The 143426-nt window shown below is 37.3% G+C and overlaps 2 protein-coding genes and 1 long non-coding RNA gene across 4 annotated transcripts; all 3 read right to left on the bottom strand.

Annotated features, from left to right (window-relative positions):
* Nucleotides 1-38977: 38977 nt before the first annotated feature.
* LOC113045497 (dihydropyrimidine dehydrogenase [NADP(+)]-like) lies at nucleotides 38978-91738 on the bottom strand. 2 transcript variants are annotated; one of them, XR_003275993.1, is made up of 9 exons: nucleotides 91126-91738; nucleotides 85296-85403; nucleotides 84784-84930; nucleotides 81166-81376; nucleotides 74136-74320; nucleotides 72163-72378; nucleotides 60367-60531; nucleotides 56606-56674; nucleotides 39223-39238 (listed from the first exon to the last, which is right to left on the bottom strand). XR_003275993.1 is itself a non-coding variant. In XM_026205899.1 (8 exons), the coding sequence occupies exons 4-8, from the start codon at nucleotides 81182-81184 to the stop codon at nucleotides 39224-39226; spliced, it is 504 nt and encodes a 167-aa protein (XP_026061684.1). In that variant the 5' UTR covers nucleotides 81185-81376; nucleotides 84784-84930; nucleotides 85296-85403; nucleotides 91126-91738; the 3' UTR covers nucleotides 38978-39223. The 2 variants fall into 2 exon arrangements, 1 of the variants encoding a protein (XP_026061684.1); XM_026205899.1 differs by lacking the exon at nucleotides 60367-60531 and having other exon boundaries at nucleotides 38978-39238.
* Nucleotides 91739-96679: 4941 nt separating this feature from the next.
* LOC113045498 (dihydropyrimidine dehydrogenase [NADP(+)]-like) lies at nucleotides 96680-122383 on the bottom strand. The gene is made up of 4 exons (XM_026205900.1): nucleotides 122245-122383; nucleotides 113202-113312; nucleotides 107896-107978; nucleotides 96680-97029 (listed from the first exon to the last, which is right to left on the bottom strand). Exons 1-4 carry the CDS (start codon nucleotides 122272-122274, stop codon nucleotides 96978-96980), a joined length of 276 nt encoding a protein of 91 aa, XP_026061685.1. The 5' UTR covers nucleotides 122275-122383; the 3' UTR covers nucleotides 96680-96977.
* Nucleotides 122384-133581: 11198 nt separating this feature from the next.
* Nucleotides 133582-137854, bottom strand: LOC113045494 (uncharacterized). The gene is made up of 3 exons (XR_003275992.1): nucleotides 137543-137854; nucleotides 135903-135985; nucleotides 133582-135776 (listed from the first exon to the last, which is right to left on the bottom strand). It is a non-coding gene; the product is annotated as an uncharacterized LOC113045494 (long non-coding RNA).
* Nucleotides 137855-143426: the final 5572 nt, after the last annotated feature.

Below are 143426 nucleotides of genomic sequence, written 5' to 3'. Positions count from 1 at the left end.
TGTCAAAGCTCCCTTGAGCAATCCAAGCCCACTCTGCTCAGTGTGTTGTTGCAAGGCCATCTGTGACTCGCCACGTAGCCTTTAATACCTGAAAAAAAAAAAAAAAAGAACCCTGATGTTTCTCTCTGCCTTACATTTACATTTAGTCATTAGCAGATGCTTTTATCGACTTACAACTTACAAATGAGCACACTGCTCAAGCTGTAGGCCCAATACAGGTCAGTTCAGAGATCAACATGGCACAAAAAAACTACCAGCATTGTATGTCTTGACAATTGATATGTTTTCCTTCAACAACTGATGTAATTGTAGCATAATTGTGGATGGTTATCATGAGACTTCATGCAGTGCTAAATAGGAGCCTTCAATTGTACTTTGACAGATCACATTTCCACATGCCCAGTCTGGTTCAGAGCAGTTTCTCCACTGTAAGTACAGAAATAGTGTCATTGTCTTGCCCTTCCTTAGTCTTTGTAGGTCAAAATGATTTCCCAAGGAGAATTAAATATTTAAGAGAGACAAGTATGATCATTCCACTGTCTTTACTTTGGGAAATTGGCATTGGTATGAGAGGTTGCACTGGGTTTGAATTATTAAACAGCTCTCTGATACTCAGCAGATTTAATTAGCATAGCGTAATTATGACCCAAATGTCAACAGACTCAATGGTTCTCCATATATTAAATATATCTCCAACCGATCTCCATATATTACTCTATTTTTCCTTGAATCGCTTCCCGTTATGTCAATTTGACAGTTTTGCTCTTTTTCCAAGCTTTGTATTTCCTTACGTGAATTGGAAAACCGCATTGGGCCATATACTATGTGAAGCTGAGGATGCAGAATAACCTTGAGTAAAACCAGCTCATGCTCTTAAATGAAATGGATAGTTCACTCAAAATGGAAATTTCTTTCATTAACCCCCATGTCATTACAAGCCTGTTTGGCTTTCTTTCGTCAATGGAACCCAATACTTTATTATTCCTTTTTAAGAAAATCTTGGCCAGTATTTTCAGTATAGTGAAAGAAACCGTATGTGGATTGGGGATAACACCCAGCTAGATGCTACATGTGTGGACATTCAGTGGAACGAAATGTCGTGCCTTACAGGACCACGGTGCTACATAAATACAGACATACAACAATTAAGTAAAACAGTATAATCCTTAACACAACTTACCTACTGACAGATTTGGACTATAAATATACTATGTATAAATGTTTACCTACACATAAACTAAAACATACAAAAAAAGCTGTTGAGCAGTCTTGCGAAGTGGGCTCAGATGTTCTGGTATTGTTTTCCTGATGGTAGGAGCAGGAAGAGGCTGTGGGAGGGATGGGTGGGGTCATTCACGATACTGTTGGCTTTGCTGGAGCATCATGGTAGGAAAATATCCAGGATGGAGGGGAAAAAGGAGCGGGGTAAAATGTGCACTGAGCATTTATTCACAGATTAAAGCAGAATCTCTTAAATCACAGAATGAGGTACTGTAGTGATTTCCCAAATCAAATGGGCTCTTATCTGTATGCAAATGACACGATGGCCTTCTTGCATTTCATTGTTAATGACTCAAGAGGATGGCTGTAAGCAGAGCATACATTGTGGATGGGAGTTCACCACTGTAAAAGTTTCAATTCCACTATTCAGATCCTTGAATTATACCATAGAGGTTGAGATAGTGTTGTATGCTTATTGAAACAAAGATCGACTTGATTGGCTAGAACCTTCCTTTTGTAGGTCACTCTGAACTTTGGATAACTTTAAAACTATTTAAAGAATAGGTTAGTCAGATTTGCTCTGTGAGATACGATAGAAATGATATACAGACTCAACTCAAACTCAACCCACCTACACTGATGCATAGAGAAAAAGAGGAATGTTTTAGTGAGCTATTATTCATTCTAAGTGACTTCCGCTAATATTCAAGCAGTGGATGGTACAGTACTGTTATACTGTGTACGCAGAACAGCAGACATTATCATTATTATTATTATTATTATTATTATTTTTGTAAAGAAATAGTTTCTTGTGAAAGAATTGTTGAGGTAAAGGTAAAAACCCAAACACAGAGCTGTGAAATGTTTGTTTATGTTCTTTAATTTGTATTTATCTGTTTGTTTATTTTTCATTCTTCAGGCTTTTGACATCATTGTCTGATATATTGAGTGATAAAAAGATACCCAAAATTCCCCCAGTAAAACAAATCACAATAAACAAAAAACAAACTTGGACTCGAAATGAAATTATGAACCAGATTTTTTCCCGTGTTCAAATGTATATGTATAGTATGCAAATTAGTGCAAATTAAACTAGATAATAAACCATTTGCTTATTTAACTTAAAATGTCAGAAAACCTGATATACATAAAAATTAGCAATTAATGTAACCAGTCAACAGTGGAAGTATGGTGATATTAGTTGAGCAGCACGACTGTTTTCAGCATTGATATTAATAAGAAATGTTTCTTGTGCAGTGAATCAGAGTTTAGGAATTCTGAAGGATCATGTGACTCTAAATACAGAAATAATCACATCAAGAAATTACATTTTAAATTATATTCAAGTAGAAAACCTTTGTTTTTAATTGAAATATTTCCAAATATTACTACTGTTTTTACAGTAGTTTTGATCAGCCATAATTCAATGTTATATTTTATAAAAGTCCTGCAACAATGAATGAATGACACATAAATGATCATACAATTATACACTATGTGACCAGTAATGGGGGCATTAAGGCTCACCACATTTGTAAAACAGTACAATCAAATGTCTGAATATATTTTATTAAAGTCATTTAAGACTCATAACCCATAACAATTTACATAGAGTTGATGGTCAATTAATAGACTATCAGAGTATGCGCTCTTGCCAATTAAGTACTAAAAAAAAAATTAGAGGTCGTGTCCCTCATTAGTTTGTCTGCCACTTATGGTAATGAAATATTGTGATCCAGTTGTGGGAGTGCTGGATTCTTTCCAGAGAAAACACCCTGCACAGGTGGCCAGTCTAGTCCAGAGATTTGTGATATTAAAGAATCTCCTCTTTTCTTATGTTTGGCAAAAATGATTTGAACGAATGAGTAAATGAATGAATGAACCAGTCAGTGGACAAAAAAATGTAACAAATCACCCCCACATCAACACACAGAGAGAATTACATGCCTAGTTCTCTTTTGTCCTCAACCTCTCACAAGACTTAAATTGTACAAGTGTCTTCAAAATCAGATTGGCAAAAAAGAAAAGAAAAAGAGGAAAATATCAAATCTGCTCCAAAAGTATGTAGGAAAGGACAGGCAGGGGGCTATTGGTGTGAATGCTAGAAAATTGAACCGGGATTGTTTGCACCTCAATAATGCTCGAGATGGAAAAATTTAACATCATTTCGATAAAAATATATTGATAAAAATAATAAGCAGAGAACTCCACGACTCGATGCAGATTAGATTAAAGACCTACTTATTTTTTGACTATAAACTTTTAACGCTATAAGTCGCCAGTGACGCCGACTGCGAAAGAAAATCAAGTTTAACCTGATCAACAGATGATTCTCCCTATCCCTCATTTCGGGCTCATTTTGACAATGCTGTAAAAGCTATTTCATAGCCATTGTAAAAGTGGAGATCAATGGTGAGGGAGGATTGCAATCGGATCGTATCTCCTTTGTCCAACTCAAAAATCCAATTGATCTGCTGAAATCCGGGCTCAAAGAGAAGCACGAAAGCCTGCTGGCTGGCTCCAGTCGCCACTGCTGATAGGCTGTAGCTTAGAGACCATTTTATTCCCTTTTAAAGTAATCACCCCCATTACCATCTATCATTGCATTTGTCAGGGGAACATCATTTAACATCTGTTTTCATTCGCGCTCTGTGCAGGGAGAGGGTTCTCCTGTGGAGAAGGCCTGCATGTGCCTGGCCCAGTCGGTCACTTGGCTGGCCGGTAAGGACAGAAGGGAGAGGGACGTTCCACTGAGAGCCGGCAGCTTTCGGCATCTTCGTCGTAAAGGTTAACTGATGGGACGACCTGCAGCGCAGCTCTTACCACCGGGGAAGGTAAACGAGAGGTCTGAAGGCTTACGATGGCTTTGATGGAGGCTGTGAAGCTGTAAGGATGTGCCAAGGCTTGGCAGGAAGGTGCATTTGTGAGGAGAGCAGGCCAGCACCGGGCTCTGGCGTGATGGCAGACGAAATGAGATTAGCATTGGCCAGTGTTTCACAGACATCCTACCTCCACCAGTCTAAATGAATTAACGCAGCAAACTAGAGTTTATATCTTTATTACTGGGAGGGAGCCACAGTATTGAAAACACTGACAAGGGCCATTGTTGTGCCCTGAATAGGATTGTTTGTTTTCTTGCAGCTGTGTGTGTGTGTGTCGTGTACCATCCCTCCATGCTGTTTTCTCTCTTTTTTTTAAAAAATGCACCTTCCCCACTGTGAGAATTGATAGGTATTCAGATCTGCACAAACAATTCACAATTTGCATTCTCAAACATTCTCATTTGAAAGAAACTTTTTTTTTTTATTAAGTAGCATACTGCAGTTGTGTGAATAAAGAAATTGCTTATTAAAAACGAGACAATACAGACAATAATTAAATGAAAAGCAATGTAAATACTCAAGGATGGTTTGGTTTCATTTTTTCTACCATAAGCATTCTGGGCTTGCAAAGAAGCACCTAATCTTTGTTGCTGTTGTTGTATGTAAAAATAAATAAATAAATAAATAAAAATAATCTATTATAAAGAAACATTTGTAATGACTATTTATAAAGACTCAGAAAATAGCATCTTTTAAAAGGTTTCTTTCTGACTTATAGTTCACCCATAAATAACAATTCTGTCATCATTCACCTGTTGTTAAGAACCAAAATAAACTAAATGGAACTAAATTGCACTAAAATCTATCAACAATACATAGAAATCTATATATAAATATAACAAAATCTAAAGAAATATATGTGTATTTTAAACTTAAATTATAAATTAAACGATTATTTTAAATGTTCAAGCATTTTTAATTGAATAATAATATTTCATTATAAATTAATGTAAATATTATATGAATTATATATATATATATATATATATATATATATATATATATATATATATATATATAATACTAAAATAAATGACTCTCATGTAATTTTGTACTTTTTTTTAATACACATTTGTCTCACTGTCACACTGTGAGATAGAATCAACACAACCTATTCTATTCAAATTTGACGTGATAAACTCATTTAAAAAATAAACTTTTTTTTTTTTGTTAGATATTGCAGTTGTATGATTAAACAACTGCCTATGATACACAAGACAACACAGACAATAATTAAACAGAAAAATCTAAGTAAGTAAATATCCAATAATGGCTTTTGTTTCATATTTTTTTTATTCTACTTTACGCACTGGCAGTGAAGCAGCTTCAGTAATCACTGGTGGTCGTGGCTCAGTGTTATTGTCTCTCACCTCTTCAGTCTTTCATAGTGGAGAGACATGAAAAGCTCTCTGCCAGCCTCCTGCCAATGCCAATTAGCGCAGGTCAGAGGTCACGAGTCTATACAGCACTCACCAGTGGCTGCCATTCGCTCCATGCTAATAGCTTTAATGATTATTGTCACATTCATGTCTACAACTTTGCAGGTAACAGCGGTTGAGGACAGTCAAATTAGATTTGTCAAGGGGCAGGTCAAACTTGTAGACAATTGGACCGTCATGGAAATAAGAGGGACACATATTAATTATATTGCAATCAAAGCAAGTGAAAAGTTAGCAGCATTTGAATATTGGAAAAATATTGGAAGATTGCCCTCAGAGCAACATAGAGAATTCAAACAGACTTTAGGTAGATGATCTGGCGAACTTGGCCTATTGGGTTTAATAATAAGTTGTTGTCGGGTTACTCAATGTTTCCAGTGTAACACTCATAGCATGGTACCCTCTATCGGTTAGCTTCTGAGATTTCTTCTTGAATCGCTTGGCCTAGTGTAGGAAAGTGAAGGTATTACATGAATATCAATGTTTTTATGGAGAAATCAAATTGTAGGGAATTTTAAAAGTTTTCTGTGTGATATATATAAAAAAGGTAATTTGAAAAGACATTCTTTGTTGATACCAGAAAGAACAAACAGTATTTGAGCAGGGGGGGGAAAGTTTTTCTTCTTGTTTTGGGTGATTGAAATAAAGCTGAAATAAAGTAAACTATAAATATTAGATTGAAAACCAGTTAGAAATGTTGCCTTGGCAACTAATTTTACTTGAGAAGTAAAGCTTACTAAAAAAAAAAAAAATCATGTTTTTTTTTTATGTCGTTGCCTTGTAATAAACTGTTTTAAATAACTTTTCCTCCCACATTGTTCTATACTCCATACACCATAATTTTAAAGCAAAAAAAAAAAAAAAAAAAAAAGGTTCTTAACACTTTTGCTAATTTATTACAAATAAAAAAACTTAAATTATTCCATTGCATAAATATTCAATCCGGGACAGTTGAAATTTAGCTCAGGAGCATTCATGTTGCTTATAGATGTTACTACACTTTGAGTCAAGTTAACCTGTGGCAAATTCAATTGAATGGTTATGATTTGGAAAGGCACATGTTTTAATAAAAAAGTCTAATAGCTGATCATGCATATCAGAACAAATACCAATCCTTGAGGTCAAAATAACTGCCTGTAGGGCTCAGAAACACATCTGTGGAAAAGTTCAGAAAAAGATTCTGCTTCACTGAAGTTCGACGGAAGCATATAGTCTCTTTTACCCTTAATGGAAGAAGATTGAAACAAAATTAGAATCAATTAAATTTATGCCAGCACACTTCCCAGAGGTGTCCACCTGGCCAAACTGAGCAATCGATGGAGAAGGGCTTTGGTTAGTGTGGTGGCCAAGAAGCTGATGGTCACTCTTGAGCTCCATGATCATACAGTATATGGAGATGTAAGAAATCTTCAGAAGGACAAATATCACTGGAACAATCCACCGATCTGGGCATTATGGCGGTGTGGCCAAACTCAATACTCTCTTCAGTGAAGACACATGAAAACACACTTAGAATTTGAAAAAAAAAAAGCACTTAAAGGACCTTAAGACTTTGAGAAACAAGATTCTTTGGTCTATTGAATCCTAGTTCTAAGCATCATGTTTGACGGAAACCAGGCACTGCTCATCACCTGCAGAGTACCATATCAAAAGTAAAGTGTGCTGGTAGCAACCTTATGCTGTGGGGCTGTTTTTCAGCGGCAGTGACTGAGGGATTCATCAGAGTAGAAAGAACACTCGTTGCACCAAAATATTGAGATTGCCTTAATCAAAACCCAGTCCAGAGGATTCAGAACCTCAGACTGGGCAGAAGCTTGACCTTTCAACAGGACAATGATCCTAAGCACACAGCTAGAGTGCCTTCTAGACAACTCTGTGAATGTCTTTGAGAGGCCCAGCCACAGCCTGAGCTTGAACCCAATCAAATATTTCTGGAGAAACCTGAAAATGTGCATCTGCCCCATCCAACCTGACAGAGCTTGAGAGGTGAAGAGGTGAGGAGAAGAGTGGCAGATAATTGCCAAATGCTGATGAGCAAAGCTTGTCACATCAAGCAAAAAAGACTTAAGGCTTTAAAGGTGCTTCAGCTAAGTACTGAGTTAAGGGTATGAATACTTATGCAATGTACTTATTTCATTTTATTATATTTTTAAAAGAAAGTAATTTAAAGCAGTTTAACATAAGGCAGCAACATAACTAAACGTGAAGAAAAAAATACTTTCGCAAGGCACTGTATACATATATATATATATATATATATATATATATATATATGTGTGTGTGTGTGTGTGTGTGTGTGTGTGCGTGTGTGTACCTATATATATATGTTGTGTTCCACAGAAAAAAGAAAATCATACAGGTTTGGAATTACATGATGGTAAGCAATTAGAATTACGACATTATGATCACAGCATTGCTTTTTAATAGAGATGTATAGGTTGCAGATATTTTTTTTCTTTGCTTTTTCTCAACTTAAATAAGCACTTAGTATATCACACTCATGCAGATCTACATCTATCAGAGAGGCAGAGCCCGTCTCTGTGTGCTTTCCAAAAAGACATTATGACAGAGTGGCAGCTTCCCGATGTCACATGTGGGCTTTACGATGGAAAGGTCAATATTATATTTCGAATACGGCACTTAGAAAGGGGAGCAGGAGGAGGAAAAGAGGGAGTACTCTCGCTTGTCTTATTAACATTTATGAATAATTTAACCTGGCACGCCTGGCCAGGGTCCAGACACATCATTTCTTAATTGCAATCAGAGAGAGGAAGTAGGCTGATGCTCAGTGATGTATGAGTGACAGGCAGAGGAAGAGATGCTGCTTCAGAGCACGACTTGCTGTAATAACTATCACACTTATATACTCATTATTGACCTGATGCTGTGCGGAAATATGATTTAGTCCTGATATAAGAAGAATAATATAAAAAAATGTAAGAGTAGTGCAAATTATTTTTAACTTTACAATCCCTGAAAAAAAAAATCTGTAAATGCAGTTCTGGCAGCTAATAATGAGCATGCTTAAGGGACTTCAGTAAATTTGCTGAACCTTCTCATCGTGCCTGGCATGGTTGCTAATTTTTCAAAGGCAAATATTTTTACAAAGCAAGTTAAGTCGTGACCAAATTAATGAAGCTCCAGTACAAACTTTAGATTCATGGCGGTCCGGTTTTCTTTCTAATCCCTTGTTTTTGTGTGGTTATAATAAGTGATGAAATAACTCTGACATGCCTGGCTGCTGTTTTTCAAAAGCAACGTTTTCAAACGGAACTACTCAGAACGAGAGGTTTGCATCTCGGAGATGAAAACGATAGCATTTTAATTAACTCCGTCTACCGTCATGTCCACTGCTCCCAATCGGATGTTTGTTCGCAGATGTAACAATTATAGGAAGATCATATTAACACAAGGAGACTCAGCATAAACCTTTCAGACTAGTGTTTGTATCAGCCCCAATGAATGCTTTGTTTTGCAAAACAAATCAATTGGGACATTACAGGAATCGGTCTAAACCCCATTAGAACGATTTGCTCTGTCTGTGTCTAAACCTAAAGCTGCTCTTCAAGAAGCCTAAACAGTCTGCGAGTGAAACTGTTCAAACTCGAAATAAGTCTAGTGATATTTTATTCAAATGAATTATGGTTCTTACTTAAAAAAAAAACAAAAAAAAAAACATGTTTTTGGAACTAATTTGCTTATCATTAGAAACCTCGCGATTTAATTACTAGCAAACATTAAACAAAGCAAATCTGCTTTATAAATTATGATGCTTATTAATAATCACACTTAGCAGTCACATAATCCCTTTTCCCGAGTTTCAAAATAAATGAGACTTCAATACTTGACAACTGCTTTATTATTTTATTTATTGCTATTCATTTTTACCAGAGGAAACAACAGCACTTCACCATCTTTCTCAATCAGTCCTCCCTCTCTCTTTTGATAGTTAAAGGGACAAATAATAATGTTGCACTGTGCTGCTTTGAAATAATGCAACTCTTTTTGTGCCAGCACAATTATTCTAGCATAACTGGTTTGGGAATATAAAGCAATTATTTCTGCGGGCTAATTATTCGTTTTCATAATAAAGGTAATTTTTCACACAGCAATTAGAAGTGGAATCGATGCTTTGAATGAGAGGTGGCTCCTTGGTTTTCTCTCTCTCTCCGGTCAGGTGGAGCGACCGTGCGCTTTAGCAAACGGGATTAACAGGCAGGCCCCTTTTGGGCACGTACCGTGTTGTCCTGGTAACCATTTTGATGCAGTCGATGATGGGGCACACGCTCAGGCAAAGAGTGCAGCCTGTGCAGCTGTCCGTGATTACAGGAAGATGGGTCTCAGGGTCAAACTTAATAGCCTGCAAAAGAAGAGGAAGGGGAGGGAATAAAAGCTATTACATTAGAGCAATTATCGACTCTCCATAGGAGGATTTCCCCACTCCTGGGAGAGCTTTTCATGGAGGGAAAAAAGCAACAACAATGACAGCAGCTAACACAACAGTTTCGTTCTCGAAGGCAAATACCAAATACCGCACACCAGCCTTATTCATTTAAGACTCTGCGTTTGTCTCTTTATGTTTTCAATATGCAAGACCAATGGCGGGGAATGAACCCTAAAGTCAGGTGACCTCCAAAGACAACATATAACCTGAAAACATTTGCTAGCTTCCCGCATTTTAGCAAACAAAATCCTGGAGTAATTGCTTTCTCGTAAATAACGCTGTGTCGTGTAATTATCTAATGTGTGCGTCTGTATCTGGTAGCCTGGCAGTTCGTGTAGCATTTGCCACAGTTGATACACATCTCTAGATCTATGAGGGCCTGTACTTGTTCCGTGTTGTCCAGCTCCTGGTAGGCGCCAATATGCTTCAGCGCTCTGGCAATCACATCCTCTGCAAAACGGCGAGAAAAACAGCCGTGGCATCTCAAAAGAAACCGTTTGAAAGGCAGCGTTCCGTTCTTAAGTTAGCTTAATTAAATCAGCGCCGGAAGGAGAGGATCGGTTTTGATGTCTGACTGGTAGTTTGTGATCTCCATTTCCTCCTTGAGATCCCTCACAGCATAATCACCTCGAGGAATAAAGCCTTTTAATGTTATGAGCAGGAAAAGTGCATTTGCTACCAGACAGAATCAGAGATTACACGAGGACAAGCTGTTGAGGACGTGTTGGTGAATTTCGTTTGCTTAATGTATGAATCACACTGTCAAACTCACCAGATGATTTATGACTAAAAAAGGAATGTGATTTTAAAATGGACAATTAATTATATGCTTCCTGTCCTGTATGTAAATAAAATATTTTTAACTAGTTGAACATGACATTTCTTACAAAAACATGGTGTTCATGGCATAAGATAATGGAAAATAGTGGGATATGATTCAGCAGCCATCTGTTTGTACCTTAAAATAACGTGTACTTATAATAACAATTTACTAAAAAATGATCAAATAATATATGTACACTACCATTTAAAACTTTTGGTTAGATGTTAGATGGTAAGATGTTTTTGAAGGAAATTCTCTCTCTCTTTGTGTTTTTTTTTTCAGAACATAATATTATGACATATTATTTAAATTTAACAGTTTACTATTTTATATTATAAAATCTAATTTATTCCTGCAAATACAAAGCTGAATTTTCAGCAGCCATTATTTTACCATACTTTAATGTAACATGATACTGCAGAACATATTCAATATGCTAATTATTTCTTATTATTATCAATGCTGACAACAGTTGTGCTATAAATTATTGGTATATTTTATATAAGATATAAATATTTTGTAACATTATAAATGACTTTTCTGTCTAGCACACTTAATCAATCCGATGCTTCCTTGCTAAATAAAAGTATAACTAATCTTTACAAAAATAACTCCCAAAGCTTATACATACAACATTAATCTCTCTCTCTCTCTCTCTCTCTCTATATATATATATATATATATATATATACATATATATATATATATGATGTTTTTTTTTGGGGGGACCTCTAGAATCACTGGTGTTTGTGATCATATTGCCGCTAGCATCTTTAAGGATCTTTTTGTACCTCGCCAGGGCTTCAGCCTTCATCTTTAGGTATGGTCCAAAGGTAGGCAGACTCTTTTGGAGAGAAAGATTGCAGAGACCACAATTTAAATTTATTCAAACAAACTCTTAAAATATTTGCCAGATCAGTGTTTTAATGTACTTTCAGGTAGTGAAGTGAAGTGACATTCAGCCAAGTATGGTGACCCATACTCAGAATTTGTGCTCTGCATTTAACCCATCCGAAATGCACACACACAGAGCAGTGAACACAAACACACACACTGTGAGCACACACCCGGAGCAGTGGGCAGCCATTTATGCTGCAGCGCCCGGGGAGCAGTTGGGGGTTCGATGCCTTGCTCAAGGGCACCTCAGTCGTGGTATTGAAGGTGGAGAGAGAACTGTACATGCACTCCCCCCACCCACAATTCTGTCCGGCCAGAGACTAGAACTCACAACCCTTCGATTGGGAGTCCAACCCTCTAACCATTAGACCTCGACATTAGATAATATGTTTTAAATACTTTTTAATGAAAGTTATTCAAAAACAATACCAAGACACGATTGTGAAAGCATGTCAGGTGACATCACGTGAATTCATATCCATATTAAATCAACCTTTTTACACAGATTTAATGGAAAGTGTGCTAAAACATCCTTGCTATCACTTCCCACATCCATTTAGAACAAAAGTGGTTGTAGTGCTGTCTTCTCCTCAGATTCTCGCAACACATGCCTGACCCTCCAGAGCAGCAGGGCTAAAGAGGTGATTCGTATTCACAGTCACACTCTCATACCGACGCACCGAGCCTGAGAGGTGGCCATAAAAAAACCTTGAGCCTTCGCTCTTCAAATGCCATTTGACAGGAAATGCCGGCTCCACTGACGAGAAATCAAGTTTGCCACAAAATTAGCCATCCTTTTAATGGAGCCATAAAGAGAATCTGCAATGAATTGTTAGGAAATCGTATAATACTACCGGTAATTGCAAGGATTAGCTGGTCAAACTAATGGTTTGACACTAAAATGGTAATTAATGGTAATTTGAGGGAAATGGACTTATGGGTTGCTGATGGGCACCGCTTCCAATAACAGATATTTTCAGTTTTCTAAATGCTCTTTCATGAAGAAGTCTTTTTTGGAGTCTAATTATCATATTTAGAATTTGAAACGATCGAGCAAACACTGAATTTTCTTAATGACGGTTTCGTTCTGCATCTCTCTTCGTGACCTCTCTCCAAAAGAAGGCTTCGGTTATTCAAGCATTTTAACAACACCCTATTCCACCTTTCCTGCAACAAGTATTCCGTACAACGCTTGCCGCAAATCCATTCGTCCCAACGACAGAACATTTAAATTGGTCTAGCCTTTTCCAAGTTACACAATCTCCTCAAAGCTGTCAACCACAACCACTGTTACCCTTCATTTTCCCCCATGGCCAGATGGAAGTTTCTCCTTTACAAAGCAAAAAGAATCAAAACACGACAGGAAAGGACTCTGCAACAAACTTCTCACAAGTCTTTTTTTCTTTTTCTTTTTTAAAAAGTAACAGCCCAAAAGAAATCGGAGGCCTTTGGTAAAGCAGGAGGTATCAGAGAAATCAGAGAAACAAATCTACGGTGGCAGTGTTGACTTCAGGACTAATGGCTAGCTGGGGAGGGGTGGGGGGGGTGTGCATCCTCCATGTATTTATTTCCCTGTAGAGCTAACACTGGTGGCCCTGTTCTAATCCTGCATAAAAACATTACTCTCTCAGGCACAGGCTGACAGTCTAATGAATCAAGTGCTCCAGCCCTGCAGCAGACAGTCGGAGGAACCCATCGGAGGCTGGAGAGATAAACATACACACACAGACCCTTTCTCATGCACACAAAAACACACAGGCTAGACAGAGATATGCCATTAACAGTGCATCAGTCAAAATAAACACAGAGACGACTGGCTTGCATGTGAAACCTTGATTACATGGCAACTTTGAACACTACTTTATTTCTAACGTGCTGACAGCTTACTATTGAAATAAACAGCCTAAGGGTGTGCCGTAAAATGTAAATTATATATATTATTTTAGTTTTTTGTTTCATTTTCTGACAGTGACAATCAGGAGCAGACAGGAAATGATGGGCGGGGGAAGGGAATCACAAACACAACCTGAATGTAAACGTGAATGTACGTCACAGCTTAACACCTAGCACTAACCACTACAGTAGGTCACATCTGAAATATGTGCATCAAAAGCACAATATATCGGTACTATATCGGTTATCGACCGATATCACAGATCAGCCGATATTGGATATTTAATTGATTGTGCATAGCTACTATTTTTGCTTTTAGATTCCTTATAAAAAATATATTTATTATTATTAATAATAATAAAAATAATTATAATAATAATAACAATGATAATTGTTTAAAAGGGTCATGACATAAGAAATAAAGATACATTTGAGCTTTTGACACAGCTTTTGTTAAAAGGTGAAGCAGCCAATTGGCTCATAAACCATAAGTAAACAATTTCATAATGCTTTATCTGCAAATGTTGTTTTATACATGCAATAGCAAGGAGGTGCTGACGTTCTCCTTAAAATATGTTAACAAATCATAACAGTGGCCATTTACTGACAAGCCTTAAAGGAGTTGGACCTTAAAAACTCAATTTCAGAGGGTCATTACCCTTTAGTAACACTCTTAAATGTAAGATTTAATCTTCTAAAAATGAAAATATATATTTTAATTATAACGCTTGTTTTGTTTTTATTTATTTAAAAAATGGACCCTCTATTACTAGCATTTGTCCTAATTTGTAATCGCTTTGGATATACGCGTCTGCTAAATGACTAATGCAGAAGTAGATGTTACATTTAGTTATGGGTAGGATTAATGGCTTAAAGGGATAGTTCACCCAAAAATGAAAATTCTGTCAAAATTGTTGTTCCAAGCATGTATGAGTTGGGAACCACCAACTGTTTGATTACCAGCAATCTTCAAAATATCTTATTTTATGTTCAACATAAGAAAGCAACTCATACAGGTTTGGAACAACATGAGGGCGAGTAAATGATGACAGAATTTTAATTTTGGGGTGAACTATCCTTTTAAAACATGGTCATGCAGGATAAGGCATTAGTAACATGCATACTAATAAGCAACTAGTTAATAATGAGAATTAGTCCTTAAAATAAAGGGCTACCAAATTATTAATTAATATTCAATAACCATCAAATAACAATTTGTTGGGTTACAACATATAATTGTTTTACGACAAACAACTAACAAGAGCTAAACAACAGATGATTTTATCATGAACACCAAATTCCCACTGTCTTCCTCTCAATCTGTTCAGAAAGATTGGGAAATATGTAGCCTGACTGTTAACGTTGCCAATTAATAATGGTTAGTTATTGGTTAAATTTCAGTTTACATTGTAAATCAATGAGTTTAACGTAAATTGCCCCACATACTTACAGAGTATTTCTGTGATTTCTGTTTTTCATTTAGTTTTACAAACTTATTTAAAATAATTTTTGATGCTAATCAACATGCAACAGTTTTGAACAAATTTCTTTAATGACACTATATACAATACAGAGTGTCCGTTTTCTTGTTTGCCTAAAAACATGAGCTAATCTGCTGTTCCAAAACTGCACAAAGAACTTCCAGCAGGACAAACATTTATTTTAATGCGCATCCCACACAGACAAAGGTGCCATGAAACAGAACCAAAACCACTTGATCATGCCTCACTGCCTTCTCAAATCTCTCCGAAACACCACACAAAGCAACCGACCACCATTTTGCCTCCGGCAGTCTTCTGAGTAAGTGTCGGGTACTTAAATGGCAACCAGCAGAAATCCCTGAAGCCTATTATAACTTCATATCTTTCAGATAGACAAACTGCAGTCTCCCCGACTCACAGCAACTCCATTCAGCCCTATTAGATGAGCTCTTCCTCTCTCTTTCTCTGTTTTCTGTTTAGCGACGAGCCACGGCGTATCTGCTTTATGCTAATTCGCTTTAAGATCATTCAAAGGATTCAAAGGAGAGTCTACAAAGCAATACACTTAACAATGGAAAAGAAAAATATAATGATGGGAGTTTTCACAAAGAATGTTTTTTTTTCCGAAGACCCACTGAAAGAAAAAGAAAATGCCATTTGCTTTGGACGTCTGCTAAACAGACAAGTTGAATACTTGCTTATAAAGGCGAGTGCGCTAAATAACAGTTATACAAATGTTTTGGTGGAAAAGGAATCTTTTTCTTTTTTTTCTATTGAGAGGGAGGCTTTTTTGTGTGCGTCCACTCCACGAGGAGTGCTGTTTTAATGAGAGGAGCTACACGCACTGCCAAATCTCATGTCCCGGGCAACCAGAAAGCCTCTGCTAATTAGATGCAGAGCTTTCCAAAACACAGGGCTTGTCAGTTCTCCCATCTCCCCTCTGGATTGTAAATCAAGAGTGCAGTGGAGGAAGGAGCGCACATTATGTCAGTGTGGGCTGAGTGATTTAAATTATACGAGAATTAGAATGGAAGCCCGGCCTCCTATGTTCTGTAGCATGGCGTCGATCGTCTAGGGGTTTGACGAGAGAAGCGTTAATCTTTATCTTTGCCTTGTAATGGCCACTAATCGCACTTTAAGAGCTAAACCGACCTCACTTGACAGATGTTGCATTCTGTGGAAAGCAACTGCAGAAGGACATCAGTTGAAACGTTATTGTTGTCCTGATGTGACTGGAAGTGAGGAACCGGTTGGGTCTGAATGGGGCGTCATCTGATGATTTTATTACCTGAAGGATCTGACCTCAGTGTCTCCTTGTCCTTCTTAACCATACAAAGGATACTGTCTCGTATTTGACAAGGCCTCTAAATTATCAACATGATCTTTGCTGAAAAAAACAACGTCTACATGTATTTTGTCATCTGATTCATAGTTTGTAGTTGTTTAGAAAGTAAAACGCCTTTTAGTTTAATTATAAAAAACGAGGTCACGGTACATTTTTGGCTGTGAAATCTTTAAAATAATGATTTTAATAGTTAATATTATTTCAAGATGAACACTTACTAGACTGAAGCAACTTAGGTTTACTTGAATGCCTTTTTTATTTTACTTTTTTAATGAAAAATCATGTTAAATTAAAAAATTATATATATATATATATATATATATATATATATATATATATATATATATATATATATATATATATATATATATATATATATATTTTTTTTTTTTTTTTTTTTTACACCAAATACAGGCTTATTTTTTTTCCAGTAGCATATTTTCAATTTACAGAATCCGCTTATGCAATGGTACTAAATAATACAGAATAGAATAACAAAACATTAATCCCCCAAGCTCATGTTAATGTAAGGAGCTCAGTGCTGGTATCATGGTGGGCATTGATCTCTGCACTTTAATTGGCTCCAGGCAGTGAATTTGCTCTTGTTTGCCAGAGAAAGAAATACTGTATTAGCCAAGACCACACATCTCTTTTTGTGTCTCCTCTCATCAGGGTGCAAAGATAATGGAAACCTTTTGCCAGTGTCCTCACTCCATTTCTGAACAGCAGCAAACATTGTGTGTGTGAGGACTGGGACCTGCTTTGGTTAAGGACTACAGAGTGCCTTGAAATTCAACATGCAGAAACTGTCTAAAGCTCCTTCTTGGAAACTTGGACTTGTGTGGCCAGCATGATTTGGACCATAGAAAGCACAGATGGACCTTACAATAATGGTGACTGTATATTACAAAACACACACATACACAACCCAACTTTTAAATCTGAACTAAGTACACTATTTAAATTTTCAGTGCTTGGGTTATACATTGGGCTAAGAGCATCTTCTTTTTTTTTCTGAACATGCTTTAAAAATGTCATTCAGCGAAAATCATATTTCACTTGTTCGGATATGAATATTCACAAAGCTGCAATGCTGCACTTTGCAACAATGGATCTAGTTACCTGCGGTTAGAAGCAGCAGCAGTCATCCAGATGTGAGATGAGAAAAAGGTACTCCTCTCAGAAAACGTACAAATAAAGATCATTTTAGATGTTTGTTTATTATTTGGAACATAGGGATCGCTGGAAGAGGGCTTGATGAACTTGATTTCGTAAAACCTCAAATTCTACCATAAACTGACATTTTGTTTCACTTCTTTTGTCTGTAACTCAAAATTTGACTGTGAGCAATCCGACTCATTTGGCCAGCACGGGTCACAAATTTACATTATTATAGTACCTATTTTCCCAGCCTGTCTCAAATGCAATGTTTACTTCTTGATTCAAATAAACCCACCCTTTTGAAACAAGAAATGTTCTCTGACCACTGTATTGGTGAATCATTTTGAGCATGTTCCAGAACTGTTACGCCCCTCGCCATAAATGTGAGTTTCATCTGCTCAGCTGTAAATATTTTGCTATATACCAAGCACAAATTCAGCCCCTGAGAATGTTTATGAACAAGAGCATCATGCTGAACTTTGCAAGCACAAATAAAGGGTTTTTTGGAACCGGGCTGGAAGAAACAGCGTCTCTTGCTGACATAGCAGCAACATGCTATTCAAGCAGCCCTTCTTCATCTTCTATCACACAGCTCAAGCAGCCCCCAGCCCCCACCTTTTTTTGTGTATTCCATGGGCCAGAATTATTTAAATGAACAACACTGGGACTTCACAATATCCAGAAGAAGCACGTTGTAGTAATATCTACTGTGAGCTTTGTAACCTTGCAGATCATTTTATGCTAAAATTACAAAAAGTGAAAAGCATAAAAGGACCCCTTTCCTTGTGAAATTACAAAGTTTATCATTCTCATCTTCAAGGACATTTTGAAACTTTTACTAGACAATAAAAAAAAAATATTATTTAGAAAATGTCTGTTGCTGTGTGTTTGCATACACTGACAAAAATATGATCTTCCAATGTTTTGTAATAAAAGCAAATGAAAGTGTCTAAACACCCTCCTCCCACTCCTAGCTTGACAAAACTGTGTGCTTGTTTCTGGACAGGGCTCTACAGACACCCTGTTGGCACGAAAGAGAGAGAGAGAGAGAGAGGGAGAGAGAGAGAGATTTCGCCCCTCATGTTTTTCAAAATCACGTCGTAGTCGAGGAATAGCACTTATCAGTTCACAGTGTTTTTCCCCCTCCATCACTTTTAACAGAAGCACAAAGCTGTTTATGGAGAGAGAAACATTTGCATATGTTTGTGTGCTTTCGTTTTTATGCTGCGTGAATACGGTGTAGTGATGGGGAAAATATCTCTTTGTGCAACTGTAAAATTTCAATGGAGGGTTGAGTTTGGCTGCCACCAAGAGAGAGACAAACATAATCCCAATCCGAATAATTTAGTGATATTAAAAATAAATATATGGTAATTCCAGTCGAAAAACACGCCAGCTTTGATGATCTAACATTTCAGCACCCTCACATTTTGTGCTTTTTGTGTGTAATGTAATGTAAACTAAAACCCAAAATGGAAAAGAAAAGAAAAAGAAGGAAAAACGATCTTCTTTGATATCGACCACAGAAGAATTTGTTAGATTTGTGCAAAACTAGATGGGTTTCACACCACATTTACAGCACAGCGTAGCTGAGAGCCACCATTGGTCAAATGGTCATGGAGCCTGGGGCTTCTTTCACGCCAAGCAGAGGAAAGTAAATTACTCTCAAGCCTTTTAGTATCAACCTCGCAGCTATTTTACTAACACCCACAACCTTAAAGATCCTTCATGACTTAAAAAAAGCATTATCTCCACAACAGGCGGATTTTGCCTCTTTAATTGCAACACAAATCACTAAAGGTTAACCAGAAAAAACACCACAGAGAGTTTTGTTTTTTAATACGACCCTGAGGCGACTAGCCATAGAGATGCTCACCTTTCTGATGAGCTCCTCCACTAGTGTTGCCCTTCTGGTGGCATAAGGTGGGAGGAGACTGGCCATCCCAATCGTGCAACTCCTCTATGCTTTTCAGATACAGCGGTGTCTTCAGGCCTTAAGAGTAGTCCTCGATCACTGTGAAATCCTGGTTCTGCACAGCACTGCACACCTGTTAAATATGCACATAAACAGACCTCAGGGCCCAGACTTTGTGAAAGACCAGTGATTACACTATCCACATCATCTTTTTAGAGTGTGTGGGTCTTCTTAAAGGCAGAGTGTATTCAGTAGCTCAATACAGCATAATAGAAAGAAAGCTGATCGTGTGCTTGCAGAGCAATAGAACTGTGTTTCATTTCATTTAAGTTGTTGATTTCTGATAATTTTCCTCTCTGCTGAAGCTCTGAAATCTCATCTTTCTTCAGATTAAAAAAAAAATGGCCAAACCTTTGAGCTACATACAGCCAGAAACAACTTAAACTCTTTAGTTTGTTCTACTTTTTAAGAATAATAGCAACTATTCAGTTGTCTCATTTTTAATTAACTGTTTTAGAACATTGAATATGTAAATGTTGACATTCACTACTGTTCAAAAGTTTGGGTCAGTATGATTATTTTTTAAAGAACTTTTATTTAGCAAGATTGTGCAAACACTTTCTATTTCAAATAGATTCTGGTCAATCCTGAACAAAAATGTATCATACTTTGCATAAAAATAATAAAGTAAAAAAAACAGCTTTGCCATCAAAAATTACATTTTAAAACAATAAAATAGAAAACAGTAATTTTAAATTGTAATAATATCGTCAATGTTTTACATGTATTCTAATCAAGTAAATGTAAACTTGGTGAGCATAAGAGACTTTCAAGAGCATTGCATTTTACTAACCCCAAATTTTCAAACTGTAAGTATATATATATCTCCCTGACATCAGTTTAGAATGAGTCAGTTTTGTATCTTATAGACTCAATACATTGTCTTTTTGGATTTGGGAGTAAGTTTTGAAAGTCACAGTGTTTTCATCATAGATTTTTTTCTCTCAAAGGATCAAGTTTTATTCCTCATGATATGACCCCTTCGATAATGAGATGAAGTCGGCCAGACAATCTCAAGTTTAACAGACACAAAGACTATCCTAGATTCATCTTCTCCACCAGAGAGGCTGTTTAACCCCTCACCTCAAATATCATCTAACCATTTCCCAATGGAAATGTGCAGTTTGCAGTATTCTTCACTGATAAAATCTGCCACCATCAGACAAACCATAGCTGCCACTTCTCCTTTTGAAGTGGTTTCTAGCTCTCCATCTACTGCTATAGAAAGTAATATGTCCATTTTCCTAGTCATCAGCTTAATAAATTCACCCAGGTCACATCACTTATGAGTTATTTAAAAGTTTTTTTTGACCCATTACACTCTATCTTGCTCAAAACAGTTTTAAACTCCTAATTACTGGACATCCTGAACATTGTTAATCAGTTCCTCGAGCAAGTATTTCAGCACATAGTTTAAAGACAGCAATTGTTAGGCCTCTGGTGAAGCAAAGTGATCCTGATTATTGAAAACAATATTCTTACAGCCCAATAACTGTCTCAGCATTAATAATCCTAATGAGATATTACAGGCTGGCCTTACCATAGCCCTAAAATTGCTCTTTTAACAGATCTGTTAGATAACAAGGTAATCTGTCAATCATAGATTTGTCTGATCTCATTGCTGTCTATAAAACTGTTGATCATAAATATGTACTTGACTGACCGGCCTATTAGTCTCAGTTCTAGATAAGTTTAGATCATAAGTGACAATAAATACTATGCTGACACCAGACAACTTGTGGTATTCCACATGGCTCAGTTACAAGTCCTTTATTATTTAAACATTATGTGAATCTATTAGCTGGTGTAATGAATCAATATCCATCATCAGTATGTAAATGATTACCATTTTTTTTTTTTTTTACTTGCACCAGATGTCCACAAACCAATTAGCAGACTTATGGACTACATCTAAAGATTACAACTAAAGACTCTTTAAATGTAAACACAGTTTTTATTGTGCCATATATATACACTAATTGTCTCTGAATGTAAAAAAAATAAAAAAAATAAGAATTGTGATTCACAGATATCTAATTCTTTTTTAAAACTATACTAAGAATGCTTTTAAAACAGCATATTATCACTTTCACAACATTTCTAAGCTATGTGAATTATTTCCCCTAGTGACAGTTAGAGTCTCATTCACACTTTTGTCACATCAAGTCTTCACTCTTACAATAGTGTTTTAGCTGCCCTGTCTAAAAGCTGTTTTAACAAATCATGTGCATGGATTAATTTAATTTAATTAATGATAATAAAAAAATATTGTACATCACGCCACATCACTCCAGCATGTAAATCTATTTACTAACACTTGAGTTAATTTCAAGATATTTTAACTTTGTCTTTACAAGTAAGCTGCAAAACTGGAATTTAAAACCTGACATGCAGTTTCAGGTTAAGATTCCTCTTGGTGTTTTCTTATATTTCTATCTGCACATTCTATTTTCTTTAATTAGTATGTGAATGTGTTTATGTACAGTACACATAAAAAAAAAAAAAAAAAAAAATCCAGTGATAAAAAATACAGGTGCATCTCAAAAAATGTGAATACCATGGAGAAGTTATTAACTTTCTTATATTCTAGATTCTTTGCACACAAACTGAAATATTTTATATATATAAAGGGCCACATGCCTTTTTATATTTTTATCTTTTATTTGCTGTTTATTTTGTATGATACAAAATAGAAAAGTAAATTGCTATATTAAACACATGTCTATACATTACTTCCTAATCTTGATTTTGGTGAATTTTTGATCAGTTTAACATAGTTTTAGAGTACCGATGAAGAAAGAAAAATGCCATAACCATTCTCTGCAAATGGAATTGCAGCAATTCTTATCAGATCTTTCTAGATCATTTTCTGAATTGTAGTTCTGTAGTTATTTTATTTATTTAATTATTTTTTGAAAGTGTATTGTAATATATTAACACAGTGATGGTGATACTCAAAACCATGGCATTAACCTGACAACACAAGTGCAAATGAAGTGGCAACCTGCATCAGTCATTCATTACAATGAGATTTAGAATTACATGTAAAAAAATCCATATCGTTTTGATCATCATGAGTAATGTAGAGGAATATATGTGTACGGAACTTCATACACACTGAATGCAGAAGTGTTAATTAGAAATAACACTCTTACTTACCCTACTATCACATGTTGTTTGTCTTGAGTCTGTGAAAAGTTAACATTGTTCGCCAGAGCAGCTCATTGGACTAATCTAATTCAAGCAGGAGATGGAGCTAAGATGTGTTCCTGTAACCCGCTGGTGACACTGATTCAACTGTAGTGTGATGAGGAGCTGGCAAGTTTACAATTTCTCCTAATACTACAAGCCAGCACTCTGCTATTACATGTGGGTGTGATTAAAATGTTTTAATTCCAGTCTTTTCCCCTCCAGAACTCCCAGGCACTTGCGAAACGTTATTTCTGCACATAATGAGAGTGTTTTGATTTATTTATTTAAAAAGAGATTTTGGAGGCTGTGGCATCATGTTGAGATAATGGGTTTATTTGCACTAACAACTTGTTCAGAGCCGTGTTGTAAATTGCAGTTTGCTCTGAGATTGTTGTTGCTCCTCAGCTGTAGCAGATCTGTATGAGTGTAGCCATTATTAGACTCCTTATTAAGGACTGATTAGAACAGACTACTTAATATATATATATTTTTAACCCAGACTTTAAGCTTGCATATTGTATAAAAACAAAACTAATATCTTTTTTTACCCAAGCTGTGGTCTTACAAATGTGAATGTTATTAGGCTGAGGGGCGGCACCGACCTGATTAAAGGTCTAGACAAAAGGTTGTCAGTTCAATCCTACAGTCGCTGGTGAAGTTGATGGTAGTTGGCTATGAATGTAAGTGGTTACCTGCAGAACAGATGCTCCAGATTGTAGGAACTGTAATCCAGACTCTGCCGAGTCAATACCTCTGGTAGCCAAGATCGGGAAGCCAGGAAGAACTTTCGCTTAAGCTGACACCACACACAGAGCTATGGGGTGGATTGAATTACCTAGGCAGATAGAGGAGGTAAAACATTATTAAATGTAAAGCAATAATTATACAAAATCAGTTCATACAGATTACAACTCCAACTTGTGATCAGAGATCATACCTTATAAATAGACTACTATTCAAATATTTGGGGTCATTAAGAAATTAATACTTTTACAGTACATTAAATTGGTTAAAAGGGACAATGAAGACATTTCCATCATGACAACTCTGAGGGTTTAGCATGGTAATGTACATGACAATTAATATGACATTAATATGTTTGGTCTTGGCAGAATGGACCTGCTATGCTGCTGTTTCTGTGGTATCCATAACATGCTGCTGTAAGTATGTAAGAAACACTGCTGCTGCATATATGTCATGTGTAATAACCTCATTTCTTGGCATATGAATCACCTCATAGCAGATATATACAGGTGTGTGTGTGTATATATACACACACACACACACACAAATATTTAGGAGCAGTTCAAATTTATCATGATAAAAAAATGTTTCTTAAGCACCAAAATGTAAGCATTTTACAACATCATTAGCATAGTAATGCAAAAGCTGTTCAGAAGAAAAACATCTTAATTCTGTTGCCTCATAAGACACATGTTTGTTTTCTGTCAAATTTCTATTAAATCTTTGTGACCTCTGGAGCTGTTAGAAAGAAAATCAAAATTACAAGCTATTATTTTATAACTGAAAAGTCTCAATACATTGTTTAATATAGTTCAAATCGACTATATTACTACAGTATGTTTTAATGTATTTTTATGCAGTTTGATTGGGGACATGCTAATGTCAGCATCTTCTGAGATCAATAGAGTGCTACAGTGATATATTTTTGTTTTTCAACCCAAAAGTTAGCATCACCCTGGTTCCCTATCTGTCGGTCACTACGAGTTATGTCGACCGACAAATGGGGTCTCACTTGGGAGGCCAATCATCTCTGATTTTAAGAGAAAACGCCAATGAAATTGGCAAGTGGATTAACACACCTGAGCCACTCCCCGTGCCAGCGGGTATAAATAGGGCGACAGGTGCATCCACTCATTAGATTTTTGCTTCGGAGCCGAGTAGTGGATGAAGAAACCTCTACAAAGCCATCATCTTTGTTTTGTTTTACAACTGTTCCTGGTCGGTGTGACGGCGCATTACAGCGGTGTCCCTGCGAGTCGGCGATTCCCCTGGGCGCTTCGGTTAAAAGAGACAGTTCTAAAAGAGCAAATCACGGACGATTCGCGTCTTTTTCAAGATGCCGTTTCGTCCGTGTCCTTTTGGATGCGGTCGTTTCCTGTCTTCGGTTGACGGTCACGAGCGTTGTCTGCAGTGTCTGGGCGTCCAACACGCTGAGGCTGCGCTCGTGGATGATTCATGCGTCTACTGTGGGCGTATGAACATGGCAGCACTGCGATCGCGTCTCTCACTCCTCAAGGGGAGTGCAGCAGACCCCTCTGTCGCCACCCGTCCCGGTCTCTCTGGCTCGAGCAGAGGGCCGCCGGCTGGCGCTCTGGGAGATCTGAGGATCACAGTGAGAGCTTCTCCGCCGGGCCACGCCCCACGGACCTCTCACTCCTCACGCAGCGACTGTCCCGTGCAGCTGCCGATTGATTCTGCTGGGCCGTCTCACAGCGGTCCCAGCGTGTCTTTCAGTGCGCCGCCCGAAGACCAGATGTCGATTGCTGCATCGGGGGATGGGTTATCGACCTCTGAGGATGAAGGTTCGGCGGGGCTGCCCCCCTCGGGTGTTGTCGCTGCTGCCGAATCGGACTTGGAGTTGTCGGCCATGCTTGCCCGGGCAGCCGTGAGTATCGGACTGGAGGTGACTACACCGCCCAGTCCCGAGCCCTCACGGCTGGATGATTGGTTTCTCGGCGCGGGACGCGGCTCACAACCTCGTTCTGCTCCGGTGCCTTTCTTCCCGGAGGTGCATGAAGAGGTGACGAAGTCGTGGACGGCCCCTTTCACGGCCAGAAGCCGCTCTTCTCCCTCTTCCATCCTCACCACCCTCGATGGCGGGGCAGCCAGGGGGTATGTGGAGGTTCCCCAGGTGGAGAGGGCGGTTGCGGTGCAACCCCAAGTTCAATGGCGTGCTCGAGACTTCGGTGGCAGTCCAGGACGCCCCTGTCTTGCGCGAGGAGATTGCTGTCCTCCTGGCGAAGGATGCAATCGAGCCGGTCCCTCCAGCCGAGATGAGGACGGGGTTTTACAGCCCTTACTTCATCGTGCCCAAGAAGAGCGGTGGCCTTCGACCTATCCTGGATCTGCGAGTCTTGAATCGGGCCCTACACAAGCTCCCGTTCAGGATGTTGACGCAGAAACGCATTATCAAATGCGTCCAGCCCCAGGACTGGTTTGCAGCGATCGACCTGAAAGACGCGTACTTTCATGTCTCTATCCTCCCTCGTCACAGACCGTTCCTGCGCTTTGCTTTCGAGGGTCAGGCATGGCAGTACAAGGTCCTCCCCTTCGGGCTCTCCCTGTCCCCCCGTGTCTTCACGAAGGTCGCGGAGGGCGCCCTTGCCCCACTTTGGGAAGTGGGCATCAGGATCCTCAACTATCTCGACGACTGGCTCATTATGGCCCGGTCCCGAGAAGAGTTGTGCGATCACAGGGACTTCGTGCTTCGGCACCTCAGTCAGTTAGGGCTTCAGGTCAACCGGGAGAAGAGCAAGCTCTCCCCTGTGCAGAGAATCTCTTATCTCGGTATGGAGTTAGACTCGGTGAGTATGACGGCACGTCTCACCAGCGAGCGTGCCCACTCAGTGCTGAACTGCCTGAGTTCCTTCAGAGGCAGGACAGTGGTACCGCTGAAACACTTTCAGAGGCTCCTGGGGCATATGGCATCCGCAGCCGCAGTCACGCCGCTCGGGTTGCTTCATATGAGACCACTTCAGCACTGGTTACACTCCCGAGTCCCGAGATGGGCATGGCGCCGCGGTACACATCGTGTCACCATCACACTGATGTGTCGCCGCCTATTCAGTCCTTGGTCGGACCTTGCCTTTCTACGGGCCGGCGTGCCCTTAGAACAAGTGTCCCGGCACGTTGTTGTCACAACAGATGCCTCCAACTCGGGCTGGGGCGCGACATGCAACGGGCAGGCAGCCTCAGGGTCCTGGACAGGACCTCGACTGCTTTGGCACATCAACTGCCTGGAGTTGCTGGCAGTGCATCTAGCTTTGCGACGGTTTCGTCCGCTAGTGCTGGACAAGCACGTGTTGGTCCGCACGGACAACACTGCGGCTGTTTCGTACATCAACCGACAAGGCGGGTTACGATCACGTCGCATGTCTCAACTCGCCCGTCATCTCCTCCTCTGGAGTCAGACGTGGCTCAAGTCGCTGCGCGCTGTCCACATCCCGGGGGAGCTCAATCATGCAGCCGACGCGCTCTCACGACAGCTCACTTTCACTGGGGAATGGCGACTCCATCCCCAGACGGTCCAGCTGATCTGGAGTCGATTCGGGGAAGCCCAGGTAGACCTGTTTGCTTCCCACGAGTCCTCCCACTGCCAGCTGTACTATTCCCTGTCCCAGGCCCCCCTGGGCACAGATGCACTGGCACACAGCTGGCCTCGGGCTTTACGCAAGTATGCATTTCCCCCAGTGAGCCTGCTCGCACAGACACTCTGCAAGGTCAGGGAGGACGAGGAACAGGTCCTGTTGGTTGCGCCTTACTGGCCCACCCGGACCTGGTTTTCGGAACTCATGCTCCTCGTGACAGCCCCTCCCTGGCGCATCCCCCTGAGGAGAGACCTTCTCTCTCAGGGGCTTGGCACCATTTGGCACCCGCGTCCAGATCTCTGGAACCTCCACGTGTGGCTTCTAGACGGGACGTGGCAGACCTAAGTGATCTGCCCCCAGCGGTGGTAGACACTATCACTCAGGCTAGAGCCCCTTCTACGAGGCAGGCCTATGCTCTGAAGTGGAGTCTGTTCACGAATTGGTGTTCTTCTCACTGAGAAGACCCCCGGAGATGCCCGGTCAGAGTCGTGCTTTCTTTCCTGCAAGGTAGGCTGGAGCGTGGGCTGTCACCCTCCACCCTGAAGGTGTATGTGGCTGCCATTGCAGCACATCACGATGCAGTGGACGGCCGGTCCCTGGGGAGGCATGACCTGATCGTTAGGTTCCTGAGGGGTGCCAGAAGGTTACATCCTCCTAGGACACCCCTGATTCCCTCCTGGGACCTCTCTATTGTCCTGGCGGGACTTCAGAGGGGTCCCTTTGAGCCGCTGGATTCGGTTGAGCTGAAGTTCCTGTCTCTCAAGACAGCACTCCTGATCGCGCTCACTTCCATCAAGAGGGTCGGGGACCTCCAAGCATTTTCGGTAAGTGAAGAGTGCCTTGTGTTCGGGCCGGCCTACTCTCACGTTGTCCTGAGACCCCGGCCTGGATACGTGCCCAAGGTTCCCACCACTCCCTTCCGAGACCAGGTGGTGAACCTGCAAGCGCTGCCCCTGGAGGAGGCAGATCCAGCCTTGTCGTTGCTGTGTCCCGTAAGAGCGATTCGCATATACGTGGACCGCACCCAGAGCTTCAGAAGCTCTGAGCAGCTCCTGGTCTGCTTTGGAGGTCAGCAGAAGGGGAAGGCTGTCTCTAAGCAGAGGTTGGCCCACTGGATAGTGGACGCCATCGCCTTGGCTTACCATTCCCAAGGCGAGCCGTGCCCCCTGGGGGTGAGGGCCCACTCCACACGGAGTGTGGCCTCCTCCTATGCGTTGGCGCACGGCACCTCTCTGGCAGATATTTGTCGAGCTGCGGGCTGGGCGACACCTAACACCTTTGCGAGGTTTTACAACCTCCGTGTAGAGCCAGTTTCCTCCCGTGTGTTGGGTAACAGGTAATTGGCGGGAAGGGCTGGCTGGGTGTCTCGCTTGCTGCGCCATTCCCCCTAACACGGGGATGTGAGCGCCTTTTTCTCCCAGTAGAGTTCCCCGGTTGGCGTACCCTGGTCGAGCATCCTCCAGCACCCTCGGCGTCAGACTTGGCGGAGCAGTCTGTCGCCAGGCCCAGTACTGGCGTTAGCATGCCCGGAGCCGGTCAGCCCCTGTACTGGGCTAGGTGTCCATATGGCTGGGTTCCCTACGGGTAATCCCATATGTGTATTCTTCCACGGTAAGGTTTCCCTCTTGGCAAACCCGTGTCTTCCCTTGACAGATCGCTCTGTCAGTCTCTTCTGGCAGCCGTTCCATCCCTACTCCAAGGTAGGACCTGCCTCAGAGACCCTTTCCATATGTAGTACTGCCCCCCGGGTCAGTCCATATCGGTATCCACATGTCACCTCCCCACGGGTAGGATGTGGTCTCCGTAGCGACCTTTCCTAAAGGCTCGCTTCCCCATTGCCTTGCCAGCTGTAAGAACAAATAGGGAAGATTTGAAGCAATCTTTCACTGAAGGTTGAAATCCCTTCCATTTACTTTATGTGGGCGGAACAGCAGCATGGCCTTCTCCAGCAGCGATGTACTCACCCTTTGGCCCCTTCGGTACCAAGGTCAGTGAATTTGCGCCGGGGCTTTGGGAAGGTTACGACCTTAAGCGTAGCTTTTGTGGCACGCCAAGGCTTGTCAACAATTGCAGCGCCTCAGGGTTGTGACGAGGTTCAGGTTATGGCGTTTTCCATAGGACCCCATTTGTCGGTCGAGATAACTCGTAGTGACCGACAGATAGGGAACGTCTCGGTTACGTACGTAACCCTCGTTCCCTGTCTCCGTTCCCTCCATCAGGGAACGAGGGTTACGTACGTTACCGAGACGTTCTCCCTTTAAAAACGTATAAGATGTTTCCATTCTTGCATGTTTTGTTTCTAAACATAATATTCACAAATTAAAATAAATTGTTTGAATTCTAAATCCTAAATAAAAAAAATAAAAAAATAAAAATAAAAAAAATGTAAAGACTATGAAAAAAAACTACACCACAACTTTAACATCACTTCTGACAATTGCTTTGATCTTTATTTAATATGTAAAAGACTTTGTGATCTTTTATCAAATAGTTCAAATAGTTTGCATGAGAGTGAGTGTTAAGGCAACAAGGCTTTAAAAGTGGTCTAGTATGTATTTCCTTGTTTATAGGGGGACCAAAAAAAGTTTTCATGTGGGGCTAGTAGATTATTTAATAGTTTACCTGTTTGGCATGATGATTTTTAATGTCCCAGACAACCAGTCACATTATGCAAAACACACTTTTCAAAAAAAAAAAAAACCCGAAAGCTTAAAATAAATGACTGGGGAATTACAGATTCATTTTTGTAGTAAAATTAAAACAATATCATGAGTTTGTCTTAACCACAGACCTTATTTCAGGCATTTAACCAAAACACTATTGTCTTCTGAATATGGAATTGGTACTGCAAAATGCTTGTTTTAGGGATTTTAGTACTCATTCCAGCAGTGCTCTTTTCTCCAGAGTGGAGTCCTGGTTGTGTGGCATGTAGAGCTATGTACAGTGTTTCATAACAGTCACTTACAATGTTACATATCAGTCAGTGGATAGTGAGGCAGCTCACTGGGTTTGGGTTCAGAGCGACTGTCTACAGGTGTCTGGGTTCACCTATGCAGCAGTACAACCCTCTCTGTTCTCTTTTCATCTCTCAGGACGGCAGGATTCCCTAATAAAAAGCCAAGTGGCTTTCTGATCAGCCAGATGCATGGAAGTGTTTATCACATTACATTTAACCTCATTTTCCCAGCAGGTTCCCATTCATTGATCACAGCCATACGGTTGCCCACATTCATTTTGCTCAGAACTCCATTTTCACCGTTTGATGGCTAGAGACATCTTCTTTTTTAGCTGCACTCCAGCATGCTAAACTAGCTTCATCACCCACAATATTCCCAAATTGGGGAGATAAATTCAATCACGGCACTTCTATTTTTTTTTTTTTTTTGCATCCCCATGCTGCATGGTTAATTATGTACATATGGGCGCTTCCCTAAGCCTCTGGCAATTCCTGCCACCCTCACTTCTTTCTGCTCTTCCACCTGTTGTCTGAATGGATGGCATGTCAGGTAGAATTTGTCATCTCAGCTCTGTTCTGACAACCTAATATCATAAGAAGACATCACTTGGCTCACAGTGAAAGCCATTTGGGTGTGATTTAGAGATGGGGTTTGGCTCAGTACAGTTTAAGTCGAGAGGCTAGAGCTCTGAACACATCATTCTTAAATGTCTGAGCGAGTCAAATACGTCTGATGGTAATAATGTTCCAGTAAGACATCCGCTACAACTCATCCGGCAATGGGCTATTGTACTGTGAGTGATGTCGCAATCACATTATTATGGACATGACTTCTGCAACAAAGGTTGAGAGCCATCAAAGCACTTGTCAGCCGATGGCAACCGACACAGATAATGTTGTCAGGCAGCACACTTCCACTCAAGAAAAGCTTCAGTCCTGTGATATTGTTGTGATGTTATTGTGGCACTGACTCTGTCCTTCCCCGTGCTTTGTTCTTGTTTTTTCACGCTGGCTGTGCTGACAGCTCCTGTTGCTCTGACAACCCCAACATGTCCTTGTCAAACAGGGTCGCTCACGCCTGTTTGTCACCAGGACCTGTGGTGAAGTTGTCGGCACAAGTTCACTGCATGTCAACAGCAGCACAGCCAAGCAAATGCTAAACTTAGCTCAGGTGTTCTAATATTGTCTCTTGGGCAGGGGTTTTGAGTAACTGTACTTCATCACTGCATTGGTACTTCACTCAAACAACACTGCAACAGAATACCTGTAGTTTTATTTATTTACAGTATATTCTTAGTGAACAATTTCATTTAGTGTACTCTGTACTGTATTTCACTGGTCAATGACAAATCTATACTCTATATATTTGTCTTATTGAGTTAACAATCAAATCACCTTTTCCTGTGAATTTTACCTAAAACTGCAAATTAAATGTATGTAAATGCAAGAAATTATTAGTAACATCTTGATGAAGATATGTCTTTGTTTACAACAACGCAGAGTATTTATGAAATTATTATTATTTTTTTAAATGTATTTGTTAAAACTGTAGCTGTACCCCCCACCCCAACAAATGGTTAGCAAAACATAGACTGTTAACCTTAGAACTATTTTCTTCCAACATTTAGGACAGTTTAAATATTTTAGGACAGTCTAAACCCAAATTTATGTTAGTTTAATTCCCAGTTGTGATTTCCATAAAAAAAAAAAAAAATAGTTAGTTAATTAATTAGTTAAATTAATTAGACTAAATTAAGTTTCCACTCCATTGTGGCTAGTTTGGAATTTGGTCTGAAGGGATTAATATATTTCCCAGAAAATAAGGCGAGTAGCAGGTTTAAAGTTGAACTAAATGACATTTACAGACACTAAATTAGCTACTTTTTAAGGTTACATAATATTTATGTAAATAAAAAATAACAAAAACATGACCATAAGTAGAGAAGATGCTTAAATGTTTCACATTAAATGGAAAAATGCACTTACAATTTTAATAACTTGATATAATTTCTCAGCACTTTGTACACACTTGCTATGGTGAGCTTTAGTGTTGAAGAACTAAAACCTATGGTAACTGAGGCTTTTGCTATGAACCTACTTTTCTTTTCTTCTTTTTTTCCTGTAGGCTGCTTGTGTTCAGCGGCATCACACTTGTGCTTTACAGACAGCACAGTCTGTGCTTCGAACAGAGATGGTCCTGGACTTGCTAGCGCTCTGTATCTTTTATCAATACCTCATTACTCTATGCAGGTCCTATCGCAGCTTCCAACGTGAGCGTTCACAGCTCCGGACGAGCGCCATCCTCAGTCTGGTCCCGTGCTGAGGTGATTGACAGCTCAGTGAGGCCATCGGTGGCATCTGTTAGTGCGAGGCATCCGCTCCCGATGCCAGACACTCTGATTAATAATTCCAAACACAGCGCGAGATGGAGCGTGGGGTCTCTGCATCCTCTACGATTTTTATCTTCACCCGAATATGTTGTGCCTCAAAAAAGACCCGGCCAGATAACAAAAGCAAATAAGAGACGGCAATGACGGTGCAGCTCTCTGTTAATTACGCCTGCCGATGCTGCCAGGGTGTCTGGGGAACATGGTTTTCCATGCACAATGAAAGAGATACAATAATATATCTGTCACAGCAGACTTGCCGGTCGGCATGACCAATCATTAAAACACACATCAAATGAGGAGCACGCTGCCAACTAAATGAAATCACAGTGGGAGGCTCAACCAGGGGAAAAATAAAGTGACCATATGATCTAGACTAGAGGTCAGCAATTACCGGACCGCGGCCTGGATCCGTACCCCATATTGGCTCCATCCGGACTGCAAATCATTTCTCATAAATTAATATAATCATAAACATAGCAATGTTTTTCTCTACACACAAACATTTTCAGTCATTACTACACAGCAAAGATGACACAGAAGCTGTATCTGAAGCACTATACACAGACTAAATTATAGCAAATGTGTATATACAATGATTACAATGGCAGAAAGAAATCGTAATAATGAATTAAAAAACAGATTACAGATTCTTTTTTTACATAGTGTGTCAAACCATCAAGAAAGGGATAGCGTGCCCAAAAATGGAAATTGTCATCAATGACTGACCATCATGTTATTCTAAATCGTAAGACTTTCGTTCATCTTCAGAACACAAATGAAGAATTGAATTAAACCTGAGAGATTTCCGCACCTCTGTTGAAAGCCTATTGCAGAAAAACTTTAACATGTCAAAAAGTTTATAAAGAGGTCATAAATAGAGTGGTTTAATCCAAGTCTTCTGAAGGGACACACTCGCTTTGTGATGAACATATTTAATTTCTGCTTTTACTTACAGTATAAATACACTTTGATCAGCACACACACATAGAGCTTGCACAAGAACCATAAAAAAACCAATGAGGTTTGCTCTCACATGGTTGATCTGCTTGAAAGTTTTGGAATTTTAATGGTGGGCCAGAAATATCTCAAGTTTCATTAATTCAAAATATCTTTATTTGTGTCTCGGAGATGAACCAAAGTATTGGGTTTGGAACAATAAACTGAGGTTAAATATTGACTTTTTTTTTCTATCTGAATGATCTCTTGACTATATTTCTCATTCTGAATCTTGAAAACGGTCATATACTCCAAGTCTTGACCCAGTGTTAAATTATTAGGTCAGTATACTAACAAAAATGCGTAAAAGGTAAACCTCATTAGAATTAAACCACACCATAAATTTGAAGCAAACAAAACTCGAAACACCATTAGAGATGGGGTTTGAAGTGTGCATATACTTTAAGTCACTCTGAGGCTGTTAAAACACGATCATACATGACTGGAGAATGTGTAGCAGACAGCAAAACAGAGCGCTGAAGAACCCAGCACATACAGACTATAATTATCTTATTATTTAATTAGATTGCAGCCTTCTGCATTTCTGTAACATGACAAGAAAGACTATCATAATAATGGCTTTATTTCAACAAATTGTGCAGTGTTAACATTTTATTTATGTATATATATATATATATATATATATATATATATATATATATATATATATATATATATATATATATATATATATAATTTTTTTTTTTTTTCACCTGCAGAACACTAGGAACATTTGTGTACTACAGCTTGAAAAGCTATACTCTGTATTGTACATCTTGAGAGACTATCGAGGGTTTACGACCTCTAACGTTCATAAGCTATTGTTAATGTCAACCAGATAATTTACTATAAATTCCAGGTGATACTAGATCAAATTTGTTTTTTCATCCCATTCTCCTAAAAATCAGTGATTAGCTTTCCAATATGTTCAACTCACTCACACTCCACTGTCCTACTGCTCATCGACAGCCATCTTTCACAGTGAAATCCCAAAATATAATGCATCTTTCTAAAAGTAATTCTACATAACTTGATATTCAGTTGAAGTTTTAATGTAATTTCATTTCCCCGCTATCCAAACTAGTGATTCACCTATATTAAATTTCCTGATAATAACCATTTATTGAGAATGATATGTCAATTATACACGGAACCCTCTTATTTGATTTATGACTATAATATTAGAGGTTAAGATTAACAACTGAGACTAAGCTATTATATTTAACCACCTGTGAACACTTGATAACTTTCATAAGGTAAAAAATTAAATAAATTCTGTCATTGAAACAATTGAGTGGTTACAAGATACATTTCAGTAAGTGAAATAATTGGTAATGACAGAACTTATGACAGTAGTTGCTTTAGGGAAACGCAGCCCTGTTTAAGTTATTATTTGGACCTGTGCATGGACGGAAACCTCTTCAGACTCACACCACTGGAAAATCCCTCATCTTGACTATTGAACAATTCTGGGAACAAAAATGGGGGCAGGTAATAAAACAGCACTAAACAACTTTTTATTAATCAACCAATGAGATAGAATCAGTCTAAAAGTTAAAAATACCCTCTCTATCCCTATACTAAACATTAGTGGCTAATGCAAGTCTGTAGTAAAAAAACTGTGATTAAAAAGTTTTGAAAAAAAAAAAAAAAACACATGCCACAGAAAAGATTGATTTCCTCCACACTTAGAGTTTATGCCACTTGCCACATAAATCAAAGCACCTTAAAGCTGGCCACTGCTGCTGAGTTAAACATTAAATTACTGAATACATTAGAGAATCAAGCCAGCTCCACCGAGAGCTAAGGGCGGCACACATTTACGTGCCCCTGGATGCTCTGCACATGGTTTTATGCTCTGGATATGGGCTTCTGAAACCAAAAGTCTGAAGAGAGCTGCTGTACTGGGAGCAGATAAAATATGTGGGGCCGTACGGGCCCTTTAGGGTCCTGCTGATCAATAGGTTGGTCTCAAGCAGAGTCTTAGACCATTGCTGCAAGGCTGGGTCCCATGGGAGAGCTGCATGGTGAGGCCCATAAGACTTTAAAAGTGAAAAATATGACAGCCAGTCAGTTTTGCTTGCATAAAATAGAGCCTCAATAGTACGAGTATTAATTTTTAATGCAGGTCGTGTTTCTGACCCTGTCCTTGCCTCTGCAGACATTGTGGCAGCTCAGCTGAAGGGAGAAGGAAAAGGTGTGCTGAGGTGAAGCTTTAACATGCTCAACTGTACACAGCTTAAACTATAAAGCACATACGTGAACTGTTTGCACACACACACACACACATACACACACACACACAAACATATATACACATGTATACATTCTTTATTTTTTATGGAAAAGTTTAGAAAATATTTACATATAATATTTCATTTATTTCTTGTTTAAAGCGTAAATCTCATTTATTTTAATATATATCTATTTTTAAATGTAGTTGTATTTATACGACGGCGATTTATTGGCATGTTGAAAAAAAAATCTACGATTAAGAGAAAGTCTAAATGTTTTGAGAATAAAGTCGAAATATAATGAGAATAAAATCGAAATATTACGAGAATAAAGTCTAAATACTTCAAGAATAAAGTCGAAATACTTCGAGAATAAAATCGAAATGTTAAGGGAATAAAGATGAAATTACAAGAATAAAGTTGAAATACTTTGAGAATAAAGTCGTAATACTATGAGAATAAATTAGAAATGTTTTGAGAATTTAAATCGTAGAAATTAAAGTTATAATATTTTGAGAGTAGTTGTAGGCCACCAGGATTGATCTGAATATTGTTGCGTCTGAGCGGCCGCATCATGGGATGAGGAGCAGTCAGTTTTAAGGACATAGTTTAATATCACAAATTAGATTTTTATTGACAGACTGAACAGGAACAACTTTTTATCTTAAAATCAGTCTACACACCCAATCAAGATTCCTTCGGTGGGCGCTGTAGCTCTCTTATTTAATCTTTTTTATTTTTTTATTTAAACACTACAAATATATGTGGGATTATTATTACTGCATTCATTATTTGTAGTGTGCCAGCCACCCAATAGCAATAAGATTTGTGCTATAGACCTACTTTTAACCCTCTAGAGTCGATTCACGCGTATACGCGTGATGAGGCATTTTCTCCTGATAACCCCTAAATCAACTTAAATTACATTTTCAGTCTTGATCGTACAGATAAGAGCAATACATCAATCGAATCTGTAAAGGGTCTACTTTTATTTGCATATAGACATAATAACAAAACTTTGTGCATTTATAAAATATAGATAATAAACAAGGTGTGCTGTCTGCAGCCTTGGTCTGCAGTTTTAGCGAAACACAAATTGTGTCTTACAATAATGTGTTTTTCAAGCTCTTTAATGATCAGATCATTGTATTTATGTGAAACAATTCATTAAACTGTTGTTTTTTTATTCAAAATATGCGAAAAAAAATTTCTCATAATGTTTCAACTTTAATCTGTAATATTTCAACTTTATTCTCGAAATATTTAGACTTTATTCTCATAGTATTACAACTTTATTCTTGAAATATTTCAACTTTATTCTCAAAATATTTAGACTTTAATCTTTTAATATTTAGAATTTATTCTCGTAGTAGACATATTATGACTTTATTCTCGAAACATTCCACTTTATCCTCATAATATTTTGACTTTAATCTCGTATTTATTTATTTTTTTAACATGGCACTAAAACACTTTCATATATTTATGCTTAAAACAAGAAAAAAAAAATACTAGTAATGAATGAAAAACAATGTTATCAATTAAAATAATATTTTTTTTATATATTTTTAATATATAATTATTTTTCTCGAGTAAGTATTATGTTTTAAGGATACTTTGTTTTTATTGGAAAATAATCTAAAAATACTGTTTGACAGGGTGATTTTTGCAGTGTACTTTAAGCTGGATTTATGTATTTTTACTATAAGCCTTCCACACTGAAGCTCCTTTTCTAGAGAGCAGAGAGCATGTCCAGTATTTTCACACCTGATCTAGTCCATCTGTCTGTGCAGGCAGGACCTGACCAGAGCAAGCCCAGACATCTCAGCAGCCAGTGCACCAGCCAACACACACACACACACACACACACACCCTCTCTCTTACCAGAAACGCCACCGTATGTAGTTCTCGCGCCTCTGCCAATCCCAGGCCAGGGTGTGGCGTCGGCTTTGAGAGCAATCAGTCCAGATACAGTGTTGGTGGCTGTGACTCCATCTGACCCGCCTACAAACAACCACAGAGGTTCTTACAAAAGCCTAAACCGGCCACAGTGTTCATGAAATTACATTTAAACGCTGTAATATCAGAACACATAAACTGAGTGCTATTGTTAATCCTGCTAAAAAGATCATACATTTACCAGGTCCTTATTTATAAAATGCATGCATAATTACATTTTGATGCTAATTCCTTACAAAGCGATCCTTTTTAAAGCAGGAACAAGTCGAGATTCATAAAAGTATGAGGTGACTTGAAAATGCCAAGTGACAAGCACTGACATGCTAATTTCATTTTTAAATCATGTTTGGTTATGCATGTGTGAAGGAAAGGAATAAAAAAAAACTGTTTACACATAAGAGAATACTTCAGATGTGCTATTTAAAATGTACTGATCAATGTATGCGCATGTAAAGTATATCAAAATATACACTTTTTATTCACATATTTTTTAAATATCTGTATGTGTCCATAAGGGTACAGACATAAAAATATGTAGCTGTAATGTAAGACGCAAATTTAGAGCCAGGAGGAAGCTTGTAACAAAATAACATAAATCAATACTCAGCAAATCTTATATTTAAAAAAGGTTACTGGCTTATATTGTAGAATTTAACCTTCAACTTTTTGACTTCTATTGTGAAGAACATTAATGAAAATGAATGAAAATGAATGATGGTGTTAAATGACTTAAAGTGCAGTGTAATAAATGGCATGAGTGAGCAGAAGAGAAAGTCAGGCAAAAATTGCATGATGAACATGCTGATTACCACATAGGTGCATATACAATATTTGTACATTGAAATGGCTAAAAAAACCATCTCTTCCATCTTTTCCTACACTTAACCCTCTTACACTAGCACTATCTATTGTATTTCTGTTTTATTTACTTGTTTTATTTTTATTTATAAAAAAATGACCACCTAACACTTGCACTCTCTATTCTATGTCTATTCTATGGCTTGTCTATTCTATTTCTATTCTTTCAATATGTTTTCTCTTTATTTAAAAAAAAAAAAAACTGACCGTCTAACACACTATATATATATGTATATATATATTAAAGACTACAAACTTTTATTCATGCACTTTTTATACATTTTATACATGTTTTAAGAACAGTGGTTCCCAACCCTAGTCCTGGAGGCACCAACAGAAGGCCAACACTGCATATTTTTCATGTCTCCTTTCTCTGACACACCAGTTTTAGGTCTTGGAGTCTCTACTAATGAGCTGATGACCTGAATCAGGTGTGTTTGATCAAGGAAACATGCAAAACATGCAGTATTGGGGTGCCTCCAGGACCAGGGTTGGGAACCACTGTTTTAGAAGACCTCCCCATCATACTCAACATATATTTTTTTTAAATCCACATATCTAAAAAATCACTCAAAACCTCTGTGTCAACTGTGATATGTTTGTCTGTATTTGAGGCTCTGGTGATGTCAGCGATGCTGGTGACGTTGGGTGTGAGCTTGGCAAAGAAGGGGATGGTGGTGGCCTTTCTGATCCAGCGGCGGATGTTCCTCACCAACTCAGGGTACTAGAGTGATGGGGGATGTAAGTCAAATCTCATGGCCCTGTGGATCACAGAAAGAACCTACTATTTAAGACTTGCTCTGACATTCATTTTGGACATCCAGGAACTTCTAGCTGTTAATTCAGGGTCTCAGAGGCCAAACTGAAAATGACAAAGGGCGAAAACTGAGACATTTTAAAACAGCAAGGCTGTGCTGAATATTCATCGAACACTGGCCACAGAGCACAGAGGCAATGTTAAAAATGTGTTTTCTCTCGATCTGTCTTCTTTTTTCCTCACTCACATAGTCTCTCTCTCTCCACCACCCACACACACACACCAAGGACTCCAAATGGTTTAGCGATCCCCTCATGAACTCTCTCAGATGTGGCCAGGGAGGAAAACGCTGTTGTGTCTGAACATGTCTTCTGAAACACATCGCTGCCTTCATGTTGCTTTTTCACTTCTGCGGCTGCCTTTTCCCGCTCCCTTCCCCAGCCTTCTCTTTCTGCCACTCATTCTGCTTCTCATCTCCCTCTCTTTCAGTAAGCAACAACAACAAAAATCCAATACAGAAGAGACCAGGGCTAGTTGTCCCATGAGGAAAAGTGCTATATCTCAGTAAAGAAAAGGGTTTTGATTAAAAAGAACAGTTGCACCAGTTTGTATCTCTAGCAGTAATTTGTATTCTGGTACAAATTAAAACCATATTACATTAACGTTTACTATTTTATTTTATTTATTTATTTTTTAAATTGAAGAGAAAAGTTAACCTCAGTCTCCCCTATAACTTCTGTTTTTTTTTTTTTTTTATATCCAATAAAAAAAAAATATAATGGCAAAAAGTTACCATTCAAAAGTTTGGTGTAAATAAAATTTTTGTATGTTTTATTTTGGTAAAAAACAAACAAACAAAAAACATTACTTTATTATTTGGTAAACACAATACAGTAGAACCAGTGATATTGCAAAATATTATTATGATGTAAACTTACGGTTTTCTATTTGAATATATGTATAAAGTTTCATTTATTCCTATAATGGCAAAGCTGAATTTTGAGCAGCTACTACTTCATTCTACAGTGTCAGAAATCATTCTAATATGATTTCCTGCTCAATAAACATTTTTTTAAAAAACAATGTTAAAAACAGTTGAGCTTCATAATACTACTTTATTATTATTATTATTATTATTATTATTATTATTTTTTTGGAAATAGTGATTTTTTTGTGTGTGTTATTATTTTATAAATAGAAAGGACAAAAGAACAGCATTTATTTGAATTAGAATCTTTTGTCTTTTGATCAGTTTAACTTACCCTTGCTGAATAAAACTTAAAACATGCAAACAAACAAACAAATAAATAAATACAATTCCTGACACCAAAACTTTTATTGATAATTAATATATTTATATAATCTGTTTCTCCAATATCACAATTGAAATAAAATGATAACTATGGTAAACAAGATCTTTTTTTTTACTCCATGCTATACTACAAAAATCTGCAACAGATATACAGCACTGCAACTGTGGCTATTGTCATTGTAGTTATTTTTAATGTTTGAAATATTTATTTTAAATCAATATCAATCTGACATCGTGGAAGTGAATGACCTGTTGTAAAAATTTTATACGACACTTTTAAGGGAAGGTTGGGTTGCCACCATCTCAGCCTGATTGCAGGGAAAACCTAGTGGAGTTATGACTGAAAACAAGGAGTCTTGGCCTCCTCTAAACTCTTTGTATTTTGAATGCTAGTTCTTCTTTAAGCAGGCAGAATTATGAGTGCAACAAGTTAGATCCGCCTTAAACATCCTATATTTTAGTCACAAGAAAGACAAAAACAAAACATTGAATCGGATACAGCTCGAGTCCCTCAGAACTTTTAAACGGAGGAAACGAACCCGTCTCTCGCAACATCTGGAGTAGAATAAAGTGTTTTATAGCGAAGCCATATCTCCTCCTCTGTTGGAGCTGTGGTTCTGGAGAGCACCGTGATGGCAGCCCTCCAAATCACTGGCATTCATAATGAATGAGATTTGAATGGCGCGCATCTTGAGAGTAGCGCAAACTGTCATAACTCAGAGATATGGCTGAGATGTGCCAAATGGAAATGTGATGTGCCTCTGTCGTACCAGGCTCCGGGCTCCTCAGACATCTGTTGGAAATGCGATGCTTCAGGGCATTTCTGTTTTCCTCTGAATATGAGCGTGTTTGTTCATAGCTTGTGTGGGCCCATAAAACATCTCTTTTTTTATGTTTTTTTCTTTCCTTTTTTTGCGGAAAAATGTCAGAGTGAGTGAAAGGAAAGCGATGAGCACAAAGCAGCAAACAAAGAGATAGAAATGAGGCGCTTTTGAGGAAAAGGCCTATTGTCTAACTTGTTGTAGCCCATCACGTTTGATTGAAATGCAGTGTCTGTGCCGCGCTCTGTAATCGCTGCGCGAGAAACTTTATTGTGGATCTTACCCTCGAGCTATTGTTTCTGTCTTGAGATTTTGCCGCCTGAACACAGAAAAGCGGTGGACGCTGACACGACATGAGAAACTCTCAAGGTGGAGATCTTCAGCCTGAATGAGTTTCTTTTGTGCTGAGGAACATGAGGGGATGATATGTGGTGCATTGGAGGAAAATAGCCACCAGTATGGGCCGTGGGAGGGATGTGGGCAGCAAGCATTTATAACAAGACTGGAAAACCACACACACATGCATGCACACACACACTAAATCTTGTCAGAGGGTAGCAACCAGTATGTTCTACGGTCTATAGAGAGAAGCTCGAAAAACCCAAAAGACAGAGGGAAAACTGTGCAAGCTGTCGGTGGAGATGGGCCCCGGGCGCCCTGAGGAATGAAATGCTTGAGCGAGGAGAAAAAAAAAAACACCTTTAGGCTCGCAAAAGAGATTGAGAGCACATTAAGATTTCCAGGAGCATAATGGAGGCTGGCCAGCAGATGTCTGTGAGCACAAGTGTGTGTGTGTGCGTGTCCATCTGTGCGTAGGTCACTGGTGGCGAGGCTAAAACATAGTGGCTAACAGCAGGGAGCGTGGTCAGGGGAAGGTACAAAAGCATTAGCAGAGCGCTAGGGCCAGAGGCAGGTGCCTGGCCCTGAAACAGATGCTGCTTGTAAGAACTTAATGTCCTCACAGAGGGGAGCTCAGCGGCGCTGGGAAGGCCTATGACAGCTTATTAAAGGCCTCTGGCTGACAAGTGTTTGTAAGCTTGGCTTTCAAGGCTCCGAGCTCAGGGCTCATGCTTCGCCAGTGCTTTGAATGCAGGAAGAGAGGCACCTCTGGCAAGACGTGTCTGAAACCCTTTTCCTCGAAATTCGGGAAGAACAGGTCCCGGCGAGGTTCGGGACACTTATGAGATGCATCAATCTCATGTAGAGGGCATTGAGTTTGAGTATGAGATCGCTCACTGCGCACACACACTCTGGTCAGACTCTGAAACAAGGGCTGATACACATGAAGGCACAGTGGAAGATCAATGAATATGTTAGACTTCTAAGGTGGTAATATATGAAACCAAGGACTCGAACACATCTGAAACACAGCACAGGCGGTGTAAAGTAAGGCACGGGTGCAGTATCTCATCCACTGCAGACAATATCACACATAAGGAGGATCTATAAATATAAATCAAGCTAGCAGGAAAAGTACTTTGTCCTGCAGATTGTGGGATGTCTGTTTTCAGAACCACGGACAGCAGCTGCTTCAGCTCTGGATGCTGTGATGATTTTCATATCACTGATCAAAACGGGCTACAGAACTGAAAAAGTAGATGTGTGTATTAAATAATTATTTAGGATTATCATTGTAATACCATGACTTTAAAAATAAAATAAAAAGGACCTCAAATATGGTACACCAGTATTAAGAACGTTCTAGGGATCAACTCTGATAAATCAGAGTGCAAATGTTGCTATTTTAAAACTAATAGCATGAAAATTTGATCATGTTTTGTCCCATGTCTAAAAAATCAGTGATAATCATATCACAACCACAGTAGCTCAAATCTGTAGTAAAAACATTTGGCATTAATAATAAACAGACTCCAGTACAGAACAAAATGTAGCTCAGATAAAAACAAAAATCCAGCTATGCCTGAACTGAAACAATGCCTCGCTTAAGATTCCTGAAGTTCTCCCACATTGGCGCTCAGAGTAAAAAAAAAACTGTTTAACATTAGCATATTTACATCTTTGCGAGTTGATTTCTGTCTTTGTAAAATGTAAATGAGTTGCCCCTCTGACAGAGCTGTGTCCAGATAGAGCTGCATTAGCCCAGTGTGCCGTACACTCCAGGCTTCAAGGAGAAGGCCACATTCCCTGATTAAATACCCAACAGTATGGGGCTGCAATCATACATTTTTGTACCAGTGCACAATTTCCTACTTATTCTCATACAACACGACCTCCCCCTGTTCCCTAGAGTATTAGGGGGAGAGACAGAAACATACAGATGTGGGGAGTAGAGGGGGTGATCCAGACTGAAAGAGGGGGAAAAATAAATAGGAGGCAAAGACAGACCGAGACAGACAGACGGAGAAAGCCAGCCACAGAGTGAGCGCAAGAGAGCGTGTGGCAAACAGTGTGATTAAATGATATTGCCTAGCGTTAGTTCACACAGAGGTTAGCTGCCAGGAGGCAGCAGGCTGTGATTAGCTTCATATGTGTGTGTGTGTGTGTGTGTGTGTATTTGTGTGTGTGAGAGAGAGAGGTAGCGCAGGGCTCGTTTAGAGCCTATGCAGGAGCACAATGGCTTTGTGTCCTGTTTGAGGGGGGAAATAGCTCCTGCTTCCCTCACAACCATAACGAAGCTGAAGGGAGATGGAGAGGAATAGGGTACCATTAGATGCCTCCTGACCTGTTCTGTCCATTTAGTCTGCATTTGAATGTCTTGTGAGTCTTATAGTATATCCCTCGAAAACAAAAAACAAAACAGCTTGGGAGGGTGATGTGTAGTTGAGTCTAACCTATGCCATTTCCAGATTCACCTTCTGGACTTGGTACAAGTTGATTGGTTCATGCTGCATATGCGGCAAATTAGCTTACTGCCTTGCATTTATATGGCTGGCTAGCATTCACTTGAGTTTTCTGCAGCGTGTTTTCAGAGTTTCTCTGAAATCCTCCACCTTCCCCAGCTTCACCTGTGAAGATCTGCTATGGGTTATTTTAGATGCTATTTGTGCATCAGCAGTATGTCTCAAATGCTCAAAACACCATATTGCCGTATGCATTGGCAGTAGCAAGTTCCTGTACTTGCTTGCAGCAGCAGCAGCAATAATCTACAACTAAAGCAATAACCATCATCAGTAGCAGTTCATTTTGTGCACACTCTGCTAAGGCACTGGCTTCACCCATCTAAGGTTGTGGGTTTGAATCCAGGGTTGTTAATGTTTTTAGGGGAAAGAAGTGGCTTAGTGGTTAGAGAGTTTGTCTCCTTACCCTAAGGTTGCTTGTTTTAGTCTCGGGCCAGCAATACCATGACTGAGGTGCTTTTGAGCAAGGCACTGAACCCCTAACTGCTCCCTGGGCATCGCAGCATAAATGGCTGCGCACTGCTCTGGGTGTGTGTTCACAGTGTGTGTGTGTGTGTGTTCACTGCTGTGTGTGCACTTTGGATGGGTTAAATGCAGAACACAAATTCTGAGTATAGTTCACCATACTTGGCTGTATGTCATGTCACTTCACTTCAAATTGTGTATAACTCTTCATAAATGTATCTTTTATGATTGTGTTTTCATATTGTGTTAAGCACTTGTGCGTTGTAGCTTTAAAAGTGCATATATATATATAATTATACTTCCTTTTTCTTGCTTCCTGTTTTATGTAATGTGAATCATTTTGTCCCTACTACTTTTAGAAATGTGATCTGGCCATGTTTACTTTGTTTGTTTGTTTTCATTGGTTTGTCTTGTCTTTAATTGTAACCTTCTGTTGTTAAGTATTGTTAAGCCTGTTTATAGTCAAAATCTAGTGCTCCAGTTTATGTCATTTTATTTATTTTGTATTTTGCTCAGTAAACTGCACCTGGGTTCTCAACTCAACTCTCTATCAGTGGACTAAACATTAAAAGAAATATTACAATGGCAATATTTCTTATTTTATATCTTTATTTAATAATAACAACAGGAGCAGCAACAATTATAATGATCCCATATTGTTCAGCCCCAATATCAACCTTCAGCCCTAAGTTATTTAAAAGGTAAACAGAGAGACTCAGACAGGTTCAGCTCCAGTGTATCAGCTTTAAGGCTGGTTCACACGGCAGGATAATTAGGCCGATTTTAGCCCCGATTCACCCTTTCCGACAATCTTAGCAGGCACGTGCACAGGTAAGGCTCAACCTGTGCAGAGCACATGCCCTTTTTGCCCTTACACTCCGAAGTGCCCTTTTATTGGTGTTTTTTTTTTTTTTTTTTTTTTTTTATCAATGCTATTGGTCACCCTTTACGTCTGTCTGTCTGTTTTACAAATATTTAGTAAAAGAAAGTTCTTAAAACGAGCTTGTGTAAGTCTTATTCGATCCTCAAGCTGTCAGTAAGCTGATAACTCCGCCCCCTCTATATTCATTGAATCAACTGAAGTTCCACATCAGCCGCACGGTAGACAACAGATGAGCTGAACAAAGTTGTGCGAAGGGTAATTAAATATCTTGTTGTTTGAATAAGTACTACTAAACACTATGTCTATAAAGGCTCATATTTTATTTATTTGATGTCTGACTGACTCACTGACTCAGACATGTGGGACATCGCCTGAGAGAGAGGGCTAGAATTTGCCATCTAGTCATAGCCAATACATAGCCAACACAAATAGCCTGTGCATACAGTAGCATCTAATCTTTTATAAAATGCAATTTTGGCCAAATGCATTTTACCACAGTAAAAACTGAGCGCTCCGTCTATATAGCTACAAAAACTAGTTTGTAACCTGTAGATGAAAATGTAATGTGATGCCGGCAGCGGCAGGCACCGTCGCCGTTTTAATGACGGCAAAAAAAAAAAGATAATCACATTTGCACACATTCGCTGGTCAAAAAACTAAATATTGATAAGTAATACAACAACATATAATTTTTTTTTACCATCGGAAAATCCTAATAACAGGTGCGCCCCCGCGCTGTTTCGTACTGGAACGCAAGTGATCCTCGTCACCTGATACACATAATTTATTAACATTTAGGCTAATCATGTTATGGTATACTCTCCGCTCATCCTCACATGTATAAAATGTAGTAAAACATGGTTTTACTACAGTAATGTAGTAGTAACTAAAAAAAATTACAGAAGATCACTGTGAAATCTTTAGGCTATATTTTATCATGCAGAATGTAATTCGTGATTCATTCCAAGGCTTCATTTATTTGATCCAAAATACAGCAAAACCGTAATATCATGTAATATTTTTACAATCTTAAATAACTGTTTTCTATTTGAATATATTTTAAAATGTAATTTATTTTTGTGATCAAAGCTGAATTTTCAGCATCATTACTCCAGTTCAGTACTCTTCAGTGTCACTTGATCCTTCAGAAATACTTTTCACTGCAACTGTACTTTTCACACTATTTTTATTTATTTTTTCATTGCTGGCTTATTTTAGGTTTGTCAAAAATACTTGACTCATTGCTCATCTTCCCCTCTTCTCAATGTCATTCATAATCATGTTAACCAAATAATACAAATTAGTTTATAAAACCAAACAGAATAGCTAAAAAAGAGAATATATATATAAAAAAAATTCAAGCACGTGGCTCACAGAAGGTTGCTGTTGTAAGTAGGTTCAAAGAAGCCCTTATAACCCTGTTTATCTATATTATCTAATTATCTTATATATTATTATGGTTGCTATTAATCGTGAATAAATCTAAAGCTTTTGAGACTATTATTTTTTTATTGAATTTTTACTTCCTTTTATGCAGGCTTACTAAATAATCTTGATATTAAAAAAAGGGTGGGGGGTTCCCTTTTTCATTTTCAGCACATGACCCTCAAAAGGTCTGTGCACGGCCCTGAATCTTAGGATGCTCCGATTATCGTAAAATAATCTGATCAAATATTCCTGCCGTGTGTGGTGTGTCAAGACTGCTCTCCTCTGCTCGGAAGAACGTCGGGACCGCTCCGATCTCAAATCGGGGATATCCAACATGTTGGATTTATTTGGCCCGATTTCTTTTCGTGTGTGGTGTCCCCCGAGGACAAACAATCATGCAGCCTGTGTGGAATGTAGCCAATCAGAAAGCGAGGTGACGAGGCGGTGAGGAAGTACAGGGAAACAAAATCAAAACAGCCGGCGTATATAATATAACAAATACAAATAAAGTTGATGGGCATAACTACATCCACAACTGCAGTCCACCAGAGTAAATGGAAACGAATATATGAACGTTTATTTCAACGGTTATTAATCTGTGTATTATGTAACAACATTTCTATGAGATAAAACAACAACTTTCTTCCATATCACGATGTAGCAAGTATAGTCCATGCTTGCGTTGTCTCCACCTCTTTGACCATCGCATTTTCTTGTTTTTCTTATGTTTTTTTTTCCGTTAAAAACAAAGCACGAACTATGCCACTGCATCCTCTTCGTCCGCCATGATTGTTTACTCTGAAGTCACTTTTGATCTCGAGGGATTTTGCGAGATTTCTCGTCTGACCTGGGAATGCTCGGGAGTCAAATCGGTTCGTGTGTGATGTGTTGATATTGCCGTGTGGCTGCACACCACACACTGAACGACCAAAACTGTTAGACCCGTGATTTTTTATCGCCGTGTGTGGGGTCTCTCAGGTTTGGAAAATCGGCCGACAATTTTAAAATTGTCCCGTGTGAACCAGGCCTTAGAGTCCAGTTAAGCAAAAGAATGAGGTAAAACACCATGAACATGAAGTCACTTGTGTAATTAAATATGAGCAAGAAATAGTTGCATTGCAAAATTACATTTACAGACAAACAAATCCAAAGCATAAATGTCTCATACAAAAGACACATGGTCACTTCATGCTAGATTGCTATTTGACCATGCAAGACCAGGTGTAAATGCCCTACAAGATGCATTTGAGACTGATAATGCTTCCATCACTCAAGCAGGCTCAGGAGGTGGTTTAAGGGGCATGCAAGATGAGATTCAGCCAAATACATAAGCATCATGCAATCATGGATGAGACACATAGATGCACCAATCACAAAACTCAAACAATAACTGCCATATTAGGTGAAGAGAGCTCTTATTATAGTTATATATTTCCATATAACTCAGAAATATAGATTCATTTATATATATTTTGCATTTATGTGGCCACGTTTATATGCACATCCAATCAAATAGCAATTCAGTCGTGTGTCATACATGATTTTTCATTTTTAATTTATAAAATATATCTAAAAAAATAAAAATAATAATTAAATAGATGTTAGTAAAAATCAAGATGTAAAAAATAAATAAAATAATAAAAAAGAGTTGTGCAATATTTGTTTACAAACGCCTTTTGGTTTGATATTTTGGACTGAAATAAACAGATCTTTAATATATTAAGATGTCCAAATAATTTTTTGGGGGGCCACTGTATGTAAAACAGCCTTCCAGAAGCTGCACAAAAGAAAAAAAGTCAAATCTGTAACAAAAAGAAAAAAAAAATCACCTTGAGCACTTCCCAGCATTCAAAAAGCATAAAATGGTGTTCTTAAAATAGACCCAGAAGAACTCTTTGACATGTCAAAGCTGCCACAGAGTCGTCTTATAAAAAAGGGAAGCAGAAAAAAGGCAGCACAGGTGGATGGGGAGCGGGTGAGTGAGCGAGGGTGCTGGGAGTGGGAAAGCATTCAGCAGGCAATTACACTCTGGCGGCCGTTCTGAACCACACTGAAATGGGGAGAGCCAGAACGATTTCTCCGCTACACACCCTACAAACCTGCTGCTTCAGACATACAGCCATGGCTTTCCTAAAACCTGACAGCCATTAGAGAGGAGAGAAAAAAGAAAGAGAGGGAGATAGGGATAGTAAGTGAGAGAGAGCGAGCGAGCGAGTGATTTGGCTGGGTTTGAGAGACACAAAATGACAGACAAGGCAGGCAGGAGACAGAACTGTGTAAATCTACTCCAAGGTGTGCTGGTATAAGGTGCACAATATTTTATATGGCCAAAAATATGATGACATCGGCTTTGTGAACATTTCATTCCACAAATGATGGAAAATAATATAAGGTTGGTCCGTACTGCAATAACACACACTTCTGGGAAGGGTTTCCAGTAAATGCTGAACTTTTTCCTTGCTGCATCCACATGCGTATTACTGCTGATGTAACTGATGTTGGGTGATATAAATTTTGAATGAAGAAAAAACATTTTTATACATTAAATCGGCTGCCATTAAAGGGGTCCTATTATTATTTTTTTCAGGATTTTTTTCAGGATCTACAACGTATGGATAGTTTGGACTACAGGGTTGTTTTCTGGGTTTTGTGATGTCACAAAGCAGCCATCAGAATATCATTAAAATAATTCCCGCCTCCAGAAATTCTAACAGTTGGGGGTGGGGAGGGGTGAGGTTGTGGTTAGAACGCTTGGTTGTGTGCATCAGACAAGACGGCAATGAAGAAGAAGTGCTGCTGTAGCGTCAAGTGTTTGCCAGTTTTTTTTTTTTTTTTTCGTTTTTTTTTTTTACCCCTCGTGGCTTTTCAACTTCTTTGCAGCAGATGTTTTCTACATTGCTGGGCATTTTAACGCAGTTACTACACATGCACCTTAATAATTGTTTATGTAAATATGTATGTTAAAGTTGTGAAAACGTTTTTATAAATTGCTGACAGAACAATACTGGACGATGATTCAGTCTGTGTGCATTGAATTTATTTAACACACGAGTTTCACAGTTTGAGTTGAATTACTAAAATAAATTTTCCACGACAGTCTAATTTATTGAGATGCACCTGTATGTCTTGCAATATCCGTAAATGCAAAGGTTCTACGTGGTTCTCTTGCTCAATATTCTTGGGGTCTGAATCCAGCTCAAACTGATATGGCAATATTGACGACATCCTTAACTATAACAGAGCAGACCGAACTTGCTGCTTTGGCCAGGGGTGGGCAGTAATGAAACAGCGTCTAAGCTGTTCACCAATCACAATAATGCATTTTCCGAACCACCAAGCATGAGAGCGTATTCTAGTACACCCCCAAAACAAAATCATAATTCAATAATTAATCAATAGTTGTGACCCTGGACCACAAAACCACTCATAGAGGTATTTTTTTTATTATTATACATTATCTGAAAGCTGAATAAACATGTTTTCCATTGATATAAGGTTTATTATGTTTGCTATGAAAGGACAATAGATAAAGCTATTTGAATATCTGGAACCTGAGGGTGCAAAATATCTAAACATTGAAAAAAATCACCTTTAAAATTGTCCAAATGTAGTTCTTAGCAGTGCATAATACTAATCAAAATTATGTTTTCATATATTTACGGTAAGAAATTTACAAAATATCTTCATGGAACATGGCGTTTATTTAATATCCTAATGATATTTGGCATACAAGGAAAATCTATAATTTTGAACCATACAATGTGTAGTTGACTGTTGCTATAAATATACCCATGCCAACTTCAGACTAGTTTTGTGGTCCAACTGATGATAAGCCGTTGAATTATTAGAAAATAATGCAAACTCCTCTGAGTAGGATTCATTTCTTATGTAGCTCATCCCACACCTCCGTTGCTAATTCTAAAATGTCATTTTAGACCTAGCAAGTCATTTTAGACCTAGTAACGGAGGCTTGAGCCATTGATAGTATAATGATATAGTAATATATAATTGATAGTAATGCAGTTATTGTTGTAGTTAATGAGAGAGATAGAGAAAGAGAAAGAGAAAGAAAGAGAGATTAAGCATGTATGAATTCCGTTATTACCTCGCTAGTGAGAAATGACAGGTTGCTTTTAAGTTGCTAAACTATTTACTGATAAAATCGTCAGAGTAACACTGACAACACATTTGGATCTGCATTGTGTAAGTCTGTGTGTGCTTTGTAAGAGAAAAAGAGCGGGAGAAATAGAGTGTGTTTTCTGTACATAATAAAATATAACTTTGTGGCAAAAACATGGAAATAATTTGTTGTTGTTGTTTACTAGATTTTTTTTTTTTGCTTGGTTAATTTTTGGGTTTTAGTTCCTCTACTGATTTAGGCTGTAAGGACTTTCTTTCTTTCTTTCTCTATTTCTTTCCTTTCTTTTCTTTCTTTCTTTCATCTCGTGTGATGTTTTTAATGTTTATGAAAATTCTCTCCCCAAGGTTAAATGTATTTTATCAGAAATATAGTAAAAACAATAATATTGTGAATTCATATTTTTTTAAATCTTAAGTGCAATTTATTCATATAATTATTATTCCTGTAACACAACAGAATGTATTTAAAAATAATAATAATAATAAATAAATTGTAACAATAAATATAAATGTAATGCATCCTTACTATTAAATTATTTCAGAATTAATTGTATTTTTTTATTCAACAACAACAACAACAAAAAAAAAAAAAAACTGCTTAGTGACCCAAAACTTTTAAATGTGTGTGCGCGTCTATATAATAAATTCACACAAACCACACATACAGTTTATTTATATGTATGTGTGTGTGTGTGTGTGTGTGTGTGTGTGTGTCAATGTGTTATAACTTCCCTAAAGGGAAAAACTAACATGACCGTGAAAATAACAGCCCTACACTATTCTTATTCCACCTCCATCAAACTTTACAGCTGGCAATATGCATGCGTGGAAGGTTGGGAATGTGGGTAGCCCTCTCAGTCAGATTCAGATTCTCACGTCAGTCTGAGATCCGTTTGTCAGACTGCCAGATGGTGAAGAGTGAGTGATTAATCAGAGAATGTATTTCCACTGCTCCTGAGCCCGATAGTGACGAGCTCTTCGCCACTCCAGCTGATGCTTGCCGTTGCTCAGTGGTGATCTTAGATTTGTATGCAGCTGCATGGCCACCGAAACCAAATTTATAAAGCCCCTGATGAACCGTTCTTGTGTTTCCAGAGGCTGGTGGACTCAACAAGGAGTCGCATACAAGGACAGATGATATTTACACACAATGCACTTTTACATTCAGGAAATATTGGACAGAATTGAAGTAAATTTATTTGTGAATCCTAACAATGGGGAAACGAAAACAAGAGCATCACATGTGTGTTAAAAGAAAGAGCTTTCATGTACCTAATACAACAGAAAACTTCAAAGCTGATGACCTCTTATCCAGAAAGAGTAAAAAAGTACATCACATCAAAGATCCCCACTTGAACAAGAAACAAAAGCCAACTGTTGCGCTTGTCGAGACCACGATAGGAAATACTTGCATGTATAGTAGATGTAAGCCTAGATGATTACGGTCTTCACATATGGCCCAGGCTTTGAGCTGTGACTTACTTGCAGGACTCCTAAAAAATGATATTTGTGTGTGTGTGTGAGTGAGACAGAGTGAGTGGAGGATGTCTGGATACGCTCCATTAGACAGCCAGAGGCCTCAACACAAACACTGATCAGACCTGACACTAACTTTGACAAGAACTAACCACTCTAGTGTGATCAAAGTCGTGCTGCCCGGCCCAATCCAGCTCATAGCTATGTCAAGGCACCTTTGATAGACAATTCTGTTGGGCCCTTTAACTCTGTGCACTTCTTTAATGAATGAATTAATAATCGGCATCAAGAAATTTCTCGGACCCTTCTCTCAACTAAAGCAAGAATACTTGAGGCTTCATCGCCACAGAAAGACTGCTCTCATATCATTCTGTGTCTTTGAAAGATTCATTAAACCAAAGCGTGTTTTGAAAAGTGAGCATGACACATCAAAATTCTGAATCAAATGCCTAAAAGCTTGATTCCAGAGAAAATCAGAGTAAAATTCCCCCTTTTACTCCTGTTTTCCTTATGAATGTTGTTCAGTTGCTTTGACGCAATGTATTTTGTTTAAAGCGCTATATAAATAAAGGTGACTTGACTTGACTTGACTCCTGGTATCAGTTTTAAGAGGCTACAAGCGTCAGTGATGATGTTCAAACGATTTCAAACTCGATGTAAAAAGTGACATACAATAACCCCCGCCCTCGCTTAATCTTCTTAATCACTTTTAATTTATTTAACTTTTGCAACAGAGCAAAAAAAAACATACTTTTTATTTTATTTTGTAAAAACAGTAATATAGTGAAATTATATTAAATCTAAAAAAAAAAACTATATCCTGTTTTAATCTTTTTTTTTTTTTTTTACATTTTAAATATAATTTATTCCTTTTTATCAACTTAATGCATCCTTGATAAATGCAATTGTTAATTTAAAAAAATTACGATACTAAATAAAAATCAGATTGACCCCAGCATTTTGAATGGTAATGTATATGGTCATAAAATCCGAAATGCTACATTTATACAGTGTTTCAGACTGATACAAGTCATAGAATATTCATTCAAAGATCTGATTCATCGGTTTATTTATTTGTTTGACTATACTCTTTGCACTGAACAGTATGTTTTTGATTCACTAAAGACAATCAGTTCATAAGAGACATTCATTTTGGGAATCAAATTCCACTTTAAGTACTTTAAAAAGAAAGACGTTTCATATTATTATTTAGTGGTACACTGTATAATTATTATATCATTATACATTACTAAATAGACAGCCCCTTAATTTCAGGTGTAAACAGGGCCATAGTGTGGGTTGTTTTGTAATGTGAATTACATCACAGGCATGTTGAGGAGGAAGAAGACTGTCATAACGATACTAGAGTAGAATGACTTGACATGATTGTACACGAAACTTCCCACTAAACTCCCTCACAAACATGTCTTCCTCATTGGTTTTTGAGCTCACTGTCATGCCTGCCTCCTCGCTGCACGAGCCAAATCTTCTCTGGGATTTTCTCAGTGTAAACGTACATGTGTGTGGGTTCGCTGAGCGAATTTGTGTGTGTGAGGGTGTTGAGGAGATAAACTGGAAGGTACGAGAGCGTACGACACCTCAATTAGAGCACCAGCAGTAGTAAGTGTTAGTGATGGCAGGGTCCTGTCCGCATTTACATACTGTACATCCTGTCTAAATCAGGCTCTGGTTGTTTACATACAGAACGAAACAGCGCCAACTGGAATTATAAAACCTCAGAGTGCACACAGGCACACACACACACACACACACACACACGCACACACACACACACACACTTATGTCAGATGCAATAAGTTCATTCTGCAGAAACCCTCAAGTATACGTTAAACAGGCAGCTCTCCTGAATTGTAACAGTGTAACAGTTCCAGAGTGTGTTCACTATTACTGGCTGTCTATAGCTGTTTTGGAATTATCTTCCTGGTCACCAGGGGGCAACGCCCTCAGGTAGGGGGTCAAGAATACCCATATAAAGAAGAATGAGTGATCTAGCTGAAAAAAGGCCATGTGGGGGCTTGATTGAGAGAGGGCTCACTCTTTTTACTTAAGAGGGGTTTTGAGTTGATGCTCAATGTTTATGCCTCTTTTGGCTATTATTTGAGGAACAGTGTGTTTGCAATACTCAATGTAGGCCATATTTCCTCAATTGTATTGTTTGGTGTTAGCTGGAATCCTGGTGTTCAATACGGACTTAATCCCAGCATCAAAACTTCTTCAATTGGATTTTTTTTGGTGGATTATATATACTTTTCTCCAACCTGGCCCAGAGTACTACAAGTTTTGGCTGAGTGAGTTTTTCCGGTGATGAGACTGTGGTTGCAACTGATCTAATTTTGAACTGAACTTTTTTTCTAGCAAGCTGATTGTTCATCGCTGGATTGCAGGTTCATTATTTCCATTACACACATGTTATGTGTTTAGCTTGTATGGATTGAACTAATGTTGTAGGTCTCATTGGACCAGGTTTTGGGTGATTGTAAGCTATTATTGCTGTTTGGTGTTGTGATATATTATTTTGATATATATTCATTTTGAGCTGGTGGTTGGCAATTATATTTGGATGTGATTCCCCCCTTATTTTATATTTGTGTTTCATTTTGGTCTTTGATATTAGACGAGTTGTCACAATATTACATATGTTCGGTTTTATTCTCATAAAAAAAAAATATTAAATTTCTATAAGAAATGAATGCTTTTGTTTAGCAAGGATGCATTAAGTTAATCAAAAATGTGCAGTAAAACAGTGTATCACAGTTAATAAACAGAAATGTTTATTAAGCACCAAATCAGCAAGAATTAAGTGACAATGAAGACTGGAGTGAAAATTCAACATTAAAAATCTTACGGTCATAATTTTTTACTGGAAAATTATATACAAAGTCCTGTCATGAAACTAGGTGCATCTGACATAATCACATCATTATTCAAATGGCGCAGCCAATTGATTCTAGGTGCATCAGCAACCAGTGAGCTTGCAGCTTAACATTTAAATACTTGGCCAGTGCTTTCTAACCAGCAGCTGCAGCATGCTTCAGAAACCCTCCACCTTCCCCAGCTCCAACTGTTTAGATCTGCTATGAAGTAATTTCATATGTACAAGGGTTATTTCATGTTATAGTTGCAGCAGCATCCTTTCTTACATGCTCACAGCAGCAGGTCTCTGGATGTATTGGCAATAAAAAGTCTCTGTACTTGCTCTGCTGCAGCAGTGTAGCAGATCTATTCCACCAAGACCAAACACATTAACATTGCCATGTATACTACCATCCAGCTCCCAAGAGAAGACATTACAGAAATTATATTATGGTCAATTTTGCACAGCCTGGATTATAATTTACTTTTACAGTGTGAAAAAGAGTGGCAATTACATTCTTCAAAATTTTTCCTTTTGTGTTCCACTGAAGCTAGAAACACCAATATATGAAGTGGGTAATTGATGAACAATGTTTATATTTGGCTAAATTATTAAGCCTCTGTTTGGCACACTTAGTCTGTCAGGGTCATAGTGGTTATGATTTGTTCTGGCTCTGGCAAACATACATTTTATAAAGTTTTACAACTTCTCATTCACAGTTTGTTAGCACAGTTGGCTTCTGTCACCCAAAAGGCTGAAATCCAATGATACAGTATCTAATGCAAATTTAATGTAAAAGCCTCTTTCCACAGAACCAATGAGGCTTTTCACTATGAATATGGATGTGACTGTGTTGAGAATGTGTGTGATAAACAAATGCATCTTTTTGTGTTATGCCTAGGAAAAACCTTCACATTAACAGACTTTCAAACGTGCATGAAATGGATATCTTGAAGAACAAGTTCTTCAGAACATTAACTAATTTCACGGATTCATGTTTCGTTTACTTTTCATGCTTCCATTAAGCCTTATTAATCTCTGAAGTTGGGAGAGGTGTAAGGAGCAAACAGAGCAAACCTGCCAAACACAAATACACAAGGAATGGCAGCTTACCTCAGCCATCTTTGCCAGCTCAGTCCAGTCAGCTTGGTTGTGGCCGCACATAATACTGGCAATGATAATCTAGACAAAGAAGAAAAGAGTCTGAGGAATAGGAAAAAAACAAAAAACCCAAGGGGGAATGAAAATGAGTGATGAAGTGCGATTTCACCTGATGCACTTGCACTAAATCCGACAATTTTTCCAATTCACATTTATTTAATTTTTTTACATCCCAGCAAAAGCTATTACCCTGCCTTAAACTGTGCTGCTTTATAAATCTCTGCATTTGTAGACACCCAGTGGCATGCACGTATTATTAAAACAATAAAAACATCATGCTGACCGCATTATTCAGCTCCTATGTGGCAAGGCAGGATTTAGCTGTATTACTCTCACTGTATGCGGAGACACTGTAATCGCACCATAAAGCGGAGAGATATATGCCACGTGTCTCCTCCTCCTTGCCGGGCGCTTTTAAGGGAAACAAATCGGCACGGAGGGCACTGGGAGAAACGCTTGGCGGCCAAAGCATGTGTTGAAGTTTATGAGTCAATCCATCCTGGATCTCGCTTAGACCTGGGGGACCTGTAGCGCCTCTAACCCCACCCCCTCTCATCTGCTCACCCCTGGGAGCTCCGCTCAACCACATATACTGAAAGTGGTGTCAGTGTTTTATTGGTGTCAGGAGAATAAATGAGGACCGGGTGTCTGTATATACATACAATATCTATAATATAAGAGCAAGTCAGCTCTTTTTGCTGATCAAACATGAAGCATGGGTTTTACCTTTGAAACCTTTACAAACACATATGTTCTTTCTTTATCATAAGGTCAGATTCCACAAATGGTTAGAATATAGTAGTAGCAATAATGTACATTTTGGCCGAGGCATGGCTAGAAAAGTGGTGTTGCTGTTTACATCACGGATCTCTGTCATTACATGTCTATCTGTAACATACGGTGTCATAAAGTCAGTTCTTTTTGCTATCCTGCATTTAGAAACTCGAGTTTGAGATTAAGTCTGTGAATGTGCATGTATTATATTGCTTTTTTAATCAGACAGGAAAAAAGGGAGTGAGCGAGACAGGCTGCATCTCTAAGAAGCAGGAATCACCCGGTTATCACTTTAATAATGCTATGCTGAGGTAACCGAGCCCATCCGCCAACACTGGCAGCGCTAGCCCTCTAGGGACCCCCATTGCTGTGGAAACTGTCAATCATGCGGTGATATGAGGAAATAAAAAAAAAGAAAAGGGGGCGGGATCGCAGCTTCATGCACCACGTTAATTCTTCAGTCTCAGACGTGTTCCTAACCTCTCGTGAGCCTTGCAGAGAGTGTGTCTGTAGGGCTGAAATGTGTGAGCCGGTATAATTTGATATTATTGTGCTGGTTTTGTTATTCATTACGCTTCTCTGAGTATTCATTTCATCCAGCAGCGTGTGCCCATCACCCCTGACCACGAACCAGTCACACGCTGTGATGAGCTCCGACGAACACACACTTCAACGCTCCCTAGAGTGTGGCCCGCGCGGTTCACGACATGATGATGAAGGAGCATTGGGGGAAAAATGGAAATTGTAAATAGTAAATGGAGATAATGGGCATGTTGAATAGCTGAAACCTACGCAAAGATCGATGAGCATTATCAATGAGAGTCTTACTGAACTCTTCAGTGTATAGATTATGTTTATCTCACTGGATGTATGACAGATGTTCAGTTACAAAACAAAAAAGTTTGCTGCCTGCAGAGGAGAGATTTTAAGGGAGCACAGCTAAATGTTGGAATTTTAATTATGATTCCTCCTGAGATGCCTCTTTTTTTTTTTTTTGGGCCAAACTAATACATTCTCTTTTGAGAAAGCAATTCTGGGATACACTGCAGAGAGAAGTGAAAACACAAATCCAAGATGATGGACGTGGGGAAGTGAGAGAAGTGTTGACCATAAATAAGCATTTCATTCACAAAGTAGTTCAGTGTAAATAAAAACTGATTAATTTAGTCACACCGTAAAAAGAATGATTCATGTGGCTATTTCTAAATTAACTGGTTTGACAAAAGTCACACATATTTAATATGACCAAAATCAAATTCACTGGCTTACCCCCACCTTACTATCCCCCACCTTAAAGGGATAGTTCACCCAGAAATACAAATTATATCATTAATTACACATCCGCATGTCATCACAAACCCGTAAGACCTTTGTTCATCTTCGAAACACAAATGAAGATATTTTTTGGAGAAATCTGAGAGCTTTATGACCTACAACATAGACAACACTGTAGCAGCTCCATAACATAACGGTTTAAATACCGATGACTATTTTAACGATGTAATTACTACCTTTCTGGGCCTTGAACGTGTCAGTTACATTATGCAGGGTCAGAAATCTCTCAGTTTTAATAAAAAAAAATAATCTTAATTTGTGTTCCAAAGAGGCAAAGGTCTTACGTGTTTGGAGCGGCATGAGGCTGAGTAATAAATAACAGAATTGTAATTTTATTTGGTTGAACTAACCCTTTAAGGGTTATTTGTGAGTACAACTGTATGTATTGTAATGTTTACCAGAGTAAACATGTTGTTAGCTTAGCAGCATGCTAACGTCGAATAGCGCGTTCATGTCTTGTCAATTATCGATGACAACCTGGGACATTATTTTGATGTTAGTTAAACAACTAGTGCTAGTGACATAAACTGTATTGTATGTCGTTAACTATTTTCAGCTTAATCTTGCACTAACATTACCAAAATCAAGGTACAGAATGTTTCGGTTTAGCAAACAGAAATATTATGCAATAACTACCTAAATGCATTTTGCAGCTGAAGCTGCCACCATTTTGATTATTATTGCACGACTGTAATGTTACCCACCTATTGAATTCTTCTGAAATAAGTCAGTCACATAGGTTACTTTAAATAGTTCATTCAGTACTGAAAAGCATGTAATAAAAATTATTTTGCCCAACATATTTGTGATATGTATTGTTGTTGTTGTTGTTGTTGTTGTTTTTGTTTACTTTACTCCAATGTAATCTCAACAACATGTAAACTTCAAACTCTTAACTTAAAAAAAAGCCCAATTTGTGTGGCATACAGTTACTACCTAAATAGAGTATTACGACGTTCAATTTAAGTTTAGATGTAGCCTTAGAATATAACTGGCATTGAGGTAAATGCCAGTCTGAAAAAAATAAATAAAATCAAATAAAAAAATAAACCCAGAGACACATTTGTTTGAAGGAGGGATTCAAGGGGTTCGTGTGAAAAGTGACGTTGTGCTTTATAATTACACCCTGTAATTCAAAATTAATCTCACCCTTGATTGAAGCAGGCAGACAACAAAAGTTGAGGAAGTTATTTTGTGCTCAAACGGGCTGTCTCATTGCAAATGATTAGAGAGAAAAGAGATGGCTGATTGTGATGAAAAGAACACTACAAAAAGCTATTGTCATCTGCCTGCAGAACGACGGAGGAGGGAGGAGAAGAGAAAAGAGGCCTTGGAAAATCTTCTATTAGTGAGATTCTATTACACAATTACTCGTGATGCAGTTAACATGCACAGAGCAAAAGCGACTCAAATTACTGAGGGACAGAAAACGAGGGAAAAAGATGGCACCTCTATTATGGAGAATTATGGCTGTTGATAAAACACTGACAGGCAAAAAGTGAGAAACAAAGTAATAAATCACATTATGAGAAAACTTCTATGGGAATAAGAGTAAAAGAGGGAAAGATAGAGATGAGATAAAGACAAGCTAAAAATGAACTCACATTTTTGGGGAAGCCGGCTTTGAGTTCGGCCACGCTCTTGCACCAGTAGGCGGCTGTTATTTCACTAATGAGCTTGATGTTGAGGAACGAGCCCGAAAATGGACCGAAAATGTGACCTGAGGTAGTCCCACGAACGATTCACAGTGACACATTGGTCACCAAATCCTGCAGCAGAGAGAAAATTTATCACTGTTCGCTAAACTGCAATTAGCGCTGAGAGAAAGCACACAAACTGCATTGGCTAGGCTGAAGTTGAAGCCTGAATGCATTTTTCCTTTACACACACATCTGTACTTTCATCATCAAAAATTCCACAAATGCTTGCTATATATTCATGATATAAGAATCAATCAAGCACATTTCACCCTTTTTTCACAATTAAGAGAAAACTATGATAAATTAATTGATAAGAGCATGGCCCATTAGTAAGAGCAATTAGGATTCATTTGCATGTGTTAATTAGGAGCCACACAATTTTAAACAATTAAGATAACCAGAGCTGACACATGCAACATTTTATATTGGGGGCACCAGAGGCAAGATAACACATGACCAAACAAAACTTAATTTTTCTTTACATTAGGGTCAGATGGGATAAACAAACATTTCAATGCCCGGCACCCTCAAATATGATTATAATAAAAGTACTAAAATAATATTTATTACCTTTATTTTTATATACTATAGTGTAGAATCTTTAAAGGTTGCTTTTCAAGGCACTTTACAAAAAACAAAGAAAAATATAAAGGCAGCTATATAATGTCATGTATAAAGACCCACCATGTTATAACTATTAAACATGATATTATAATGACATTCCTTAAATTAAATAATTGACTTTAATTTCGTACTAGGTAATTATTAAAAAAAATCTTCTACCTCAAAAAAACTTTAATTTATTTTTCTACTAAAGATGTAAATACAATTAAGAATTTCATTATTTCTAATAGCAGAATGAAAGGGCGTTAATGTGACATTTGCTAAATGTTTTAAAAATGATTCTGTTAATCATATTTAATTAGTATCTCAAGTTAACTTTGGCAGCTCTAGAAAATACATAATGCCATTTATTTTTCTCTGTAAATATTCAGTGGACCCCTTTGATTGATTGTAAATGTATTTTTTTCACAACGATTTATACAAATATATTTTTCTGCCTTGGAAAAAAATATCTGTAGACGCACATGAGCTTCTGAAAATAACTACAGAACAATCTGTTTCCATGCACAACTGCAAGTATCTTTTTAAAACATAGGAAAAGAAAAACATCTTTATTACAATGACACACATGTGATTTGTAGTGAAACTGGAGCATCTTTCGATCACAAACACCTACGTGAAACGCCTCCAAACGTGAGAGCGTTAAACCTACCAGTGATTTTGTTGCCTGTGTTTTGTAGCTTCCGTTTCAACACAACATCTGCCTTCAAAGCTAATACCCCGAGTGTTTCCACAGGAATAATATACATTGCTCAAGTTAGAAACTAATTGTATCTGCGTTGCTGATAAAGGAGACGTGTGAACAAACTGTCTGGAGGTGTTTGAGATGTATAAGGTAATAAAAGAGTAGAAAACACTGCTATTACCAAGTACATATACTCACATTACCCACATCTCCACCTACATTTACATTTTCAGCGTGAGTACCCTCTTTAAGGTAATGCGTGTGAAGGATATCCAGTGATAAGTAAATAATCTCTGGTTCTCTGAGCCCATTAGCATGCGTTAACCTGTCAAACATTAGCCTGGGTTGAATTCACACACTTCTTTAGTCAGAGATGAGGTCAGTGGTTAGCTGTGGCCGTGTGTGTGGTGTTCAACAAACTGTGGGGGTTATCAGACCAGCACAGCCCAGTAATCCCCCCCTTTAAGCCAGCACCTCTCCCAAAAGGAACACACATGATAAGAGAGTGATCAAATGTCATGCCATGCGCCACACTCGAGCGTCCGAGGAAGCCCTCTGATAGGCCAGCCTGGAGGCATATGCAGGGTAATTACAGACGCTGCGGTTACGCCGTCCCGACGAGCTGCCAACCCCCGCTTCCTCTTTCTCATTCTTCTCAGAGAAAATCTCAGGTTAAATATTAGTCTGCCTGCCACTTAAACAGTCCAGCTATTTTTTAAGCTGACACAGGAAAGCATTCGGCCGCAATTATCTCTGCGGCTATAGCCATCATTATGTTGACACTCCTGTGAGGGAGGGTGCAGAGTACGTTCCCACTGCTATTATTTCTGCAGTGTCCTTGCGTTTGAGCTCAGGTCTGCCGCGGATCAAGGGGCGAGTGACCGTGACTGGAGACTGCAAAACAATTAGACCTTACACAACTGCTGGCTTCTGGTTTATGTAAGCAAATTCTTAGAAATACAAGTTGGAGACTGCAGTTGTTGTCTGCAGATTAGATGTATAGCTAAAACAACCTGATTTACTGCAGGATGTGACGTGGTAAACAGCTAAATGGCCTTGACCATACGTCATTACTGCTTTTCCATCTGTTTGTACAGCTTATGTTTTCAGACCTTAATGGCAACAAATGGGCAGAATAAAGCTTTAAATTTAATGTTTGTCTGTGTTATTAACTTTTCTGTGGTTATTCGGGGGAGGCTTTTATAAATCGATCCATTTATGTGGCATGGACGTTCCAGAAAGTCTAAAAACATGACCCTTACTTTCAAGTCTATTCTTTTATTTATTGAAAAAGTCTATATGTGTAGTATACTAGGCCTTAAATCACCATCTTTCAAAACTCCCAGCAGTCATGGCCACTTTACTAATTGACATATTCCCATTTTACAGAGCGGTTCCTCTTTGCTTTTCACTGAGTTCAGCAGCCTGGGCTTTTGGTTCTGTAAAGTCAAGGGAATTTGAGTTTGTTTAGTGAGGGTAAATGTCCCTGTGTAACTCCACATCAACAAATACTGAATAGTTTGAGCTTTCTGAAGAGCTTTTTCAATAGCTGAAACGCTCACAGGGTCACACTCATACTGATATTTACTGACTATATAATCAGACACTCAACTCAGGTGCAGTCATATGTTATATTGTGCATTTGAGTTTCTTACAACAACCTATACATTGTGTTTGTTTGATTGATGTACTACCAGAAAATCAGACACAAATATGAATTGCTTTGTGAAAGTAGTACCATATTTGAACATCACAGATGGTGTGTCACAAATTGCTAATGAAAAGATAAAATAAGTACACATTTCAGAGCAGATTTCAATGCTATAACTGAGTGTCATTAACGCAGGAAGTCATTGAACAGCACTAAGGACACAATGATGAGAACGTACAACAGCAAGGAACGTTCTCAGTCATTAAAAGCTTCTAAGAAAAAACATGAATGGCGCTTGTATGAGATATTTTCCAAGGCCTGAATAAAACCAACATTTAGCAGAGAAAAACAGGGTAAAGATGTTCTGTGTACAATTATTAAAGTAGCTCTTGACTTCATTATGGACATCAAAATATTTGTTCTATTACCCATATAAGAGGAATACTTCACCGAAAAATTTAATACTTCTTTTACTCACCCTAACTGTCTTTCGAAATCCAGAAACACATTTGAAGTTATTTAGCTGAATGTCCAAGTTGCTTTGTTCCATATATCAACAGTAAGGAATTATATTATTTAATATTTATTTTAATATTATTACAATTATTATGCATTATTATAGTTCTTCACTCAAATTATTTGTCAATTGTCATAAAATATTAAATTAATCAGTAATAATAAAACTGACAAGCTAATTGTCATCCTCATTGTTTAGCCCTTAATGGAGACTACAGCTATCAAGGAAGGGTTTAAGGAAAAATTCTTACCTTACTCATCATATAAAACTATTATTCAAAACGTTTGTGTTACATGGGAGAAAGATACTCACACAAGTTAGAAATGACATTAGTGTTATGACAGAACTTTCACTTTTTTCCTTTAAGCAATAAAGTAAAAATAAAAACCTTTTTGCTTCAAATTGTACATATATATATATATATATATATATATATATATATATATATATATATATATATATATATATATATATATATATATATATATATACAATTAAACGTGAATTTAAAACGTTCTTTTTATGTCTCTTTGAAAAAAAAGCAGAAGTTTATTTTCATGTGTTAATAACTCAGGGCTTCCAGCGCTTTAGAGAAAATTGAACTCTCTTAACTACGAGGCCTTATAAAGGTGAGTGAACGTGATTTACATCTCATATAAATATCTTTGCAACAAAGTAAGGAATGAAAAGTTAGGCATAAAACTCCCACTCTTTACATAGACTGATTAAAAAGTCACTACAAAGTCTTCGTTTTCTGTCATGAAACTCAAACTTCCCACACGACACCTGCATTTAACAAACATAAAATTAACTGCTACATGCTAACCTCCCCACGCAGGTTTCATTCGTGCACCAAACTGTTTCTAGCATGCACCTCTGCCATCTCAGTGTGAATCTTTTACTTTCCATGCTATATATTCTTTAATGAGGGCCTTGGCACTGACACACACATTCTGCACTGCTGAATGCTCTTCCAGCATCTGATACACATGTTATTGGCTGAAGGATTGGCTATCATACAGCATGCCTGGGGCGATAGGGAATTAATAAGCACACTCAAGGACACTTACAGCGGTATGTAGACAAGGATGGTGCTTACTGATATACATGTACTGCATTAACAAATAAAAAAAAAGCCCTCTAGATACCTTATCCCTTTTTTATTATAGTATGTAAAATGGGGGAAAGAGAACAAAAAATGAAACAAGCTCAGTTTGAACTTGCATGTGGCGCCTCTAAATGGAGTTGTTTGGTTGATCTTTAAGTTGCTAATTTAATATACACTAGCAGTCAAAACGTTGGAATCTTTTTTTTTTATGTTTTTGAAAGAAGTCTCTTATATGCTCACCAAAGCTCTATTTTTATGAAAAATAATTTTGATGTATAAAACAGCTATAAAACAGCAATGTTGTGAGATGTTATTACATTACTGTTTTCTGTTTAAATATATAATTTGAAAATACTGTGATTTATTGCTGTGAGGGTAAAGCTTGAAGGTCAAGCTAAAGATGGAGCACCCGTTAATCCAGTTTTCAGTGTCACATGATACATCAGAAATCATTCTAATATGCTGATTTGCTTATCAGTTATTATTGGTGCACAACTGCTCAATTATCAGTAATGGTGTCATGCTGCTGAATATTTTTTTGTGAAATTTCAATATTTTTTCAGGATTCTCTGATCAATTGAAGGTGCAAAAGCTTCAACTTAATGCACCCTTACTGAAAAAAAGGACAAATATATATATATATATATATATATATATATATATATATATATATATATATATATATATATATATATATATATATATATATATATATATATATATATATATATATATATATATTTAAATCTTACTTAAACCACACTTTTGAATGGTAGTGTATCATGGCCTAGCAAAAGCAACAACATGTGTCTAGTTCCCAGGTACTGCATGAAATGAAATATAAAAACCTTTAAATTTGAAACATTTACACCATCCAGTTATGAAAATACCACTTAGTTAAATGTAGAACGTCCCCAAGATTTATAATCCTACACAAAGAAACCCTTATAGCTCAGTGGCAGCAACTTACAATCCCTTGAATACAGTGTATGCTAATAAAAGTACAGAGTAACAAAACATGGCAAGACATCTGAATAATTCATTGCAATCATTCATATTCATGCAAACATCTACGAATGTAAAGCCATCTAAATTCACCTCTGGGAACAGATTTCTAGCTCTCTCTAGAGTTGTGTACTCAAGGTGCCTGAATCAGTGCGGGAAAGTTCCGCCCACACCGTGTCTCCCTGCAGAGATACGTGCACATAACAAATTGGCATTAATTGTGGGACGGCAGCCGTCTGTCCCCAGCCACCATTGATTTCCTGCCTGCTCCGGCTGGCCCACATGGGCGTAAGGGACTGTGTAGGCTGCCTGTTTTTTTTTAAGGCCCTTAGCAGAGAGGAAGTGGTAGAGAGAGCACAGATGTCTTACCTAACAGTGCAACAATACCTGGTCCTCTGGTTGGGGTTAGAACCTGTCAAGAACGTTTTCTACGGATTGACAATACAGACATACTGTACTCTCTTCAGGCTCTGACTATACTACAAACTAAATCAAAACAGGTTTGTATTTTCTAGGAAAACCCCTTGAAACTAATTCTAGAGTTAGTTTAAATTCTAAATTAGTTTTTTTTCAATTTGGTTGCAGCAGTGCCATAAAGAAATGTTTTTATTGACTCTGGTGTGAAAAAACAACAACAACAACAACATGACAAACCTGCTCCAAGCACAAAGCTGAAACGTGTTCTAAGCCTACAGCTGAACCTTACTAAACACCTTTGAGATAAATTGTAACAGTGTCCCCCCATCTTGCAATGTCAGTACCTGACCTCAATGATGGCCATATGTGAAACAATTGTATGTCATAATGGCTGTTTTCACACAGCAACAGACCATAGTTGTTAGTCCTGGTTGGAGTGCTAATATGGTTTTGCTCACACAATGTTTGGCTATGAAAGAAACTAATAACAGCATATAACCAAACTGAAAGCCTTTAAATATTGCCTGAATTCTGAGATTAAAGAGCCATGCCCCATGTTTTTCTCACCCTCAGGCAATAGTAGGAGTATATGACATTCTTCTTTCAGACGAATACAATCTGAGTTATATTAAAAAACAAAAAGTCCAAAAAATGTAATCAATCCATTATAAAAGAAGTCCACATAGCACCAGTGGGGGTTAATAAAGGCCTTCTGAAGCAACATGATGCGCTTTGTGTAAGAAACATATCCATATTTACAACTTAATGAATTATAATCTCTAGCACGTATGCACATTTACGAGAGAGGGGTGTCCAGCAGATGATTTAAGCAAACACGTTGATGAACACAGAAGTGACAAACGTGGATGAGCAGGAGACAGGAGTCATGCTACATGACCCTCATGAGTTGTTGGTTGTTTTTAGCTTTCAGTCACTAATGTTATGATTGTCAAATACTCTCAGGTTATGAAAATGCCAGAAAATAGACATATTGTGTGGTTGCCCTGCGTAAGAATAAAAAGCTTTAGCTTTAGTGTTCCATAATTCGGGAGAAATTATGGAAACCATAAACTATTATTGTGTGAATTTTGATTAGTCATTCTTGATTTTATCAGTCACAACCTTTGTTATTATTAGTTGTGACATTTGATGCTCTGCATTTAACCCCTCCAAGTGCACACACACAGCAGTGAGTAGGGAACACACAGAGCAATGGGCAGCTATTGTTCCAGCACCTGGGGTGCAATCAGGGGTTCAGTGCCTTACTCAAGGGCACTTCAGCCATGGGTATTGAGGATGGAAGAGAGCACTGCTCATTCACTCCCCTAACCTACAAATCCTGTCAGCACTGAGACTTGAACCTACAACCTTTAGCTTACAACTCTGAGTATCTAACCATAAGGCCACAGCCTCCCCACAGGTTACAGTCTTATTTCACAACTACAACGGAAATAGAAGTGCAGGTTTACTTTGGGTATTCACTCATACAGACGGTATTCAAAGTTTTTAGGTTTCAGTAAATAAAGTTCTCAATTCCAAATACTGACTGTGAGCACAGCATTTAAGAGTAAAACCTGTTAACAAATACAGTTGGCAATCCCAAACACTGTGGGAATTTGAGAGTAAAATATGCTAATAAATTTGACTGTCAATCTCAAATACTGTGGAGATAAAACTGTTAAGAAATTAAATACGGTTGTCAATTCAGAACACTGTGTGAATGCAGCTCTTGAGAGTGAAACCTGCTAGTAAATATTTTAAATCCCACAATCTATACTGTAAATGCTGTAAATGCAGCATTTGAGAGAGAACCCTGTTGGTATGTACATTTTTCAATCCCAAATACTGACTGTGAATGCAGCTTTTGAGAGTCAAACCTGTCAGTAAATGTTTTTTTAATCCCAAATACCGACTGTGAATGCAGCATTTCAGAGTAAAACCTGTTTATAAATACAATACTCAATTCAAAAACAGTTTTTGAGAGTAAAGCCTGTTAGAAAATATGGCTGTCAATCCCACACACTGACTGTGTGAATGCAACTTTTGTCCATCAATGAATGAATGCCTTTTTTTTTTTTTTTTTTGAGTCACGCATGTTGTTAAATGCGGTTGTCAGTCTCACATACTGCTTGTGTGAATATACTGTAGCCACTGAATTACATGTTTTATGAAACCTTACGTGTCAATATCTGCCAAGTAGATTAGATCAATGAGTCAAATAGCTTTGAGAGTGGACTAGAAAGAACACAATGTGCTCACACCCACCATTATAAACACTAACTTAATTGGACAAAGCACTGTGCAATTAGAGGCTAATTAGGAGATGTGTATCTCATATGCTCCTCCATCGCTGTTTTATACTGCAGATATTAAGTCTCGTAGCCTGAAGTGGTGTGTTTTAAAGCTTAGGTGTGATAAGCTCCTGTCTGAGCTATGACAATGATTGAATGTGTTTTAAACAGCAGGGGATGGGCTTATTTCTCATGCAGGAAGCAAGCGAGTTCTGTCTCTGCACTGCACTCCGATCTATAACCAACCAGCTAAATCAGTAGAGGGGAAAGTGGATATAGCTGTGGAGCTTTGTCAGGAGCGGCCCAGACAATGTTATGATGAATGTGTCAGCGAGAGGGAGATGTATTTTTCCGCACATGAAAATCTGGCTTACCTCCTTTCTTGCTAACTTTAAAATTCATCATGACTCTGCAGGGGCATAATGAACTCCATCAAAAATCAGCCGGCATTAACATCATCTCCAACCAGCTGATCCGTCGGCTCAGGATACCGCTCGTGTGAGCTCAAGAACACGAGTAATAGGCAATCAACCTCGCATAAAAGAACAATAGCAGCCATCATTCATTCTCATGTACAATTAGCGCAGCGCTGACTGAGTGATGGCCCCTTAGCCCTCCGGCGCTTTGACATGCCACTTCCTGGCTGCCTGCCTGCGACAGCACCACAGAGAAAAAGCGTGACACTGTGTGAGGTCTCTCACACAGAGATGACTTAAAAGGCTAATTGGGCCTGGAGGTTCTGATCCATCTGACATCTCAGCACCCGTCAGCTCTACAAGTCGTTGTTTGATGACTAAGATCTGACCACATAACTTCGTGTGGATCTGAGGACCCATGGACTTTTAGCTCATCAGAGACGAGGAATAATAGAGAAGTGCCTCTAACTATCATGCAAAATTGTTCCCAGGGCCCATTCCGAGCCATGGTGGAGCCGAATCCCGAGGGACTCGCATCTTATGACAGAAGGGAAAAATAAAACATTTACACATGCAACGCATCTCATTAATTATAATTAATGAAAGCGCTGCCTGCTTGCTGGGTGCCCCTGTTAGCACTAGGTAAATTAGCTATTCGGTGCACATATACACAGGAGGCTATTTTCATATCCAGCTTGACAATTGCAGGGCTTTTCGAATGCTATTGATGCAGCGTGGCCTTGATGTACTACACTTAGTGTGGCTCAGGAGAACAGGATATTAAAAAGAAGTCCCCTATGTTCTAATGACAGCACTGAGCGGGCGGGGACACTGAGAACATGTTGACACAGAGGGGTTTTCTTTGTCCTGCCTGTGAGAGAGAATGTGTTTTAGTGCAGTCATTCTAGCACATGGAGAGCAATATGAGTTCTGTTTACCGAAATATGGCTTCATCTTGCTACTGCAGAAGATTAGAAGAATTATTATCTGGGGTTTGTTGTTGACATTGGTCATGAACTGCCTTTTTTTTTTTTGTATACTTTTCTCTGGGGTCTACTTATAATTTTATCAAGATTTTTACATCAAAAGACATCCTAGTTTATAAGTAACAGGCTATTTTTTATCCTGTTTTTAACCTCCCTTATTTGAATGCTCTGTTTAAACAGGCATGGCGGATTGTAGACTTGTATGATTGGCTACTAGTTGTGTATGTTTGACAGCCTACATACTTCCTAGATGGAGACTTTTATGTTTTAAGTTAAAAACACATACATGCTCAGTAATTATCATACGATTTATAATTACAGAGAAAGCTGTAGTGACCACCTAATGGAACTCATACTTGTATGGTGCGACATCGGATTCAATATAGTCAGCTCAGCATCATCTTTTAATTTCAATCTTTCTGAAAATCCTGCATCGAAGTGTGCCTTGTGTGTAAGCAAATCCGCAGTACAATTAAGTAAACAAAGTGGTCTGGCATTCATTAAAAATGAAATGAGTTATTTGTTATTTACATGTAAATAACAAGAGAGGCAAATTGTAGGGGAAGGCTAAACAGGCAGCGATGTAGAAGCAGGTGTTGATCTTCTGTAGAGGAAGTGTTTAGCCACACTTTTACGTCATAAAGCGGCACATTCCACATCCTGTCGTTTTGGCAGACTGAGTTCAATGTAATTTGTTTTTAGAATAACAAGGACGTTTTGAGTTTTGAAACGTATAGAATGTTCATATATATATATATATATATATATATATATATATATATATATAGCACAATGACCTATTATATCTCAACATATTACGTTAATTATGGTTTCTCAGTTCATGACTGCTTTAAAACAGAATAGAAAGAGTTTCAGTTTTAGAGTGGAGGGGCAAAAATGGGGGTTTATGTGGTTGGTACAATTGATATACCAGCAAAATGTATGTGAATTATGTAAAATTATTTAGTACTCCGCCTATGATTTATTTCTATTTGATTGTTTAGTCTTGAGGAAAAGGTAAACAGATTGCCAGTACAACAGCAAAGACACAGAATGAAAATGGTGGACACAATAAACTGAGATAATAATTCAGTAATATCTTTACTGCATTCAACCCATAATAATATTTTTTTAAAAATCATTCTGTTTTTTATTTTTTATTTTTCTTTCTTCATACTTGATAGAACTATTTAGGCTCCTCCTATGAAACTATAATCTCTGAAAATGTTTACTCTTTTATTCTTCCACTACTAATTTTTTCTTTGAAGTCCCTTAAACGCTGTCACTTGCTTTTTTAAATTCTTTGTGAAATTGACGCTCTGATCGAAGAGCTGCGTAGACGCCTCTTGCTGTTGTCATGGCTACGTCTGATACGACTCAAACCCTGCGCTCTGCCTCTCTTCTCCTTTCTTTTTTTCTAATTCTATTTCCATTTCTAGCTCCACTAATCAAGGACTGCCAGTAAGCCCAGAACAAACAGATGTTACCGATTAATTTTCCCATCACTTGAATTAGAAAGTAAATTAAAACAAAAAGATTTTCTGCTGGAGTTCAATAAACAACTCATGCCTGTTTTCTTTTTTTTTTCTTTTTTTCCTGTCAAGAACAAATGTTACATTGCTAACAAGGCAGATGCATGGCTGCCTAATGGGAACGTTGTTGGTTTTTGTTTTTTTCTTTTAAAGCCACCAGAATGTGGCTCATTATGGCATTATGGTGTTAGTGTGTGCATACGTGTGTATGAGTGTGTGTCTGTGAACTATGATTGCATTATCGTTAGCACTGCCCAGTGCTGGTGCTTTCATATGCTTGTGACCTTTCGGGGATTTTTGCCAAGTTTTCAGTTTCTGTGATGTTGTACGAAAGAGTGCTCTGCTGAATCTTTGCAATGCATTATGCGCTTCCCACACAAACACACTACCAAAATCCTAGCACGAGTGCGTTTGGAGCCTATGGCGTACTGCATGATGATTTTTTTCCTCTGTGTTCTGTAAATATACCTTGTCCAGGCCAAAGGTTTTGGTGAGGGCAAAGCCCCAACCCTGCTCGAAGGCTCTGTGGATCATGGCGGTGCTGGTTGTGGGTGGGGCGCTGGCAAGCCCAAACGGGTTAGGAAACTTAATCCCACACATCTCCAGGCTAATGTCCACTGTATCGATGGCGCAGTGGAACAAGGGCAGTTTGGGAGTGGTGCTTACTGTGTTACCATGAAGGGGCTGCAGAGAAAACACACACATGTATAAACTATTATATTACATTAAATATATTATAAACCTACATTACAATTATATTTGAGTTCAAATATTTATATACTGCAATAATTGAAAAAAAAAAGCCTCCAGCCAGTTACTATAGTTTAATAATGTTCATTAAAGAATTAAAAGAATTATTATTATTACACATATTTTAAAGATGTGTTATTTATTTTATATAATTATAAATAATTCTCATTGTAAACACTAGATCCCGGTTAAATTGCTCATTAACACAAATATCTAATCAGCCAATCGCATGGCATCAGCTAGATGATATGGTAAAGACGATCTGTTGAAGTTCAAATTGAGTATCAGAATGGGTTAAGAAAGAAGTAATGTGACTTTGAAGATGGCATGGTTGTTGGTGCCAGACAGGCTGGTTTGAGTATTTCAGAAACTGATGATCTACTGGGATTTTCTTGCACAACCATCTCTAGGGATTACAGAGAATAGTCCAGAAAAGAAAAAAAAATATAGAGTGAGTGGCAGTTCTGTAGGCAAAATGCCTTTTTGGTGCCAGACGTCAGAGGAGAATGGGCAGATTGGTTTGCGATGATAGAAAGGCAACAGCAACTCAGATAACCTCTTGTTACAAATGAGGTTATGCAAAGGAGCACTCATGTCAGCTAACAATCGCACAGGCTCGCCAAACTGAACGATAGAAGACTGAAAAATGGTAGCCTGGTCTGATGCCTCTCGATTTCTGTTGCAACATTCAGATGGTGCAGAGAGAATCTGACGTAAACAACATGAAAGCATGGATCCATCCTCCCTTGTCTCAATGGTTCAGGCTGGTAGTGTAATTGTGTGGGGGATATTTCTTGGCACATTTTGAAATGTTAAAATCTGCAATTAAATTTAAATTTTAGACACTAGACGTAAAAAAATAGCCTAAATAAATAAAATAAAATATTTTGTGTTGACAATTTCTCAGAAGTTGAAATGATGGCACTTATTTTTCTCAGGCAGAAAGAGAGACTTTACAGAGAATGTGCTGAGTAAGTGTCATCACTCTGTCATCATTTGCGACTCAGGAAATTCATTGTGTTACAACTGCCCCCGTTCTCCCCTACTAGCACAGACATTTTTTTTGTGAGCTAAAAAAGAAGAAAAATTAGCACGCTGCTCAAAAGAACACCTCATTCCACTGAAAATCCATACACAAATACCAGTAACCAAAATTTTAACACAACACCACAACAGAATGTGATCTTATCTTCCAATCATTTACGCGATCTTGAACCACTAAACCTATTAGCAAATATTTGTACAGCTCTTTCTCTGTAGTCCAAAAATACAGAATGGATTTGCCGAAAAAACACTTCAGCGTGACTTCCTCTGGCCACAGTTACATTAGCGATTAACCTCTGCATGAACCTTCTCTTTATGCTGCCGCTTAGGTCTGTGTGCGAAATCACAGAAAATAGTCTTCTGCTAGGAAATTCAAGTAAGAATCTTCTACTGTTTGAGTGTCAAAGCCAAAAAGCACTCAAGATGTCACCCTAAGAAAAAAAAAGTCCCTGTGGAATAATGCCCTCGCTATAAAAACTGTGAGCGTAAAACTTTGAGTGCTACACTAATGCTGAAAATTGCTGGCACTGACACGTAATGAGAAGCAGGCTCTGAGAGCTACACAACTGTGGCCAAACACTAAGTATGTTGTGTAAGACGTCCAAATGCAGAATGAGATGGATTGGCTTATTGAGTGGAGAGCCCACCTGGATGTACTTGTGTATGTGCCAGGAAGCTTGTTTGCCATCGTTGACAGACTCCACGGTGGTGTTGGCCAAGCCGGCGATGTCTCCGCCGACAAACACCCAGGGTTCACTGGTCTGCATGGCTTCGCTGTTCACCTCAGGTGTCCTCCATCCGTTCATCTTTTCTGATTCCAGGGCCTTCTTCACTGTTCCAGCACATAATATTAAAGAGATTGGAGTGTATCAAAGCTAGACTAAAACTTTTTGAACAACTATGTCAGGACACCCTGGGCATTAAAAAAAAAGAGGCAAGATATTTAAAGTGTACCTGAATTTTACCTGCAATATTTCCACTTCAGCACAATCAAATGTACTTTAGAATATATTTAGCTGGATTTCAGCACTACGTCCACACAATAAAGAGCATTACGTACAAAATTAGTTGCTTCAATTTAGCAGAATTTATGTATACCGGTATTTTTATTAAGTACATAAATATGTAAATGTATTTGTAATATACTTAGCATGAAATACATTTTATCTCAAATGATTTTTATTTTTCACTAAGGTGATTTCAAGATAACATATCAAGATAATTCAAAATAAAGCTGACAGTGTGTTTTTTTTTTTATTTTATTTTTTTATCCGAAATCGACTGAATCCACAGGCATTGTTTTTGAATAAAGGTAGTTCTTAAAGAAACATAATGATTTCAAGTGACTTTTGGACTTAAATAAGCAAATATTTAATATTTACATAATTATTTCGTAGGAGAACTGGACAGGGAAAAAACTACATTTATAAACATTTATAAATACATTCACTCCATTTATACATTTACAAGATACCAAACCACTCATGCAGCATTGTGGGATATTATAGGCAGGGCCCCGATTAATATAAGGGCGGGGCTAAAGCCCCAGGGCTCACAGATTAAGGGGGCCGACGTGATGTAGAGGAAAGGAAAAGTAGACCTATGGATTGGCCAACGGGGGCACCCAAGGTTTTCTTGCTGTGCTGATTGCCAAAATCCCACCATGCACCCACATTTTATTGTAAGTGCTATTTCAGTCCAAAAGATATGAGCGAAAAAAAAAGTCTTTGTACACGTTTACACAAGTGTAACCTCGGCTCTACTGTAGCGCATGGGAAACAAACACTAAAAGCCAAGTGATGAAACAGCACTAAGATACCTGATTAAAGCATGCAATGCAAGAGAACTGCTGGACCACACCAGACTTGTGTCTACCGCCAGCACAGCGCTGACAACGACTGTGGCTCAATACTTTCGCCGCTCTATTGAAGTGATAATAAGCAGTGCTTACCCATTTGAATTCGACACACGACACTTATATGTGAACAGAAAAGTCTCTGTGGTAAAGCTACAGTAAGCAATTTAATCCACAGCACCACACCTTAACATGCAGTTACTGACATTGTAGAAATATGGCATTGTTACTTATTGCCTATTAAATACTGGGTCAAATAAAGGCAATAAGTCAATTTTATAAAGGTTTAATAGTTAACTCTTGATACATGAATTTGCTTTTTTTTTTCATTTGGGCAACTACAAAGGAAAATTTAATAGTTCTAATAAACTTTCATTGCAGAAAAATATGATTTGAATATTTAAGAGCCTGCTGGAATATTAATATTGTTAAATGCATTTTAAGTATTCAAAATATTTTTTGTTTTCATCCATTATTTATTAATAAATAATTTATTTGCTACAATTGCCCTAACACCAGCAAACATTTATGGGGGACTGTGTGGACCAGATGGGCTGAATTTAGCACGAGTCCAACCCTGGTGATTCTCTTCTTCTACGGCCAGAAAGAAGACCTAATAATACAACTATTTAACGTAAACTCCTTACGGGAGCTGCATTTTCTTAACAGTTGTTGCTACTTCTGAAAACCTGTTTGAATTCATATAATGTATTTATCCTTTTAATGTGTTGTAGCCTGGAAAATTTTGGGTAGATACTCACTGTATCTCTCTGTGTTGGAAATTTGATTAAAATAATAAGAAATATTATTATTCCTGTGGTAGAAAATGATAGGCTACTATGGGGGCCCTTGGGTTTGCTATAGCCCCAGGGCCCTATGTGTTCTTAATCCAGACCTGATAGGCAGCTCTGTGCTGCATTCAAAAGTCAAGCAGATGACAGCAGTAGACAAAATGTTGCACAAACCCGTGAATTGCCACCTTCTGGGTGTGCAGCAATACCGGATATGGATACGGATATGGAAATGGTGTCTATGCTTGCCCGGACACAGAGAGTTTTGAGCTTGAGTGGAAGCCTCCACCGTGTCCCGAACCCTCGAGGCTTGACGATTCGTTTCTGAGGCACTGAAGAACATGCACAAGGATGGGCATGACTTAGAAGTTCCTAAAGAGCCCCGCACCACTACTGACCTCAATCTACGGGCAACGAAGGTCACTGCATGGTCTCTGGGCCATGCAACGTCAACTATGGGGGTCCAGGAATGCCATCTCTGGCTGTGTCTGGCCCACATGATGGAGACCGACAAGACTATGTTCTTAAATGCCCCCATGTTCTCAGACTAGCCTCTTCGGCGTCGCAGTGGAGAACTTAGCCCAGCAGTTCTCTGCCACACAGAAGCAGACAGAGGCCATCAAACACATCTTGTCCTGGCGTACAGCTGCTGTCTCCATCCAGCCGCTGATGGCAGTGCCTCAGTTCTCAGGAACAACACACCAGTGGTTTGAATCTTAGCTCTCAGATAGGTCCTTCAAGGTATCTTGGAGAGGTGAGGTGTCCAAGTCGCAACATCTAGCTACTGGAGTGCCTCAAGGAGTTTTTGGACCACTTCTCTTCTCTGTCTACATGACATTACTAGGTTCTGTCATTCAAAATCATGGCTTTTGATATCACTGCTATGCTGCTGACACTCAACTCTACCTCTCATTCCATCCTTACTTTACAGCATATTTACACAACCTAAAACTTCTCACAGTACTGTAGCTTTGGAGGCAGGTTTCTTAAAATGTCTTGAAGTCGTTGCTACATTTCTTCTGGATTTAGTTTGTCTCAGTTTCATCTGTTTCTTCATGTAATCACGGACATATTTGATGATGGTGATACCAGATCTCCATTCTCCAAGGGGAGCACCGGCTGTTGTCAGACTAGTTGTGCATTCAAAAATCTCACTAAATTATTGTTAAAATTAATGGCAAAATTAATTATTTGACTAAGAGCGTGGTTCAGTTATATATAGATCAGTGAGTGTGAGCGCTAACTATGCCAGAACGCAGATCTTCTGATACATGCTGCATGATTGCATGAATATATCTAAGTGGCAAAAGCGATAGATGTGTACAGCAGTATATTGTCAGAGGGCCGTGTCTTTAAGACATGGTCACGCTTCACAGTCATACAGATGCCCTAGCAGAGTAACCACTCTGAATATGTTCGAGTCGACAACCCAACAAACATTTTCTTTTTCTTTGTGAAATGCCTTCCTTGCAAGAAAAAATTTGGCTGTTGTCTTTCAAATAAATGCCATTGTTTTTGTCATCAAATGCAATGGCATTCGTACAGCTTCTTTTGTTTGTTGACGTACATTCTCATTCTATTCAGACTTTCATTGAACAAAAATCCGTAAAGAAGAAATCAGTATTTTGGTCTTTTTCCATCATAATTAATCCATACACCAGCACTTACATGTCTTCAAATCTGAAGCTGGGTTCGTTTACACTGCAAAGCTTAATGCACAGATATGATCTTTTGGCCATATTACATTTTTTGTATCACCTGTTTACATTACACTTAAGACACAACTCAAATCCAATATCTGATTTTACTGTTATACTGAGTTTATATGGACAAATGAAAGCTGTCACTGATGTCTGCAGTGCAAAATTTGACTGAACTGGTAAATTTAATGTAATCTTGATGGCTTGGAATTCCAATAAAAATGTAGATGTAGCTATAGTATCTGTGTGTATCTGATTTAAACCACATTTGAAAGAAAGCAGATTTTTGCGTTTATGCATGTAAAAAAATATCCGATTTGAGTCACATGTGAGTAAAAAACAGTCACGTAAGCAAGTGTAATGACATATTCAATATCACAAAACTTTTTGATTTTATAGGATCTTTAAGTATCCAAATACTTTTTGGTGCCACTGAGGACACATAAGTTCTCACTTAGTGACTGCAAGATTTTCTCTAAGCTGAGAAATGAAGACGTGTCTTTGATGGAGGAAGAAATGACAGTCCCTCTGGATTCCTGGCTGAGACAAGCAGAGGAATTTGTAACCCTGACGGCCCTGTTGATGCTTTAGCTGTGGCTGTTATTGTTGAGTATATTTTCCCTTTCATTTTTTTTTTGGGACCAATCCCCTGGTTCCTCCGTCAGCTCTCCTCGCCTGACGCTCCAGTGATCATGAAGACTGCCGGCCTCATCACTTTCAGCAAAAAAAAAAAAAAAAAAAAAAAAACATTCTCACACCATCCTGTTTGTTTCCCTCCTCACCCCACCTTTCCCTGTCTGTCTCATACACACACGCGTGAGCTGTGGAGTGTAACAACTCTAAGGGACTCCTGAGATCTTCTCCTTAAATGAAATGACCTCCTCTCAGAATCCAGTAGCAGTCTCCAGAGCAACTTCTCATACAACTGTTCATTGCCAAGCTCCATTAGAAGATGGAATTAACATTGCTATGTGCAATACAAGCAGGAAGACACTGGCAAGAAATGAGACAAAGCCACTTTGGATGGATGGAAGTGAGAATACAGAATGTATCACTGAAATGCAAATATATTATTTTATTGTTATGATGCTGAAACAGTGATGTGAAAACATCACACTGCTTCAGAAAATAATTTTAATACTATAAACCTTTTATTTTAGTTGCAAAGGCAACGTTTCATTAGAGTTAAATTTATTTAAACTTAAATCCTTCATCAAATATTTAATTTATATTTATTTCAATTCACTTATATATAGTTTTAGGTTTGGTTAACGATAACAACCCTGGTCCTGAGCCTTTAAAACTGCACTTTTTGTATTTCATAAAAGAAAATAACAGCATACAGGATCAGAACAACTTGAGAGGGAGAAAATTATTTTTGTACTACTGTACTTATTTTACTGTTAAAACTGCATTGCTTTGAGGCATAGGGGCCTGAATACAGACAACGTCATGCTTCATGGGGTCCAGCAAAGGGTCCCCACAGTGGTAAAAGTAGCCAGTCAGCTGCTCATCCCGCTGGCCAGTGGTGATATAATTACGACCAGCCTGCCCACCCAAGATTGCAGGGGGAGAATTTCTCACTATCTCAGCTTTTCTCTTCTCTAATGCTGAAACGCAACCCTCTTCTGTCGCCTCAGCTGGCCATTGGAGTGGATAAGTAATTCATATATTGGGCAAGGTGCGGGGAGTGAGTGGCATTTATAGGCTTGCTATCTCTGAACTTCAAGCCGGTGATGAAGCGACTGTCTGCTCAGAGACATTACAGTGTTTAGGATGGATGACAGGTCCGCTAGAGAGCAACAACACTGGGACAACAAAACGCTAAGTAAAGAAAAAAACATCATGAGGAGGTGAAAAATAGCTGGGTGAATGTGTGCTGACAAAACGACACAAAGAAATGCACTGAGGTACAAATGTCTGAAGCCACATCTGGGATTTAAAATCTAATTTAAGACTGGTTCTAAAAATATAAAAGAAGTGAACATTAAATATTTAATACTGTACCTCTTTGTTCATTAAAGCAAATCATAGAAACCAAATACTAGGAGAAATACTCAGACATGAAAAACTAAATACTAAACATTTTCAAACTGTTAGAGTTAAATTGAAAGTTAAAACTAAATTAAAATGTAAAATTTAAAGTTACATTCTTCATCAAATATTTTAATTAATTATAATATTTATTTCAATTCACTTAAAAAGATGTAAAGTATATATATATAATTGTATTACATTTTATTTAATTAAAAATGTAATTTAATTAATATTTTTAGCAAACGCATTTAAAACAATAAAAAACTATCGTAAAGCGACTCATAGAAAACGCTCTTAAGCGCTAAGATCAATCGTTATTGGGAAACCCGGCCCTAGTCTTAAGTCTTTAAAATTGCACCTTTTGTCTTTCACACAGGATACAGGATCAGAACGACAAGAGAGGGAGTCTAAATAAATGTAACTCTAACGAAAATTAGAAATGTTGCCTTTGCAAATAAAATAACAGGTTGAAGTTTTAAAATGATGAAAAATAGTATAAAGATTTCTATTTGATATGATAATAATAAATAATAACAAAGCTGCCATTTTGAAACGTGGTTTGCATGATTTGAAGACATTGTTCTTTGTGTTAAAAAGTAATAGCCTTTTTTTTCTTCTTTTTTTACAAATTATATAATAAATATATAAAATACAATAAAAATATATATTATGATAAAGACTAAACAAAAAGACCTTGGTTGATATATATTGAAGGAGAACATAATATGTGATCCAGACATAATATGTGAATGTGTGGTTGATGTTTTTGGCTAATCTGTTGAAATAAGGTTGTATTTGTGATGGCGGATTGATAAAGGATTCCCATAATGAAACAAGGCTCTCATTTTGAGGGTCTTATCATCTCCTGCCTCTCCCTCAGAGTGATGGTTATCATGCTGTGGCTACTAAAATCTGCTAAGGAAAGATAAGTGGGGTGGTGCTGAATGCTTATTGACGAGAGAACAGTCTGGATTCTGTGATGGCTCACTGGGGAAATCTTTCACATGGACCACAGGAATGCCAACATGTGCTCACTTGAAACTACATTAAAACCAGTTATTAACTGGGCTAGTGTGCAACACAAAACGATACATACTGGAATCATTCATTTGGGTACCTTCAAACTATATTGCCCAGGAAACAAATACAGTTAGAGCATGATGAGAAATGTAATTTTTACTACATACAACACATGCAGCTTCAAAAAGGAGTTAAAAAGAATAACAAATAAATATAAGCTCATTAATACTAACTACAGCTAATCTCCTTTCTGATTCACCAGGCTCAATCTTACCTTCTGGATCGTTCAACATGTAGCCAGAGGCATTGATGATGAAGTGTACTTTCAGGTGGACAATTTTTTCTCATCAACAACCCAGGTCCCATCATCCTGTTGCTCTGTGTGGCAAAAAACGCAGGCCTACAACACGCCCATCTTTCTTGATTACCTCACAAGGGGACAGGAAGGGCAGGAACTCACACTTTTCCTCTTTGGCCACCTCCATCTTAAAAACAGAAATCAAAAGAGAAGCATGTGATCTTAATTGTAAACATTGGAAAGCCTAAATAAAATCAGCATTCATCTTTAGAAAGTGGTTATGACATCATTATACTTCGAAACTTCACAGAAACCTGACTCTTCCTGAGCCTGCTTACAGACAACATCAGCTGTACCGTTTATTTGGAGACCCAAATCTTCCATGTGAAAATCTCCTAAAAGTTTTTACAAAGCCAAGTTATAAATCCCAGAAAGCATTTTTTGTATCTTCTACTCTCTACTTAACCCTCCAGTTTATCCTACTCCTTCCACTGTATCTCCTGATAACTTTTCCAGTGCATTGCTTCTTTCCCCTTAAGAGTCTCCAATAAAACACTCTAGTATAAACCACTGACCAGGTTCACAAGTATAAGAGTCCAAAAAGCCTCCCACATGCACTTTTAACTTCCTCTTCAACCCTTTTTTGCTCTCTTACATTCTTTTTCATCACTTCCACCATCACCTGACCTTCTTGACTTCAGGGCCTCTTCACATTGGTTTGTAGTCATGAACATCTGACAGGGTATATGAATCTTTACTGCCCTTTCTCAACAGTGAAGAGCAGTAGTTCTCAACAGGGAGGTAGTGACCCCAAAATGGGTGACAAACCGATGGAAGGGTTAAAATGAAATAATAATAAAAAAAAATTGTCCATTGTGAAGCAAGGCAATTGTAGAACCACGCAAAATTTGCTGTGTTCAGCCATGTCCCTAAATACACCTGCAACTTCATTTCAATTGAGTTACAGGGTCTGCATTGTAGATTCAGAAAAGAACCCACTAGATTTAATGGAAAGGACCTACCTCATCTCCAAACCCAATGGAGTTCCACAAGGTTCAGTACTAAGACCAGTTATGTTCTTCCTTTACACCTCTCATGGCTACATCTATCATTTTCATTGAGCTGATAATCAATTGATTCTCACTTTTTGACAACCACATTTCTCACAAATCACCTCATACCTGGCTGGCCTTTCTACCTAGATGAGCAGCTGTCTACTGAAGCTAAATTTATATATATATATAAAAAAACAAGCTTCTGTGCATCCTATTTAAATTCCACTCTTGCTAAGACGTTGTCATTTCAATAAACAACTCCACCATCTCCACACACAGAAAGCCAAGAACCCTGATGACTGGACAACAACCTGTCATTTGCACCACATCAACTAACCACAGTCAAGACACATAGATTGCTACTGCTGAATATCCAGAGTCAGCCCTTTCCTTTTTCCTTGCCGCAAATTTCTCCATTGCACACTGACATTTGAAATTGCAAATACAGTTTCAAATATACTTTATTTAAAAAAAGAAACCAAGCAGTATCTTGTTTATTTGGCCTAGGTTTTATTGTATATATATATATATATATATATATATATATATATATATATATATATATATATATATATACACACACACATATGCACTTGTATTTGTACACAAATAATTTATTTTCCTAGCCGATAAAGTAATACATTGTATGCTTACCATCTGTTAATCACAGTGGTCTTATTTGTCAAGCTAAAGAGCTTTTTGTAATCATTCTGGATAAAACAGTCTGCAAAATTCTTTAAGCGTACATTAACTGAGAGTAGAAATAAAATTAACACCTTTTTGATAAAAAAATAAAATAAAAATTCCTTCCATTATGAAGAGGCTTAATTTATGGCCATGGTGCTTTAGCACACCCCTGTTTGAACATTTGCAGAGCAAAGGCAGAGCTAATAGTTGCTGTAGTTACACATTTCTAAGTTTAACTTTCTTGTCACTGTTGCCATGGTAGCGTCGCAACAGTTGTCATTGAGAAAAGAATATGTCTTAATTACTTTGTTAAAAAGCTCCACAGATATATAAATATTATTATATAAAGCTCAACATGGTCACCTTTACAGAAACTTCTCTCACTTTTTTCCTGCCAAACTTTTCCAACTGCTTTTACTCAAAGGTTTTTTTTTTTTTTCTTTTCTCTGATTAGCACCGGGCAAATATAGGCATATATACAAATCGTATACAGTATATACTGGAGGAAAGCAAGATTAAAATAAATGTATTTGCTATTAATAAACTGTATATAGCATTAAATGGAAGACAATATGGCAAATGTAAACATTTTCACAGATTAATCGACAGACCTCTGTTCAAGTCTTAACAGCACACACACATACAGACAGTACTGTGAAGTTACTAAACATTCCCCACAAAAAAAACTATTTTTCTATCACCATTGAACTACATTACTAGTTTTTCTAAATATACATAATATTTAATGTGTATCCTGTGTAATACATACAATTGTGTAATACATAAATAGTCTCAAAATATGTTTTATAAACAATACTGTATTTTCAGTTCTGTATATTAAGGTATAACCATTGTATATAATCTTTATTTGTAACTGAAAATATATATATATATTGTATAGGAAATACAGGCAGAATTAATCATTTTAAAACACATACGACTTCATTGTTCACGTATGTTTGTTTTTTAACCTTAGGTTGTCACACGTTTATTAATTTATTTTAACAGAGAAAGGTGTTCTATTAACTCCAGCTCACTCTGGCGTTACCTCCAGATCTTACACTAGATTTCAGATCAGTTATCAGAGATATTTTACTCTGAATCTTTATACTGTCAGCTTACTCCATTAGGTTAGGCCACTCGGTTTTTCTCAGCTAACTTTTATCACTTTTATTCCGACTGTCTGTTGTGTAATCTACAGCTAGCTGTATTAACTTTCATACGGTTCCATTTGAAATAATTAATATTTCATGTAACTATTCCACATAACAGACAGGATTTAACAAAATATCTGTAATAACTGAGACAATGGCTTTCGAAACTAGGCTACGTTCTCAATTGAGCAGGTTTTAGAGGAAATGTGGATAATGAATATAACTTCACTTTTTAAATTTTTTTTTTTCCTTGAATAGATTATTTCCAATTGGGAATATTTTAGGGTTTTATGCAGGTGCCAGACAAGATCATTTTAAAGATGAATTGTGTTGTTTCTGTGCAACTGTGTATACACTAATAATAGTAATGATAATAATAATAATATACTTGAGAGAGAGAGAGAGAGAGAGAGAGAGAGACATAAAGGTACAAAACAGATATTACCTACTGTACGTCCCTTATAAAAAAAAAAAACTATCTGTCTATCTATACTTGTCATTTGAGTGAGCAGTAAAGACACTGAGAGAGTTTGCCAGAATACTAACAAACAAATAAAAAACATGTCAAAATCAATACAAAATGTAATTTAAGAGGACAAAAAGAGAAAATGTCTTCTTAAGGACGTGGGGTATACAGCTGTTTTTTCAATAGGAATTTATCACTGGCTGCAGGTGCTGCTGAACTCATTTTCTTTTACCTCTTCTGGAACAGCGTGAATGTTGGTGAAGCGCTTTCTAAAGACCACAAAGACTCGTCAAGCTCCACAGCAGAGAGCAGAGGTGGCGCAGTCAAACGCTGTATCTCCTGGGCCTAGGACGTTCACATTCCCATGCAGTTTTGGCAGCTGCGAACGGCAATTACATATGCCAGCAAAAGACACGTGCCACAGAAAAAAACAAAGTACAAAAAAAAATACAAAAAATAAATCAACAACAAATAACACAAATTGTGAAATTCAGTGCATTGAGATTCAAATATCATTCACAGAATATATTAACAGTTTGACCACTTAATTCCACAACTGAGATCTATTAAGAAAAGTTTATTTTTTTTTCCGGTCAGTGTAATATTGTTACAGGAGAACACAATAGGAGTAAAATAGTAAAATTACTGTGAAAATCTGTAAATTCACACAATTTTTTATTTATGTAGTTTTTTTTATGTTTCACCATGTTGAAAAAAAATATAAACTGGAATCTCTTTCAGTACCTGTTTTAATGGCCTTTGCAACCAAGGGTAGAAAATCCTTAGATGTGTAGAATCCCTGTTCGGTGGTCAAGCCCTCAAAGATCTTGTCCCTGTTGGCTTGTGGGAGACCTGTGCAGCGTGAAAAAATTAAAATTAAATATATATATACTATATATATAGTGTGTTAGGATGAATACACCTGGATTCAGTGTGTGACCAGTTGCATAAAACAACATGGGAAACATTGTGCCCTTTCATATTTTGAGCCAAGTGGGTTCAGCATGCAACCGGTAGACAAAGAGGACATTTATTTCAATAAAAAAAAACATCAAATGCAGCAGCAGCTCATCGGCGGAGGCAGGGGAGGCACAGCTTTCCCAAAATTTTTGAGGTGAAAATGGGAGGAGGATGATTCAATGTTAATAAAATTCACAATTAATTTCAGTTCATGTCTCAGAATGTGTATTTTTTGTTTGCAATTTCACCACTGTAATACCATAATATGTTACTGAAGTTGGAGCTTTTCTATCGCGAATGTGCCGAATCTACTGATGCACAGCTGCTAAATGATACAGAAGGTGAGGGGGAGAGCTGAGCGCTCGTGCCTCCGTTGGGATTAGGTTACAATTTATTTGAAGGTATTCTTGTTATGGTGTAACTATAGCTTTAAGTAATGAGTAATATTAATTAACTATATGTACTTACTATATGATTAGGATTAAAATGTATGTTTGGCTCAGGGTTACTTGCATATTCTTATATGTATAATTTATTGTTATTGTAATAGCAAATACAAGTAACAACGAACACATTATATTATATTATATTATATTATATTATATTATATTATATTATATTATATTATATTATATTATATTATATTATATTATATTATATTATATTATATTATATTATATTATATTATAACAGAACCAAAAATCCACCAAGTGAGTTGCAACTGTCACTTGTGCCCCTCAAAATAAAATGAGCTGCATGATTCCCCTGAACACTAGAGCATCTGGCATATTGTAATAGGGCAAACAACCCATGTTGAAACCTCAGCGAAGTCATGATTGGTGAGGCTGATATCAACATTATGAGTACAAACATTAACTGTAACTACAGACCATAAACACACTTATAAATCAATGATCTAATAGAGTTTGTTTGGAATAGTGTCCTCTGCAGACATGCAACGTATAATAATGAACTAGAGCAATGGCAGGCGCCTTCCTTAAGAAGTATGTCGATAAGACAAAGGGCAAACAGAAATGGATCTAAGGGATACTTAACCCCCTGCCACTTCAAATCTGTCTATTATGGCTGGCACGCACCCCAAGGATGTACCGCATGATGGAGGCTATCAATCTTTATCTGATTATGCCCATCATCACTGCTTGAGTGATGAACACGGAGGCCTTGAAGCAGCAGATGAAAACTTTGTATGCCGAAGTAACAGAGAACAGATGAACATGTACGACATGCAGGAGGTAACTGGAAGTTCACAGATGCTCCAGGTACAAACAAAATATTGCCTGTACTTCTTTCCCATCATTATAGATTATTTAAAGTCTGTTCTGAACAGTGTAGGTGCTTCATACAAGGCAACATAAGGATAACTGTTCAATTCACAAAGTTGTGTAGCTGAGAGATGTCTAAAAATGTAATTTTGCCTTGAACCGGCTAAGAGCAGTTGCTTCGTAACACCATTTGACACTTCTCAGATCAAATCCATGCACAAATTAAATACTAGTCTTTTCCCGTATGCTTATAATACATTAACCAACAGCAAGAGCTGAAGATAAAAAAATAAAAAAAAATACTGTGATTCACAGACTGGTAATGGTTTTATAGGTAAGTTAAGTAGAGAAGTAGATGTGGTTTTAGAAATAAAATCTTGCGAGGAACCCCGAAGGTGTTTTGCGAGTTCCTCTTCTATTTAAAAACAGCTTTAAAAAGCCCATATTTAGTACTTCAAAATAACAACTACTTTAACGTTCTCCAGAATGATTCAATGATCCAAAAAAAAAAAAGAACATATGACAGTCTATACACATTGTATGTGTCAAATGTGGTCACTTGATTACCCAAGTAAAATAAAATGTAAAATTCATTTATTTCATACCAAGTATGGTTCAAATCTATTAACATTTACTGACATATTACTCAAGACTTACTGATATACAAATTATAAGTTAATTTGTACTACTTGTCATGCATGTCTACTGTGCTAGATTTTGAAGATGCTGGAGATTCCAATAAACCTAGAACTTTATTGTAATGAACACCAGGAAAGCGCACGTAACACTGGGGTGAGATGAACAATACCGGACGGGAAACGAGGGGTTGGAACACACTTAAATACAATGAAATTAACGGGACACACCTGGAACAAATGATAAAACAATCAGGACAGGAACAGGAAGACCAAATAATGGAAAAAAATAAAACATGGAGCACTTGGGGGAAGTAAACAAACACAGACACTGAACAAAATCTGACATTGTTATTATCATTATTATTATTATTTTACATATATAAATTAAATATTTAAATCTGGAAATAAACAAAGAGTTAGGAATTCTAAAACAAAAGTAAGGTCTCAGAACCCTGTATATCTATGTGGTAGACATTTTCCAGGAGTTGTTTTAGTCTTTTTTTTTTACCGAGGCGAGTGTTACATACATTAGGATTTTGAGCCATTTGTTTCCAGATTTTATACTTGAGTAATAGGGAAACTCTTTGTTTTCTGTTCTATGTCCTGTTGTGATTTTCTAGGCTAACTATTTACAGCATGACCAATGGGGAAAAATAGAAGAATTTGAGCTTTTAAGTAATGATTTAGATGGATTTTGGCTTGTACTGTTCTTGGATTAGCACCACAGCGAGGACATAAATCGAAGCTTGTGTGACTAACAGCAACACCAAGAAGTAATATACTACAATAAAAAGTAACCAGCTCAATTTTTGGAAGTTCTGCTATAAATGTAAAGCACAACATATTGATATCCAATACACCATCTGCTGTTCAACTTTAGTTGAAAAGTAGCTCTTAGACTGCTTTCTTTAACAGCTTAAATGCCATATGCAGTAAAAGGACACAAAACAGTTGAAAAGACAGTTTTATCCTTCCCTGACAGTGATTGCCTTAAATCCAGAGTTTTCCCCCAGGAGTCCCTGCAGGCACTCCAGGAAATCCATGGAGAATAAACCTACAAAATATAGCATTTAAAATTTAAATTATATTTCTAACTATGAACTTTCTAGCTGTCAAACTAATGATTTGAAAGCATTACATAATGCAGTAATGGTAAAGATCTAATTAAAGTTAATATAAAGTGACACTGAGAAAATCTTTTCTTAATAAAATATTATATTTATTAGGCAACTCCTGGCATTTCATAAGCTTTCGTAGGAAACTCAACTCATGTGACACTATGATACACACGCTGACCTCAGTAAGACCTCCTCAGAGTCATATTCATTAGAACTGAACATCTAGACCAATCTGCCTACCCATATGGTGTAGTTTAGAAGCTGCATTCATCTTTTTCAATGCTTCAGAGAAACCCACATGAATGCTGCTAACCTTAAAGCATTCTGGGCTTAATTGCCTCCATTGTGAACGATTTTGTGGTGGGTGTACACAGAAAACAATATTTTCAAGGCAACGGTCCAAAAATTTATATTTTGATGATAGCCATTACTGAGCCGGGGAACGTACGACATGGCAATCACATGATAAAATGACAAAAAAGGGTGTGCGTGGAACACGGCGGTAATTTTTACAGGCCGAAAAGAAACATCCTTATCTGTGTTTTTTAACCATTTCTCTCTCTCAAAGGCAAAGGTACACATTTGCATGTCAATCACTGTAGAGGCTGACATTAGAGACAACATGAGAGAAGTGGTGAAAAAATATCACAGAGGCGCGAATGTAATCATTTCCTTTATGATTCCCAGCGTATTGCCGTTGCTTTATGAGAAAAAGAAATCCCAGAGCAGTTCTGAGACTCGCCCCGTCTCAATAACAATAAAGCTTAGCTACCAAAAAGTAGTGCTGTTCAAACATAATAAATGATACGTATCCCTTTTAATTATAAGGAGAAGAAAGAAGCACAAAGTACACAGTCAGCCTCGAGGAATGTTTGAATTTCTCAAATCAAATCAATACACCAATGCACACAATATTTTCTTACTTTAATAAAAATAGAAGGCAAAATTACTCAATGGACACATTTCTTTCTGCTCAAAAAAAAAAAAGGATTAGTTGAAGTTGAAATTCTGTCTTCACTTACTCGACTTATGATCCATATAAACTCAAATGACTTTTTTTCAGTCACACTTTATGTAAAGGTCAGATTCTCACCATTTACAAACCATTAACTATTACTTAATATTTAAGTAATATTTATGCATTAATAAACTCCTAATCTGTTGCTTATTAATTGTAAATAAGGTTGTTTTTAAATATAGGTATTGAGTTGGATTATGGATGTAGAATATGGTCATGCAGAATAAATGCTTTGTTAGTACTAATAAACAATATGTTAATAAAAGGCATGCTAATAAGCAACTAATTAATAGTGAGAATTGGTCCCTGTAAAGTGTGTCCTTGTCTTCTTCTGTGGAACACAAAAAGGTATATTTTGAATAATGTACTGGTCAATCTTTTTCAAATTAGAATAAATAATGATTGGAGTTTTCAAGCTTAAAAAAATGTCCATAAAAAGCACCATGATAGTGGTCCACACAACTCATGCACCATATTCCATGGCTTCAGAAGTCCTACAACAATTTTCTGAGACGCAGAAAAATTAAGTCATTATTTATTGATGATCTTCCTCTTCAGCAAGCTGTTAACAGCTGTGACTTTGTGGTTTGTGAACTGGATCAATTGATTCATTGAAAAGGTCTGATTCAAATCAACAGTTCCTCATGAATCAGACTGCGCTACTTCTTGCAAGAACTTTAAAGAGAGATAAAGATGATTTAAAAAAATCACATTTGTTATTTTCCTCACACAAATACAGCTTCAACTGGAGATGTTTTATGAAGCCATTTTATGATTTTGTGGGGGTAGCGGTAGATTGTAAGAAAGGGAAGTAGATTAAATTATCATGAAATGATGAAATAAGATTTGTCATTTAAATGGTAGATTAAGTTATAAAATATAAATAAAATTAAAGACGCATGGATGAATCGGTTACAGTAAAAATATGCATTAAGAAAGTAAATGTGGTGAAATTCCATTTTATAAAAAAATCCTTATGTGTTTAATTAATTAAAAAGTCATACATTTTTATGTAAAAAAATATATATATATATCAGAACTCTCATTTATTGGCAACTCTGAACCACTTTTCTCATTTACTGGTGATCTCTTTAAGGTTAACATGGACATGGACATCATGTCTGGATGGAATAATGAATGTGCCATTTAACAAAGAGTGCAGTTATCCGTGTGAGTGTGTGTGTTCAAAAAGGAATGACAGATTGAAGGACATAGAAAAGATGGGGTGATGGAGAGCAAGGCAGAATACAAGACATGCAGGAAGACAGAAAAAAGAGACAATGAAACATGGAGCATTACACAGACAGGCCAGTTAGATATCAAGGGAAAGGAGGACAGGGGTTATGTGCTTCCCTTGAGAGTAAAAAAAAAAAGTTTTTACTTCACAGAGTGACCTCCAATGGAGGAGAACACTGATTTTTTTAATGCAGGGACTAATTAGTTTCTAGGCAAAGGATGTCAGCAAGCACGTGACAAGTTTTATTCAAATAAAGAAAACAGACATGCACATGTGAGCACACACAAAATAAGTAAAATAACCTCTAGAGAGGGACTGACCAATGCCAACAAAGACCACTCGGAAGCCCTTTTTCTTCAGCGAGGTCAAAGTCTGCCCCAGTCCCTTCTCAAGAAATACCTGTCAGAAAAACAAAAAAACAAAACATCCACACTGCATCTGTCTCAGCTGCCTCCATCTGTCTGTATTATTCACATAAAGAGGATGTTAGCGTCAATTATTCCACGCTGCTGTGAATTCCAGGACATAATTACATCAATCATCCCGCAACCTTTGTGACGGCAGTATACAGACGAGTATAGTTATGATACATTAGTGCAAACAGAGGGATTCTATGGTCACATGTACTGCTATGTGTTGGAGTACAAATGACAAATAGACCTGTGGTACACAAGCGGTGGGTCACAGATCTATTCGTAAAGGGTCACGGGGCACAGGGTAAAGTAACGGCAAATGCAAATAATTAAGCGGAGCTAACAATATAAATCAGGATTGTGCAGCAATTCACCTGACACCTGGTAGAAGCCAGTTAAATTAGACACCTGCCAACATAGATGCAGCTCACATGACATTAATAAAAAAAAAAAACCTATCAAGGTACAGGAAAAGGAAATGGACTGATACTGAAATTTTGATTGATACTCATAAGTTGACCATTTCATCTGCCAATATTTATATATATATATATATATATATATATATATATATTTTGAGATTTGCTAAAGATTCCGTTTTATAGTGTTATTAAATTATTAGTGTTTAAAGATAGTAAAAACAGACTAAATTAACAGCACAAGTAAATATCCATGAGAAAAAAATAATAATTATTTGAGTAAGATTAAGTGTTTTGTTCACAGAATATGGTGGAATCTGCATCAGCACAAATTTTCTCAATTAAAGTAATTGGAAATAGAATTTCTTTGCTAAAAAATGAATAAAGTGTTGAAGGTCTGCTCGTGGTAGTAGATGTCCCCCTTACCTAACCTTAATCAACCTCCACTGAGTTTCAGAAACCCTTTCCCTCACCCCTTCTGTCTCTCTCCAGCTCTCTCAAGATGAAAATCAAATTAATCATGGTCAGGTGATCTGGATGAGGACTATCGATTGCCATTTCTCACCATCGCTGCTCTCAGGCACTGGACAGATGGATGTCTTTGACACTTGCCTCACTAATGTGGCTTTTAATTGTGTGTTGTTAGCTTGCTTTTTTCCCTGCATGGTTATTAATGTCAGTGACATTTGGCTGTTGATGGGTTGGAAGGATCTGACATCCCCCAGTCTCTCTTTCACTGGTACCTTTACACCAAGATCCTTCATCAGATCAATCTCAAACTGCACCACCTCATAGGGCAAACGGAACTGAGGAATTTCAGCAGTGCTGCAAACAAAGACAGGGAGACACACAAATACAACTTTTAATATTTGCAATTGTTTCTTTGTGGCATTATAACCCTATTGATTAGTCATGATCAGGATGCCCTGATCAATCAGTCTGCTGAGCTCTTGTTCAACTTTGTCTCTCTAGCTCATGCTTGTGCCACCTCTCATTGAAAATTAATGACGTCCAGTTACTTTGACGCTGTACAAATCGATGTCCACATGAACAACCCCATGATGCATGTGAAAGATATAGTGCATTGGACAAGATCTCATTCTCCATAGGGCGTGAGTAAAGTAATAATAATGGGAATTACGAGATGGTGTATAATTCATACTTCTTCAGGAAAAAGCTTCCGGGGCAAACGACCCCTTTTTAAATTGCACATGTTATCTCTCTGCACTCAAGCACATGTTCTGCTCATTAAAGATCCAGGGGGAATATATAAAAGAGAACCTAATATTACCAACACAAAACCAAATAAAAAATACTAGGGCTGCTGGGCAATGATTAAAAATTGTAGTCGCGATTAATCACATGATTGTCTGCGATTAATCGCAATTAATCGCATTGTTATGTACAAAACGAATACAAATTTTTTTACAGCAGTGTTCCTTTTACATAGTAGCAGTTAAAATATTTCTTGTAAATCTTAACTTATAACATTAATGTAATTAAATTAAATATAAAACAAGCTATTTGTCGCTGCCAGGACATTAACGTTTTAAAAGAAAATATATTATTGTTTGTTATAGAAAAACAATTTACGCTCAGAGTCCAGAGCCTCTATCATAATGTTATAATGGGCTTCTTCTGAGTAGAGACCTGCAGGATCATGGGACCCAACCCAGCAGGGTACGGTGAGGGACAACATTGATGTGCGGGTAGAGACTCGTGTGAGCGGGATTTGGGAGAATAATTAGGGTGTGCTTACACTTGGCAATCTTAACCCCCAAAGCCAGGTTCGTTTAACCAGTGTGATCATTCCATTTAGTAGTCCCTGGCTCGGCTGGAAGAGGTGGGCAAGAGCGCGGTTCAGTTATATATAGGTCAGTGAGTGTTAGTGCTAACTGCGCCGGAGCCAGATCTTCTGATACGTGCTGCATGATTGCGTGAATATTTCTGAGCGGCGAGAGTTATAGATATGTAAAGGAATATATTATGAGAGGGTGTGTGTTACCGTGTCCCATACGAATCAAAATAATACACCACAAAGTTAACAAAACAATGCACTCCACTGTGCTGAGCGAGAGAGCTTCTCTGCTGCTATTTCTCATTTATGAAGTTGTGATTACGATTTTGTTGTATTCTGGTTTGTGAATGCTGTGGCTTAGCCTAAATAGTTTGATCGGGAGTATCCCCTCCTGTGACCCATGATTTGTCTTTCTGTGTATTCAGAGCCAGTGATCAACGGACTTTCATAATAACAATAAAAAACTGTGTTAACACGCAATAAAATAATTATCGATGTTAATCAATTAATACATTAACACATTAATAACGTGTTAACTTGCCAGCCCTAATAAATACATATGGTCCCAATTTATATTAAGTGGCTCTAATATCTGTGTACTTACATAGTAACTAGATGTGTACGGAGTATGTAACCACAGTGTAAGTAAACATTGGTACATAGTATCTACAGCTGTAATATTTCTGTAACTACACACATGTAAAAACCCTCCGAATGGTTTGTGTAAGTACAAATGTGTAAAAGGGCATATATAACTACATTTAGTAACAACAATATGAATAAGAGTAATTGAAACAATTTGATCCAGTGGGTGGAGATGGGTTTATGCCTGGAAATGGGATACAGGGTGTGGAAAAGGGTAGGTTTAAGTATATGTAAAGTGGGAGGAGATGGATCTCAAGACCCTGGAGTTGGTACACCACTGTAATACCAGTGTACATGGTAACTCCTCAGGAGCTGTATTCTTAATATAAAGTGTAACATTCTGGACACCAACCACAATTTATATATAAAGCCTAACTTACTGACTGCTGGTGTGTAACATCAGAGTAATTACATTGTAAATCCATAGAAATTGTTCACTTAATATAAAGTTTAACCCTTTATTTACCAAAAAGTGCTGTTAGTCCTGTTACACATTAGTACTTTCATTGCCAAAAATTTGTTGTTACCAATGTCCTGTTACACATTACACTATGTACCAATGTGTACTTACTGTACACTGTGGTAACATACTATGTACACATCTAATTACTATGTAAGTACACAGGTATTAGGGCCACAATATAAAGTGGGACAGTCTACTTGTTTTTATAGGCCGTATTAAAATGACTATTTTAGTTTTTGTTTATTTGATTGACAAATAACCAACCTATAGTATTTTTGTCAACCAAATTTGACAGCTAAGTCTGCTGAAAAGATGACTATGATAGCACATTGGTAATGTTTTTCAGGAGAACAACATGACTACAGTGGTCCACCAGCAAGACCGAGACCAGCATGGTTTTTCAAGCCTAGGTTAAGAGGATCACTGAAGAAAGAAATTCAAAAATCATTTACTTGACCTGAGGCCACCGATGTATTTCTGTTTCTCAAAGATGGTGATGTTATCGTAGCATAGCCAAGCCAGGAAGGAGGCGCAGCTGATGCTGGCAGGGCCACAACCAATGAGAGCGATCCACATGTGGAACCTCTCCGGCATTTCATGTGATGGAAGAAGCTCTGGATTCCTGATCGGAGGGATGCCCATATGCTCAACTCCTGAGGAGAGCAAACTTCACCTTTATTCTGGCTCCATAAAATACACATTTTCACATCAATCCTATTTCCCAGGCACTGTAACCTCTGGAATATTTATAAGGAATTAGTGTGCAAATTACAGTTTAAAGTTGACCTCCCTGGAGCTTTTTACAGTAAAGGCACAGATCCGCTTAGGCCTAATGAAACAACATTACGCTGTGATTGCCTTATTCTCTTTCCTCTCTTATTTAGCTCCAGAAAGCCTTTCAGGGCCCTGTTTGCATCATCTCAACTGACTGTTTACCAGAATCCGCCCAAGGCATCTAATATGATTTACTGTATGTGATGTACTTACAGTTCCTGCTTTACACTAATGCAGGCACTGGTCTGTGTACAGTATGTCGGCAAGCTCATACTGAGGAGAGGATGGTAGGCGAGCGGCCACTGATGGCCCTTGTATAGGGCTTATCTAATCAACAGGCTGATAAACAACCCTGGCCTTTCACATTTGAGAAGAGAGGAGCTGTCATCTCTGTGGTGAGAGGTGACGGGGGGAAGCAGCTGACGGGATGGTATGGCTGGCCTTTCACTTGCAGGACTCTCTGGCCTCTCAGGATGATTTGTGTGTTTTTTTTTTTTTTTTCATGGAGGGGGGATGTGAAAATGGAGCGATTCACTAAGGTCAGGTAAAGAGAAGATAAGACGGGGTGAAGACGTGAAAGCTAGACGTTTGACAGATGGACACACTAGTTTTAGAAATAAGGGCGAGCAGGTTATTGTAAAGCTGGGTCATCCTACAGAAAAGCTGCCATACGTGGAAAAAGCTGCCAGGGATAACCATGTTGTAATATATACATTTTTAGTACACAAAATAAAACATAATGTATTTTTTAACAAGAAAAGTGTCACTAGGTACTGTATGCATCAACCCTTTTAGTCATATTGCCCTACTAAAATGGTAAACTATTCCTTAACTTATAAATAATATATACACCAGTAACAGTTCAGTTAAGTTTGAGGTCAGCAAGATTTTAGCACATTGATATCAGCTCAGAAAGATTTCTGAAGGATCATGTGATACTGTTCACTTGAGACATGGCTGCTGAAAATACTGCCCAGAAACGACTTGCATGTTAAAATATAATAACATAGAAAATGTTGTGGTAAAACAATAATCAATACATATTTAACAACAAATTAGCCAATAAGCTAAACAAATAGGGCAGTGCAAAGTACTAGGTAGGCACCATGAACAAAAAATTTATAATAATTAAATAAGTTCACTTTATTTTACTTTTTCTCAAAAAGATTAAGACCTAAAGAAAAAATCAACAAAGCAAAGGCTAACGTTTTCTCTCCCTACCTGAGCTAGTTCTTGATGTACAACTTTGAAAAAAAAGTCCATTCCATCAGAGAAAAAGTCATTCCCACTGAGTTTTCTCAGAGGAACTAAAAAGAGCCTGGTGATTGTTATAGGGATGTGAGTAAGGAACTGAACATACAAGACAGCACAGAGTACAAGAGAGCAGACGCACCATAGACCACTGATGGTGGTCATTACATTAAAGTACAAATTACTTAAAGTACATTACTTTTCAGCTTCAAGTTTATTTGAAACATAACCACACCAGACCTTTGACTTAAATGCAAAAAATCTCCAATTGTTAGCCATTGCATTAAAGAGCACCTTACCTCAGTAGGAAACTGCTGCAGCCCACCAATATTGATGAGGCCTTCCTCAGAAGCATAGAGGTTATATCCCCCCACACACAGATCAGAGGTGGGACACACCATGCCACAGGTCAAACCCAGAGGGCTATCGGGCAGGATTGCCTCGGCAGCACCATAGTAGTTCTAGAAAACACAGAATAGAGTCAGCTATAAACATGGAGTCAAGAAGATATTTGGAGATTTTACCTGGCCGAATAAAGCCACGTATAAGTGCTTGTGCTTAACAACCTGAGAAATTTAATACACAGAGGATTATGAGATTATCACTTAAGCCAACATCAATAAACTGTGCTTAGTGTAGTTGCTGAGCGAGCGAGTTCAAGCATTGTAGGTGTTACCTTGTTGGAAATCCTGTTGATAAAAGGCTTGATATTCAATTTGGTGGGGCAGCTTTTCTGGCAAGGGTCATCTGCACATTTCAGGCGCTTATGAAGAGTCATTTTAATTTTGAAACCTCACAGTTTCATGCAAAATATGCCAGTATACATGAAAGAAAATTAAATTCCATTATTTTAAAGGAATAGTCCACCCATAAATTTAAATTTACTGAAAATGTACTCACTCTCAAGGCATCCAAGATGTAAGTGAGTTTGTTTCTTTATTGAAACTAATTTTGGGAAATTTAGCATCACATCATTGCTCACTAATGGATGCAGTGAATGGGTGCCGTCAGAATGAAGGCTCAATCTGCTGATAAACATCACAAAAACCCACACAAATCCAGGCCATCAGTTAATGCCATGTGAAGTGAAAAGCTATGTGTTTGTAAGAAATAAAATCCATTATTAAAGCATTTTTTTCAACTTTAAAACCTCACTTCTGTCCAAAATACCAATCCATAATACATAACGATGCTTCCTCCAATGAAAAAGTTCAACCCCTGTTGTCCTCTCACATCACAATCCCCCATTTTTGATGGTTTTTGCGTATAATCGGTGCTTGATCTGTGCATATATCTCACCTGATTCAGATGAAGCAACTTTATTTACTGAAGAGAGCAACAGAGGAATAGTTTAAATGTAAAAACATCTTAATGATCATTGTTTATTACAAACATGCAGCTTTTTGCTTCACAAGACATTGATAGATCCACTGGAGTCATGTGGATTACTTGGGGAACATTTTTTATGAGCTGTTTGGACTCTCATTCTGACAGCACCGATTCACTGCAGAGGAGCCAGTGGTGAGCAAGTGATGTAATGCAACATTTCTCCAAATCTGTTGAGAGAAATAAACTGATCTGGAATGTCCTAATGGTGTCAAATTTTCACTTTTGGATGAACTATTCCTTTAAAGCCTAAAACCCTCACATATACCAAAGAAAAGTAAAGCATACAACATCAGATATACTACTGGCACTGCTGATGGTGTGCAGCAGTAGATAATGGTTTGCCCTTTGTGTGGTTGGAAAAAAGGAGAGCTGAGAACAAATGGCTGAGCGATGCTTGTTTTATCCTAGACATGTCTCTGCTCTGACTGTGGTGAAGACTGATACCTCTTATAAATACTGCTGACTTCATAATGACCAGGGAACTCCATATTGGTAGACAACAACATGCCTGCTTTAAATTATACATGGGATAATTTGGCTCCAGTGAATTAAATATTCATGGAGGTACAAAATGCATGCGGCACATTCCATCGAAGAGAAAAAAGCAGAACAGCTTTGGATAAAGGTAAGGACCCTGTGACCGTGAAATTTCAGTTGAAATCTAAAGAGAAAATATCATGTGTTTGACACATGCAATAGTGGTGCAATAATCATAGGTCACTTTTCTGATTCTTGGTCAGTGTCGCATACAGTACATCTTCAAAAATGGTTTTGCTCATGACGACCTGCCACTTTTTCTGAGCGTACAATATCTGACTGACCGGGAGCAAATGCATTTAGGTAAATGTCAATGGAAATGACTGCATTCATTTAAGAGGTTTGGGAATGTCAGTGCTGAATGAGACTACAAAAACTAAATCCTGGCTTGAAACTCCAACTAATCAAAGACGAAGAGATGGGAATCATTAAGAATTCCTGAAACAGCATGGTTCCAGTACCTTAATGATTTCACTAACAAATATTTTATAACTTGTAAAGAAAAATAATTTGGAAAAAGAAATTCACATTACATCACCAAATGATGGGTTAAAATCATAAGATTTTTTTTATACAGTATTATATATATATAATACTGTACTACACATTTTCATATGAACAAAATGAATATAAATATAAATGAATATAAAATAATTGGTTCATAAGCGTATTTTGTTTAGGAATCTGACTATATTGGTTGCACTGTATTTCTGATTCTCAAAAAAAAAAACATTTCATAAGTATCATTTGTTGTCAGACTAGGCTGCTCTGTAGGTTTTTATTCATTAAAATAACTGGTTCATACGAGTCAGACAATACTGCCTGTGATGTATATTTTTGATTAATAATAAAAAAAAGTGTAATTATCAGACTGCACTGGTTGTGCTATGTGTTGTTAATTCGCTAAAAAAAAGCCACCTCATAAGTGCCATTTGTTCTGTAATCTGAATACAATGCTGCATCTGTTTCACGCTGTTCAGTAGTGGTGTTGCAACACCACAATTTTATCTTGTAAATATGTGGCAAGCATATTTGTGACATTTCCAAAGTCTCCCGTCTCACAAAATACTTAATTAACATAATGAAAACAAACTTCCATGGACGATTTTATTTGTAGCATTGGACATGTAGCATGCTCAAAAAGTCAATGCTACACTGCTTGAGAAATTATAAGTTAAAGCCTTAAATGTAATTCAGTCAAATTAATATGCATTTGAAGTTTCAAGGGCAGAATAATTGCAGTGTGGTCATTAGGGGAGTCAGCTCTCTGATAGATGCTCGTCGCTACTGGGATTTTTACATAATTTAAAAATGGAGGCCGTGGGGATTCTCAATGATATCAGTTATGACATTATCGCACAACATTTATGCCTTAAAATATTTCCTTATGCCTAACAATGTCACAATTCAGTGTGTTTTCGGCTGATGTATAATGACTCATTTACGCATGTACGGTACGTACCTCCTTAGAATTGCACAGTGCAGCGCTGGAGGCAGCGTTCACATTTTGAATTGGAAATTGGGCATTTTTCTCTTGTATGAACGCAGAAGAAACACTAAGCTCTGACCCCTGCACTCTTAAATTCAGCACCTTGTTTCATTATTTATTTGCATGTGTTACGTGGTCTTTGCACCTGCCGGTAAATGAGCCGCAATGGGAGGTCAGACTAAACATGACCTCTGCGATAAGCATTCTGCTCCAGCACTGTGTCAGCAGTAATACTTCATGTCGCTACAGTGTCAAAGCGTTGTAAGCTCATTTCATCTGACAGAGGTCGTATTTGACTGATGTTGAGGAAATATATGTTCTAAGTCATCCGCACATGTGGAGCACAGTGTGGTCGGGAATCATTCGCTGTTAATGATCCTCAACTGAGAATCCCATCAATAATCCATAATGAACCTGATTAAGTAGCACTGTCTGCAAGATACATAAAGTGACAAGGGACTGTATTTATTTCATTTGTCTCTGACTGAGCTATCCTTTATTACAGTCTTCAGAAATACCCAGTTTCATCCTTTTTAAGGTTAAAAAATAAACTCACAGAACAGAAGGTAATTAGACTGAGCACACTATATATAGTTTTTACTTCACCGTTTCTACTTATGGCATTAGATGTATGCACTTAATTAGATGATTAACATTATTATCAACTGTATTCAGTTAAATTGTTATACCAATTTAGTGTTTGAGGGGAACAAGAGTGCCTGTGATTATTCTGAACAGTCTTTCATGTTGAGGTTTATGTGGATGAAAATGAACATTTCAGTAGTATGATCATCATAGTACTTCATTTATCTGGGTCAAAATACATAAAGCTGTACTCACCTTTTTAATTCATAGACAATATTAGAGAATTCAAAGATTTATTGATTGCGGAAGTACAAACGGCCTGGTTTTCATTTCAGAAACCCAGTCACTGCATTGGTCTGTATTGCTGCATACAAACAAAGGCTTTCTTTCAACTCCTCAAGCCTCACATAAGCCTGACCTACATCACTCGTCCCTCTTATTGCAGAAACAGAGGTTAATACAGATCCTGTGAAACCGTCTTCCTGTGACAATTCAGTTTACATTCTCTTTTACTTACACAGTCATCCTTCTCAAGGATGCCTGCAGGATTTGCCTGGGAGATGCTAAGAACCTGACCAACTGAGGAGCATATGCACACATAAAATTCTTAGGGGGAAAAACAATAAGTGTAAAACATTTTATTTGGATATATAGGGCTTGGGAACAGATTTACTCTTGTTAAATAAAACTTATAAACTTGAAATAATTCTAATTACTCTGAATTGAATGTTTGTTAATGTTTTAAATCCTTTGTAAATTCCAAGGTTTAAATTTGATTAAAAAAAAATTAAAATAAACGATTTTCATCATATTCTCTTTTGGATCCCTCTAGGACACTTATTCTGGTGCAATAGCACACATTACTCAGTACAACAAAACATGATACAATGTTAGCTCATTCCAAAACCAACGTGGGCATTAGCGAAAGCTGTCAAATCACCTCCTGCCTCCCACCAATACCAACTTAATCCCAAACACTCTTCTGTAGAGATGATGAATTAATCGTGTGTGTGTGGGAGGTCAACTTGGAGAGATACCCGTCAATATCCTCACTTGTGAGGAAATGTAACTTGTGGGGACCGAGTCATAATGAGAACCCTAGAGAGGTGGCAGACCTCTGCGAGAGGACACGAGGAAAGTGTCCTCTCATAGACCGGCTCTGTCATCTTAATTACTTAAACCATTTTAGATACAACCAATTAAGCCTGGCTCTGAATCAAAGGCACCTCCTTTCAGACTAGGTGCCAGGACAGCTGGGATGAGAGGATGGTTTTAATGATCAATCCACCTTTATATACTGTGGCTCCTGTGTCAGAATTTTGTTTAAAAAAAATACAGGGAAAGAAGAAGAGGACATCTGTCAGGGGTGTGGTGGAGCAGAGAATAATAAGAGGAGTTATTCCTCATTAGAGCTCATCATTTCAACAACGCAACATGTTACTTGACTTCAGTCATCTGACATCTGTGAAATCGGTTTGACAATAGGCACTAAAGGCAGCTGTCAGCTTTGAGACCCTCGCTTTCAGGCAGGAATGTATCATATAAAGCCAAATTCACCTTTTAGACTGTTCGTACAAGTGCAGTGAAACTTTTTTGACTAGAGATATAATTTTTTAATGGGATTGTTCAACTAAAAATTAAAATTGTGTCATTACCTACTCACCCTCATGAATTCTGAGAGCTCTCGGATTTCATCAAAATATCTTAACTTGTGACCCTGGACCACAAAACCAGTTTTTATGTGTTAATTCTTGGAATATAAAATCAAAGCTGAACAAATATGCTTTCCATTGGTGTGTGGTTTATTAGGATCTGACAATATTTTGCTGAGATACAACTATTTGAAAATCTGGAATCTGAGGGTGCAATAAATAAATAAATAAATAAATACTATAACCCAGTGACTTAAGACTGGTTTTGTGGTCCATGGTCACATTTGTGTTAGAAGATGAACGAAGGTCTTACAGGTTTGGAACAACATGAGGGTGAGAATTTGGACACAATTTTCATTTTTGGGTGAACAATCCCTTCAAGAATTTAGTGCCATTGAATACACAATTCACTTTTACATGTTGTTTGAACATAAATGTGTGTTAGCATTAATTCAAAAAATGCATCCATTGTGGGTTTTTTTTAACCCCCAAAATAATATCAATATACCCAAAATAATACCCTCAAATCAAGCCAATCTCAGATGCTTGGCTGTCTGATGTCACACAGGCCCAGGCTCCTCCCATGATTGTTTTTTGACACTGAGTGAGCTGTCAACAGTCATCGTTGCAATGCCAGAGCAGATGTAGACAAGATCGTCTCCTAAGAGATTGAGGTGTTCTGATGTTGGATGTAATAATGAACATAGCAGTCTTCATTTACTCCCGACATCTGAGCCGCTGGAGATGCAGTGGATTACTTTTGTTTTTAAGGGAATGCTCCCAAGATCTACCTAAATGTGTCTCTGTTTGCGAGAAATCATTTGTGATCCAGCTTCACCTACAGAAGAATAAGATTTTTTATGAATCTTTGCAAATTGCCTTTCCTAAGAATGTGCTAGTTAGCAAGTTCTGTGGCTAAATGTGGCACAAGTAAACAGTATGGCTCATCACCCCACGGAAGATAGGGGCGGGGTGAACAGAGCTCATTAGCATTTAAAGGGACATGCAACGAAACTGGTTGCTGTGAAAAGAGCTGTTTTTGACAAGGTAATGTTTTACAATACCATTGATAAATGTTTACCAAAGTATGACATCTACTCCAACTACTGTTCATGTCAACTAGCAGTCATTGTAATATTAGAAGACTGTCTGCTTAATATCTTCTAACACTTTATTTTGATGGGTCCACAATATACAACATACTGACTATGAGAAACTTTGCAAGTATATGTCAACTTATTCTACTAACACTAAACCTAACAGTCTCCTCTGAGAGTTAGTAGACATGTAGCAAATTAATGAGAATTAGTTGATGTAGGAGCAAAAATACTTATAGTTAAATGTCAAATAAATATAAAAATAAAGTGTAACAATTAAATACAATGTTATTGCAAAAGGTGTTTTAACGTAGATGTTAATAACTATGTAACGACATAAAAAAACCGAACTGACCTTTAACATATTAAACAACAATCATAATACAAATGCCTTTTTTTTTTGACCTGGACTCGAACTTAGGATGCCCAAAATGCAACAGCCATGGCAGAAAAATGTAACTGAGCAACTGACAATTAATGACTGAATTTTAATTTAGCAAATATGCATTCAATTTATAAACAGTGAAAGTAAAGATGAATAATGTTTCTTGATCAGCAAATCAACATCTTTGAATGACTTCTGAGGGATCATATGACACTGTAGACTGGAGTAATTAATGGCTGTTGAAAATTCAGCTTTAAATAATAAATGACGCCTTTGAATAAATTACATTGTACACAATTAGAGTACAGTTATTTTAGATTTTAATAATATATCGCAATATTACTATATTTTTACACAAAAGAATGCAGTCTTTTTGAGCATAAGAGAGTGATTTCATTTTTTTATATATATATAATAAAGTATTTTTACATTTTATAAAATATCACTGATATAACGTATAATGTGTATCTGCATGTAGTTATACTGTATGAACAAAAGTGTATGTATTGACTAGTTCAGTCTCACAGTTGTACACTGTGAACTTGATTCACTAAAAAAGAACTTACTCATTAGAGTGGTTCATTCAGTAGGTGGACTACACTAGCTCTGCTGTACGCTTCTGATTCATGCAAGGCATATTTAAAAAAAGATCTCAGTTCCCAACCCTACTGATGGGACCCCTAAGATTTGGACAGGCCAGTGTAGGATGTACCACTAGCAGTTCAAATTTGATGATTCTTTTATAAGTGAGAACAAAATAAATATAACAAAGTTCCACCTGCCTCTTTTAACTGAAGATACTGTATCAGAACCATGTCAGGAACTTGCTTTTTCAACCATTAATTTCAATAGAAATGTCAAAATAGGTCTTATATAAGCAATTCAATATGAAAACAAAACTGCCTCACCTCATAATCATCAAAAAAATACTCCCAGATGAGCCATCACAATTTTCCTTAGTCATTATCTGATTTATTCTGATATCAAAGTGGATTCATGCTGTGAGTGCCAGGAGTGCTTGTGATTTTACTGACATGAAGATAAGCAATCAAAATACAGTTATTTGAGCTATAAGGCAGCATATTTGATAATAGATTTTTGAGGTATGAAAGTAGTATTTTAGTTTCTTTGTTTCACTATGTGAACCAGTCTGTGGTCTTTAATGAGGAGTCAACTTTCTGGCTGTTTCATGACACTGGGAATCCAGACCTGGGGCTTCCTCTGCGCCCAACAAACAGGCCAAATAAGCCAGCTGCCTCCTGTGATGAGAACCAGTACAGCGTGCCGCTCGGACTTTCATGTTCAGCATTATTAGCAGTTATAAAACCTAAATCTTTCATCAAATCTGCCGACCGGCACTGCAGGGGAGTCTCGTCTAGGGAAGGATTAAAATCCAACCTCTGCAGGACAAAAGTGTGCATTAATGTCTCCAATATCTCTCTAGCACTCTTTCTTCTCTCAACTCTTTTTTCGCTGCTGTTTTGTTTTTTTATTCATGATCAGCAGATGCAATGCTGTGCTCATGCATATTCGATGCCATGCAGAATTAAGACATATTATTCAAATGAACTCATTATGTTGTGCTATTTCAGTATACATTTGAATAGATCATTATATTCAGGAGACAGATGTCCGAAAAGCAGATCAGATGTGATCAGAACAAGTACAGGGTAAACGATCTAACTTTACTTGTTGCTTCCTAGTATCCTTTGGCTGACTGAGAAAGGCTCATCTAGAGTCAATGCACTCTGCTTTTAGCACCTCCTTTTAGCACCTTACTTATTTGTCTACAATACAAACGACCAAATGTGTCTGAAATAATTGTTTTAATTATTCTTTTTTACCATACAAATAACCAATGAACAAGTGTTGCTTCAACAGGCTTGCATTACACACATCTAACTAAACTGTGGCATTGTTAAGGCTAGAAAAAAACTGTTCAAAAAAAGGTCTATATACAGTACAGACCAAAAGTTTGGACACACCTTCACATTCAAAGAGTTTTCTTTATTTTCATGACTATGTCACACTGAAGGCATCAAGGGCTATTTGACCAAGAAGGAGAGTGATGGGGTGCTGCGCCAGATGAGCTGGCCTCCACAGTCACCGGACCTGAACCCAGTCGAGATGGTTTAGGGGTAAGCTGGACCGCAGACAGAAGGCAAAAGGGCCAACAAGTGCTAAGCATCTCTCGGGGAACTCCTTCAAGACTGTTGAAGACCATTTCAGGTGACTACCTCTTGAAGCTCATCAAGAGAATGCCAAGAGTGTGCAAAGCAGTCATCAAAGCAAAAGGTGGCTACTTTGAAGAACCAAGAATATGACATATTTTCAGTTGTTTCACACTTTTACTTTTTTGTTATGTATATAATTCCATATATTTCCACATGTGTTAATTCATAGTTTTGATGCCTTCAGTGTGAATCTACAATTTTCATAGTCATGAAAATAAAGAAAGTATTTTTTTTTTTTTTTTTGTAACACTTTACAATAAGGTCACATTAGATAACATTAGTTACTGCATTATCGTTATCTAACAGCAAACAACACATTTGTCACAGTATTTAATTTTATTTGTTAGCATTCATTAACTGTCCATTGTTGCAGTAGTTCTTGTTAAGGCACTTCCATTAAAAAATGTTAGCAGATACAATAATTAGGTTTTCTCAAAAATATTAAACAGCACAAACTGATAATAATAAGAAATGTTTCATGAGCATCAAAACAGATTATTAGAATGATTTCTGAAGGATTATGTGACTGAGGTAATGGCTGCTAAGAAGAAATTCCATTTTGAAATATAATAAATTACGAAACAATTATTTGAAAAGTAATAATATTTACAATGTTATGGTTTATATCGCATTTTTTATCAAATATAGTGAGCATAAGAGCTTCTTAACATTAAAAATACAGAAAAATCCTAATTGAGCCCAAGATGATATTTAATCATTTTCATTGATATGCACTAACATAATAATAAACAGCAATGTTTATCTACACAGATATTTAATAAAACATCTTCACATATTAAAAATGCCTGACACTTTTTATGATTGATGGCATGAATAGTTAAATGAATTTTGAATTGATGCAAGACCAGAAATGATTACAGAAGTAATCTAATGAAACAGCAAACTAAAATCATTTTCATGCTGAATTTTATACTGTTAGCAAAACCATCATGAATACATTGTGAATATTCATGATATCACTTCAAACCTAGGCTGTATGCAGGAAATAAATTTATATCTATCCCTTTATATATTTCCTTTAATATCAGCTTTAATTTATAAAATCCATGCTTAGAGTGAACCATTGAAAATGATCACAAACTATAACATCATGAAATCTAATTCATAGGGGGAGGAGATCACATCACACAGTAATTAACCAGCACAGAATGAAACCCAAGTGCAGACTATACAACTTTGCATAATATAATAACATTTTATGTATATTGTAGTTATGTATATTTTAAAACAATGGATGAATAGTTCACTCTTTATATTGATAAACAGATCTCTATAGTGCAAAAATTAGCTCTGTGCTTTAACACTTCTGTTACACAACACCAATGTGCGTGTGTGTGTGTGTATATATATATATATATATATATATATATATATATATATATATATATATATATATATATATATATATATATATATAAGATGTTCATGGGAAACATTCCTAATTGCAAACAGTGTCATCTATATGCAGATCAATAGATTTTAGTTAGGAGCCTGTTCAGTTTTTTTTTGCAAAGCGCAAATCTTTATTTTTCACTTGCATTGTTTTTTAAGACTGCACACTGAAAGCTACACCAGAACACCAGAAGTCGTCATGATCAAGTATTCTGATGTTGTCTTGGGATCCCCAAAAGCATTTTCCACTAACAAATTAAACTTTTACATTTTTCATTGTGCACTCAGCCTTAGCATCTCCTGCAGGGTTGAAGAGTCAAGGCAAAGCCCAGAGGGAGGCTTTCTTCCAACAAATTAATTCCTGAGGAAAGCAGAGCCGAGTATTGCCTGTACACCCCTTTATTCCCTCAATAATGAAGAATGACTTACGCTGCTACTCATCCTCACCTCACCAAACGGCACGCACATGCACACGCGTTCCTCCGGCTGCCCACCCATACTCCTCTCTGCGTTGACTGTGACTGTTGCCATGGAGACAGTGCTTACCTCAGCGCTTCCCGAAGTGCCCCACGCTCGCTTAAAATCGTGTGCTTGATGTCATCGAAGTTGTTCTCCAAATTCACACAAGACTGTGGGAGGGAGACACACAGATTTGCACATTTACTGAATTTTTCTTTTACTCTGTTACTAGATTACTATTAATTTAGATATGTAATATACACTTTTATATAATTATTTATTATGCATTTTCATTATTGCAACACTTGTGTATCTTGCTTTATACTGTGGAACACAAAAGAGGATATCTTGAAGAATGTTGGTAACTTAACACTGAGTTATCTCAGAATAACTTCTACTGTATGTTCCACATAGAATAATAATTATAGAAAATGTCATACAGTTTTGGAACTTGGAATTAAATGAGGACGAGTAAATTATTAAAGAATTGTAATCTATCGTTTCAAGTTTTATTGTTGTTGTTTTCTATTTGAAATTTAAGAATATATATATATATATATATATATATATATATATATATATATATATATATATATATATATATATATATATATATATATATATATATATATTAGTGCTGTAAAGCAATTAAAAATAGCTAATTAATTGCACATTTTTCTGCAATTAATCAATTCCATATTGATATAATATATTTTATGGTATAATATCACATTGAATTAATTTAGAAACAACATATCCTTTAAATATGTCGCCTGTTATTTATGAAGGTCAAATACAATTCATGTACTACTACTGCTACTGTATCTCTATTAAATCCATTTTCCCCTCAGTTTTAAACATTAACTATAGCCATTTAACATAACACTATAATTAAAAGCCATTATTTTTAACAATTAATTGTCTTTGAAAAATATAAATTTGTCCCAGATGATAGGAAGAATTAAAAGCACTTTTATTGTTTTACTATCACCTTTTGTCCTTATGGTGCGGTTTAATCTTTAAACCATAAATGTATATTTATAGAACCTATTTATTCTGTAAATAAGACCGCTGTTGAGAAAAACACCAAGCCTTAACCTACAAATAAAACCAAACATCATCTAAATGGTTCTAAATCGTGAGGAACATAAGGAATATTCTGTAGGCTGTAGATTTGAATATGACCACACTGAAGGATTATGCCGTCGAGTAGACTGTTCAGAGATTATCCTGCTTTTAAAGATTTACGAGTTTCTACTTTAAAACGGAAGGATTAATTGGTGCCATTTAACACTGTAACATGACACGGCTGACATTATCAGAGAGGCATTAAAGAGGATTCCCCAGCCCCTCCCTTTTTAGGTGGCAAAGTTCAAGCCGCTTAAGCTGTTTTCTTTATACCATAAGCTAATACAGTTTCACAGAAGCCATTGTGACAACTGACTTAAGCTATTTAATGAAATTCAAAGGGATGAGCAGCCAGGAAATTCCCCCGCACATATATACGGCTGAGGCGCCAAGAAAATAAAATCACTACATGATTGAGATTGAGGCTAACTCGATTTCATGCACTGAGTTAATTTATGGCATGAGACAGAGTTACTACATTTTATTATAACACAGATGGGTGGTGAATAAGAAACCAATCCAAGGTGCCATCTGATATTCTGCTATAGTTCTTTTATGAACCTCCGCTGGATTCTGTACTTCAGCTGGCAACCTTTTGTTGTAAAAACCACTGCCAAGATACAGATTCAGAAGAGACAAATCCAGAATAGAGTCTGTTTCACAATGCACATCTTCAAATTTTCAAAAGGGTGCCCCGGCAAGATGCTTTGATTGCCACAAAAATAATTTACTGTTATTACTGATACCACACAAAAAAAATTCAAAGAATATCATATGATAACCTCACAAAGTTCAGACATCTGACTATATATAATTTTGTTTTGATAGTAGAATCTGTGAGCGGGACGGACCTTGCATGATTTTGCCTGGAGTGAGAAGCGGGTTTTTTGAAAGCTGGAGCATGTTTTTGCTCTCTCTGCAATCAATCTGACACCGCTCTATCATGAGCAGAACACGTTACAACTGCATGTCAGCAATACAGATGGGTGGATCAATCTTGAAGTACTACTGATACTGATGCTGTATTGAGATGAACGAGCCTCACATAAACACATAAATCTATCAGTCTCAAGAGTTTGAGTAGTAATTTAATCATTAAAGTTTCACAAGTTTTTAAAAGGAAAAGTTAACTGCATTAGCAGACAAACTCATTTCTGCTTATCTGATCACAAGTATAAATGCTGAAAGAGGAACACAGCACAAATAAATTAGAAATCTAATAAATGATGACTAATAAAAATACATTACCATTTAAAGATTTGGGGTATGATTGAATTATTAATTTATTTTAATTGTAAGTATTTTTATTTTTATATTTGTTTATTTATTTGGTAAAACTTTAGTATAGGGTCCAGTTCACACTAATAACTAGTTGCTTATTAGCATGTCTATTATTAACATGTTGGCTGTTTATTAGTGCTTATAAAGTACATATAATGCATGACATCCATAATCCTACCCAATACCCTAAACTTAACAACTACCTTATAAACTATTAATAAGCAGCAAATAAGCAGTTAATTGAGGCAAAAGTCATAGTTAATAGTGAGAATTGGACCCTAAAATAATGTTTTACCATTTATTTTTTAAAGAAAGTAAAACTTTGATTAAGGAAGGGCACATTAAAATGATCAAAAATGATAGTAAAGACATTTATAATGTGACAAAACATTTATATTTTAATACATTTAATACATGCTATTTGAAACATCCTTAACATATTAAAATATCAGGTAATTTGGGGGGGGGGGGGGGTTTCATCCCTTTATTTTGACAGGACAGTTCAGTGCAGACAGGAAAGCATTGTGTGAAGAGAGGGGAGTGGAACCAGTAAAGGAGCTCAAGATGGGAATCGAACTTGGGTGAATGGTGGTATAAAAAAATAAAAGAGCAGACTAATTATTTTAAGTGAAGGCCTATTAAATTTGAAAAATGCTGGCTTTCAAATATAATGCTCATGGCTATAATTATTCAATCTATCTTTAGAAACTGTGAACAATTATTAGATTTTTTTTTTTTTTTTTTGATTTAGTAGTATGTGTAGTTACCGGTAACAGTAACAGTGATATTTAAATTTATTGTGCTTAGTACAGAATAAAACAAATAATTATAAAAAAGTAGTTTATTGCCCATCCTGTCACGTGTATGTTCTGTTTGGTTTAGTTAGTGTTGCTTGATCCTTTGTTCAGTTTGATTACATTTCCTGTGTTCCAGTAGCAACCAATTGTGTTCACCTGTTCCAGATTGATATGGTTAGTGTTCTTACCCCTTTTCCTAAAATCTATTAATTGTTTGGTTTAATTCAACAGAAGCCTGTTTCCTGGAATCTTTTGTGCTTGCTAACCAGTGCTGATCACATCCATAGTCACCAATAATAAACCACATGATAAACAGTTGTGAAAACAGAATTGTGGCGAGTGGGGCGGGGCCGAGAGGCGTGGGAACGAGGAGTGAGGCCAGGTGTAGTGATTGAAGATGAGCTGCACCTGCGCCCCACTGCCGGTATCGAGTCCCACGTAGGAGATGGAAGGATATAAAACTGGAGTGACTCTAGTGAAGGACGAGAGAGGTCCAGGCCTGGGACATTATTTTATGTTTGCTTTTGATTTTGTGCGCACCAGTCGTCCGTGAGGGGCTGGTGCGCTGTTTTGTGTTTATTTTTGTCATTAAAGTTCATTAAGGTTCCCACCTCCTTCTTCCCGATGAATATGGAGATTTGAATATCATTACAAGAATATTAGCAAAAAAAAAAAATTTGATTTTCGAGATCAGTCATTAGAAAGATGAAAAAGGTGAAATGTTAGGTAAAAATTACCTAATCTCTAATGTATCTAATATCTAATTATCCTAAATATATAGGGTAGTCAACATATCAAACAAACACATCCAGTGCCTTGCTACTGAGAGAAAACTACACAAACATGAATTTACTTATATGCCAATATGTTCAAAATAATAATAATAAACAGTGTTTGTAAGTCAAATCGCAGCGTATTTCTCCAATCAAGGAGTGGGCATTGGAAAACCCAGAGTGGGGTCGGAGCAGAGTCATTACATTAATGCTTAATTGCTTTAATCACACATTTGTATGTAGATAATTTTATATATGTAACTTATCTTTTATCATATGAAGCTCCATGTGTTATTTTGTGTTGTGATTTGAAATGCAAAAATACTTGACCTTGGTCAACCCTACTGTCACAGTAGACTAGTCTCACAGCTTCTGTGTGGTATTAAAATTAATCTGTGTGGTAAAATGAAACATAATTACATTTCCAACTACACTGAGGCATTGTTGGGACTGGGATAACCATTGACATTTTCTCTTGAAATGATGTGTAGCATTTTCCCCTGCAAAGGATTAGTCTAATCCAACATCTTGGGGGCTTTATTATTATTAATTAGACAAAATGCTTAGTGCTGGGAATTGGAAGTATAATTTAACAGCTAATTAATATGCAAGCTCTGGAAACAAGATTTGGTATTTCATCAACACAGTCGCCACATGGTGAAAAAGCATTTAAAACGAACATTTGAATATGCTTATGAGCCTTGACTCATAGGGCTCATGGGATATGATAATAATTGAGAGGAAATTTGGAATATTTAATCCACTTGGGGGATTTGGGGAGGGGGAAGGGGGAGGGGGGTCTGCTTATGATGCATTTTCATAATGTCTCCTTTAGGCTTTTGCTGCAGTTTTCTGATGAGTGCTAAAGAATTACTCACTGACAAATTGTAAGCAAAAGGGCAGAAGGAGTCAAAATTTGAATCTCTACAATAATTGAACAAACTAGGCGGCTGGAACTAATTATAGAATTATAATCTTCGGCCCTATTACTGCTCATCAGAGTAATATGATCACAGCCATCGCCGACATAATCATTGAATCACCACACTATAAACTACATCACAGAGTACTCATTATCATCTGTAAACTAGGACGAAGTTTGCTCTCAGTAGAGGATATCAGGGAACCAGCTCTAACATCTAGACGGCTCGTTGTTCTTCAACCTCTAATTTTCATTGTGTTGAGAAGTATGTTGTGACCATAACACATTGTGGCAATCGGCAGTATGTAAACATTCCACAAACAAGGAAAGACATGTACTGAATGTTCGGAATGTCGTGACAAGGGCTTTTCTTCCCATTGGCTGTTTCTTTATTTTGAATATAAAACTCAAAGGCAGCAGAATATGTAAGAAATTTGGAAAAGAGAGTTATTTCAGGCAGCCTGTGAGAAGAACTTATCTTTGTTTACTCACATCGCAGCTCCTCTCTGGGTTTCTTTTCCAGCGCTTCCTCTCATTCTTCTTAGAGGCAGTGGAATGGAGATTTGCGTGGGTCTTCACCCTTGGGTTCAAGGAAAGGATACTCTGAAGAACAATCACACATAATCAAGATTATTAAAAGTTCAAAGGTTCAATCAATGCAAAAAAATCAAGATATACTGTATAACTGTTGTAATGAATCTACACAATTTACATAAACTATTATGACACATTGTTAAATGCTGTTAAAACTGATGCATGTTACATAATCAGATCATTATGTTCAAGTAATAGTAATGAGTAAAGCATCCCAGTAGGCCTACTCGCTAAATTTACACCATAATAGCCAAGGTACATTTCACAAGTGAGAGTCTATGTTCTGTTGTTTATTCACATAGGGGAAGATAGCCCTCTTAAGGACTATTTGTATTTACTTTTAAACTGAATGATACTTAGATATAAGTTTAGCATGTGCAGGTTGATGGCACATCAGCCAATCTGTTATTAAGGGAAATAAATAGAAACATTTGCTCATTTAGTTATATTATTCTAGCTTAAAATGTTAAATTATTCAATGAAGCCCGCTGGCTAAATTCAACAGATCATTATCGCTCCTTATGTTATACAATATATATCCGGAAAGTCAAATTTTCATCATACAGTATATATACATTCATGTCATTCCAGATAGACTGGATGATGATCAGATCAAATCTGTGTTGAGCACTGGCAGTTGTCAGATAGATCTCAATAGATTACTCCAATTAATGGCAAAATTAATGTTTGGGAAAGTAAACTAATACTTTCCAGACACATACAATTAGATCAATTAACCTCAAAAGTGTTTCAACTGACTAAATCTCACAAATGTTAATATTCAAGGCCAAATTTAAATAATGTAGCCATTCATCAAAAGTTTTGAGATGTGATTTTGTGCCATCTAAGGAAAAAATACAAATCTAAGGTGGAGGCTATGTTAACCCCTTCTTACCCTATGTTACCCTAAATAATGTAGTATTTTCTTTAATATTGTACTGACAAATAGAGTGCATGGAATGATATATAGGACAAACCATGAAAAAAGGTTGTTAACTATATATAATATCTATCTATCTATACATACATACATATAGCCAGCATTGGGAAATTACACATTGTACCTTATGAGTTCTGTATAACAATATATATATATATATATATATATATATATATATATATATATATATATATATATATATATATATATATATATATATATATATATAAAATGTCCCTAGTATTCCCAATACATCATTGCATGCAATATATTTTGGGTGATAAACATGCCAAAAGTAGCTCTGATGAAAAAAAAGAAAAGAAAAATGCCTGCAAGTCATGCCTTTTTACTATCAGTCAACTGACAGTAACACAAAAATAACTTAATGCATTACTTTTCTAGAAAATGTTTTTTTTTTTTTTTTTTTTTTTTTTTTTTTTTAGAGTATCTCAGTATTACACAACACATTTAAAAGTAACACTGAAGTACCCAACACTGAATAACATGACTAGTTCTACAGTACTAATGAAGAAAAAGCAAAGATAATCACGCATTTGTGTTCCACAAACATGAAAGTATTTTGAATCATTGATATGAACTACAAAGCATGCTCAAGTCAAGGTCCTTCAAAGCCTTCTTTGACAACGCTGATTAGAACGCCAGTGCAGTGGGGCCAATAAAGAGGGGTCCGACTGAAACAGTAAAGTATGAAATGAGAGTCATGATGGGGATCATCATCATTTGATTCAGGAGCCACCTTCATTTCAAAAACTTCACGCCTGCCAGTCAAATCACCCCACCACAGTCGAGGAGCTGAGGGAAGGCACCAGTCTGGGATCTTTCGATGGCAAACGCAATTAACAGGCAGTTTACTGAGGGAGAAGAGAACAAGTGAGAGAGAAGCAACCATTATGATCACACTAATACCAATTTCATGCTCTTCGTAGTGTAAAAGAATACCATGTCCACAGTCATTTCACTGTGCAGAAACACTATCTGACAAAGGCCAGAACAGGAGGCCAGAAGCAAATTGAAATAAGCCACTTTGGCATTCTAGTCCATAAGCCTGGTGTTGGTAAAACCTTCACTTAAAAAGGACATTGATGGAAATTCCTCACGTGATATTTGAATGCTGTGGTGACTCTCGTGCGTTATCTGTGTGAATATTTGTCCAATTAATACGGTCCACAATCAGTCATGCACTATTTCCTAAACAAATTTCAGTGTTGTGTTTTGCCATTTTATGCTACAAAACTTTAAGAAGAAATTAGTTTGACAACAAATAATATGAGAAATAAAGTCATTACAGGCTTTCCGTTTACTCTTAGAAGCATGGAAGGATAAATTACTGATAGCACTATTAATATGTAGCATGTGTTTTGTTGGGGGATATAGAGCACTGAGCTGGAAAGCTGGGTCTTGCATGAAACTATTATATTTTTATATTTTATTATAATTTTATTCTAGCAGGGATGAGTGACAGCACTGACCGCTCATTATAGAATTCTCACCGTAACTGTTGTTAAATCTCATAACATTCTCTAAAGAGTAACAACTGCAGTAATGGAACTGTCAGATGGGTCAAAAAAACAAACAAAAGAAAAAACTTCAACAGGATGCCAACTATAAGGCTTTACATGGCTACTCGCTGAATAAGTAAGGACATGAAATACTGATTTAAGTTGACATTTTTTGTAACCTTACAGGAAGTGATAAATGCACAAAAGTCCACAGTCTATTATTGTTACGAATCCTGTCCGCAGATATTCGTTCGATCGTTACCAGAGATCATATTGACTCTCCATACATAGACTGTTACACATCACCACAGACTGCATTTCCCATCATCCACTGCACTATACTTGTTTGGTATGTCTATTTAAATTGGTGTCTGTGCAGTTTGAGTTTTTTCAGTCTTAAGTCAACATTGATGTGTCACCTACCTTCCCTTTCTGGGTTAGTCTGTATGGATTTATTAAAGACTGCTAACCTGCATCATCGTGTTTGTGCGTGTTTGTCGACACAGACCATTACATATGCATGCTTAAAAATGTTTTTGCCTTATGTGGATTTTTTTTACGAAATTAATGTATTTCCATTGGGCATTTTCTATTCACTATTTTGAAGGTTAATGTAAATGCAGCTACAGAAATTGCTTTCAAACCACACAGCACTGTACTGTCTTTTTTTTTTTTTAAGACAACTAGCAGCTGTCTGTTGGTGAATTCACCCTGGCACCAAATTACTATAATTCACTCCCGAAATTTTGACAAGCACTCTTAACAGCAGAGTAACATTAAAACCAACACATTACAATATTAGAGTTATATTAATTCTGAAGTCCTCTGAGGACATAAAAAAAAAAAAACCCTGATAATTAAAAAGAAAAAAGTGAGATGCCACCAGTTCCACTTGTATGTAATTTTGTGCATTTCAGTTCATTTCAGTATTTAGGGAATATCTGACTGTTGAATGCAAATCAGTTTCACTTTAATAAGAAAAACACAAAACTTCCATCATACAGCCTTTCGGCCCATAGCGTGTGGCATTTAGTTTGGCTATTTTAGTACAGCTTAAACTAGATGGAATTTACAATTCTAAATAGTGTTGTTTAAAGGAAGTCTTGTTTGTTTTCATTAATTTCATGTCTCACAGAAATGACAAAAAAAAAAACATTAGGTATGCAAAGTACTGTTCCTTGATGGGACTGAGTCAGTCAAACTACTGTTTATTTGCTATGATAAGCATAAGTAATAATAGGGAGGTTAAGACATGTTTGACCAGTCGCAAATGAACATATTTGGAAATCTATGAACGGCAACTTCAAAGTGGCGCACAGTCACCATAGAGCCGAAAAAACAAAACAAAAAAAAAACATGCATTAATAATAAAAAAGAACACTTAATCAAGGCCAGAACAGAAACATGCCCTGTATGTTTAGAGTGACTTAATGATTTTAGAGTGAGAGCTGTTTCTTGTAAGCAATGAAAAACACTGTGCACCTTTGCCAATTAGATCAATATTGCGTAGGGGAAACACATCCATAAGAAGAAAAGATCTATATAAGAAAAGATCAATATCTCTTCTAAAGTCCCTCTGTGATGGTTAAACATGCTCTAGATGGAAATCATAGTCTGTTTCATGTCAAATAGGCTTTTAGTGGAACAAAGATGGAAATGAAAGTGTGGGCCCATTTTTATGACCAAACAGAGGGTCGCTCTGCGTAGTTATTGCTTTTTGTGTGTTCACTTCTAAAGGTCGTAAGGTAATTGGTGAGGTATTACGGGTTTTCTTTTACTAGATATATACAGTAAGCCTTCATGAGATTGAACTCTGTTCACAAGAGGGTACATCGCTTTGTTGCTTGAAATAAAACCTGTTTTAAAATGTCAGCAGGGTTTGAGTTTCTTCCGGGAGGTAGGTTTCTCCTCTCAAAACACCACAGCCTCGAGATGAAAATAAAGCTGTGGAATTCAACAGAATGAAATCAAAGCAGAATCGCACACTGGAGATCAAGTGTATACATTTCATTAAAACATGCCAGGCTTTGGCAAGAAAGAGAAGGCATTTTAAGCAGCATGTGATGTGCTGAGTTTCATTTCCACAGGGAGAGCTCTGGAGACTGGCTTTATCACTCTCTGCTGGTCATAGTGATCCACTGAGACAACAAATCAATACTGGCTTTTTCCTGCCAAAGTAAGCAAAATCTGCTCCCTATCCAGAGCAGTGAATATGATCAAATGATAGCAAATTATGTTTTCTCATGTCCGTCATACGGATTCTGCAAGCCTTTCATAGGGTATAATATATATACTGCCCCATTGAAATTCGCTTGAACTAAGTCCATTTTTGATTTTGCTTCCATTTTTAGCTTCCTCATTTGATCCAAAATACAGTAAAAACTATTTTATTACAATTTAAAATAGCTAATTTCTATTTGAATATATGTCATAGAATATATGTTTTTTTTTTCAAATTTATCGATTCTTGTAACATTATTATTATTATTATTATTATTTTGAACATTTCAAAGCATTTATCTGCGATACAAGTTTTTTTTTAACATTATGAACGTTTTTAATAAAAAAAAAAACATATATATTTATTTTTACTGATCCAACATATATATATTTATATTTACTGATCAAAGCCCATCTTAGGTGGAAGAACATCTGCCTGGATTCACATGATAAATTACACATGTAGAACTCTTCAATATATCTTATTTATTTTATTCTTTTTAATTTTATTATCTTTCTTTATTTATTTCTTGTTTACAATTTGTGTTAAAGTCCTAAAACTGGGTTATTTATGGGTTATTTATAAATGACAGCACCAACCCAGAACAAACTAAACTAAAAGCAAGCTTCTGGCTCTGTCTAAAAAAAAGGTCAGGTGTGTTCTCTGCTATAATTAATACTAATGAAACATCATCCAGATGCAGAAAAAGGGCAAACCGATAACTAAAAGCATTTATGCAATGATCTCAATGTAGGCAACTTGACCCCTTTCCAAAGCACACTTCATCTTTCATAACACAGCCCCCTCCCTCCCTAAGGCAGAATAGTTAAATACAAGCTACAGAGATTCGTGCCTAGTCTTTTTGCCTAAAATCAATACAGGAATTGATCCTCCATAGCTGAAATGAAGCCACAGCGCTCCAGCAGCCCAGCAATGTTCGGCACAAGCCCAGAATATCATTTAGTCCTGTAACATAATTATAGAGAGCAATACAGATCATTTGGCATCAACATCATCTTGCTGAGCTAAAGGTCTCCTGAAGCTTCTCTTCTGGTTTCAGAGACTGTAATGAGTGAAATGGAGCTGATTCCCAAAGAAAAGCACGTCCGATTACCAGCTAGGCATCTGTGAGAGCCCTACTATGCTTTTGACCAACCATGTTCACACATTTTTCACACAATTTTATGCAAAAATGTATTAAACATTCCTGAAAAGATTCACTAAATGTATATTGAAGAATGTTTTTGTGGGGTCCAAGACAGCTCTAGACACCAACAGATTAGAGGGCAAAAAAAAACAAAAAACATTTTTTTCAAAACATCTTATATATTATTATGTTAAACAAAAGAAAGAAAATCAAATAAGTTTGGTCCAACATTAAGATGACTACATTTTGGATGAATTGTCCTTGGTCTTAAATCTCTCAGTGCAATTGCATGAACAATTCTTATTGTCAGATTGGTATTATTTGAGTCCAAAAAGTAAGAAAACCACTTGGCTGTGCTAATTTGTCAGAAAAGTTCTCAAGATATGATTCTAACATGATGAATGGGTTTAAACAACTAAACCCTGAATTCCGTCAGTTCTCAGACCATTATTTACATAATTTTTTGAAACTGTACTTGATACACATTCATATATTTCTGCCATTTTCCAGATCATATCTGAATACAGAATATTTATGTACATATGTGTCTATAATACTGGTGAATTTTTTTTAATAATTCAAATTTAGTTACAATTACAATGTTATTTCCTTTTGATATACGTATCTTGTGCTGACCAAGGCAGCATTTATTTGATCAAAATACAGTAAAAATATCAAACGTGTGAAAGTTTCCATTTCGAATGAACTGTACTCAATTGTAATATATATTCAAATGTATTTGTTTATTTATTAACAAACCATTAACTGTGAATTTTGCCTAATTTGCTGTTTATTAATATTTAGTAATGTAGTTGTTACATTTAGGAGTTGGGTAGGATTAGGAAAGCAGAATATGGTCATGTAGAATATGTGCTTTATAAGAAATAATAAACAACATGTTAATAATAGGCATGCTAATAAGAAACTACCTATTACTGAGAACTGGTCCCTATACTAAAGTCTTGCCAAATTGTTTTGTTAGATTCTGGTATCTTTAGATCTAAAAAAAAATTATAGGCTATTACTCAAGTATTTGATCTATGTATCAGCCAGTAAACACACTAAATGCAGTTGTTCAAAAAGAAAAAGCTCATTCTTCCTAACTAATCTGTTTCAAACAAGTACACACTTTTGCTCACAGACGGAGAGCAGTGTATCTACTTTGTGCAATCACTATGTAACCATTTATGTAAGCACTTACATCAGTAGCATATGTAATGAGACCAATGTCTTGGTAAGCACCGCATGTAATCGCAGACCATTACTGGATTACAAATATTCCCAAGTTTCCTCTTGAATGTGAAAAGCCCTTCTTTTTTATGGCATGGATAAAAGCTCCAGCAGGTACAGCATCTGACTTTGACATCCATGATATGGATGTCTGTCAGCTAATGGAGCTTTCATAACGTTCATATTGCAATTTTGGCTTTTAAGTCGACAATTTTCTATCACGGTACTTGACTCGCTATCAGGAAGTGGTCATTGTTGGGGTTCGGGGCCTTCCATAAAAAGCTGTAGCCCTTTGTGTAAGCGGCCACATTAATCTGGTTTTTAACGAACACTGATGGCCATCCCGGAGGATTTTTTAATGAATCCGTGAGCACACACAAAGGCACACGTTTAGCGCTCTCGGAAAAGCAGGATATTAAAATGAGACGTCTGACAGCACTGCCAAAATGAATGGCCAATTTAATTGCCCTATGGACAGCCATTATTATGACATTTAGTGAGGTATTTTCTGTGGCAGACAGGAGTCGTTTAGAGCACGTTTTAAGTGCACTCTGCACGCCAAGGTCACGTTGCCACAGTAGTAACACTCATGAATAGAAATGCTAATGAGAGTCGTCAGTAACAGTTCTATTTTCTCTATGAAAGTCAATGTCCATATCGGCTCAACTTAAAAGAGAAAGCTTTATCTCACCTAAGCAGAGATGTCATCCGGCATGTGCCGTGCATACCAAGACGTCATAAAGAAGACCGTTTCGCTTGCCACTAACAGATAGGATTCATGTAAATCAGATGTGCTGATGCTAGATCAAACATGGCAAATTTACATCAAACATGGCAAATGCTACTAACAGCAGGAACTAATACTGGAAATATACACTGAAGTTAAGAATAGGCCTGAATTGAAGCACTATTTCATAAGGAACAAAATTACAATATTTGATTATTCCTTCTTATGTTTTGATTAGGTTAATTGATTCTAATTTTAAGTCTTAAAAAAAAAAAAAAAAAAAAAAAAAAACATTTAATGCCCCCGTTTTTATAGATTAATTGAACCACTAAATTAGCAACCTGCCTGCTTAAGTGCACTTGATAGAAAGAAAACATGATTTAAAAGTAATGTTTACTGCTTTGAAAAAAAAAAAAAAGTAGGCCATCAATCATGCACTGCTCACAAATCAATGGGCCTATTGTATCTAAAGTGCATTGTACATCAGAAGAAATTGTGGAACATATGTGACTGTACACTTGTTTATCTGGCGGAAATTATCCTTAAATTGGAACTGTGCATTTTCATTAAGCTGCTAATTATGGCTTCATCAGTGCTGAACAGCTACTGAGAGCTGCTGAACGAGTCCCTGTCCAAGGTCCTGAAATCTCTTTCTAGCAGCTCACAAGGTCATGCTAATTTTTTTTTTTTTTTTTTTTTTTTTTTTACCTTTTATTCATCTCCACCTTTTAAAACATTCAGAAGGATTTTAACTCTCATTCAAGTGTAAATATTATAGACTGGAGAATAACATTTTCTTAAGAAAACTGAAAATGGACCAACAATAATATAATCATCATCATAAATATCTTAATGCTGTGCAATAAACAATTAAAATAAATTTCAGTGTCAAATATATTGAACAAGTATAATATTAAAGTTCAGATTTTTGTTTTATGAAAATCAGGCATTATATTTATTTATTCACCTATTTTTCTTCTTTCAATGTGTCTGTCAATTTTCAAAGTTTTGTCTCGTAGTGTCCCACACAAATCACCTTACCTGACTTTAAAACATGGACACGTGCCCAAAAAAGGTCTAGCAACAGATGAGTGCGTAACAACGTTTTACCGAACGCAAGATACAAAGCTCAGATACGCTATGCATGTCGCTTTACCTCGATATCCGGCAATTCTTTGCTGAGCATTATAGCCACTGTGTCCGATCTGCAGTACTGTGATCCGATCTCTCCTCCGTTATAGAGACGCGAGAGCGCTCAACTCCAGCAGAGCTAAGCACGCGCTGTAAAAACACGCGACTAGTCCATTATGTCACCGATCACAACTCACCTCAGCTTCAGCTGTGGACTTTGAATTGACGCAGACGTAATAAAGTGCTATTATTAAACCACATGTGCTCACATCTATTGTCTCGTTTCACTCTATTCATTTATTTATGTTTAATTGACACGAATTGCAAAAATGTAAGTAATTAGGTGAAATGGTAGATTCCGACAACAGACGAAGTTTAGATGGTCAAAGTTTACATTGAGGGCAAGGCTAGGCTGCACGTACACGTGTTTTTTTTTTTTTTTTTTTTATAACCTCCAATTTCAATATTTAATTAAATGCATACAATATATAATTATATCTATCTATCTATCTATACAATTTATTCATAATAATTAATCTATTTACATGAATAATTTACATATTTTAAAATTTCCATTTATACATATATGACCCTGGACCACTAAATCAGCCATAAGGGTCAATATTTTGAAACTAGTTTATACATTTTACCCATCAAGCTGAATGAATAAACTTTCCATTGATGAATGGTTTGTTAGGACTGGGCAATATTCGGCCGAGATACAACTGTTTGAAAATCTGGAAACAGAGGGTCCAAAAATATAACAAATATTGAGAATATCCCCTTTAAAGTTGTCCAAATGAAGTTCTTAGCAATGCATATTACTAATCAAAAAGTTTAGTTTTGATATATTTAAGATATTAATATCTTCATAGAACATGATGTTTAATATCCTGATGATTTTTGGCATAAAACAAAAATTGATTTGCCCCTTATAATGTCTTGTTGGCTATTGCTAAAAATATACATGTGTGACTGTTTTTGTGGTCCAGGGTCACATATTCATGTCATGTTTGAAATTAATTGTTTAAGTGTGAATGTTAATTTACTAAATGATCATAAATACGTATTGATATAATTATTTTAAACTGTATATGATGCACACATCTGTTTCATATTACGATTCTGACATTTTTCAGATCTAATCTGAATATTGTCATAATTTGTTCATATGTTCATATAACTTGACTTCGTATTGACATGACCTGGGACAAATTGCATATTTCAAAATACCTTATAATATCAGAACACTCAAAGTTGAGTAAACTCTTGGCTTCAGAGTGGAATGCAGGGTTAAATGTTTTGAGCCAGTCTCACCGTGAGAGGAGAGGGTTATCAAAACTATGTCACTGGCTCCTCCCCCTTTCTTTCCTCTGTAAACCTGAGGTTCAAAGTCTGATGACTCCAAGTTACCATGTCTCTGAGTTGTGGTATTATGCAATATTCAACACACTTAAAAATCAAGGTTCAAAAATACCATAAAAGAAACTTGTTGGGTTCTCCAAATAATACCTCGGAACATTTTAATAATCTAAAGAAAATGTATCCACTATAAAGATATTTTTTGCCCAATGGAGATGTTCCATGGGTGTTAAAACTATTCATGGAACCATATATTTCAATTAAGAAATTAATTAAGAATTAATTAATCTTTGTTCTGGTGAGGCATAATATTTTATTGTTATAAGTTAATTGCGTTATTATTTTTATAGTTTAGTTTAGTTTAGTTTAGTTTAGTTTAGTTTAGTTAGTTTTAACAGCCATTGAAATTAAAATATTGAGATGTTGGTAACCAAAAGTCAAATGAAAATGTTGATGGGATTTATCTAAGATCATATTAAACTAATAATTTCACACATTTTCTCTATCTCTCTTTTTTTATCAGTGCAAACATGTGCTTAAAATGTGTCTATGACAATGTCAGAGTACATAAATCATCACACAAAGCAATTTACAGAGTTCTGCTTTATTATAAAAACAAATATTTCCAACAGATGTGTTTTTCATCATGATATTGAGCTGTTGTACGCAAGATGAAATGAAAGAATAAACATACAGTGCATCTTATCAGACTTGTAATTCCATTTAGCCTTAAGACAAGAAGCTTTGTTTTGCTGTTTTTATGTAGACACCTCTGCCATCACATGCAGAAATAGGTCACTTCACCTTCCATTCACTGGTGTTTATTCCTCCTGCCTGCTTATATCTCTCGTCTCTGCAGTCAGAGCGGGTTTCTCCCCAACCCAACACAGCAGGCCAAACGTTAGCAAGGCTTGATGTTCAAACACCTGCCGACTGCTGAGGAGCTTTATTTTTCAAATCTGCAACTCTGGAGCTGAGCTTAGTTTCTTAGTGGTGTGTGTGTGCCTCGGGGTCTGTGTATGTGTGTGCATGTGTTGTGTTTGCACCTCAAGTGGTTTTTTTTTTTTTGGTTTTTTTTTGCGGTCTACTTAGCCTTCAATGCATTGTTGAGTTTTATAGCAAGACAATTATTTTTGTCACTAATTATAATCACAGTTATGCAGAGTTTAGTGCACTTTGAATACAGTACACATCTTTCATTTAAATATTTAGATGTTATAATACAAATAAGAACACAGAGATAATCACAAAAACAAAAACAACGCCCCAAACAGTATTTTTTATTTGATTCATATTCGCCCTATATTTTTCATATCTAATATTTATGTTCGGGACAGCAGCCTCCTCATGCTGAGAGCTGATAAGCCCGAGGCAACTTACTGATCAGAGGGATTGTGGATCCTCTAGAATCAGCAGGGGTCAGAATACCATTATAATCAAGCAGCTGTAGTAGTACAGACCCAGTGTTCTGGACCAGAATCCAGCACAGCATTGTCATCACACATACAGACTCCAGCAACAGATGACACACTTGGCTCCCGTGAATTCTCCCTCTCCTCCGTGTTGGCCAATTTGGTGAATCAGCATTTGATTGATACTCGTCACCCAGCGTTTGTGTGCTGAAAGAGAAATGATCTCAGTCCTTGGGCAGTAACAAACCTGACATCAGATAAGTGTCCTTTCATTTTCAAAGCGAAGGAAGGCGGCTTGATTAGTCATTTGTGAAACTGCTGCAAGTACACTGGGATATTTCACTGCCCCGTTACAAAACAAAACAGCCGGCTATATATTTAAAGGCATTTAAACAGTTTTGAAGAGGTTGCACATAGAGTATTAGAAATTAATTACTGAACAAACATTGATATGGGTTGCTTAAAAACTGATACAGATACTGATGTTAGGGTGACAAATAACAAAACCAAAACAAAACAGAAAAACTTTAAATTGCACATTTTGTATCAAATAATTGTTTTTAAATTTGAATATATATATTCTATAAGTATTCTAATTATTTTGCTAACATTAAATTGCTTTGCATATATTTTATTATATTATGTGCAGTATATAATATATTTGACAAAATGCTAAATTATTTTTATAATTAAATAGGTTACACCATTCAAAAGCTTGGGGTCAGTATTGTTATTTATTTTTTTCTTCAGCAATGATGCATTAATCTGATCAAAAGTGAAAGTAAAGACATTTTATACTGTTGATTTCTGTTTTAAATAGATTTTAGATGTTCTTATTCATCCAGGAATGATTAAAAATGTGTCAGTTTCCACAAAGAATCCTAAGCAGCACAACTGTTTTCAACACTGATAATAATAAGAAATATTTATTGAGCAGCAAATCAGCATATTAGAATGATTTTTGAAGCATCACTTGACAGAAGACTTGACTAATGGATGCTGAAAATTCAACTTTGCACTCACTATAAAAAATATTTAACACTATTACTGTTTTACTGTATAATAAATGCAGCTTTAGTGACAATAACTGCCCCAACCCCAAACTTCTGAATGTTCATGTACTGTATATAAAATACAATGATAGCAAAATAACTGAAATGTATTACTTCAATTATTTAACAAAATATTCAAATTCAAAATTCACTAAAACACAAAATGTAAATTAGTTTTAATCTTTATTTATTCATTGGCATGATGTCAGTGGATTTAGGAAGTATTTCATGACAAAAATCACAGCGAAGCAGAACTATTTTTATAGATGCTCTCAAAATGGACAAATAGCAACCAATTAAACTGGAAGTAATTATAGCATTTAATCGTTTTTTTTTTCTTTTCTTTTTTTCTTTTTGTGGGTTCAAATACACCTGTGATTTCTTCAGCATCAATAGGTCTCTTTCATTTGTAGTCTCACATACCTTTTACACAAGCACATTGCTTTATCATCAGAGTGGAGCTATCCTCAGTGACTGAGCTCTCTGTGTGTGTGAATATGGAACGAGGTTCAACACATCTCTGGTTTTAACTAACCTGCACACTTTCATGCATGCTTTGATCCAGTAGGCAACGTTTCAAAAGGGAGCAAAAAACAGCGTTGTGTGGCAGTCAGAGAGAGAGAGAGAAACAGCAAACGGTTTCCTGCGTTTAACAGGCTACCTCCTGTGACAGCGTCAGCGACAGGGAAGAGAGAAAACAGACCTTGGTTCACTTTCCTTTTTTCCCTTTTCCTTTCGTTTTTTTCTTCTTGGGCTTCTCAGAAAACCTCTGTAAATAATGTTTGTGACACAAAACATTTGATGTCTCTCAAAAGAGTAACACAAGGAAATGTCCTATTTGCAGCATGCATGGAAAATTACAGCTCTTTCATCAGTTTTCAGCCTGGACTTTTTTTTTTTTTTTTGCCATGAGTTTCAGTGTAAGTGTTTTTCTTTCTTTCTCTTCAACTGCACACTCAACAGTTTCCGCATTCTTCGCGGAGAAATTCGAGAATTCCCATTCTTTTTCATTCACTTTCTTTGTTGAACATTTATGTCTTCCATGGATTAGGACAAAGCATTAACAAATGTCAAGCTTCGAATCTTTTTCCTTCTCTGCCAACCACAGTAGGTCTTAGCATTCTGGATTGAAACTGCCTGCCGTCTGGCAACACTGCCTGTGTAGAACTTGGCAGACATCCAGAACAAAAAGAATATTGGAAACCATAACTATTTCTGATATGATGAAACAACAGAGAAATATACTGCAATATTGTTCCAGGAGGAACCACACAGCTTCTCAGTCATTCCAATTAATTGATACAGTAATTCATATAAATGACAGGTCTGTGAAAATTCAGGTTCAAAATGCATGACATTTTATATTAACTTCCTATTCTCTGTTGTTGGTGGAGCATTAAACATTAACACTCTTTCATTTTGCCTTCAGTGTTCCACAGTGGTCTGAATCTAGCAGAACATCTTCGGTGGAGACATGAAAAAGAACGTCATTCGAAAACACAGAGGTCTGAGAAGAGAGCCTGTCGGACACCTCACACTTCACGGCTGAGGATTTACCGAAACTGAGCACAAAAATCCCAACAAAGATGATATGCAAAATAACAACGCAACATCTGATGAAATATAGGGATTTTTTTGAAACACTGCAAAAATTTTTAAATAAATAAGGATTTCTCTCATTTCCATTAAAAATGCATTACTGTTCAAAAGTTTGGGGTTGTGAAGATTTTTTTTATGTTTTTGAGAGAAATCCCATATGCTTGTCGAGTAACATTTATTTGATCAAAAATACAGTTACAACATTAACACTGTGAAATATTTTTACAACTTAAAATATTTAAAAAATATATTAACATTTTAACATGTAATTTATTCCTGTGATGGTAATGCTGAATTTTCAGGAGCGATTACTTGCGACACATGATTTTCCAGAAATCATTCTATCAGTATCAATATCAATATCAATATCTATGCTCTGCCTCTCTCTCAACGCGTCGTTTTCTGCAAAGTCTAGTGCAGTCTGCTCTGATTGGCCAACTGACCGAATGCATTGTGATTGGCCAAACACCACTAGCACTCATCGAAAATGTAAAGCATCAGATTTCATAGCAAAGTCAGAATTATCTCCTCTCCTAGGTTCACGAAACAGTTGTCCATAAAATGCGTTGCTGTTCTGTTTTAAGTACTTATAAAGATTCCTAAATCGAAGCTACTTTAATTAGGACAAATAAAGTGATTTTGCTTTCGCATAGATACACACAGCATCTCCCTGACATGGCTGTTTCAACATTACTGCGGTTACTGAAACCCTGCCTTCTTTCTTTGTCTGATTTGGGCGGCATTCTGCAATATTTCCACATAGTGATGTAGACATGTGGGGGCGTGTTCAAACGAGCCATTTTAGGGGGGAGGGTAAAATCTTAACTTTGATAAAGAATATCTCTTTGGGTTTGAGACTTCAGTCTTTACAACTTTACAGATCTTCTTTCTGCACCAAGAGCTTGTAACAAAGAGAAAGGAAAAATTGAAATCGCATCATATGACCCCTTTAAAACAAGATCTCACATAATTTTGCTTCTCAGGTAAAATAAAATTTTCAGAGAATATATATTGAATGAATATTATTTTTCATTTCTCATTGGCAATATTTTTCCTTTCTTTAAAAATACATTTAACAAAATATAAAAAATTCAAATGAACAAGAAGCCAATCAAGATATATATTCTCTGAAAACAAGGCATATATTCTTACATTTTACATCATGTTCTTATAATGTTTAGATATTTTTATTGGAAACCCACAGAGAGAGAGAGGGGGGGGGGGTGAACACAATTCTTTGCAGCATATGAAATTGGCACCTAAAAATGAGACCTGCTGAAAGCAAATAACAACCTTTTTCTTAACTTGAGAGCCTGTTTTCAAACACACTATTTTTAACCAGTCGCATCTCTTTAAACATCAGAGGTTAGAAGCTACTATTTGTTGTCATCTCTGCTTTCCTCCATCTGACACTGATGGAAGACTGCAGAGAAAAGCGTGTTGAGTGATAACAGAGCAGGTTCAGGCTCACTAACCATCAGCCATAAGGCAGATCCGGGCTGTGTCTGTTTGTCATCGGATGCGTCCAGACTCGGCTCTGTTTGGCTGAGCTCTGAAACGCTTCTCACTATCACCTTATTTCTCCCAAGCATGCAGAGCCTAAACTTCAGGCCTGGGCTCAGTTCTGTCAGAAAGCATCGGGATTAAAGGTGCCGCGGCCAGCTGGGCTAGCTGAGGATTAGAGGTGACTTGAAGGGATGGTTTGCAAAGCGCAGACGAGAGGCAGTCAACTACACCTCTGATTCTGCTCAGGGCTGTTTTGACTGTCAGTCAAGGATTTGGGGGCACTGAGAAAAAGTGAGGTGTTGAACAGCTTTGTCGGCAGCTCTACCTGGATTGGAAGGATCGGGTTGTGGCTGACCTTTGGGATACGTTAACAAGAAAAGCGTCAGCCCTTGCAGTCCTCTCCACTTCATCCCTGTACTCACTGGAGGTCTCACAGTTTTCCGTCAGCAAGTGCTGAAGGAACAGCTTAAGTACAGGTGACAAGAAGCAGCATGGTATATTCCATTATAACGGGAAAATTAATTAACTGCTGTGATGTACCTTTGTGTAACATACGGTCCTGCTTAATGGTTAAAGTCCTGTTCTTGTAATTGAAATTTTGTGAGCTTATATCTCATTGCTTGGGCAAGCTAGCTAAGTAAATAATTAATTTACAAAAGAAACAATTTGATTTTGTTTGCAAATATATGCCCAAACTTTTTTTTTTGTGAACCCCCTTTGGCCTAAAATGTTTACTTGATGTGTCCCTGCACTTTAAGGTGATGTTACAATCATTGTGTCTACTTGTTTTTTTTTTTTTTTTTTTTTTTTTTTGGTAGCCAGCTAACAGGGAACTTCCTCAGAACTTCTGCCAATGTTCTCTCAAAGTTATGAATAAACATTCTTCCAATAATATTTATAGAATGTTCATTCAGAGTTTTCTGGATTTTAATAATATTTTCAAAATGTTAGAACAAAAACATTTTTACATCGTTTATGGAACTTTTTTTCATTTTAGTTGGACATTCATATAACAATTTTTAAGTGTTTCAACTTGTTTTAGAAACATTTAAAAAACGTTACATTTTTAACTTTCAGAGAACATCCAGAAATAATGTTTTCATAACTTGGGTATGTAAGCAAACGCTCTTAGAACTTATTTTTGTTAGCTGAGTCAATGGTCACAAGACATGCAGGTAAACAAATAATATTTATTGTGACAGATTTAATTTTTAAGTCCTTTATTTCATTTATTTTTATGATTTAATTATTTGATTTCGCAAACTCCTAGGGAACACCAGAGAACCACCAGAGAACTAAGAAACCTTGGTTTTGAGAAAGGTTTTTACACTACATTTACCTTTCTACATTTAAGCTATTCTTAATTTTTTGTAAAGATGAAATCTTAAAAATAGTTAGCTGTAACTGGACAACACCATTGCACATCAACACCGAATGATTACTACTGAATGATTATTTAAGAAAGTACGCCAAGACACCAGAAACATCAACAATAAAAACAACAAACACCACAACGCACAAGGAAATGCTGTGGCACTTTTTGTTTCACAAGTTTTTTAGTACTGTTGATAATTTTGATAATATTTTGTTCTATAAAAGGTTATTATTTGACTAAGTAACAAACTGTTGCAACATAACTAATTTACAAACCGCTGATTCAGTGTGTATAGATGTTGTGTTGGTTTAGACTGAATTCGGACTGAATCGGGAACTTTTTTTAGATGATTCTGCTAACATGCTTGGCCAAATCATTTAAAGGAATGGACTCAAAAGACTCAGAAGAAGAAGATGCATTTGCTTTGTTTAAGTTCTTTTGTACTATAGCTCAAGTCAAATTTAAAACAACTACATTTACAAGACTATTATTTAATGTGGTATCTGTACTTATCTGTATCTGTACAACTCAAGTTTACATTTATGTACTTTGTACCACTTTTTACCAATGAGGAAAGAAATACACAATACAGCCAGTCATAAGCTAAACGGATTCAAAACTAACGATGCTCCCACATTACTACTGAGAAATGTAATTAAACTCAAAGCTTTGCTATTTGTACTTTTAGATTTGTTCGTTTAGCAGACACTTTCATCCAACCGTGACTCTCCATATCCTGAAACGCTTAGACACCATGAAAAATCACCATTGCACCTTTGAGGAAAGCACTTAACCCCTGCTCCAGTGGGATTGTCATAGCACTAAGCAGTTCATCTGTTCACCGCAGTGGATAGAAACATCAGCTAAATGACTAATTAGCTAAGCTGGCTAACTAATTCAAACCTTGCAGTCTTCCAAGCACAACCAGCAGTCCTAACCTGTTATATAGCACAGGAAAAAAGATGAAGATGAGCAACTGGCAAGCAGACATTTAATAGCTGTTAAAAAACTCTGGGCAGGATTGAGATAGAGGCCAAAACAGAGGGCAGGGAGGCATTGCTGACCCAACGCATGCCAGATGGCTGTTGCTGCACAGACTCTCCCGGCAGGGTTCTGGCCAGTCCTGTGAGAGTTAGATGTATCATGAAAACTGATCTACGCACAAGCCAAGCCATAGCGTTCTGTTCGACAGCAATCTGCGCAACTTTCTTCACCGGCAGTCAGAGTGATGAAGCACAAGTGAGAAAAGAGCAAGGCGTGCGCATCTGGACCTACAACAGCTGGCCGGGGCCCATCCCGAAAACATTGTGATAGCAACACGCGTGCTCTTGTGGGTTTCAGGGCGATGGATCGGCTGCACGCTTTGCTCTTGAAGCGAGCTTGAAGTGTGAAAGTTGATTAGCAGCGAATACAACAGTCGCTCATCTTGCTGACAGAAACAGAGTTTGTCCTCCTTGAGAGGATTTAGGCAAGATTTATTTGATCTCAGAGTCAGCCGCGGCTCAACAAGCCATTTGTTTAACAGAGAGATGCACTGCTATGTGTGTCAATGTGTCAGCTCTAAGCACACAAAACTGGCAACTGTTGATCTGGAATTCCCGTTGGTGTCAATCTTATTGAGGATGAAACAAAGCTGGCTGAGTGAACTGCCGCTCCGAGTCGGTTTTATTTCGCACTTTGACTTATCAGGCGCAGAATGCTTAAAATCTACCTCTGAAAGAGCTGTTGATTCCTTCCGATGCCTCGATTGCAATACGCCCTGACAAGACGCAGTTAAACCAGCTGCTACGACAGGACACGTGGCTGTATTCAATTAGCAAATAAGTGCATGAGCATCCAAAGAGCGAATGTTGGGTTTAAAAAACATTTGAGTTGATCTCGCGTCAGACAAGTGAGGACCCGACAGATTGTTTCTCGTGGAGAAGCCACGCTACATACAAAATGCGTAGTGCTCAGTAAAACAGCTGCAGTGGCGCAGATAATTGATTTGCTTATTCTGTTTTGTGCCAATAGGCCTCCATTTATTCTGCAGCGAAACTGTCGAAGGCAATTGGAGGGCAGATGGCGTGCATACCTATCACCTCTGTGCGCTCTTAAACTCACAAAGCGAGCGTCCTACCCCGAACTGCACATATATCAATGCAGATGAAAATGCCCTGCTGGACTAATTATCACAGAATAATTAAAGATATGACCTGCATGGAGAGGGAAGGGAAGGGCTGCGGGAGGAGGGGGGTCTTGTCTGAAGGTGGTCCTGATGATGGAGTAAACAAAGGCTCTGCTTGCAGCCCCTAGGAGATGATTATGTATCAAAAGGTCAGAGCTTATACGATAGTGGAGAGGGAGGGGGAAGGGAGAGCGAGCGAGGCCGAGACAGAGAGATAGAGATGGGCAAAACACAATTTCGTGGGCCTTTCAGTGTATTCAAATGTTTTAAGTGCAGCCACTTGACCATGAGGCTTGCGACTGCCTCGTTGAGAGCTTTCAGTCGCCACAACGCATTCGTTGCTCTAATAGCCTTGAACAAACAATCGCAGTTTGTCCATCTTCAACTTCAGATACTTTTGCCTCTTTTGGCCCTTTAAATAGAACCACTACTGGCCTCTGATAAGTAGCTAAAAGCCGAGGGTCTCTTGAAAAGAGCTCTGGGGGTGGCACTGCCCGATTTTTTAAGGAATCCAACATCTCTGTCTCTGTAAGGGATAAAAACACAGAACGCCCGCTCACACGCACACATGAACAGCATTCTCATATCATATGGGTGAGCTTGATAGCACAGCTTCGAGCTCAGCCAAGTATGCAGAGTCTTTGGAGTGTGTGCTAATGTCTAGTCTAGATCACGTTTGCCTACACAGAATTCTGGGTAGCAGTTGGCATACAAGAATCTGTCAGCTTATTTCTGACAACTGCTCTAAAGCAAACCAGCATTTGCCAGCAAGTATCAAGTATCAAGCGTGCAATGCATCTTGTAAAAATACAGAACATTTGTAAGACGCATTTTGATCAAAGAGTTGCATTTTAACAGATTTTTTTTTTCTTCGCCCAAAGCACAATCTCTTCTCCCCAAAATGCTGCTGAAATGGAGCAATTGATCCTGGTTTCGCACTAAGGGTATGTGTCACAAACACCCCAAAATAGATTAGTTTTAAAGTGTCATTATAGTGAGACATAGGGTACCTGCCTGTTGTTGATAGCAGCCCAAGAGGGGAATGCATCATGATAAACGTCTTAAACCTGAATAAATTTCAAATGGATTTGAAATGCTTCCCAGCTACACAATAGTTAAACACCACAACTAATGTGGCTGTCTGCACAAGAGAGAGAAAGAGCATGCCAAATGAAGTCGTTATTTAGTAAACTAGTGAAATTTCCATGGGTTATTTTTCCAAAGCTGAAATTAGCTCGGTGGGTGGGAGAGGTAATCATAAAGAGGAAAACACCTGCACGGATACAGGTGTATGAAAGCTATTAACACAGAGAGAGGAAACAGGGGGAAGGCAGAGTAAACTCACTCAAGTCATGACAAATTCATAACATTGTTCCGAACTTTTTATAGAGAGTTTATTTAGGGGTTCAAACTGTCATTGGATACAACATTTGCCATGACTTAATGATAAAGGCACATTCAGTGTCAAGTAAAATAATTCAATAAATGGTAGTTCTTAATGAAATACAATTACAGTGGGAAAAAAAAAATAAAAAAATCTTTGAATGTGCATCAGTAACAAAGAATGACATTACAATACATTAATGACACCAATAACTTAAATAATAATATAATGTTCCTTGATTAAACCTTGTGACATGCATAATATAAGCATTATATCACTAGATTACATAATAATATAAGTAAAAATAAAAGCTTTGTTTCTGGTTATGGGGTCTTTTCATGAAAGTTTCTAATAAGCCTCTAGTTATTTTCACAAGGCGAATGTGAATCAAACAGAGTAGCAGCCAATTTACATTACTTCCAATTTACATTACTTTTGTAAAAAAAAAAAAAAAAAAAAAGGCAGACAATGGAAGAAGTTAGCTATATTTACAATTTCTTAACAGTTCTGTATAACAATTCAATTGTAACCCACATAAACATGATTTATAATGTTAACATTATTTATTATCTAAAATTGCCAGTCCTTCAATAAAATCTTACGTTTATAAAACCAAGGCATAAAAAAAATTATGTCAGGTTATTCTTAAATGGATTCAGACATATGAAAAGAATTTGGTTAGATATTATACAAACAACATACTCCTAAGATAAGAGCTGAGAGAAAGACATGACTGCTTTAAAAACTCTGACCATCTTTTTTTTCACCAGTACAAGCTAACTCATTTGAGCGTGTCATTAAAAAGTAATTAGTGGTTTGAAAAAGAACATTATGTGAACATGTGTCTTTATCTAGAAGAAAAAAAAACTGATATTCAATTAGTTTTTGTCCTGAGAAACTGTGCTACAATCAGATGGAAACAGCTGATGCTGTGAGCCCAGTAGATACGTTCATGTAATCTATTATGCTGCTTCTGCTTAGTTCCGTTTCGTAATTAGACTTGAAGCCACTCCCCTTTCATAGCAAAGCCTCTTAGATTCCGTGGACATTTTGCCTCCCATCGCTGTCAGCTGAGCTGTACGCCTAATGCCATCTCAAAATCAATCTCTGTGAACACCCCATGCAGTCCAGGGCTCCTGCTGGTGCTCAGGACTAACAATAAAGAGCAGTAAATGCATTCCTATCAGCCAGGCAAGCATGCATGTGTACACTAAAACACTCCCTGAAGAGAGCAAAAATAACGCCTTTCCCTATGAACCGCCCCATGCATGCACACTAAACAAAACAAAAATCAAAAAAAGTGGTGTGAAATTTAAAATTCTGCTCGTTGGATAGCAGTACATAATGAGCAAGAGCTGCCTGTCTCCTGTTCCAGAAACAAACAAAACCACAGAAAAAACCTAGTTGCTACATAAACGGCCACAGTGCAAAGCCAGAAGGTTTTTGGGACCAGTGAAGGTTATTTCCCAGACGACAGTTGACAATGACTCTCCTCAACTACGCGTATTCTTAAGCAATAACAACGAGAGCCGTATTATCCACCCAAGAATACCCGTCACCGAAGAGAGCCTTAGAAAAAGGGGGCTTCGTCTGACTTTCAGCCATCCACAGTGGCATAGGCCAAAGCAGAGTTTTCTCTCTAGGGGAATTGATTGAAGATGCCCTTTACCACAAGTCAAGGCCCCCGTCAAAGGTTGCATCTGCAGACAGAAATGAACACACTTTGCATTTGTAGCAGGAGAGGGAGGATATTGCATGTAAAACGCTTCCCTTCCTGGGTTTAACTAGTTATGTGGAGAGACAGATGGTGAGGGGGATCATCTTACCTGGTGCTCACGGACCTCACGTCCTGTCCTCGGTCCAGCCCGGCCTCCGGGGGCGGAAGCGCTCGCAAACATCCAGGCCAGATCTGGGAACGATGTAAAGGAGGCAGGAATTAAACAAAAGTGTGGCTTGGCATTCTCTTCGCCACAGGTTTAACGTCGCTATTGCACAGCACATTAACAGTCAAACACTGTCACCTTCAAAGTCTCAAATGCTCATCACACACATTCAGGGAGGGAGAAGGAGAGAAAGAGAGAGAGATAGAGAAGAGGAGTCATACAGAAAATCCATTAGCAGCGGGAAGCAAATTACAGATCGTTTGGGGGGAAAAAAGGGAATGCAATGATGGCTGTCAGAAACGGGGAACAATGACTGTTATTATGGCTCTCATTTTCTGAGGGGTGCAGCAGCTCCCAAATGGAAGTGGGAAAAGATGGACATCAGAACATGTATTTCTCCAGCCTTGTGGAATTCATTCATTCATACTTTCTGACTCACATGGAACCACAAATTAGCATGAACATACATAAAAAAAAAAAAAAAAAAAAAATATATATATATATATATATATATAAATCTAAAGATTCTCTGTGCTGGAAGGATGTAAATATGTGAAATATGTTTATAACAGCTTTCTTGAAACACTTCTCACATGCCACTGGGGGAAAAAAAGCATTTAAATGCAAATATTAAGAGACTGTGAGTACTGTGATGGTGACAACAGTGGTGATTCACCATTACAGTGTGAAGCCAACACAACACATTCAAAAACATGGCGTAAACATGGACTGTGGCTAACATACTCGAAACACTCAGACACACCCATCCACTGATGCTTACAACATTTTAGTCAGAATTCACACACCAAACAAGACATGTAGTAGAGAAACAACACACTGGAAACACTGTGACAGCAGCACAACCCCTGGTTCAGCACAACGGGCTTGTCAAAAAACAAACTCCCTTCTTATCTTGTTTGGACAGCCCTTTCAAATCTAAAAAGACCACCCTCCTGTGCCCCCCAAAGCATGATTACAGCCAGGTACAGCCATGGTACAACATCTTCCTCTGGCCAATTGCAAAAATACATGATCTTCTGCTTCATCTCCAAAAAGCTTTTCCTGCAGCAGGTGCACGAGTGTAACTGTCCCAATCCTTTTGTGACTTGTCCCTCCATTATGGGGCTTTTGAGACCAACAAAACAACGAAACATGATGGATAAAAAGAGGACAAACGAAAGAAAAGAGAAGACAAAATGTGGACAGAAAGGGACAAAAAAAAGCTTTTTTTTTTTTTTTCGTGAAGCTCCTCTTCATTCCACTCACACATCATTACAGAGGCTCACTGACACAGGGCTCCTGCTGCCTGCCAGTGATTGCCATTTAATTGAAGGAGCAGGGATCCCATGAATATGTTAATACGGCAAACACAGTTGACAAATCCAGCAGAAAAATATCCACCGCCCCGATAGTAGCGCGATTACACAAATCTGCAGCACAGTGACAATCAGCTCACACAATACCCAAGGCAACAAATCTTTCTTTCCCCCACGATATTGTGACGAGTCACAAAAGGAACAAAAGGCAAAGTAGTGGCAGAAAAAAAACAGGCACAAATCCTTACTCCACTGAAGCAGGCTTACCCTAGAGATCTCTTCTGAGCGGCACCCGCTGAGCACAAAGCCGCCCATTCGTCCGCTGCCTTGAGCCGGCAGTGACAGGGAAGGCTGAGGATGCCGTCCCTCCGTTCCTTCAGGTTGTTGTGCCACCGAGCTGTCGCTGCCATAAGACCATGAGCCCAAACACACAGGATCTCCTCCCGAACAAGCTTGTCACCTCACAAGAGAACAGGACAGACGTCTGCCAGTTGTTGCGCACAGCAAACTAAGTCACAGGAGGATGAGATGAGCGAGGGAGTTACAGAGAGAGAGTGGGAGGGAGAGAAAGCAGGAGTGCGAGAGAGAGGGACAGACTGAGAGTGAGTATGTGGCTGTAAGGATAAGATACTGAGAGAGAGAGAGGAGAGAGAGGGAGGGAGGAACATCTAAAATACCCAACCACAGGGCTCAGTGAGGAAAGATCTTTCGATCTAAGGAGGGATGGACATGGAGAAAGAGAAGCCGAGAGAGAGAAAGAGAAAGAGAGAGAGTCTAATTAGATTTGGGCTCCAACGCAGTAAGCAAAGGCAGTGAGCTATATCAATCTCATGCATCTAATGGTGGATTAATTGAGGGAGATCTGATGCGCGCTCCTCTCAGTCTAGTCTTCATGACATCTTATTGGACTGTGGCTCAGTCCTCTGGGACCGCCGCTACAACAGTTCAGGAAGCATCATTTCCACCAATACCGGTACTGCCATCTGTATGCATGACTTCACTGCTTCTCATAAACCCTTCAGTTCACTATGAGAGTCATTCGCTGTCGAGATATGAAGCAAAAATGAAAAAGATGTCATATTAAACATACTTATTGGTATCTGCATATATATATATATATATATATATATATATATATGTGTGTGTGTCAATCTGTTACTTGTATATGAGCATTTTAATAAGAAACTAAAACACCTTGCAAATTTTAAAAAATCATTCAGATATCGTCTATCTGACATGACTGTTTTTTTTCATTAACTAAAGAATGAACATAAGAGGATATTAAATCCAAAAAGGTATGATATGAATCAGAGTCTAATCAGAGTAGTGTCCAAAATCACTTTAATAAAGGGCACATCAGTGTATATATAGAAATAAATGTTATTAAATATTGTGCTATATTTTGTTTGTTTCTCAGTCTTGCCTCAAGTAAAACACATTCACAGAATGGAGAGGTTTCCTCTGTGATATTTGGAAAAGACTTTGTGACATTGTATATTGTGTATTACTGGAAAATTAAATCATAGCATAAGAGAAAAATGCTAGCAGATTTCTTAAATCCAGATATTTCACTTCATTGACGGAACACATTTCAGATATGACAATTTATTTGATAAATAATGAAGCACATCCTGCTTTTATCTTGAGACAAAGGCACCGAAGTGATTGACCCCTTTTTGCAACTACACACTGCCCTCTGTTGGTTTGTCCAGCTGTAGTTCAAATATTTCAGAGCCACTCCTTTAGGTTGATAACCCAGTCTTCATTACTGTTATTCTCAGAGAATATGAGGTTTCTTTGGCTACCAGACAGACAAGTCATTCTGAAATCTGTTTATTTAGACAACAATATACTGACTTTCGACAGTGCTTAATATAATGGGAAAAAATAGCCAAGACAATTCAATAATAAAGAAATGTTCAAATGTATTTTTAAATGTATTGTATTTATTATGACTAAATAAGTATTTTGTATTTTAATTCTCTAATTTTAATTAAGTTTCCTGTATAAATGCATGTATTAAGTATGCATTCAAACCAGAGTTCCTTTCACAAAGATTCAGCTTTAAGACTATGACATACATCAACATGCCTCAGATTCATGGTTCCCACCAACTGTGCATTACAACATACTGCTGCTGTGGTTTTTTATCGTACCTGTGGTTAACACTGTGAACAATACACCTCGACTTTCAAAAAACACTCTTCAAGTAGGCTAATCAGAGGCAAGGTGATTTAAGGGATAAGTATCTGTCAAGGAAGCATAAAGCTGCTCACTTGCAACCTTTACTCCCTTCGAACATTATGCTTCCAGCCATGAATCTCCACTGAATGTGTCACGAGTCAGAATTTTTGCAAACAGGCCTCTCCGGAGTGGTTTTGGTCATGTCGAGTGTTACTGCATTTATATAGTTATTCACTTGCTATGTTTAAGGAAACATAAATCTTTTGAATCAACAGTACGATACAATGCTGATTCTGAATGTTTCTTCTTTACCGGGCTCCAGCTCCTTTTAGAGGTTTGATTTGGTGTGTTATCTTTAAGTGTGAATACACATCAATTTCTATTTTTAAAAACGAGTTTTTCCAACTTCAGCATTTATTGTGCTTCAAGGGAAATGGATTGCCTGGAAACTGTACCTGTATTCACAGTTACAGCACTCTCCTCCAGTAGTGCAGTTTAGCACATTCTAGACTAAAAGTAGACAACTGATAAAATTTAAATGGTGTCAGCAGTTTAATAATATGCAGTACTGTATAAAGGTTCCCCAAGACGGTTGAACCTGCAGTGGCCCGAGATGCAAACACACACCCACGCAGCAGCGGATCACGGGATTGGCCCATCCTGTCAAGATGCAATCTGAGGGGAGCGGCTCGCTTTCACTCCGCCCCTCCCCCTCGACAAAATGCTAATTGGCTACTCTCTCATGCAAATTATTTGCAAGTTCTGAGTGCTGAGAGTGGCATCTGCTGAGACTGGTCTGCTTCGAGCATGTGCACAAGTCTTCCTGGGTTGACATGCTGTAGTTAACTAGTGCTGAATACTTTTTTTGAAGCAAAAAGGTACAAAGTCACAGAAGAGGAGCAGTGCCAAATGCCCAATATCAAATCAGCAAGTTAGTCCAGTGCGTAGATCCAAAAATATAAAAAATAAACATAGAGCCAGCAGTAATTAAGATCGGCACATTTTAATAAGCTCCTCAAAAAATGCTTCATCAGAGGCCATTAAAACAAGTGCAAAAAACACTTTGCACTTGTTTTTATGGCCTCTGATGAAGCATTGAATAACAGATTTTTTTTAGGTGTAAGCCTGGCAAAGGTACCCATGATCAGCAACAAAATGCACGCAAAAACACATTGTAAATATTGGAATTATTTCTGATCCAGTAATGCTGAACAGAGCGGTGTTTTACGCCATATAGGACACAATAATCTTGCAAATCTCTCATCTCCATATTGTGTCTAGTAGGCCCCCGTCAGTGTCTGACAGTGGCATCCAGCATGCATGATAGCACAACAGTACATCTCAACATCATTCAGCAGTCAACAGTCTTAGAGGCCATTTGAATTGCAGCAGACAAGGCCAACTGCAGCTGAATCCCTGTGTGACAGGGGGCTGTGCATGAAATCATGCAAAACATATGAGCTCTTGATTGGACGTCCACTCCAGCGTGAGATACACACGATGGGGTGTGTATTTTTTTTACGTGTTCGTGTGTGTTGGACCATGACTGACGGGTTGTTGACACATTCTCATTACACTGGGATCATGTTGCTTTTGGCCCTGAGTGGCTGGCTGCGGTTCCTCTACCTCACACATACTCACTATATTCTATTATCAACAACTCATGGAGTGTTTGATTATGACAGTGTCATTAAAAAAGCCTTTCTTTTACCAATTTCAAAAATGATTATCATAAACCAGTCCAGTAAATTGTTTACATTTATAAATTGGACAGTGTCATTTAGGATAGTGGATTATATCACTTAGAAGAATAATTTTCATTTATTTATAGGATTTTTTTATTAGTAGTAGTAATGCATGTAACACTTCACTAAATATCTAATTTTAAATATTGCTTATGCAGCCATTTTATATTAGCATTGCAACTCATTACTTATACAGTGCATGCAATAATTGCATCAATATTGCCTAAAAGAGACCAATGCAATAAAACATCCTCCGAAAAGGAATCTATTCCATTTTAATCATATTTCTCATAATAATATATTGTCATGGCATTGCGTGAAATCTTGTTGGACTGAAGCTGTTCCTCATGTAAGTATTGGTGCAAATGATGTCCAGAAGATTGCATTTATGAATTGAACACATATGAATGGCATCGACAATCGTAATTATGAATGGGGAAACTCTGGATTTTCTTTAATCCACGGATGTGAAAATTGGGGGCATATCAGTGAGAAAACATGGCAGACGCAATGGATGCATGGTCTGTTTTTGCAGTAAGTTTAAGTTATTATTATTTTTAATGTATTAATGTACAATAAAACAAGCATATATTACAAAATAAATTACGATTATAAATATGAACTTCCAAGCATGAATATTTAACATCAAACCATTTTGAAAAATGTATATAAATCATATTCAAATAATAAATATAGAAATTGTTTCTTTTATTCTTTGTTCATTATAACTTTAAACATGTATTAATTCACTTTTTTGTGTATTTCTATAGGTAATTTAATTTTGAAGACTAAATAATAAAAACTAGTATAGCCTAAATAAATAGCATTTCAAAAAGGAATTTAAAAAAGGGTGGTAAAAATGCTTATCCTAAAACATTAAAAAAAACTGACTTACATTTTCAAGATTTAATAAACTCCTAAGAACCGAGCATATAGCTAAATTTGATCCTATAACACCATGTGTGCAAGTCCCTGGTATTGATCTTGGTATGTTTGGCCTAATATGTCACTCCATTAAACGGGAGACATTGCGTAGTATAAAAAAAAAAAAAAAAAAAAAAAAAATTGCCTTCTCTTGGTAAGTTCTATAGTCAGGTTGAGCAGATAATGTACATGTTCTCCGATTACTGACACGTTTCTTTGTTTTAACTCCATGCTACTTTACCTGCTGAATAGCACGAGTTTCCACCAGCTTCACATGCAGACCCCCCATGGTATATAAAAGCACGTGAATCTGGTATAGTTGCCCCCCTGCCGGGCTGTGGGTGTGCAGGGGAGTCATGCAGAGTCGTAAATGACCGGTGTGGTGTAGTGAGTTGTGTGTGGTGTCAGGTGTGACCCAGTGATTGACAAAAGGAGAGCGTGCCATCGAGAAACATTATGCTTGATAATTGATTTTATTATATTTCCTAAACCCAAACCCCAATTCAACCCCAATCCCAAAAGACAAAAATGTTCATTTTCTTGTTGTTATACTCTAATTAACTTTCAATTTTCATCTATTCAAGCAGAACGTCAGTGTCATCTTGCGTTTCGGCAAGGTATCTCTGGGTAAAACTAAAATTAAATTTAGTGCGTCCATGCTAACGTACAAACCTTAATATCGCACTGTTCTCACGTTATGTACATTGTAGGTCAAAAACACATGAACCAAGGTCTAAATTTTTATGTCTCTCCATATTAAACTGGTTAAATGTACATTAATTTAATCATACCCTGCGATATATAAACAGTGTTGATTCTGCATGTTATCTGCAATCGCGACAATATGAGACTTCTTCCTACATGAATGGTGGCCCTTCTGTGTCCAAAATTGTTCTAAAACATTGTGGGACAAGGTTTTCACGCTGACAGCTGTCATTGTAAGAGAGTTAGCATCTCCGTTTGTTTGTCTCAATCGCCTTCTGAATGAAAGAGCCAATCTAATTAGCCAAGCTAATATGTAAAGTTAGCGTGACACTGCAGCTGCCGTTAGAAGTCCCAGTTGCTATAAAATGGCCATTCATGAGAGAGAAGCATGCGATAAACCTCCACTGTTTAAAACATTAATAACTCACATCTGCCCTCTGAACTCAAGCCTCTCCAGATGTAGTGTTGATCCAGAAAGTTATCAGTTGGTCTGTCCAGTAACTTATGATGAATGCGCAGTTTGTTTACACCCCCAAAAGTTGTTCCAAACCTGTATTAATGTCTTTTTCTTCTCTTGAACATGAAAGAAAATA

The sequence above is a fragment of the Carassius auratus genome, chromosome 27 (assembly GCF_003368295.1).
Source record: "Carassius auratus strain Wakin chromosome 27, ASM336829v1, whole genome shotgun sequence".
Classification (NCBI taxonomy): Eukaryota; Metazoa; Chordata; class Actinopteri; order Cypriniformes; family Cyprinidae; genus Carassius; species Carassius auratus.
Note: the sequence above shows the minus strand (reverse complement) of the source record. Positions and strands in the feature narration are given on the sequence as shown.

Excerpts from the sequence above, each read along its gene's own strand:
- LOC113045497 (XM_026205899.1), bottom strand. Across the intron at positions 72,379-74,135 it reads ACATACACAAGTACATCCAG|CCCCTTCATGGTAACACAGT; the intron begins GTGGGCTCTCCA and ends TTTTCTCTGCAG. Across the intron at positions 56,675-72,162 it reads AAACCTTTGGCCTGGACAAG|ATTATCATTGCCAGTATTAT; the intron begins GTATATTTACAG and ends TTCTTTGTCTAG.
- LOC113045498 (XM_026205900.1), bottom strand. The coding sequence starts at position 122,274 with ATGCTCAGCAAAGAATTGCCGGATATCGAG. Across the intron at positions 113,313-122,244 it reads AAGAATTGCCGGATATCGAG|AGTATCCTTTCCTTGAACCC; the intron begins GTAAAGCGACAT and ends ATTGTTCTTCAG. Across the intron at positions 97,030-107,895 it reads GCACTTCGGGAAGCGCTGAG|AACTACTATGGTGCTGCCGA; the intron begins GTAAGCACTGTC and ends TGTGTTTTCTAG.